General features: G+C 41.4%; 1 protein-coding gene across 2 annotated transcripts; it reads left to right on the forward strand.

Annotated features, from left to right (window-relative positions):
• The first annotated feature begins 3,840 nt into the window (after positions 1–3,840).
• MYRFL (myelin regulatory factor like) lies at positions 3,841–119,508 on the forward strand. Of its 2 annotated transcripts, none has more exons than XM_082851014.1 (25): positions 3,841–3,995; positions 37,164–37,254; positions 50,472–50,539; positions 50,645–50,903; positions 51,699–51,790; positions 58,182–58,332; positions 61,604–61,799; positions 63,779–63,855; positions 64,990–65,100; positions 67,197–67,287; positions 73,252–73,452; positions 79,695–79,803; positions 80,592–80,701; positions 97,076–97,239; positions 97,865–97,928; positions 102,742–102,827; positions 105,377–105,451; positions 105,535–105,587; positions 105,709–105,888; positions 112,626–112,688; positions 113,346–113,433; positions 115,385–115,459; positions 118,517–118,637; positions 118,963–119,037; positions 119,170–119,508. In XM_082851014.1, the coding sequence occupies exons 1-25, from the start codon at positions 3,950–3,952 to the stop codon at positions 119,254–119,256; spliced, it is 2,733 nt and encodes a 910-aa protein (XP_082707140.1). In that variant the 5' UTR covers positions 3,841–3,949; the 3' UTR covers positions 119,257–119,508. The 2 variants fall into 2 exon arrangements, with proteins under 2 accessions (XP_082707140.1, XP_082707141.1); XM_082851015.1 differs by having other exon boundaries at positions 112,629–112,688.
• Positions 119,509–144,179: the final 24,671 nt, after the last annotated feature.

Genomic DNA, 144,179 nt, shown 5'->3' on the forward strand with positions numbered 1-144,179 from the left:
GAATTAAGATCCTGCATGCTGCATGGTGTGGCCAAAAAAAAAGGAAAAATAAATCCATAAACCCAAACTCAACCCAAACTCATTAAGTTTCCACAGTGATAATTGTTAACAGAGAAATAATAAAAATCAGCTTGGAAAACAATGCATGAACCTATTTAAAATGAAAAAAAATATCAGAGAAGAGGAGCAAGCTTGCTAAAGATAGAAACCCTTGCCAAAGGCAGCTGTCAAGGAAGTACAAGCCCACAAACACTCTGAGTTCAAGAGGAAGGACTGTGATATGAATACGAGAATTCTGGAGCTGTCAGTCTCAGGGACAGTCTTAAGAGAGACAAGGTTCCCATCATTACAGCCCCAGATTTAACCACAGCTGCTCAGCTTTGATCAATTTATCTGTTGATGTTCTTAGGAAATGTCAATACCAAAACAAATCCAAATGACAACTACGTTAGATTGCTATTCAAGAGGATGAGTCTCCATTGAATTTGTGCAAAATGGGATGCCCAGTAGAACCGGAAAATCTTAGACCTTTGGACATATAAAGACCAGAATCGAGGAAATATGGGTAATATTTGTTATTTACTGTGAGGGAGAAATTTCCACTTAAATCCCAGTTGCCTCCAGCTGCATTGTGCTCAGCTGTGTGCTCTGGACTCATTAATTAATACAGAGGTATTTTCTAGCCCTTCCAACATCTTTCTTCCAAATTCTCTTTGCTTTCCTCAAACCCTGTTGGTTGTTATAACTTAGCCTCCAACCCAGATGTTGCAAACTGAAGGCTGAATTGCCCTTTCATACGTGTGCTATTTGTCCTTGACAGTGTTTTGGTGTATTGTTCTGTTTGTTTTGTTTTTAAACATATTCGTTGCAACATTTAAAAATGAGATTTAAAATTAAAATCTGCATTTCCAGCTTCTCTTTTAAAGTTGGCCCTTTCAAGAACCTTGAGTCGATATCCTTGAGTGGCAGCATGTGGAGGAAGCCGAGTGACACTCCACCTGTTGGGCGGCTCTACCCTTAGGGCAGGTACTCTCTAGTTTGCTCTCTGCTCCACCACCCCTAAGTGTCTTCCTGACGGAGACACAGCTAAGGGTCAGTTGTCGGTTATAAGTATGCTCTCATGGTTGTTTTTTTGCTTATTTTGACCCATTTTACTCACTTACCCGCCTGGTCCTATAATTATTTGAGATTGGGACTCCAATTCTCACCTTTGTCTCTCAGCTTATTAAATGGAATCTAATTTCTTTCCTATCACTCATTACACTGCTGCTGACTATGTGAAGTCTCTGGGTGAACTGTTGGATAGAATCCAGAATCATCATCTGGCAGAGGATATAGTATAGTGACTTAACTTCCAACAGCCTCCAGAAAACTTGGCTGGGAGCTTCCAGCTAAAACATAGGCTACATGTTTTAGACATCTTAATTCATACTGCACCTAAAGGCATGGAAGTCCTTTTAAAAAATCACATTTGGGGCTTCCCTGGTGGCGCAGTGGTTGAGAGTCTGCCTGCCGATGCAGGGGACACGGGTTCGTGCCCCGTTCCGGGAAGATCCCACATGCCGCGGAGCGGCTGGGCTCGTGAGCCATGGCCGCTGAGCCTGCGCGTCCGGAGCCTGTGCTCCGCAATGGGGGAGGCCACAACAGTGAGAGGCCCGCATACCAAAAAAAAAAAAAAAAAAAAAAGAATAAAAAAAAAAATCACATTTGATTTCTCCCTTGCTCCCCATATCCAGTTGGTAGCCAACTCTTCTTGGTTCTATAGCATCTTCAGGCTTTGTTACTGCCTATCTGGATTCGCAGTAGCTTCTCAGCTGGTGTAAATTTAGTTACTGCCCCAATCAACACACTCTAACACAGCTTCTTTCTAAATTAGACTTAATTATATCATGCATCACAACTACCCAAATAGAAAATATCAATAGATATGCTTAGAATGAATATGCATGGAATCAAATTCAGATTTAGCCTAACATTCAAAAGCTACCCAAACCCTTCTTCAGCCTACTTCTCATCTTTTTTTCTCACTCCACCATCCATACACCGTAACTCCAGTCGCTGTACCTGGGCTTTCTCCCCTCCAAGCCATTGCTCATGTTTTTAAAAACATGTCCATTGTTTAAGTCTCTTCAAATCCCAGCTCTTTATGACATCTTTCCAGATCTTCCCAGATGAAATTAACCTTTCCTTCCTCTGTTTTCTTGGGATGTTTTCCCCAGCTCTTATCAGAGTCTGCCTTTTTCCCCAGCTCTTATCAGAGTTATAGTTCCTTGTATTTTTCTCATGCCCTACATTTGAGCCTATGGAGGGCAGGGACCATAATTTACACATCTTTTTATTTCCTGCACCCAGCAGAGAGTTTAGCACAAGTTGAACTGAAACAAATAGAAAATCTATTTCTTGAAGCAACTTAATGACTTGTCCATAAAGATCTGGGGTCCAATATAACTTTCAAAATAGGATTCTAGGGCTTCCCTGGTGGCGCAGTGGTTGAGAGTCCACCTGCCGATGCAGGGGACACGGGTTCGTGCCCCGGTCCGGGAAGATCCCACATGCCGCGGAGCGGCTGGGCCCGTGAGCCATGGCCACTGAGCCTGCACGTCCAGAGCCTGTGCTCCACAATGGGAGAGGCCACAACAGTGAGAGGCCCGCATACAGAAAAAAAAAAAAAAAAGGATTCTAAGCCTCTTTTTTTCCCTAGGATAAAATTAATTTTTTTGTTTAAACAGTTTATATGTGTGAAGTTTTAAAATACTTATTGGGAAGTATACCACATCACCCATACCAATTCTAACAAAAATGAAATAATCTGACAAATGCAGAATGTGAGACATTATATAAGACAGTGCTCCAGGACTGTTAAACAAGTGTCAATGTTATAAAAACCAACCAACCAAAAATGACAAGGAGATGTATATATATATATATATAGAGAGAGAGAGAGAGAGAGAGGGAGACAAAAAGCAAAAGTGAGAAAATATTAGCAATTAGTAAATCTAGATGAAGAGTATAGGGTATTTCATGGTACTATTCTTTGAGTTCTTCTATAGGTTAAAAAATTTCAAAGTAAAAAGTTGGGGAAAAAGGAAACAGGAAGGAGCTGAAAGGACTAGTTTAATTTCCTAACTGTATTCCTTTTAGTATATTATTAGATAAGTTAATAGCTAAATAGTGAAAACAAAACATTTATTTGGGTATACCTTTATATTTAGGAGTAAAACCAGCTAGGAGTGAACCACATAGTTGGTTGTAAGAATTACTAAATCAGAAACGCAGTTTTATTGCTCCTTAGAGGGTCTTCTCATACTTTATGCTTTCTACTTTCAAAGAAAATAAACTGGAGGAAATGGACGAGGTGCGTATCAAGGAATTTTTTTCACTGCGAGTAGATTTGGAAATATTTAACAAATCCTAACTTTTCATTATCACAAGCCTCGGTATCTATGAAAGTGATTATATTGATTTGCCCTCTTTCTCTAGGTGAAAAAAAACCCCCTATATCTTTGCTAGGCTGTAGCTAAATCGATCTGGTTGATGGAGGCAGAGAAATAAATATATTGGTGTAAAAGGACAAATAGGAGATAAGGCTATGTATTTATTGCCCATTTATGTAATTACATGTGTCACTAAGGACAAAGGTCCTTAAAACAAAGACGAAAGACAGAGTAGAAACAGTTCCCTATAGAAAGGGAGATGGATTTTCTACCACTTCCCTCTTCATGAATTTTTCTTTTGCGTGGTTACATATCCTTCTGGTTTTGTGATCACATTTGAAAACTTAACCATCTTTTTGGGCACAGTTTGATGGCTGAAGATATGCTTCACTCCAATAAAAAGAAAATGAACATTTTTCAAGAGCATTCGTAGGCTTCGAGCTGAGAGGACAGCACTTAGTTCCTGAGGTCTGATAATCATTCTGTGCGGAAGTAACTACCAGGACCACGGCACCATGGATGTGGTAGGCGAAAACGAGGCCCTACAGCAGTTCTTCGAAGGTAAGAAGCCTGTTTCCAACATCTGAGAAATGGTACTGCTTACTATCACTGTCTCACCTTTTTGGAATTCACTTGGGCTTTGAAAGAAATACTATTGTACTAACTGTCGTGAAGTCAGAAGTGCAGGTTTATTTGCTGTGTTTGTAGCAAAAAATCAATGGTATAGGGCTTCCCTGGTGGCGCAGTGGTTGAGAGTTCGCCTGCCGATGCAGGGGATGCGGGTTCGTGCCCCGTTCCGGGAGGTATCCCGCATGCCACGGAGTGGCTGGGCCTGTGAGCCATGGCCGCTGAGCCTGTGCTTCCGGAGCCTGTGCTCCGCAACGGGAGAGGCCACAGCAGTGAGAGGCCTGCGTACCGCCAAAAAAAAAATCAATGGTATAGGCAGTGATTTTTAAAAATTCAGGATTTCCATCTTACAGCTTAGTTGTTAAAAGAATCAAGAGGTCAGCATACCTATGTTATTAGAATTTGTCCCTGTCCTGTGCTAGATTTTTTTTCTAATCCCTATGTTTCATAAGACTAGATTTTTCTTATCTCTAAAATTATTGAATACAACACAGGAGAAATGTAAGAGTTTACTTAAGATGGTTTTTCTGTTAATATAATTAAATACAAAACAGCCTAACAGTAAAGGAACACCTCTTCCCCCATTCCATTCTTTGTTTTTCACAACACTTTAAAAATGTGTAACTATTGAATGATGATTTTTTTTTTGAGGTTAAATATATTTTTCCCCAAGCGAAGGCTTACTATAGGACATGGTTACAAAGGTTTTTTTCCTAAAAACCTGAAATAGTGGTACCCCTTCTCATATTCAGTTGGGTTGAGATTCTCATGGTGGGTCTGCTGAAAACGTCAGGAAAGGCTTGCCTTCTTGTGACACCTTTCAGGGAGCCATTGGGAGACTGCGTGTTAGTGCAGCTGCAGTTCCTTATCAGTTAGTCATGCTCAGACTTCCATGGGAAGGGAACTGTTGCCAGAGCTTTTTGCACATTTCCAGGTATTTCCCAGGAGGGAGTATGAGAATAATTGAGCGCAGACCAGCTCACTCACAGAATCCAGAGGGCAGTTAGCAGCATATGGAGAAAGTGCTTTTGGCATTTCTTGTGATTAGTAAAGTGCCTGACAAATACTAGACGTTTAAAGATTGAATGGAATTGACCCAACACCATATTGTATCGAACACTAAAGAGTGTTTATGTCAAAGAAACAGTGAGGTCACTATCAGAAGGAATTAGTACAATACAGTAGGTTCTGTGGCTTGGATTTTGCCACATGGGATAAGAAGGAATATGAGACCTAGAGAATTATTATGTTATTTCAGCCCTATGATCCATCCCATCATGTTCTGTCTCTGACAGTGCTCAAGTCAGTGTGTCCACTTGGGTCACACAGTAGGCACACTAATGTTGGTTAATTGTTGTTGCCTGATTTTATATCCTATGTAACTTTCATTTGAGCAGTAGGTAGCAAGCTCCAAGCTACAGTTATATCTGCTTTATTTTTGGGAAACCACCAATTGATTTTATAAATACACAAAGTCTAGTTGATTTCTTTCCAGAGCTAGAGAAGACCTGAAAACTTCATCTGGTCTACCTTCTGTTTTTTGGAAGTGCTGTTATACCTATAGGGTCACTATACTGTCCTTGTTTATGCTATTTTCAGAAGTCTTTGGGGATATAGTTTCCACAAGTCCTCTGTATAGCTGATTACAAAATCTGATTTATTTTATTATTATTATTATTATAGTATCTTTCTTAGCCCAAACTAAACTCTGGCTCTTTTGGAAGCCTTTTTAACTAGGGAGGAGTAATTTCTCCATGGAAAGAGAATAAAATAGTCAGTGTACATTATCTTTGAATGAATAAATGGAAAAGGTGGTAAGTTTTGGAAATAAAAAATGGAAGCACTAACTTAAGTTATTCCCCTTCCCCCGAAAGTCACACAGCTGGTTGTCAATTTTTTATTATCTGTTTAGCAAATATCGATCACTGACGGTGTGCCAAGTCCAACAACCACATCTTTTAAATGATAGCCTGGAGGGCTTTGAGACGTTTCCTTTAGATTATGATTTCCTTTCTCAAATATTCCTTAGAATGAGGACAGCAAGACTGGATCTGATATTCTCATGAGGAGGGCCAGTTGTTCTATGTTGTGCTCCTGTCGATACGTCAGCTTCTAATTAAATGCAAATTCATATAAAAAATCAAGGTCTGAAAAGCAAGAAAAGTTTTTGTAATTTATTACCCACCTGAAAGCTATTTTTTTTTTTTTTTTTTTTTTGCGGTACGCGGGCCTCTCACTGTTGTGGCCTCTCCCGTTGCGGAGCACAGGCTCCGGCCGCTCCGCGGCATGTGGGATCCTCCCAGACCGCAGCACGAACCCGTGTCCCCTGCATCGGCAGGCAGACTCTCAACCACTGCGCCACCAGGGAAGCCCCTGAAAGCTATTTTTTCTTTGCTTTCTCAGACTCGTCATTCTAAGAATCTGGATCCTAAATAATATATGTTTTTCATATGAACACTTTCGTATTAAAAACTATCTGTACTGACGGTATCATCACGAATTAAATGGCCTTGAACATCAGATCTCATGCTGATCATGCTGAATCTTTATGGTGTGTCTCAGGAAGATGATGAGAACAAAGCGTGGTTCCAGGTAGCTGGCAAACCTCATTCTATTGCCTGCCACTGATGCAATAGGTAGGCCCATTAGCTAAAGCAGAAGAGGTGGATCAGGTCTCTAGGGATCCCAACATCCACTGGAAACTCAGATACCATGTGAAATGTTTGGCTTTTTCAGCAAAGCTGATACCACTGCAAGAGAAAGGTTGTCAGAGGAGAGGCACATTATTTTATTTCTAATAACTAAAAATTGGTTACAACTTAAAATTCTAATAGTGGTAGATTAGTTAAATAGATTATGGTTCTTTCATATAATGGAATATTTTGTAGCTATTAAAAATGACAATGATGGGCTTCCCTGGTGGTGCAGCGGTTGAGAGTCCGCCTGCCAATGCCAGGGACACGGGTTCGTGCCCCGGTCGGGGAAGATCCCACATGCCGCGGAGTGGCTGGGCCCGTGAGCCATGGCCGCTGAGCCTGCGCGTCCGGAGCCTGTGCTCCGCAATGGGAGAGGCCACAACAGTGAGAGGCCCGAGTACAGCAAAAAAAAAAAAAAAAAAGATGATGATAAGGAAAATTGTTTATGATATAAAGGGGAAAAGCAGATTACAAATTGGTATATATAATAGAATTGAATATATATGTATTTTTCTAGAACAAAGTTTATTAAAACTGATGTGAAAACACTTGCTATATATACATACATGCATACCTATATATGTAGAAACAATTGGATGAATACACTACAAGTATTAACAGTAGTTATTTCTTAGTGGTAGGAATATGGGGATTTTTATTTTCTTCTTTATACTTTATTATCTCAGTGCTTCAAAGTTGGAATGCATGATGTCATAGTCAGTTTTTCTTACATAAAGGAGACTGGGTTTAATTACACAAAACTCCTCTGTTTAAGAATTTCTTTTCTGTGTAAAGAAAAATTGTATGAAATGGATGAAAAAGAAGATTATTAGGTGTCTTCCACAGAAAACTGTACCTGGATCATGTCCTTTGGGCTGTCAGATTCTATGGGATTTTCACCCTTTATTGTCTTAGAGCTATTTTGAAACTCTGTAAATTGTAGATAATTGATATCAGTGCAATGAATTTTGTCTATAGATATGTAAATGAATTATCTCCTTTTGGGGATCAATAGTTTCAGTAAAACCCAGTTTTCCGTTTATTTGTAAATTCATTCCATGGCATAGCCAGATTTAGATTATCTATCTGCTTACCTATCTCTATCTATATACATCTGTCGATCTATCTCTATTTATCTATCTAGATACCTAGATCTAGCTCTGCTGTTTGAATTCTCCTTGAACCACTTGTAACATCTTCCTGCTTCCTTCATGAAGTAAATTAAAATCTTTGACATGTGTTCATCTTACATTTATATGAGTCATGATTTTTTTTTAATGTGCTAGGATTTACATTTATTGAGCTAACATTTATTTTATTTTATTTTTTTAAAGGGAACGCTATTTATTTTTTTTGGCTGTGTTGGGTCTTCGTTTCTCTGCGAGGGCTTTCTCTAGTTGCGGCGAGCGGGGGGCACTCTTCATCGCGATGCGCGGGCCTTTCACTATCGCGGCCTCTCCTGTTGCAGAGCACAGGCTCCAGACGTGCAGGCTCAGTAGTTGTGGCTCCCGGGCCTAGTTGCTCCGCGGCACGTGGGATCTTCCCAGACCAGGGCTCGAACCCATGTCCCCTGCATTGGCAGGCAGATTCTCAACCACTGCACCACCAGGGAAGCCCATGAGTCATGATTTCATCTTTAAATATATATATCCTTTAACACTAGCCAAGTTTTAAGTTAGTTAACTTCGTTTTATCTTAAGTTTGCGCCGGATTAGTAACGTTTGCTGAGCATTTACCATGCATGAAGCACTGTTCCATTCACTTTACATTCATTACCTCATTTACTTAGACTTTGTTTTATCTTAAGTTTGCGCCGGATTAATAACGTTTGCTGAGCATTTACCATGCATGAAGTACTGTTCCATTCACTTTACATTCATTACCTCATTTACTTCTTACAGCAACCCCTCAGGTAAAAAAGGAATAGAAAATGAAGTATGGAAAATCCCATTCCTCAGTTTACCTCACTTGTTTTCCATAGCTGTGACCTTACATTCTTAATTTGGTTCCTTATGGGTATTTCTTTTGGGCTACTGTGATAGCAAGATTCATCTTTTATTTCCCAGCTTTTTAGAACAGTTTATAAAAACTAATTTGAGAATATTTTATTGTTCATTATATTTAATCTTTAAAAAGAAACTTTCTAAATTGGTGAGAAGCTGTTTAGCTCATCCTCTTCATAAAGTCCTCAAGTAGGTTCTCAAATGCTTTTTGGCTTATCACGAAAGCAAAAGAGGAGATGCCTGCCCTGACCGAGCAGGGTGGGAAAAACTACATACAGTTGTCCCTTGGAAGCCGGGAGGAGATTGGTTCTAGGATCCCCTCTGATACCAAAACCCCCACATGCTCAAGTCCCTTACGTAAAATGGCAGTAGTATCTGCATATTAACCTATGTACATCCTCTAGTACATGTTAAACAATCTCTCGGTTATTTATAGTACCCAATACAATGTAAATGCTGTGTGAGTAGTTGCTAGCATGTGACAAAATCAAGTCTTGCCTTTTGGAATTCTCTGGGATCTTTCTTCCCAAATATTTTCCATCCTCGGTTGGTTGAAATCTGCAAATGTGGAACCTGCAGACACAGAGGGCTGGCTCTCCTGAAGAGATCACATGAAAGCAGAAGAGAGAAACTAGCTGAAGAAACTGCCACTCACCCATTGAAGTTTGGGAGGTGAGGGGTAGCTCCTAAAACCAGAAGCTGTGGATGGGCAGGAACCACTGGACAGCTCCTGAGATCTAAGAGGAAGAACAGTCCCTTCAGGAAGCTGCCGTCAAACAAGCTTCAAGGTATTTTCTGCCCTCCTCTCTCTGCCTGAGATTTAAATTTCTAGTTAGCTATTTTTAAAGTAGGGTGGTAGGGGTGCAGGGTAGGCAAAAACATCTGCTACCCATGAGCTGTACAGGAATATTATGGAGGTGTCAAGTTTTTGGGAAAATGAAGAAAATGCTGAAGATTCTGGAGCAGAAAAGCAGAGGCTCAAGGGACTGACCCAGATGGAATGGATCTAGAGAGGCTTCAAGGGAGGGTTGGTAGAATTGTTGAGCACAAGAGGGATGTAGCTTGGAAAAGTGCCCAAATGGTGCCGGCACGTAGTAGACAGTAATCTTTATAGAATAAAAATGAATGAAGAACAGTGCACAGACTATTCTGTTCAACAGTTTGAACTCTAGGTTCGGAGCACCCAGCGAGTTCAAATATGGGAAGAAGAAAAACTTGCCCAGTAAGCAGAGCAGAAAGCAGCAGAAAGGTTCAGTGAATAAAACAAACAGAGGCCACTGAGACAAGTGCTGCCAGTTTGTGGGAAGCCCCAGATTCCATTATTACCAGAGGTAAAGTCGTAAATGTCTTATGTGGTTCCTGTGTATTACTTCTCCAAAAGTGAAACCAACTCTGATTGGTTGATGTTTCTGAATTCCTGTGATTGGAATCAGAAGCTCTGAGCAGCTGAATGCAGTGTAGAGGGCTGGCCCTGGGCAAGACTGTACTGCAGGTAAAGGGTATCTTTGGCCTCCGGCCAGTCTCTCAGTCTTTGTCTTTCTTTCACTTTAAGACCACCAATTTTTCACCCTCTCACATAACCAGCATCTTTATGCCCTCTTCTTCTGTCCCAATAAAACCTGAGTTTGCACAGAAGGTATAAATGGCAAAGGACCTGATGACACCTTACATCTCTATAGAGGTTTGTATTCAATGTGCTTTCACAGAATACAAAGTCGTTTTGATCATACAAGTCAAAAGATTACCTTCTCGAAGAGTAGGTTTGGTTGATCTCTAATGGTGGAATTTTAGACATCGTGTTGCATCCTAGAAACCCTGAAATTATCCCACAGAGGCAGGTTCTCCTTGTTTATTGATCAGGCCACCTCTGTTTCTGTTTTTGGAGACACTATGGACTTTCTAGGGGACTGGGAATGAGAATACGTCAGGGACAAGAAGAACAACCCAAATCATGCAAGCTGCTTATAATTATTTGAACACTTCTGTCTGATGTTGGCAGGTGATTAGAAATTGTGTTGATTGTCATGAAGCATCCAGAACAAAGAGGCGTGGGCTTGGTGCCATTAAGAAAAAAAATCCCTTTTCTTCTTTCACGCTGGGATCCCCAAGGTGAAGCTGATTTCATTAGAATTTAAAATGTGCTGTAACTAGGTCAGAGCTAACTTCTGTCACCTGCACACACCCTACATTTGAGAACTGCCAACGTCATCAGCAACTGGAGGGAATCCGGGAACAAAATCACTCAGACAAACGCTTATAAGAGGAGACTACACCACCTTCTTTGGTGTTATTGATGTTGTCATCTTTTCAGCTTGGGAGTTAGAAGTCAGCTTCTGGAAGACTCCACAATATCTTGGAAGCTAAACATTGAATACATGGACAATTGTGGAAAAAATAGATAACATAAAACAAGAAATAGTTATCACCTATAATCTCACCACTTAGTGATAACAGCTGTTCACATTTTGGTGTTGATCTTGTGTGTATTTTTTTTTAATGGGATCATACTCTTTATATTCTTTAATAATGGAGTTTTTCATGGAGTATAGAGGGAAACATCTCTTCTTGTCATTACTTATTCATTTATAACAGGAGTCTGAAAGTAATGGCCCACAGGCTAAATCCGGCCTGCAGCCTGATTTTGTAAATTAAGTTTTATTCACTCATTCATTTAAATATTATCTGTGGGACTTCCCTGGTGGCACAGTGGTTAAGAATCGCCCTGCCAATGCAGGGGACATGGGTTTGACCCTTGGTCTGGGAAGATCCCACATGCCACGGAGCAACTAAGCCCGTGTGCCGCAACTACTGAACCTGCACTCTAGAGCCCGCGAGCCACAACTACTGAAGCCCGCACGTCCTAGAGCCCATGCTCCGCAACAAGAGAAGCCACCGCAATGAGAAACCCGCGCACTGCAACGAAGAGTAGCCCTGCTCTCCGCAACTAGAGAAAGCCCGTGTGCAGCAACGAAGACCCAACACAGCCAAAAATAAATAATAAATAAGTAAATTTTTAAAAAAATATTATCTGTGGCTGCTTGGATGCTGTGATGGCAGAGTTGGATGGTGGCAACAGAGACCTTATGGCCCTCAAAATCTAAAATAGTATCTGGCTCTTTATAGAAAATGTTTGCTAACCCTTGATCTAAACCTAATTAATAATAACTATTATTTATTGAGCACCTACTGTGTACTGGGTATAGAATCATAATCCTCCATAAGAAGAACATTCCAGGAAAAGGGAATACCAGTGTGAAGTCCCTAAGCTTGGAGTGGTTAGGGGCAGGGCTGGAGTGGGAAGGGGCAGGGGACAGTGTTGAATGACAATGGGGTGGGCAGTCGAAGATGACATCAGAGTTTGGATTTTTATTCTCAGTGTGATGGGAAACCAGTGGAGGGTTTTAAGCAGGAGAACAGGCAGAACTTGCAGATGGATGGGATGTGGGGGTGAGGAAGGCAGAGGAATCAAGGGTGATGCCTAGGTGTTGGTGTCAATAATCGGTGGATTTAGTACAATGTATTCAGCTGTGGAATAATGGGTGCAAGTGCACTTTTGTGTGTGTGTGTGTGTTCATGTGCATATGTGTGAAATCAAGAATTCATTTGGGACACTTTACGTTTTAGCTGCCTTTTAGAGAACCAGGCAGAAGTGATGACGAGGCAGTTGGATGTTTGACTCTGGAACCCAAGGGAGGGGTCTGGGCTATAGATATCAATTTGGGAGTTATCCGCGTATGGTTGGTGTTGAAAGCCCTGAGACTAGATGAGGTCACCAAGAAGGGGGTCGGACAAGAGGACCCCACGATAACACTTAGGGACCCAAGTGAGAGCAACCAGCTAAGGATGTTAAATGAGGTGGGAGGAAAGCCAGGAGAGTGTGGTGTTAAGCTAGGAAAGAATAGTGTTTCAAAGAGGGTGTGGTCAAATGTTTTAAATGTTTCTGAAATGCCAGTTAATTGAGCATAGAATTTGGGAAGGAAGGTTGTGGGTGACCGTGACAAGTGGTTTCCGTGCAGTAGGGGCAGAAGAGAGAATGGAAGGTGAGTGGCTCATATGGATAATGCTTTTGAGAAGTCCTGTTGTGCCAGGAGCAGAGAAATGCGGCAATAGCCAGAGGAAGTGCGGAGGCAAGAGGGTTTTTACTTGATAATTTTGTTTTTAAGACGGGAGATACGAAAGCTTGATGTGCAGATGGAATGATTCATTGTGGAGGAATAAACGTTTGATGCGGAAGAGGGAGGGGGATAATTGTGGGAGGGGAACCTTGAGAAGGTGGGTGAGGATGGGGTGGAGAGAGCTTGCCCTTAGGTACCAGGAACACTTACTGTCTTGCAAGGGAGGAAAAGAGGAGTATCTGGAACACATGCAGGTAGTGTGGTAGGTTTCAGGGTGGGAAGCTGAGAGAGGTTACTTCTGCTTTACCTGTGAAGCCAGGTGGTGGGAGTGTGGTGGGGGACTGTTGGGGGCTTTAGGAGGGAGGATAAATTATGAAATGATCTTCTTAGTTAGTGTATTAATTTCCTAGGGCAGACATAAAAAATTACCACAAACAGGTGGCTTAAAGCAACAGAAATTTATTCTCACAATTCTGGAGATAAGAAGTCTGAAATCAAGGAGTTGGCAAGGCCACAAACGCTGAAGCCTCGAGGGAAGAATCCACTCCATGACTCTCTCTAGCTTCAGGTGGTGCTGATGATATCCTTGGTATTCCTTGACTTGTAGACTAATCACTCTCATCTCTGCCTCCATCTCTACATCACCTTCTCCATGAGTCTCTTGTATCTGTCACTTCTCTTACAAGGACACTCATCATTGCCCTTAGGGCCCACCCTAATCCAGGATGATCTCATCTTGAAACACTTAACTTTATTATACCTGCCAACACCCCTTTTCCAGTTAAGTTTTCACTCACAGGTTCTGAGTGGTCATACATTTTGGGGTCCATTTTTCAACTCACTACACAGAGTAAAAAGCAAATCGGCCAGGAAATAGTAAGAATGCTAGTCAGTGCCATGTGCATTTGAGATTTGTGGTTAATTACTTTAAGTGAGGTTAGTCACTACATTTGTATGATTTTCTCAGCAACATTCAGCTACTCGGTGCAGTCTTGGAGTGGGTGAAGAATTGGGTTTAACCAAAGTCAGGATTTTCTCATGTGAGTTCCACAGGTGGAAAGAAGAAAAGGGACTTACAAGTCTTTGCAAGGGAGTAATTAGAGTGATGGACCCTGGAATTTAAGCTGGGTAACAAAGGAGTGGAAGGGGGATGAAGAGGTTTGGAAAAGTGGGGATAAGGTTCATGAGCAGAGGATCTCAATAGGTGAAGGTATTAGAGTAGGGGTATAAATGTCGGGAAGGTCAAGCTGGTCAAAGAACATGACACTTGAAACTGAGATTTCAGAGAATGGTGCGATTATTGGTGATGCCGAGGTTTAGGAGAGGGTCATGGGAAGTGGTGGCTGAGGTAAGATAGAGGTGAGGAGTTTAAGAACCTGAGAGGCTGTGATATTATTGGGTGGATGTTGAAGCAACCAGCAGCGATGGCAGGAGTAGTGTTAGAGAGAGGGAGGGAGGTACCAGATGCTGAATGTTCAATGAGAAAAGAATAGTGACCGAGAGGTTGGTAGATGCTGCTATTAGCAGGAGGTGGCCTGGTCATTGGCATATACCAAAGCTCGTGAAGGAGGGAGGAAGAAAATTGATCTGGAAGCAGCAATGCAGAGCAAGGAGAACACCTCTCCCGTTTTCAGGCCCCAGGTATATGTGGGAAAACTTTTATTTGAGATGTTCCATAATTTAATCATTTCTTATCATTGGACATGTAGGCTTGTGCTAGGTTTTTCCCTGTTAAATACATACCATTATAACAATTTCCCCCCAAACCCTTAGTTATTAACTTTGTATGAATCTCCCCAAAATATAATTGTTGGAACATAGTATTTTTTTTTTTAATTTTGGTCTTTGGTATTGCCAAATTATCTGCTAGGAAGTTTAAAAAAAAAAATCCATCTGCAGACTGTCCCTATCACCACTACCTGATATTAATTTACATTTTTTGACATAAAAAAAGTTACTCTCTATTCAGAGTCCTTAACTTGGGATGAGATTCTGGAGGGGACTTGAACCCTCTGAAATTGGGTGGAAATGTGTATATGTGTAGGCACATACTTATAGGGAAAGTCTCTGTAGTTTTCATCAGATGATCAGTGAGGTCTGTGGCCCACAAGAGCTTAGAAACTCTGCTCTAGCCCCAGGCTGTTGGCTGCTTCTCTCACCTGCCCTGCCTGGAGCAGCCCACAGTTGAGGAGGGTGTGCTCTGAACCAGGCGGGAGATTCTGGACTGGAGCATGCTTTAACAATCAAAGAATCTAGGAACAGATTCTACTCAAAATGTTGTTAAGGGATGGGAAAGGGAGATTTGATAGCATGATTAAAAGCAATGATGAGGGACTTCCCTGGTGGAGCAGTGGTTGGGACTCTGCACTCCCAATGCAGGGGGCCCGGGTTTGATCCCTGATCGGTAACTAGATCCACATACGTGCCTCAACTAAGAGTTTGTATGCCACAGCTAAGGAGCCCACGACCTGCAACTAAGGAGCCCGCCTGCTGCAACTAAGACCTGGCACAACCAAATAAATAAATATTTTTTTTAAAAAAAAGCAATGATGAAAAAAATCCCTGTTTCATCTTCATCTTCTGAGCTGTAACAGTAGCAGTAATCATTTACACCAAAACTATACTGCAACCGGAAAGGGAGCAAATTCTTAAAAGTCTGTTCTCAGTTTTAATGGTGGATATAGAAAATCAGATGCCTTCTCCCTGAGCAGTTGACCTGGCCAGGAAAAGTGGTTATTTCCTCTACTTTGGGCTTCCTTCTATCCCTGGGGCCACATCAGTGGCATTTGAAGAGATGCTTCCAGGGGTCCAGGTGGTGCCCAGTTTGATAGGAGGAAGCCCCTGGCAGTGGGTCAACATCTGTTGGTTATCTGCTTCTAAAAAGATTCTGGAATTAGGTTAAATTAAAAGATACCTTAAAAAATTGATGTATATAAGGGAAGGGAGAGAGTAACAGAACTTCCTCAGGGGAACAATAGTGAAATTAAGTTATCTGTGGGTCAGCAAGAGATTCAAATCTCTTTCCTTGACTCTGCCTCTCCTTCCAAATAATCATCAATCTTTCTCCTCCCTTTCATCACCAAACTCTGAAAAATACCCACTCTCTTCATTCTTCACATCCCATTCACTTTTCAACCCAATCTTCTCTGGCTTCTGCTCCAACTTACCCTTCTGAAATTTCTCCTAATTGCTAGATCGTATTAAAGATCGTCGGCCCTCATCCTCCTGGTGTCCCCTCTTCATCGACGTTTGCTCACAGAAACTTTCCTGTTTGATCCCATGGCATCTTCGCCTCTGATTCTCATCCAGTGTCTCTGTTACCTCTCAGGGGTGCTTGCTAGTACACCCTCCCCCTTCTCTGCCCCAGGGTCCTGTTTTGGAAACTCTTTTATTTGAGCACCAAAAACTCACCCTGAATGGTTTCATTTACTCCCATGGATCAGCATTTCCCAAACCCTATTGCCACATTCCAGACCTATAGTTACAGATGTTTAATGTACACTCGTATGTGCCGAGTGTGCCTTAGTTTCACCAAAGCAGTACGTTCAAAGTGGAACCCATTATCCTTCCCCTCCTTGATTCCAGTCTTCGCTGCTTCCTATACCCCCTTCGGTGTTCACCAAACCTCCCAAACTAGAAACCAGGGTGTCACCCTTACGGGCTCCTCCCATGCTCTACAGCTAATTGTTTACCAAACTGTTGCTAAATGTTTTCAACTGCAGCCTCCCCTTTGGATCTTCACCTCTTGCAAGAGCCTCCTAATTTGTTTCCCTGAGCTAACCACCTTCCACTTCACTATTGGCTCACGTGAATGCCATTACTTAAACATTTCTGTTGACTCTGCATTGCCTGAGCTTAGCATGTGGTCCCAAGGTAACAGTTCAGTGTCCTTATCTCTGAGACTCCCCCATCCTCACAGTTGTGAGAGGCAGTTTGATGTAGTGGATAGGAGCTTGTTCCAAGGCCGGAGTTCTAATCCTGACTCTGCCCCTTGCTAGCTATGTGATCTTAGGCAAGTTACTTAATCTCTCTGTGCCTCAGTTCTGTATCTATAAAATTAGATACTACTACTACCTATCTAATAAGTTTATTGTGAAGGTTCAGTGATTCAATATGCATGAGGTTTAGAACAGTACCTCAGTTACTATGTTTATCACCATCATCATCATCAGTATTGTTATTAATGTTTCTATACCCCAGCTATGCTGAGCTTTTCATGGTTTCTTAAAAACACCTTTTTATAACACTGGGTGTTTGTGCTGTTTGCCCCAAATGCACTTTCCTACTTCTTCATCCTGTGAAGCAAAATTCTCCATGCTTCTCCAGCACTTTTTCCGTACCTTTGGATGTGCACCTTTCGCGCTGAGGTTTAGTTTATAGGTCTACTTGTCTATCTCCCCAGAAGATAGCGAGTACCTCCAGGTGAGGACCTGACTTTGTCTCATTATCTATTCAGGCTTATTGTCTTGAATGTAGCTGTTACAAAAAAAAAAGAAATATTTGTTAAATATGTGTTAAGTCAAAGAGATTCTTGACCAAAACTTCTGATAGAAAGGCAGGCACCTTTATTGCATCATACAAAGGTTGTGCTCCTTTTCTTATGTGTATATATATATATTTTTTTTTGTTTTTGCTGTACACGGGCCTCTCACTGTTGCGGCCTGTCCCGCTGCGGAGCACAGGCTCCGGACGCGCAGGCTCAGCGGCCACGGCTCACGGGCCCAGCCGCTCCGCGGCATGTGGGATCCTCCTGGACCGGGGCACGAACCCGTGTCCCCTGCATCGGCAGGCAGACTCTCAACCACTGTGCCACCAGGGAAGCCCCTTATGTATATTTTAATATCAGAATCAACTCTGGTGGGGGGGAAATAGCAGCTCCTCATAAACATTTTTTTATGTAGATTACTCTTAGATCTGTGACCCATAGCAGATATCTTCCCCTAGGTGTGATAACTCTGTTTCCCCTAAAAAGAACTCTTTATTAGCAGGAAGGGAGTGGAGGTGGTGTAGTGTTCAGTAGGAAACATGGCAGAGATGCTATCTGGGGATGGAGAGAATTCAAAAACCCAGTCCCTCCGTGAGAGGTTCAGGCTATAACTCAAAATGGGTTATAGCTGAGATTCATAATCATTACCTGGGAGTCACTGGGAGATACTAGAAGAAAAACAGAAGAGTAGACTCTCTAGTTTTGACAAAAGTAGAGATCTAGGCACCAGGAAACCAGTCAAGGTAATGGACCCTGGGTGGCAGGAATGATCTTGGAGTTTATCTGATCACAGCATCTTTCCCATTCCTGAGGTTGCATTTCACAGGCCACCCATATCAGCTCTAGAAACTGGGCACCAGTGCACATCATGCACACTGTCTCTGAGCTCCCGACACCAGCCTGCGTGTGTGGTGATGAGCGACACAGTAGTCAGAGCATAGGCTTTGTATCCAGATTTCCCTGGGCTCAAATCCCTCCTCTACCATGCACTCGAGATGCTGCTTTAGCAAATGACTGGGTCTCTCTGAGACTGTTTCCTCATCTATTAAATGAAGCAGGTATTACTTCATAGGAGAAAAATGAGAATTAAGTAAAATGATATACGTGAAGTACTTTGAATAGTGCCTGACCTACAGTTATTGCCCAATGAAACAGTATTATCAGTCTTTTGTAATTAAGAAAAATGTTTATTCTTTTAATGGAGCTCCCGGAAGCCGTCTGTGATCAGTAAGGAAACCTCTACCATTTAACGAATGCTTGACTTTATGCTAGACCTTATACAAAAGCCTTTAGCTGTATGTATTCTTAATTTGTACAACAAAATGAACAGGCAAATCATGTTATCATCATTTTAGTGATGAGGAAACAGAGATTCAGAAAAGGTTTGTACCTTGCCCAAGGTGACACAGCTATTATGTATCAGAGCTTAGAGTTGGATAGATGTCTGTCTTTCTCCAAAGGCCTGTGCTCCTTGCCACTCTGCAGTGTCCTCCAAACAGGTTGCAAGGAGGCATCTGCAAAGTTAGCTGGAACTTAATGGCTCCTCTTAAAATAACCAGAGCTTTTGTGTGTGTGTGTGACAATGTGCGTGTAATTCCATTGTATAGATGAAATTATTCTGGGATGTGAGCTGTTGGAACTTAAGTGCCATGTGGCATTTTTTGGCAAAGCCCAGCTCTGGCACCATAAGATGAAGTGCTAGCAGTAAAAAGGCAGTGGTTTATGTTCATGGAGCAGGCAGCTACAGAAACTCAAAAGATAAGGCTACTAATAAGCATGCAAAGATATAAGAACACCAACACTGACCTGTAGTACTGCTTGATGCAAAACAAGAATCCACAGAGGGAATTTAGGAAGTTGGGTTTGCTCAGAAGTGTAGTAGAAAATATTAACTCTCAATATTGTCCTTTTTGGTACCCAGGCTCAAGACATAAAGTCCAGTAAGATGGTACCCCAATATTTGACACCTTGGTATTAGCAATATAAGAAACCATTGTCATGTAAAGCAACGGGGAGTAATGTGTTCCAAGGCTAACATCATATGACTTGATAATTGGAAATAGTATCGCTCTCATGGGATTAAAGTGATCAATATCCTCAAGTATTAGAAGCCAAGAAAAATGCTTCCTAGAAATCTCTATGATATGCACTTGATGGCAGAAGCCTTAGTTCAGGCAGACCTGGGTTCAAATCCTGATTCCTCTGCTTCTTAATTTTGTGACCTTGGGCCAATAACATAACATTGTAAGTTTCAGTTTTCTCCACCTGTAAAATGGAGATAATAACACCTTTCTCTTGGCGTTGTGAGCATTAATGATAAAATATTAAAATGATGAAATAAATGATAGTTATTGATTTTTATTATAACATTTGCAAGTGTGGAGAAACAAAATTGCTTGCTCTATTTATTTTCAAACAAGAATGAGTAAAAGCTACATATATATATTCATACTTTTTTTTCAAAGAAACACTCCTGTCCCCAGGGAGTTATTACAACTTTTCGTGTTCACATTAATTCCAGAGCCTTTATAATCATAAAACCCATTTATAGCCTTTAGTTGCCAAGCAACAAAGGACAAAGTACTGAGTATTTCTTTTTATTGCAAAAGGTTCAGCTTTTCCATGTTGGTCTTGAAATCAACATTTTTCAGAAAAAAACGGAACAGTGAAACTTAATACCATATCTTTAAGGGTTAGTGGGTATTCCTTGTTTGGAGGTTGAATCAAAGCTGAAAGGAATAAGTTGTTATCATTGTTCTTGACTAGTCTACAGCACTTGTCCTAATTTTATAGTAAATCTGTAAGAGGTTCTGAAGTTGGGACACTGCAAACTCAGTTTAAAGAGAGAACTTGTTTCATTTTACCTCTATTCTGTGATGCTCTACCTGTAAGAAAACTAATTCTTTGATCTGTCAGTTGTCTTTCGGAAAAGGCTAGGGTGGTGTAAAATACATATGAAAAATGTTATCTGCTGACCTCAAACAGGTTATTCAACCATGCATTGGCAGGGTTTGAGAAGTTGGCTTTGAAGCACATAACTAAATTCCCTAATTCTTTGAAAGGTATCAAAGCTTTTAATTACTTCTATTATTTTTGTCTGTGGATAATCAGTAAGTAAAGGTTGGGAACCCCAAAAGAATCGAAAGACTATATTACTGTTTAACATCCTATAAAATATCCTAGTTGAACTAATATTTTTAAAAGCTTATAAAAGCATGTATGGAAACAGTTTTTTAAATTTGCATAGCTATTTCTCTATTCGTGCATACTAAAACAGTACAAAAGCAGATCGGAGTATCTTGATGGGAATTTTACTCTCTTGGCCCATGTGCATTCTGTGTGTGCAGTGGGATTCTGTGGATGGAAAGTGTGGAGACAAGGATCCTCGTTTGTTTCTTCCCGTGTGGGTTAGAGAAGCTTGCTGCTTTGAAACAAATCTGTAAAGTCACATAAGATGTTTATATGCGGGAAGAGGCAGAGATGACACCTACAATCTATTTCTTATAAATTCTACAAGGTAACAACTAGTCAAGGTTCTTCTGCTGAGAGTAATGTCCTTTGGGACGATTTTTGTGCCCGAATATAAAAGTGTAAGAGCTAGCTATTAGCGTGACTAGGCTAATTCCGATGGACCAGAAGAGGGACACTATTATCCACACATCTCAAGAAGTGCTGTGCCTTAAGAAGCATTTGGAGTACTACTGTTTCTTCTTTTTATTTACATGGGCATAAGACAGACACACACACATATCTCTCCCTTCCCCTGGGAGAAGCAGGCTTCTGTGTGAAGATCTGAATGGACCTTTCATGGTGGTGAGGACGACAGGGCTGTAAACCGTGCTCAGGACCTGGTTCTCCTTTTACTGGCTATTTATGGAAGTGTTGGGAAAAAACCCCCAAATCCATACCCAGCCACCAATTTTTACAGTTCCTTATTTTGCCAGTTCTTTCCTAACCCATCTTCGAAGTTTCCTTCTCACTCTTCCATTTGTATTATGCTTGTTTATAGAGTTTGAAATTTTACAAACTCTTTCACTTCCTTCAACTCATTGGTCCCTCATGCAACCCTGAGAAGAAGACTTTTTATGGTGAAAGAAACGGATCCTTAAAGAAGTTGACAGATGTGTCTAAAATCACAGGGCTGGTGGCCAAAGCTTTGTCTTTTCCGTCCAAGCCCAAAGCTCTTTCCATCTGCCTACCACTTTGCCTTCCCAAAGGAAAAAGTGGGTAAGGACATGTATTGGCTTATTGGCTTCCATATTCTAGGACTCGATGTCAGAAAAATACTTAAGTCAACATGGTAGATCTTTGGAGAAAACTCCTCTTTTTTATCCTCTCCCTCACTTAACTCTAGTTACTACATACTCTACTGGCCACTGGCTACCCGACTCCTCTCCAGAACAGAGCCAGCAAGTGCCTATATTTCAGGCTTTCCCCTAACCTCCTACTTTGATGAAACTGATCTTCCCTGAGTTTAGCAGTTGTTTTACTCTTCTGACTCCTGTGTTTGGGGTAGGGGTGAGGAACAGAGAAGGAATAGGAAGGAATGAACACTTAGTATGTGCCAAGCACCAGTAGTAGTAAAGGAAAAAATTCAATGACTCTTGTTAAAGCATGATAAGGAGGACTTTATTCAAGGGAGGGACTGTCATAGTAGGCAGTAACCACTGGGATGGAATTTTGCAGTGGGGGAGAGAGATTGGGCTCAACTCCAAATACAGCAAGTGGGAAATTATAGCCAAGGAGCAGGGTAAGGGGGAGATTCTTCATAAACTGGCCTAACAAGATTCTTCCTGAAAGTAGGCTCGGTGATCTGACACCACCTGGGGGCTGGTGGAGGATGAGGAACTCGATTGATATCGAGCGTGATCAGATATGAAGGATGAGGGATTCTGGTTAAACTGATTTATCATGATTCTTGCTAAAACTGGAAAATGAAGAGAGAAACATGGAAATAGACCTCACTGAAAAGTTCAAGGGAGCCTGAATACAGTCCGGTCAGGGAGAGAATCTGTTAGTAGTGGGATTATAGATAGATGTTATCACTTTTAGTCTGCAAGCAATGCTTTAAGGTGATAAAACCCACCTCCTTTTTTTGATAAGGAAACAGTCCCAGAGAGTTTCAAGACCTGGAATTTAACCCAAGTCTGCCTGACTTGCGATTTCCCAAAGCTCCTGCTTTCCTTGCCTCCAGGTTACACGGGGCTCCCTCCTTCCAGAACACCCTCGCCCCCCGCCTTGTCCACCTGGCTAACTGCCTTTCACTCTCGGGGTCTCTGCTTTGGCACCCTCCCTTCAGGGCTAGCACATATTCCGTAGACCTTTGCATTTCACCCTTCGAAGCATGTATTGCCTTTTTCTGTGTCCGTCTCCTGTGGACAGCTAGAAGGAAGGAACCATGTCTGATTCATTCCTGTAGCCTCAGCAGCTAGGGACTGGCACATAGTGGGCACTCAACCATATTTGCCGAGTCAATAAATAAACTCCAAGCCTGGTCTCTTTTCAGGATCCCAAGTCTTCTGGATTTCCCTCCTTTATTTCTTGCATCGGAGAGGACATGAGCCTGTCCTACACCTGGCTGAAGACACAGCCCTCAGCCAGTGCTCTGCTGGGCTGTCCCCTCCCTATGAGGGTTGGTAGGAAGGAAGGCATTGCCGAGGCAGGCAGGAACCCTGAAAGCCACACGGTGAGAAGCTTCCTTGTCATATTTTTCTGAATTTGTGCAGGGTCTGCGCATGAGGCATTGATTTAATATTCAGCACTGCCTGTTGCAGATAAGCCAACTCCCCTGTAAAGCCTGTGTGTGGTGTCTCCTCTTTGGCTTCCCTTCCTTTGCGATGTCTTCCTCTTCATCCTTCTCTTTCTCCTTCTTCCTCTTCCTCCTCCATTTTGGTCTTTGGCAAAATTAGACTTTCTAATAGAACAAATCACAACAATAATTCTTCAAACCCTGGGCATAAAATAAATGAGAGTCCTTGATGAATTCCTATACCATTTAAAAGAAATGTGCTCGGTTTCAGTTTCCCAAATTTGTCTTCCATGGTTAAAAATTAATATTGGTTAACATGCAGTTGGTTATGTTTTATTTCTCTTCTTTTGTTTTATTATTCCTGTATGTATTAACATTAGTATGTGCTTTTGAAGAGAAAATGGACAAAGCTTAACCTTCATGTTGAAGGGCTGGGAGGAGGCTTAGTTGTAAGGTTCCAAAACTCCTGGAAAAATGAATCCCCAGGCTCCCAGAAAGGCCAGAGGATCTTGCTTAGTTTATATTTCAAATAATTAATTTAAAAGGAGAATAAGTATGAACTTGATAATCAGCTAGTGAAGACACTGAAATACTTTCATGAAAATTGAGATACCTAATGCAGTAGACAGACGGTTTCCCTCTCCTACCTTAAATCCTACCAATTGTTAGATTATTCACCCAGAAGATGTGCCACAAGGGCAGATCTTAAAAGGTACCGAGCCAACCAGCCGTCATTTATTATTTACACTGAGCGACCCTGGGTTTGTGAAAAAGCAATACAGAACACAGTCACGTGGAACTGTAATAATGTTAATGCTGAAAGATCTTAGATCTATATTTCTAAGTTATAAATGGCAGAGCACCATCAGCCGTTCCACCTTCTTTCCTCCTAACAGAAGCTTAATCTGTTCAGACAGAGGAGAGTCCTTGAGCCCAGGAAGGATAGGTTCTAATGTAATTGATCTAAACCAGTTATCCTAATCTCAGTGGCCTCCTCCCTCTTCCCTTGCCCTCATAATTCAGCAACCATAACTCTTCCAACAACCTTTTTATAAAGGGTAAATTCCTATATTTTCTGAAGTACTTAACAATATTAATTATAGTTTGATGTGTCCTTTAAATTTCTATTAGGAATGTTATTGTTTTTATTAGTTTTTGACTGGTTTGCTCCAACCCAACTTTCTTTCATTATTTTGCATGATTTTGCAGAAGGCAGGGTGGTTCAGGAATATGTATGTCATGTTACAGTAGAAAACACTGCAGTAAGAACCCCTGCAATAACAACTGTGTTATTGCGACTTGAGCAAGTTACTTAAGCTTGCTGAGGCTGTTTGCTCCTCTGAAAAATGGGAGTAGTACTAGACCTATCTGACAATAAAATTATTGTTCGGATTAAGTGAGAAAGTAAATGTAAACTTCTTAGCAAGGTATTGGTACGTAAAATGTGCTCAACAAATTTACCAAGTATTATTATTATTATTCTCCATTGACCGTCTCTCATGTGGCTTGACTTCTGATTCTTTCCTGCTTTGTTGGATCTCCGCCAGACACCCTACTATTTGTCCACATTCCTCTTAAGGTATGGGGCCCAGGTCATCAAGATTGGACCTGTGCCTAGAGGAACAGGGACCTTACCCTCCCAGTTCTGTCCTCAGTGCTTTCATTATTATAAGCCTACATTAGTTTCTTTGTCTCCCCAATACTTCTTCATGATGACAAAATTAAACTGATGTCTTTATCACTTATTTACGCAAAGGCAAGTTTCCCCATCTCATATTTACATAATGGAAAAAAATCAATGGAAAGCTTAATCTACTAAATTCCATCGTGTCAGAGTCAGCCATCGATCCAGTTGCCAAGATTTGACCTCTTTTTTTTTTTTATTGGCGTATAGTTGATTTACAACGTTGTGTTAGTTTCTGCTGTACAGCAAAATGAGTCAGTTATACATATAAATATATCCATTCTTTTTTTTAATTCTGTTCCCATATGGGTCATCACAGAGTAGTGAATAGAGTTCCCTGTGCTATAGGTTCTTACTAGTTAATTATTTTATGTATGGTACTATGTCTATGTCAATCCCAATCTCCCAATTTCTCTCTCTCCCCTGCTTCCCCCTTGGTAACAAATAAGTTTGTTTTCTACACCTGTGACTCAATTTCTGTTTTGTAAGTAGGTTCATTTGTACCATTTTTTTAGATTCCACACATAAGCGATATCATATGATATTCGTCTTTCTCTGTCTGACTTACTTCATTCAGTGTGACAATCTCTAGTGACCTGAGTCTTTTATACTGTATTTTTACCTTGTTCATCTCCTTCAGGCCATTTGCATACATGGCAGGTTTGCCTTTTCTATACTTGTCCAAATCACAAATAGCATTATTGAGAAGGATGAGAGCAGAGTCATTTTATAGTACATTTTAGGATTTTCTCCGGGTTAGCATGTTAGGGTTCAGTTCTCCCAGATACAAATTCACCTAATTCTAATGTAATTTCTTTTACCTTTCTCTGTCTTAGCTACAAGTATAGCCATCCTTGACTGCCCTCCCCCCAGGTGGATTGGAAGGCCCTCTTACGTGTCTCCCGGGCCTGACGTACCACATTGTGTTAGTCCTGCCTTTTTACTGTCTGTGCTCCCGTCCCCTGGCTTGAGGGTAAGATTGCGTGTTGCTCACTGTTGTATCCCAGTGCCTAGCACATGCACTTCATTAAATATTTATTATTGGATGGGTGAGTTAACAATTTTGTTAAGTGTCTAGTTGAAATCAAGGTATACATTTTCATGCACAGGCTCTTAATCTGCTGATCGGGAAAGCAGATGAAATCCATCCACAGCACTTGTTCTTGGTGGGCACTTGCAGGCTCCTGGATGTCTTCTGCTGTTCTCAGAGGCCAGCAGCCAAGTGTTCAGCAATCCTTTCTAGAATTTTGTGTCTGTGACAGTTATTGAAAAGCCATGTGGGTGTTGCCATCCTGTTACACAACGGGCTTGAACCATTTATTTACTCAAGTTGAATAAAGGTTAATTTTCATTTTATCTTGTGAGTATCAGGCATGTAAGTTTCAGGTGATTCATATCATGTTAAAGTCCAGAGACAGTCTTTTAATTTGGTCACTGTTTCCAACAATGGGTCATGTTAACTCTGCTTGAAAGAACTGATTAGCTTCTTCCTGGATCAGTGCAGGACTACAGTATACAAGGAAGACTGGGGAGACTTCTGGGATTCCAGGTCATTAGGTGGAGGTTTTCTTGGGGCAGTGCCCTGCAGTTCACTTCTCTCTCCAAGAGTGCAAAAACAGGATTGACATGACATGACCTGGAGCAGATGAACCCCTCCAGCTCCTTCCAGTCTCCTCAGCCAGTTCTCTCCTGTTGCCTATCTCAAGGCACCAACACCACCTCCTACCCAGCCACCAAAACAGAGATGGGAGAATCCAGTCAGTAACAAAGTCCAGTAGGATTCTCCTCTCAAATACTACTCACAGCCAGGGGTATGCTGGTAAATGTTTAACAACCAAATCTTTGGAAAGAAATTCTCAATTTGTAATATTTCCATGGTGTAAATCTTCCCACTATTGCCGATTTCAAGTTACTAACGTGAAGACTCTAAATATGGAGTTGGGAAGAGATGTGCCCAAGCTTGTACGAGCTGGCTCCAGCACACCACTGCGCACTCTTCCACCTTCCTGACCCCACTTCCACTGCACCAGATCAGAATTTCATGGCATTCAAGGCTCCAGGATCTGCCCCTGAGGACAGTTCAAGCCTCATGGACCCCGTTCCTGGAAGCTTTACCTGGCATCCTTTTGCTCCTGTTGAATCATTTAGGTGACCTGTAATGCTCTGTGTATACTCAGTTGTCACATCGAGCACTATGGTATGCCTTTATGTCAGTCTTTCTCATTGGTTTATGAACCTCTTGAGCACAGCAACTGATGGTTATGACAAAGGGTAGTATTTATTGAGCTGGGAACTGTGCTAAGCACCTTATATGCATTATCTCATTTAATCCTCACAACTCCATGAAGGAAATGCTCTTATTATCCCTATTCTATAGATAAGGAAACTGAAGCACAGAGAGGGTAGGTAATTTGCCCAAGGTTGCACAGCTGGGAAATGTTTCGGCCAGAATTGACCTAAGGCCTGATTGTAGAACCAGGACCCTTAACTACTAAGGCACCCTTGTCTTTGTGTCTCTAGCACTTGGCACTGTGCCTGCTCCACAGCAGGTGCCCGTTGATTGTGTGTTGGGTGACTTAGTGAGGGAAGGCTAATGCTGGCAGTGTCCTTGACTAGTCTCTTTGCTCTGGTCTCACCCAGCTTCACTCCCAAGAGCAGGCAGAAAGGCCTTTCAGAAATATAAACCTGATCATGTCTGATGAAAAATTGCAACGTCTTCATAACCCGTAAGGCAAATTCCTTACCTTGATACCTATGAACCTTCATGATCAGGTTTCTGAGATACGCCAGTTTCTCCAGATACACCTTCCACCATTCATAATCACATTTATTCATTCAAATGTTATTACTCATCTGAGAAATTCAATATTTATTGAATAACTACCACATTCCAGGCCTTGTTCTGGGTGTGTAGGATCTATATAGAAAGAGGCAGTTTCTACCCTGGAGGGGCTTAAAGTTGAGTGGAGAAACAGACGCGCAACATGTAATTTCTACAGTGGCTGAAATAAAAGTACACAGAGCTTGCAGCGGGGTCCGTGAAGGGTGCTGCTCTGTCTGTGCCGCGTTCTTCGCCTGCCTTCCAGCTCTGGCCAGACCGCACACTCAGTTCCACGGGAGTCCTGCTGCTGACTCCATGAATTCATTGGCACATACTCTTTTCAGTTCCTGGAATGTTTTTTTAAATCACCTTCTGCTTATCCTTAAAAATTCCTCTCAAGTGTCACCTGCAGGAAGCCCTTGCCCCAGCCCAGCCAGCCTAACAAAAAGGCTCCTGCAGTAGGATGCCCACCGCCATCCCGGCACTTATCACCCTCTGCTGCTGCGGCCAATCTTCCTGTCCCTTTTGCTGGACTGTGAGCTCGTCCCCAATTTTATTCCTGGACACATGGTGAACACTAAGTCAATGTTGAATAAATGAGTGAAACAATTAGTCTTTTAATGATTGGAAATGTCTCTGGGAAAATGTTATCTCCACTAGCTAACTGAACGGGCTGTGGCTCTCACCACTGACATTAGATTTTAAATGCAGTTTTATTTTCAGTGGATTTTCAAGGCAAAAGTAACCTTAGCAAATGAGGGTCTGGTTTCTCCTCCGACTTCTCCTCTGCTTCCCCCTTCCTCCTTCTTTGGAAAAGCATGAACATTTCAGCTCCAGTTCCTCATGAGCCCTGGCACATCAGAGGGAAACTATATGTTTAACTTTAAAGGGCAATCAAAGGGGGAAGGGGGAGACACTCATTGTGGCTTTTTAGAATCTTTAAAATACCTAGAGCTGCTGTAACAGACAAATTTTGTCATCTTGCCTGTCGTTTGAATACTCTGGGCAGCGCTGTTTTGGGACAAAGGGCAAAAGAGTAGATCAAGAAGGGAGGGGGGTGTCTGGGTTTGGGGATGTGATGTGGGAAGGGAGTAGGGTGGAAACAAGAAGTGTCCTTACACAGGACTGGGGGGCGGTGGCGGCTGGGCAGGTGGATGGGAAGCAGAAAGGGAGGTCCTTGCTGGGCACACCCTATCCATACCTTTGGAGAAGCCCTGTTTCCCCAAAGGCATGTGTATGTCTATCAGCGGGTCTTGCGGATGCAACTTAGATTTGTCTGGGGCGTCCCTGGTGGGTTGATCCTCATAACCACGCACTGTTTTCTTGTCTGCCTTGTAAGGCCAAGGGCAACAGCACAGGTGACCATCCTGCAGCTGTTGCGTGCCTGGAAGGGAAGGCAGAAAACTAGGGTGAAGAAGGGGGGCCCTTGTTTCCTAGAGCAGTTCTCCGGCACTCCCCGGAGGCCTGGGTAGCTTCTGCTTTTGTGAGCAAAACTGTGACAGCCCTTCCCGGCCACAGAGAGAAACGTAGAAAAGGTTGGAATCGGGGTCTGAAACCGAGCCTCCATGACAGGGGGCGGGATGCCCGAGGACACACTCTTTGCAGGTTTGGGTGTTATAAACCAGCGTTTAAGACATTTAGAGCAAAGTGATTATTTTTTAAAGCATTCAGTTTATTTTAAGAGGCTTTTGAGAGTTGCCCTGTGTGTGCAGAGCCTCCTGAACACCGTTTTATCTGACACTGTGGATTTATCTTGTTGAGGAATTTCCTTAGGGTCTGGAAAGCACAGCTGTGACTTTGGAGTCCTAGAGAAAGTCAGCTACTCCAGGGCTCATCTATCCTTGTTCATTAAGAGGTTTGCACAAGCCACACGGGCAGGTCCTGTATGCTGTGGACCATCTCTTATTTCTACCTGGGGATGGAGGTTGGAGAGGGTGAGTGATGTAAAGCAAGTGTCACAAAGGTCAGGTCTGAGAATCTATGGGCCACTTCCTACTTCTATGTGGGGAATTGTGTGTATGTGTTTGTTGGGCGGGGGGCGGTGCTATATAAAGCAGATGGGACACCAGCAGGGGCTTCAGTGGGAAACTAAACAGATCTTTTCCTCCATCTGCTTCTCTTAGCAATTGGCTTGACCAAAGCCCAGTGAAGTAGTAGTGTCAAGTTGCTTGTCTGCAGTTGGCTGGCATTGTTGGGAAAGGAAGAGGAACACGGGGCGAGGTGGGGGAGTAATAGGGCTGGGGGTGAGAACACCCTCAAGAATCAGGGTAGGTCTCGTTGGCTTCCCTGCAGGTCACTTACTAGCTGTGTGACCCTGGGCAAGCTAGTTAACCTGTGTAATCACTTTGCCTTCTCTGTACACTGGGAATAATATTAATGCCCACCCCCTAGGGCTGTCATGAGGATTGACGAGGTTGGGCAAAGTGCTTCTTCTTTTGCTTGGTCCAGAGTAAGAACTCCAGACTCCCTCTGAAAGTCCCGGAACAACCGCGATAGCGTGCAAGTTGACCTCCCTTCTTCTGTTCTTGTTCCCTTATAGTCCTTTCCCTCAAAGCAACCAGAGTGACCTTTTATAAAAGCATATTAAAGCATATTATTTCACTTTCCAAAGGCTTCTCGTTGCTCTGGCCACCTCCTCTCCCCGCCCTACCCCGCCCCGTGCTCCTGTGCTCTGGCCACACTGGAATGATTTGTTTCTCAAACATGCAAGCACAGTCCAGCCCTGGGCTCTCGCGGTGCTGTTCCCTCTACCTGGCATGCTCTGCCCTTGATCTTTGCATGGCTGGCTCCTTCCTGAGAAAGCCCTACACACTGAAAGGAGCTCCTTCCCCCACCATCTATCATGCCACTCTGTTCTGTTTTCATCACCACCCGAAAAGATCCTGTTTATTTATTGTTTCTCATATGTCATGTAAGTCCTTCCCCACTGTTGCTACCTTTTCCTCCATTAGAACCCAAGCCTCCTGAGGGGATCGTGTTAATTTTTTTCATGGCTGTGTCCCCAGAACCTTGTACAGTGCTTGGCACATAGTAGGTGCTTAATAAAGAATGAATGAGCCTTGTCTTGCTCTTTCTTCCTTCAAAGTCTAGCTCAAGGCAAAACTCCACTATGAGGTCATCTCTGACCATCTCAACTTTTAAAAATATCTTCCATCCATTTCCCTCTGAGTTCTTGTCACTGAATGGAGTTGGCAATCTCTCTTCTCTTCCCTTTCCCTTCTCTTTTTTTCTCCCTCCCTTCCACCTGTCTCTGGCACCCATCAATTTTTACCATTTGGGAGGTGCTCAAGATTTTTAAAATTTTGTTTTAATGCCCTTGGATGAATTAGCAAGCCCAAAGATAAAGATGAAATGGCCCTCCTATACCTCCTATAACCAGTGCAGGGATCTAGTGCAAAGGTACCTTACCCATGGGAAGAATTCAAGGCTCTGGATTACATGAGGGTTATGGGTGTGCAGGATAGACAGCTGAAGTATTGCATATTTAAATTATACCTGGAAAAAAAGTCCACAAAGTTTAACAAAGTTCTCATTAAATTATCGATAATCTATTTCAGATTTCATTACAATGAAAGAAAAAACTTTTGGCTTACCACTGTTGGCAAAAGCAAAAAAAATACCAGTTGTTTCAGATCCTATTCTATTTTATTTTCCTGGGCATTTTTACATTATTACACTTTAGAATCATTTTGTTATTTTAAGATATTTTTTATTGTGGATGTTTTAAATGTATAGATTAATTTAGGGGTGTTGACACATTGTGTAATAGCAAGGTAATGAAAATACATATTTCTAATATTAACGAAAATAGTTCTAATTTTTTAACCATTGAACGTGATGCTGTTATTTAATGTAGGTTTTCTATCACATATATGTATACGAGAGATATAGATACATGTATATGTATGTGTATAAATATATATAATCTTAAGCATGTATTCATTGGAATCAATATTGAATGTTTAATGCCTTCTTGGCATCAGTTGTGAAGGTCAAATACTGTTTTACCTTTGATATATGAATTCCAATATTGAATTATCTTTTTGTTTCTTGATGAATTTTTCTCTTAATGGAAATGTTAAATTCTATTTGATGGCATCTTATTTAGGATTTTGGTATATTATTCACAAATGATATTAGTCTGTAGTTTTCTTTATGCATCTCATCTCTGTCAGCTTTTGACATCAGTTTTATGCTGGCTTCATAAAAAATTTTGGGTACTTCTCTTTTTTTCTATGTTCCAGAATTGTGAAAATGGCAGAGGAATTATCATCTTGTTAAAGTTTTAGAAGGATGAGCCATGATGCCATTGGGACTTTTATCTTTTATGCAAGGGTCGGGGGATGGTCATGAGTGGAAATTTTCTCTATTTACTCCAGGGTTTGTCAGTTTAGACTTTTTCTATATGTTTTCGTTTATTTTAGCAATTTGATTGCCTACTTTTTTAGAAAATCATTTTATTCAAAATTGTGCAAAATAATTTCCCAAAGTGTATAATAGGGATTTTAAAAAAAAAGATAACTCATTCTACATTCTACCATCTAACTAGTGTCAACTATGGTGGAATATTATTTCATCATCTTTCTATGAATAGCTGCAGATAGAAGGATGGATAATTAGATAGTAGAAATAACTTAGTAAGAAATGGATCTTAGCTCACATGCACTATTTAAAGAAAATATTAAATATAATATAAAATATTAATTTTAGTTGAATTTAATGGGATAAAAAGAAGGGAAACTGAAGGAATTACAGAATTTAAATAATTATTTCTTTACTGTTAGAGATATCAGTTCTAAAGGAGTTTTCCAAGATTAAGAAAGGGGATTTAAAAGTTACTAGAAAGTTGGAATAGTTATTTTTTTATTAAATGGTTCAGGTTTAGGGTAATGAAGATGAACTCTGAGATATGAATAATAAGGTGATTAATACCACATCTCTTCCCATTTTCCCTCGCCCTACCTTCTAATCTTTGTTGCTGATATTTTTTCCTTTTTAAGGGTTTATTACTTTTACATTTTGATCTGCAACCATAATTCCCTCAGATATTCCCTATATTTATATGATATATTATATATTTATATATTATATATAAATGATATATTTATATATTTATGATATATTTATGATATATATCATATATGACATAATATATGGTATATGATATAATAGATCATAATATATAATATTATATATGTATTATATAATATATGATATATTTATATATTTATGATATATATATGATATATTTATATATATCCCTATATTTATATAGATATTTTCCTTATATTTATATGAATTCACTGTTCATCATAGTTTTTCCTCTTTGATTTCTAAATTTCTGAGTTCTTTCTTTTGATTCATGTTTTGCTTGGCTGAATTTCACTGTCAAGGAATTATTTTCAAGAGGAAGTCATGGGGGCTTTATACCCTGAATTTTTAAATTTTGGAATTGTCTGTTGCCTTTACATTTGAAAACAAATTGGGTGGGTATAAGATTTTGCAAGCCACCTTCTCTTGGAACGCTGTAGAATTTATTAAATGGCTGCAGAGTATTGATATTTCATTGAATGAATGTCAATTAATGGTCATTTATTCTCAAAGATGCAGATGTAGAGGATGGACTTGAGGACACAGGGAGGAGGAAGGGTAAGCTGGGACGAAGTGGGAGAGTGGCATTGACATATATACACTACCAAATGTAAAATAGATAGCTAGTGGGAAGCAGCTGCATAGCACAGGGAGGTCATTTCGGTGCTTTGTGTCCCACTAGAAGGGTGGGATAGGGAGGGTGGGAGGGAGATGCAAGAGGAAGGGGATATGGGGATATATGTATACATATAGCTGATTCACTTTGTTATACAGCAGAAACTAACACACCATTGTAAAGCAGTTATACTCCAATAAAGATGTTAAAAAAAAAGGGTCATTTATTCTCAATTTTCTGTTATTAAGTGTATTATTGTAAGTGTATTAAGTGGAATTTCTGGATCAAAGTATACATGCACATTCTTTCTTTTTGGAAACGTATGCTAAACACTTTTCAGACAAATTATTTAATATATACTCCTATCAGCAGTGCATAAGAGGGTTATCTTATTTCCATCAGCATTAACAGTGGATTTTATTAATTCCTTGAATATATGCCAATTTGGTAGGCAAAAAGAAAATTTTCTCATATTTTAAATTCTGTTTCTCACTAATGTTTAACATGTTTTGTGCATTTATTAACCAATTTGATTCTTTATTTTATGAACTGCCTTTTAAAGCCCTTTACTATTTTCTGTTGGGGTGTAGCTGTTCCCTTATTGATTTGAAAGAACATTTTGGATATTATGGATATTTACTCTTTTTCATGTATATTGAAAATATTCCTCACTTGGTCTTTAACTTTTTTCACGGATTAAAATGCTTGTATCACCAATGGATACTAAAACTATTAGATAAAAATTTAATGCGGAACAAAATATTTGCACAATCTCAAAGTATCTTGCCACAAATTACAAAAAGAATAGTAGTAACTTTATAGTGGAGAAAGTTGGCAGATAGTACCTTAACCAAGGGATGAAAATTAACATCAATAATGAGACACTGTGATCCTCCTGATATAAGGCACTAAGAGAGACATAATATCATTTGTGTAATATTCTTGCCAAACATACAAAACTTGAATTTAACCTTGAGAAGATATGAGGCAAACAAGAATTGAGAGACATTCTGTAAAACAGTTAGCCTACACACTTCAAAAAAAGTCTAAAGAGGCATGACAGCTACATGTACTATGTTATACTGGATTAAATTCTGGACCAGAAAAAAATGCTATAAATGACATTATTGAGACAATTGGCAAAATTTGAATATGGAATGTAGATTGTACAATAAAACTGTGTCAATGTTAAGTTTTCGGATTTTGATAATTTAATTGTGGTTGTGAAGATAATGTTTTTGTACCTAGGAATATATACTGAAGTATTCACGGGTAAAGGCACTTGTTCTCAAATGGTTCAGAATGGTATGTATAGGTGGGTGTGTATCATTGTGTTTTGTGTGTGTGTGAGAGAGAGAGAGAGAGAGAGAGAAAGAGACAAGACAGAGACAGAGAGAATAATGCAAATGTAGCACAATGTTAATAATGATGAATATGAGTGAAGGGTATATGTGACTTCCTTTGTATTCTTGTAGCTTCTCTTTTTTTTTTTTTTTTTGCGGTACGCAGGCCTCTCACTATTGTGGCCTCTCGCGTTGCGGAGCACAGGCTCCAGACGCGCAGGCTCAGCGGCCATGGCTCACGGGCCCAGTCGCTCCGCGGCATGTGGGATCTTCCCAGACCGGGGCACAAACCCGTGCGCCCCGCATCGGCAGGCGGACTCTCAACCACTGCGCCACCAGGGAAACCCTGTAGCTTCTCTTTAGGATAGAAATTATTTCAAAGTAAAATGTGAAACATTCTTCTCCCCTCAAAAAAAGGATAAAGTAAAATTTTATCAATCTTTTTTTAAAAATAGTTTTTGGCTTTCATGCCATGCTTGGGAAAACCTTTTTTATGTCAAGATCATAAGAATAGTCACTGATGTTTTCTTTCTATCATTTTATCTATTTATGTTGAAATCTTTGATCTATCTGAAGATTTGGTGTGGAAGCAGGAAAATGATCCAGGTTTTTTTTCTCCCAACTATATAATCAATATTCCCCACAACATTTATTGAATAATGAATCTTTCCTCACTAGTGTCAAAGGATATGCTTATCATGCATCTATCGTGTGTGTGTATATATATATATATAATATTTATATAAGTATAAAATATATGTTCCATATATATGTAATATTTCTTGATATATCCTGGACTTGTTTGTGTTCCTTTGATGTGTTCATTTGTGTGTTTCTCAGTACTTATTTACCCCCTTCCTCCCTAATTTTTCTGGTCATTTTTATGTATTTATTTTTCCAGATGAACTTCAGAACATTTTCCTTGAGGATTATTTGATTTCAGATAACATACAAACCAATTCAAAAGGGTTTATTGGATGTATACAGGACTTTGTCATGTAATTAGAGTAGAAGGGGAACAACCAGCCTTATTAAGGGTAAAAAATCATGAAGGACCTGGGTAAAGGACCTGGCAGAAATATTTAGACTATCACTCCTGTCCTCTGCCTTAGCTATTAGGTGACTTAATCTCAACCACCAGCTTTAAAGTCTATTAGTTTGAATTTTGGGAGAAATAACTGAAGTGGTCACTGGCCAACCAATGGATTTTTTTCTTTCTGATTCAAGTGCCTGTAAAGGTTGCAGGAGACTGTTTTTATAAGGCGAAAGTTCTCAGAAAATGACTGTGTATTTGGCAGACATCATAAATAATGTCTAGTAAAAGCTTTGCAATATTGAATCTTTCAGTCTAAGAACAATGAAGTTCTTTCCATTTATTGAAATCTCTTATGACCCTTCATAGAGTTTATTAGCTTTTTAAAAAAATATGTTGTCCCTGAATATATGTTTAGATATTTTAGGCTTTTTGTTATTTTGAATGGAATCTTCTTTTTTTGTATTATATTTATCTGAATTTTTGACTGGTTATTTTTTTGTACATACGAAAGTAATTAGTTTTTATATTCAACTTTAACCATTTATTTTATTGACTTTTCTGATCATTTCTAATCGTCAGTTGTTTCTCTTGAATTTTCTAGGTATAGAGTCATGTTATCTGCAAAGAAAGATTGTTTTGTCTTCTTTATAACATATTTTTATATTTTATATTCTTTTTTGGTCATGTATATATTTATTTATTTGGCTGCGCCAGGTCTTAGTTGCAGCATGCAGGATCTTTAGTTGCAGCATGTGAACTCTTGGTTGCGGCATGTGGGATCTAGTTCCCTGACCAGGGATCGAACCTGGGCCCCCTGCATTGGGAGCGCAGAGTCTTAGCCACCGGACCACCAGGGAAGTCCCTATATTTTATATTCTTTAAAAATTCTAGTGTCTTTGTTATGGTCAGAAAGAAACCAATAAGCTTATTTTCATTTTGTAAATCAAGAAAAAGGACAGAACTATTGTGTTGCATTTTGGGAAGTCTAACAAAAATGTGAAGCAAGATATTGAACTTCTTGTTGAACTTAACTGGAAGTAATCTATCAGACCAACATGCCAATCATCAGTCTATCCATTCATCCAGCCAGCCAGCCAGCTAGCCAATAAATGTTAATTGCTGCCTTTTTCATAACATAGATACAATAAGAAAGACACAGTCCTCGCCCTTAAAGACATTAGATAGAGGAATAAACACAAAAGCAAGCAATTATAATCGTGTGTAAGGCAAAGTACATGGTGTTAATGAATGCACATAAAAAAGCACCTAAACCTGCCTTGGACAGTCAGGGAAGGCTGCTCGAGGAGGGTAACATCTAAAAAGATTTCTGAAGGAAATATTTGAATGGAAGAAAGGCCACACTGTCAATAAATGCATTATGCCATTTAGTTGCTTTGAAATTTTAGCGATTAGCCATTCTGAAAAATTCATGAATCTCAAGATTTTCAATTTGCTTTTGCAGCTCAGGGGGCCAGTGGCACTCTGGGGAACCCGACGCTGGATACAAGTCTGCTGGAGGAATTCTTGGGCAATGATTTTGATTTGGCGGCCTTGTAAGTAATGAGGGCACTGCTCTCCATTTGGTCGTTTTTTTTTTTAATGTTTGACTTTTTTCTTAATATACATTTATTTATTTATTATTTATGTTTGGCTGCGTTGGGTCTTCGCTGCTGCACACGGGCTTTCTCTAGTTGTAGCGAGTGGGGGCTACGCTTCGTTGCGGTGTGGTGGCTTCTCTTGCTGTGGAGCACGGGCTCTAGGCACACGGGCTTCAGTAGTTGTGGCTCATGGGCTTAGTTGCTCCGTGGCATGTGGGATCTTCCCAGACCAGGGATTGAACCCATGTTCCCTGCATTGGCAGGCGGATTCTTAACCACTGCACCACCAGGGAAGTCCCTCCATTTGGTGTTTTTAAAATTATGAAATAATTAAATGAACTGGGAAGTGCTTCCTTCTTTTCTGTTTTCCAGAAGAGCTTGAGTAGAGTTGGTCTTATTTCTTTTACAAATCTTCGGCAGATTTCACCAGTGAAGCCAGCTAGGCCTGGAGTTTTTTGTTTGTATGTTTTTGTTTTTGTTTTATTTAGTTTTAATCTGAAAGCCCTCACCTTCCAATTCAGTATCATTAATAGATATGGGGCTCTTCAGGTTATCAATTAGTAGTTATCAACTTAGGCAGTTTATATCTTTCAATGAATTTGTATATTTCTGAATTTACTGGCATAAAGTTGTCCATCATATTTCCTTTTTATACTTTTAATGTCTGTAGAATCTATAGTGAACAACAAGTGTTGTTCTTGATGTCAGTAATTCATGTCTTTTTTTTTCTTGATCAATCTAGCAAGAGGTTTATCAGTTTTCCTAACCTTTTAAAGAACTGACTTTTGGTTAAATTTATATTCTTAATTGTTTTTCTGTTTCCCATGTCATTGATTTCTGCTCTTATTTTCTAATATTAATATAGCCATGCCAGCTTTCTTTTAAAAAACTTACATGCAATAAAATTCCATTTTTGTCTTATGTATGGTTTTGTGAGTTTTGACAAATTCATAGAGTTGTACAACTACTGCCATGATTACCACACACAACAGTTCCCTCACCTGAAACGTTCCCCCTACATTTCCACTTTGTGGTCAAACCCAACACACACCCCTAACCTCTGGTGACCACTGATCTTTTCTCTGTCCTTATAGTTTTGCTTTTTCTGGAATGTCATATAAATGAAGCCATATGGTATATATAAGTCCAGTTTCTCTCACTAAGCATAATGTCTTTGCTCATTCTTTTTTATTGCTGAGAAAAACTCTGTTGGATTTTTGTAACAGAGTTTGTTTATCCAGTCACTCAGTCAAGGATGTTTTGATTATTTCCAGTTTTTGGCAATTATGAATAATTTCTATAAATATTCATGCACAGGTGTTTGTGTGATCAAGAGTTTTAATTTCTCTAGGGTAATACCTTGGATAGTCTGCTGGGTCGTGTTGTAAGTGGAAGCTTAACTTTATAAAAATTGCCAAATTTTCTAGAGTGGCCATACCATTTTACATTACCGCTAGCTCTATATTCTAATAGGCGTATAGTGGTATCTCATTTTGTTTTAATTTGCATTTTCCTATCAACGAATGATGTTGAGTCTTATTTCATGTGGTTGTTTGCCATTCGTACGTTTTCTTTGGTGAAGTCTTTTTTCAAATTTTTTGCCCATTTTAAAAAATTAAAGTTTTCTTATTTTTGAGTTTAGAAAATTCTTTAAGTATTCTGGATATAAGAACTTTATTGGGTATGTGATTTATGAATACTTTCTCCAAGTCTATAACTTATGTTTTCATTCTCTTAACAATGTCTTTCCCAGAGCAGAAGTTTTAAATTTTGATGATATCCAATAGATCAAATTTTTCTTATGTGGTTTGTTGTTTATATCTAAGAAATATAGATATTGCCTAATTTAAGTTCTCAAGGATTTTCTCCTGTTTCCTTCTAAAAGTATAGTTTTACATTTAGGTCTGTGATCCATTTTGAATTAATTTCCGTATAAGTTTTGAGATATAAGTTGAGATTAATTTCTTTGTGTATAGATGTCCAGTTACTTTCAGAATCCCTTGCTGGATAACCTTTCTCTATTGAACTGTCTTTACACTGTTGTGAAAAATCAGACGATCATATTTGTGTGGATCTATATCTAAACTCTTTATTCTGTTCCACTGATCTATATATCTGTTATTTTGTCAGTACCATGTTATCTTGACTACTGTACTTTTATCATAAGTCTTAAAACCATATAGTGTAAGTTCTCCAAATTTGTCTTCTTTCGTAAAATTGTTTTGGTTATTCTAATTCCTTTGACTTCTCACATAAATATTAAAATCAGCTTGTTTATATCTATACAGTGCTGCTGAGGTATAGATTAGGATTGTATTAAGTATAGAGATCCATTTGGGGAAAATCGACATCTTTACAAAATTGAGTCTTCCAATCCTGAACGTAGTATACCTCTCCATTTATTTAGGCCTTCTTTGCTTTTTTTCATCAGCATTTTACAATTTTAGCATACAAATCTTGTATATATTTTGTTTAGATCTACACCTAAATATTTCATGTTTTGCTTTGAGTTATTGTAAGTAATAGTGGTTTTTAAATTTTTTTCAAATTTAATTCCCAATCATTCATTGCCAGTATACAGAACTATTACTGGTTTTTATATTTTGGGCTTAGGTCCTATAATCTTTTTTTTTTAATTTTTTAAATTAAAAAAAAATTTTTTTAATTTGGTCTGGCCACATGGCTTGAGGGATTTTAGTTCCCTGACCAGGGATCAAACCTGGGCCCCGGCAGTGAAAGGGCCGAGTCCTAACCACTGGGCTGCCAGGGAATTCCCCGGGCCCTGAAATCTTAATGAAGCCATTTACTAGTTTAAGAGCTTTTTGTAGATTTCTTGGCTTTTTATATCTTGACAATCATGTCTTCTGCACATTGGAACAGTTGTATGTCTTTCTTTCAAAACTGTATGCCTTTGAATATTTTTTCTTGCCTTATTGAACTGGGTAGAACTTTGGCTATGTTGCTGAATAGGGAAATAGATCAGACATCCTTGTCTTGTCCCTGATCTTAGAGGGCAATCACTCAATTTTTTATTATTATGTATGATTCAGCGATAAGATTTTTTTGTAATGCCCTTTATTAGGTCAAGGAGATTCTCTTCTACTCCTAGTTTGCTGAGAATTATTTTAACATGAATGGCTCTTGAATTTTGTCAAATGTTATTTCTGTATTTATTAATATGATCATATGTTTGTTTCCCCTGTCTGTTATTATGGTGGATTACTTTGCTAATTTTTGAATATTGAACCAACCTTGTATTCCTAGAATAAACCTCAGTTAGTTTTAAAGTACTATCTTTTTATGTATAGCCGGATTCAATTTGCTAAAATTACTTTGAGGATTTTGCATCTATTGGTCTCCAGTTTTCTTATACTGTATTTTTATGGTTTTGATATCAGGATATTGATAGACTTCTAAAATTAGTTGGAAAGTGTTTTTATATCCTTTTAAATTCTCTGGGTGAATTGTGTGGAACTGGATTTATTTTTTCCTTAGATGTTTGATAGAATTCACCATGAAATCTTCTGTGCCTGTAGCTTTCTTTGTTGGAAGACCTTACTATGAATTAAGTTTATCCAATAAATTCAGGACTATTTATGTTATCTCTTTCTGCTTAAATAAGTTTTGGTAGCTTGTTTTCTTTCTTCCCCAGGGAATTGATCCATTTCATTGTCAAACTTATAGGCAAAGAGTTGTTCATAGTATTTATTATGCTTTTATAGGCTTTTACAGGCTCTAAGGAGTCTACTGATATTCTCTTCTGTTTCTTATATTGGTAATCACTTTCCTCTCTCTCTCTCTTTTAATTAGTCTCTTTAGAAATGTATAAGTTTTGTTGACCTTTTTAAATAAGTGTCTATTGGTTTCATTGATCTCTATTGTGTTTGTTTTCAATTTCACTGATTTCTACTCATTATTTCCTTCTGATTGCTTTGGGTTTAGTTCGCTCCTCTTTGTTTCATTTCTTAAGGTGGAAGCTTAGTTCTTGATTTAAAGTCATCCTTTGCTTTCTAATTTAATCACTCAATGCTATACATTTCCCTCTCCATATGGCTTTAGCTGCCTTCCTCAATTTTTGATATGCTATATTTTGATTTTCTTTCAGCTCAAAATATTTCCTAATTTTCCTTGAGACATCCTCTTTAACTCTGGGTGGCTGGAATTGGGTTAATTTCCAGATATTCGGGAACTTTCCATGTATTTTTCTGTCACTGACTTGTAGTTTAATTCCATTATGGACAGAGAACATACTCTATATAATTCTAATTCTTTTAAATTTGTTAAGGTTTGCTTTATGACCCAGGAAATGGTCTATCTTGGTGAATGTTCCATGTGCACTTGAAAAGAATGTGTGTTCTGCTGTTGTTGGGTCAAGTGTTCTATAAATGCTAATTAGGTCAAGTTGGTTGACATTGTTTTTCCGGTCTTCTATAGCCTTGCTGATTTTTGTCTACTTCTTCTATCTATTACTGTGAAAGGAATGCCAAAGTCCTCAGGAATGATTGTGGATTCAGAGCCCTCAGTTAAGTTCTTTTTTTCTCAGCACTGTCTTCTGTCTTCCAACCTCTATGGTTTCTGATGAGAAATAGGCAGTTATTTGAATCATTGTTCCCTTGTATGTAATATATCATTTTTCTCCACTTGCAAGATATTGTTTTATCTTTGGTTTTAAGCAATTTTATTATAACGTGGCTGGATATGGGCATGATTTTCTTTGAGATTATACTGTTTGGGATTTGCTCAGTTTTTTAATCTGTAAATTTTTGTGTTTTTACTACCTCTAGGAAGTTTTTAGCCATTATTTCTTCACATTTATGTTTCTGGTACCAACGTCTTTCTTTCCTCTGTCTAGGACTCCAATGATACAAATGTTAGATCTTTGATATGGTAGACAGGTCTCAGAGGCTGTTAATTTTTTCAGTCTTTTTTTTTCCTCTCTGTTGTTTATACTGGATAATTTCTATTGATTTGTCTTTAAGTTCACTGACCCTCTTCTGTCATCTCCATTCTTTCATTGAGCCTACCTTGACATTTCTGTAAATGCCCTTCCTTCTCTCCCTCATGAAAGACAGAGAGTGGAACAAGATGTGAATCTCAATAGTAACGGGGAAACCTATTTGCAGGTACTTTGGTACCTGGCTCTTGCTGCTCTTTGCCAACAAAAACATCCTTGCCAAAATGACTGTGGGGAAGAAGCGAGGCTCAACATTTTGCAAGCTAGTTAAACACACACACACACACACACACACACACACACACACACACACACACACACACACACACACACACACACACACACACACAACTGGTGGGTTGCCACATGTCTGAGCCCACACTCTGAGCTGGCTCTTCTGCTCCAGGCACTGCATGGGCTGAACCCAGGCACTGATCACCCTTGTGCTGCCTTCATATTCCTCTCAATCCATCCACGCAGCTGCCATGAATTCCTGTGAGAAGGGTGGGCAATGGGTATATCCTTACCATCTCTGCCTACAAAAAACCTGCCAGAAGTTGTCAGTTTCCGTCCCCTACAAGACTTTTCCTCAAAAGAAGGTAGACCTGATTCCATCAGGGTTCTGTTTAATCATCTGGATCACTTTTATAACTGGCATAAAGTACTTTAGCTGTTTGCAGGGAAAAGTGAACAACCATTAAGTCTTATTCGAAGAGCTGTCCTTCTACCTGGGAGTTCAGAAATCTATCATACGATCTTAGTCTCCATGATAATAATGGTCCTTCCAGCAAGACCAGAGATATCTCCCTATAGGCGATCGCTACTGAGATTCCGACATGGTTTGCCCAATCAGATTCACTCTCTACCCTTGGGAGTGGGTGTCTGGCATTTGTAAGTGAGGTAGAGGAAGGAGTTAATACTGTTGAGTATTTACCAAGTATTAGGCATTGTTCTTTGCACTTTACATATTTACTCATTTAATTGCATATTTGATTTTACACATTTCATTCTCTTATCAACTCTTCCAAATAGGCACAGTATTATCCATATTTTACACATGAAGAGGCTGAAGTGCAGAGAGGTTGAGTAACTCTTCATGTCAATAAGTGGCAAAGCTGGGATTAAAATGTGCCTGGCTCTGGAACACCTGCCCTTTCTTCTACATTTGTCTTTTGGATTAATTGATGTTTTAGGGGATGTTTTAGACTCCGTGACTCTCAGGGAAATACATTAAGTGGGTCTACATTTATCTGCCAAAAGGTGTGACTCAGAATGGATCCTGAGCCATAGTTTGCAAAGATTGTCAGAGTTCAGGCCCGTTAAAGAAAAGTCCTATGATCAGATAAGCTGCTGTTGCCTTATAAAAATGGCTCAGGTGCACGCAGTTAAGTGGAGCTGCAATAGAAATCCAAGAGAGAACAAGTGGAAACAGTCCCAGTCCGTGACCATGGATTTGTTGGGCTCGTCCAGTGATCATTGCATCTGTACAATGTATTCAAATACCCCAAGTGTTGAGTATTTCTAAATACCAGGCTCTCTTTTTGCAGGTTAGTTGCATTCCTCACAACAGCGCTGGGATGCAGGTTTTCTTGCCGGGGCTCCCAGCTAATAAATAGCAGAGTTGGGATTCAAACATGAATTTACTACAAAGCCTGAGTTACTTCCTCTCTACTATATTGCCCATGAATTGTGCCTTTTAAAAGTATCAATGACAACCCTTTAAGCGATTTAAGAGAACATTAGGCTGTAAAATTTCTAGGAGCAAATTTGAATCTCATAGGCAGATTTTTCAAATCTCAAAGATATTAAAAAATGGAATTATTGGCTCTGTGAAACAGATGTCCCTAAATGCTCTATGGAAAACTGGTCCCCTGAGATGCTGTGGGAAAAAAAGTTCCATGATCAGTAATAAATAAGTATGTGACTCACTGGCTTAAACAAAATTAAATGTATTTCTTTACTGCAGGACTTTTCAGGGCCTTTGATGTGCTAATATGCAACTGGGAAAGGGAAACGTTAGGCAGTGTTCTCAAACTTATGTGGCCATGGGCCCCTTTTGGGAGCATGTACCCACGTATGAGCATTGGGATGTGCTGCTCAGGACATTCTCATCCTTCCGTGTGAATCTAATTGGTATGTTGAACCGGGGGCAGTTCTGTCAGGACGGGAAGATTTCTGACAGTTGCTCTTAACCCTGTATTTCCGTGTGTGGTGGAGTCCAGGGCAGCTGTCTGCCCAGGGGGAGTAGGAGCGGGCAGAAGTCCTCTCTGATCCCCTAGGTTAGCCAGCCTGTTACCTACTAGGCACACAGGTGAGCTAGGTGAGCTGTGGGGGCTGGACACACCGGGAAATGTCCAGGTATGGAGTGCCGCCTGGAGGGCAGGAGGCTAGAGATTTAGGGGAAAGCATAAATTCCTGGAGGTTGCAGTGAAAAAGGACAAGAAGTGTGTGTGTGTGTGTGTCTGTGTGTGTGTGTGTGTGTGTCTGTGTGTGTCCGTGTGTGTGTGTAGAAGAAGGAAGGCTCTGGAAAAGTCACCAGTGAATCTTCAAGACAGGTTTGTTTCATTCAAAAATGCCCAGAGTTTCACCTGTTTCCGTCCTTTGCTCAAACTGCAGGCCAGGTTGTAGCAGCAGCAGCAGCATCGCCTGGGAGCTACGACTGTAGCACCTCAGGCCCCACCCCCAAAATGCTGAATCAGAATCTGCATTTTTAACAGGATCCCCATGGGATTCACAGGCATATCACAGTTTGAGAAGCCCTACTTTAGGTCACGTGCATATGCCTCCTTCCCAACCACTTCCCAAGACCCAGACCAAGTCATACAGTTTGGTTTGAGCGTGTTCCGTGCGAGTAGACAGTATACCGAGCTTTAGGCTGGCCTTGAGGTGCTGCAGATGGGGTAAGAGGGAGCTAGCTGAAGACATTGAGGTGACAGCTCATCACAAGTTTGAATGGGTGACTTCATAGGAGGGGAACCTAGAGACATATTAGGTCCGTGAGGAATCAACTCCGGGTTTCATTTCATTTCATTCTAGTGGTTGAGCTTAAGCATCTGATATTCTGGGTTTCACTTAGGACATATCTTATTGAGATTGGAAGGAAAAATGAGTTAGGCATCAATGACCAGCTGCATGTTTTACTTCTGCCACCAGTAGAGTGGGGCTGATAAACTGTTTACCGTGATGTTGCGGAAGGGAGTGAGGTAATCCACATAATTCTATGAGATGAGCTTGTTAAAGGCTGAGTTCATTGACCGGTTTGATTTCTGGGTTCAAACGGATGCAGCAGGAGAAAAGGTAAACAGAATCCTGGGCAAAAACATTACCAGTGACTTCTAGATTCTAAAGATTTTGTAGAAAATGAAATTACTTATAGTAATTAGTTTGATTAGGATATTTAAATATCTGTATTGAAAACATTGTGTTCTTTAGAGCATAAACGCTGGTGATAGATCACTTTACTCCAGTTTGACTAGATGCCAGGTGAATACTCTCGGGTATGTTACTTAACCTTATCAAGCCTCGGTTTCATTGCCTGTGGTGTAGGGGCAGTAATAGTACCTTTTCACATGGTTGGTAGCAGAGATTAGATGAAGCAACACCTGCAAGGGTTAGCTCAGTGCCTGGACCAGAGTAGGTCCTCCATAAAGGTTGTCTGTTTCTAAAGCAGCAGGGGAGAGTGGTAAGAGGGAGGGTCAGGGTTCTCGCAGTTTGCCAAGATAGAGCCGAAGGGGAGGGGTGGCAACTTGCTTTTCTTGCTTCCATTGCCCTGTCATGAAATGATTTTCTTGGGCTACTTTATTCACTGATGACATTTCTGCCAAGGCCCTTTCCCATCCCAACTTCCGGGTAGTGGGTACAAACCCTATGCAAGCTTGGTCAAGTATTTATCAAGTGCCTACTACGTGCTCACCAGTGGGCACTCTGCAGGAGATACACACACACACACACACACACACACACACACACACACAGTATTAAGACATGCTCTTAAGTGAATGTCTGCGTGGGAGGACATGAATCATACACATGAAAAACTGGAGAAAATACTTTCAGTAACAACTATTTTTATGCTGTAATTGGGTGATGGGGTACAACAGTGAACAAAACAGATGAAGTTCCTGCTAATAGTTTACCAAGGGCAATGTGGTGGAAAACGGTCTGCCCTGCAGGGCACCCAGGCATTTTTCTTTGAGTTGGTGGTGTGTGGTAATAATGATAAATAGCAGATTGACTTTCTGTGGATTTAAGTATTGTTTTTAAGTTCTCAGCAGGCAATGCATTTCCTTATCACCTGTTCCTGGGGAGAGCCATTCCCATCCCTTCACTCTTGGTGCTCCATTGTTGTGATGCGACTCCAGTGGGAAGAGAAAGGCAATGGTGTATAGTATAAAGTCATTCAGTAAAAAGATGAAGAAAAATAAGTGTAAGGCAGGGGAGTAGAAAGTGAGGGGTGGGAGAAGGCTACCATGTTAGATTGGTGGTCAGGAATGCCCTCTCTTGATATATGAATTTATATAAACAACATATTTATGGCTACATGTCAGGTAAAAAGCAGTAATTCATACTTATTAAGTAATAACTCTGTACCAGGCAGTGTGCTGAGTTGATATCAATGTGCAATAGAGTTTTAGAGAAGGTGTAGTTTGTATGTGAAGACCCTGGGGGAGTCATTGGAGAAAACTGAGGATTGGACTGTTGAATTGTGAATAGTCCCAGATGGGTGTTCACGGGAAGCCCTGTGTCTTAATACCGTGAGTCCTGCAGTCCTACCTAGTGTTTAGTAGAGTTATGAGCACGTACTAGGCACTCAATAAATGCTTGATCAAGCCTGGCTGCGATCTGAAAGAAATCCTGGCTGCTTTGGTTGCAGCATGCAGATGTCATGGATGTGCTAACCTCAGCCAGCTGGAGAGAAAAGTCTGTTTTGAACTCCTTTTGGTTTACATGGCATTCAACCCCCAGGAGACCACACTTTGCCATTCACCCTCCAAAAAACAAAAGCAAGTTGTGTGTCTGAGAGGAAGGGATTTAGAAAGCAAATTATTCATTTTATAAAATCATTTTATAAGAATTTCTTGATTTTTATAACCATTTCCTGTAGAAGGTAGAGATAGAGACAGCCCCTCAAGGAGTGACCAATGGTTCTGTCAATTTCTAGGTCCCTTCATGGAAATCCCTTCAGCATAATAGGAAAACTCAGAGCACTGAAGGACCAAAACAGTCTAATGTGCATTGCTGACATCAGGATTGTGAGTAGGGAGGAGTTAACTGCTTAGAAACAGTCTCAGACAACAGTGTTTTTCTTAAAGTTAATCATTGCCCTTGTTTTAAACAATTTGCTTAGTTTTGAAGGTAGCTATCCTTAAATCTTACGTGAAATTTTCTGAAAAGGAATGCAGAATTTCTCCCAATACAGTAAAATGCATTGAACACGAAATGCAATGAAATAAAGGAGTAGCCAGAGTGAGTTTGGGAAGGGAGAGTAAACTGTAAGAAAAGTATTAAAACTTTTAAATTCGCATTTTAAAACCACCAACACATGTTCCTGCTACTCAACACAGGGACCTTTGGTTCTCCACAGGGACCTGCTGGGTGGGGCATGCATGCCAGTCTGTGATGTGCCGTGCCATATTTCTCGAGTGTATTGATAATTTGCTTGTGATTTTCAGTTTTCATGAACGTTATTGAATTCAGTGGTGCCGCAGATGTAAAGGAAAGTAAACAACTGCCTTGAACCTTGAATGTGGAATTGTGAGATCACAGAGTCAATCACAAAATTTAATTTGTAAATTTTAAAACAATTAATTAATTTATTTTTGGCTGCGTTGGGTCTTCGTTGCTGCGTGCGGGCTTTCTCTAGTTGCGGCGAGCAGGGGCTACTCTTTGTTGTGGTGCGCGGGCTTCTCATTGTGGTGGCTTCTCTTGTTCCGGAGCACGGGCTCTAGGCGTGCGGGCTTCAGTAGTTGTGGTGCGCAGGCTCAGTAGTTGTGGCACACGGGCTTAGTTGCTCCACGGCATGTGGGATCTTCCCGGACCAGGGATCGAACCCGTGTCCCCTGCATTGGCAGGCGGATTCTTAACCACTGTGCCACCAGGGAAGTCCTCGTTTGTAGATTTATACATGTAGAGTGATACGAAGTTGAATGGTGCCATATATACGGCTTATAATGAAAACCAGTAATCCTTTGCCCCACTCCTCCCCATGTCCCCAAGTTTGGCTCTCCCAGAGGCAGATACTTTCCAACTCTTTTGGATGTTTCAACCACCTTTTATCTGAATAATGGTTTATATTACTGTTCTTGCTTTATACATCTTAAGAACTTACTATCATCTTCCAGGAGAATTTAACTTTCTTACATCATATCCGACACCCACTTCTATCCCCAGCCTCCCAGTATCATAAAATTGTATAAGAATTTTTGGTTAGGTTTATATTCAGGGATTACATTACTATCACTGTGTGTTCACATATAATTTACTACGATTATATTTTCTTTCTTGAGTTTTTTTTTTTTTTGTCTGCTTTTATTTGCGTTTATTTTTTTCAGCATTTATTCCCGGGCCCTAAGTTTTTGTTTCTTCAGTCTCTTCTAGGATGTCTTTTCTTCTGTGCAACCTCTTCTCCTGGTTTAGGAACAATGTGTTCTTTTTCAGTAAGGATCATCTCAAGGTGGAAGGGAGAGCTCATGTATGGATTGATCCAACCATGAGCTGTGTAAATCCTGCACCGAATCTTGGGAGTTTTGTTCACCTGGATGTGCTCAATGAGTCCTTCCATTTTTCGCCCAATAGCTCTACAATCTCCCTGGATCCGTTTCTCCAGAGAATAAAACTTTCCAATTTCTGTTGGGATGATAGAGGTAGTTGCCTGACTCTACAGGTGGGAGAAGTAGATTTAAGGGTCCAGCTGTTCTTTAATTAAACTGTCAATCAATTCTTTCACTTTTAGCTCTACCTTACCCCTGAATTCAGAAACTGCTGGTGAAGCCAATGTCTTGGGCTTTTCTGGAGTTGTTTTCAAATTGGACAATGTCTTGTTGGTTCCTACATCCCCTCTGCCATCCCCAGGCAGCTTTTCCCTTCGGGTAATTCAGTTACCATCCATCCTATTTCTGTCTGCCATACTGTTACTGAAATGTGGTCTGTTGTAGTCTCTATTCACGTCCTCTATGTCTTTTTCTGTTTATGCCTCTTTATTCCTTTACTTTTATTTCGGTGGAGATTTTGGAGTTTCATTTCGGCGGAGTTTTTTCGGTGGAGTTTTTGGAGGAAGGGAAATGTATGTTTTCTATTCCCTTATTAATAAAAAGTGAATAAATGATAAAGGACCAATTTGGGGAGAAAACATAAGTTTTCTAGTAAATAATAAAAACAGATTTCTCTCTTCATTGCATGATGTTGAAATCTTAATGAACCAAGAAAAATATGATAGCTTACTCTCTAGCAAGAGAATCAAGTGGAGGATGGTGGTGATTATATATAACTTAGAACCACAGAGTTTCTGAGCCATAAGAAACTTTTTGAACAGAAAAGGTAGCGTTTTTTTGAACAGACATTTTCACACTTAGTGATGGTACTCATTTTTTAAAATGAAATATTACTTGCACCTCAATATATAAAACAGAAAAAAAGTTATAAAATATTTCCCCCAGGCATTTAAAATTTTTCTTTTGTAAAACACCTGAGCTCCTTCCAAGAGCTTGGAGATTCCCCAGAGCACAGGTGGAACACCATTGCTTTAGTGGTGACATTTTATACTGCTTTAGCCCAACCATCTCTCTGGCGTAAGTGCTTTGAGAATGTTAAGAAGACACAATAATGTTAATTAAGCTTTGTTGAGCACTCACTGTGTTTGGGGATGTATGTTGTGGGCTTTACACACAGTGTCTCATGTAATTTTCACTATGATGCTATGAGGAAGGCATAATGATTATTCCCATTTTATAGGTGAGGAAGTGGAGGCCTGAAGAGGTTAAGTACTTGTTCATGGATACACAGCTAGGAAGTGGAAGAGCTGGGACTCAAACCCGGGTCTGTTTGACTCAGAGCTCACTCAACACGACACTGGGCATGTTCTGGTGGGCTTTGGCCCCCAGGAGCACCTGGAACCCTCCCTAGGGGTGCTGTACACAGAGGGCTGCTACCAGTTTGTGAAAAAAAAATATAATGATGGAATAAGTTACAAACAAAAGGAATGCATGTCTCTAATCCTCAGGCAACGCCAGCTCCCAGATACCCCACCCTATTCTGCGTCAGACTACAGCTCTCCTCCACAGATCAAAGGTGAGTGGGACCCACCTCCCTCCCACACGTCTGGCACTTGCTTCTCTTCTTTTGGACTCTGCATGGTGAGAAAGATGGGCCTTTCTCACTTGTGTGTTTCCCCAGGTGCTTGCTGCCCGACTCTGACACCTGCCGCCGGGGGGATGCCAGCTGCTTTCCTCCTCTCAGCAGCTGCTCCTGGGATGCTGCCTGCACACCTGCCGCAGGGCTCGTCTGAAATGAGCGACTCTGCGCATTCCCACAGTACCTTTCACAACTGCTACCCAGACGCCCGTCATCTCAGGACCCCTCTGGACCAGTCTGTGTCCTCCCATCTGGGAACTGGTTGTTCTTACCATCCGCAGCCTCTGTGCCACAGTCCTGGGTAAAGGGCAAGATATTTAGTTATGAAAGACCAGCCAGCCCCTCTACCCCGCAGTGCTGGTAAAGAGTGAACTGTGGAGTCCTCTCCAGGAGATGGCAGTGTTGAGACATATATCAGACCCCCAGTGCCCTTGGCTTCAAACCAACTTTTAATCAACAATCCACTGAACCCAAGGCCCTCATTCAGTGGAAAGCTAAAATGTCAGAAATGTATAGGGAGATTCGGGTGCTGGAGAAAGCACTGTTTGCATTTGCAGCCTCAACTAGACCACTCAAGTGATTCGTGAATGAGCTCTCTGAAAAATATCTGTCAACTGTCTTAATTAATATTCTTTTCTTCTCTTTCCCTTCCTCTCCGCCTTCCCTCTCTTTCGTTCCTCCTTCTGGATCTAGAGGATGGCAAAAAGAGTAAAGGCCATCAAAAACTGTGATAAAATTCTATGTGAAAAACATTTTCAGGTATAAAATATACCCTTAAATTTTAAGTATCTTCTGTCTTTGTCTCAATGAGTCCTCTGCCTTTGGAAATGTTGTCAGTTTATTTTTCAAATAGGTGAATCCCAGATCCACTGGAGAGTGAAAAACTAAGTTTCAGACTAGTAGGGCTCATAGAATAGGAGCTTGCCCGTCCACTCCATGTATCCACCTGGGGTTGCAGACTAGTAGGACTCAAGGAACCTTAACTAACTAGAATTAGTCTTAGGAAGAGGCCCAGAGCAGAGTCCTAGGAAATTAAATTTGATTAACTTGGAGAGAAAAGAAGAATCCTAACATTATTTTGGGTTCTTAATTTTAGACCCTCATTGCCACCGACCAAGAAGAGAAAGTGCACACAGGCGCTGGAAGACTCCGGGGACTGTCACATGTGGGCCCACCACTCCAGACCAAGTGAGCCAATCCGGGGCCTGTCACTGCCATTAAATCATGGATTTTTCCCAGCCTTGCAGTAGCCCTACAAAATTAGTTTCTCTCTCATAGAAGGGCAATGATAGGCTCTGGGAATTTATTTCTTCCCTCTTGACATAATGTTTCATGCAGTGTTAGGTAGGGTCATACAGGTGCTCCTGGGAAGAGATGCCATTGTCTCTCTGGTGGAAATGAGATGCTGGTCCCTTCAGTTTTAGGGGCAATTGTGTCTCAGGGGACCAAGGCTCCAGGCCCGGGGAAGCCATGCCGTGTGGCAGCACCTACAGGAGCCCGCTGGTGTGCTCGTTGCTTCGTTCAACTCAATCCTTCTCAACTCAGACGTGCACACATGTAACATGGGGATCTTGGTAAAGTGCAGATTCTGGTTCAGTACGCCTGAGGTAGGGGCTGAGATTCTGCATTCCTAACAAGCTCCCAGGTGATGCCCATGCTGCTGGCTCATGGGAGGGACTCAGAGAAGCAGGACTTTAGAGCAGCGGTCCCCAACCCTTCTGGCACCAGGGACCGGTTTCGTGGAAGACAGTTTTTCCATGCATGGCGGGTGGGGATGATGGTTCAGGTGCTCATGCGAGCGATGGGGAGCGATGGGGAGCCGCAGATGAAGGTTTGATCGCACGCCCGCCGCTCACCTCCTGCTGTGCGGCCTGGTCCCTAACAGGCCGTGGACCTTACCGGTCTGCAGCCCAGGGGTTGGGGGCCGCTGCTTTAGAGGATTTCTCCAGGGCAGCAGGAAGGTAGAAAGTTGAGCTTCCCTAGCACTTGCTTCCAATTAGCAAGTTCCCAGTAGATCTTTGAAATTCTGCAAAATCATTTTAAAAGTCTTTCAGCAGCATTATACGATGCCCAAGTGGTCAGCCCCCCTCATTCTTTGTCTTATATATCATGGGACATACCATGTTTTGAGCTTAGAGACCTGATCAAGTTGAGAACAAACTGAGGCTTCTGAGCCTGAAGGCTTGAACTTCTGAATCTCCAGAGTAAACGCTGCGACACTTATTAGGGGAAAGGAGAATCCTCCGTGCCAGTGCTATTAGCCACTATAAATACTTAATGTAGGCAGTGAGAATAGTGCCCCAAATACAGGGTACCAGGTCATATCTCTTTTACTCCCAGGCCTCAGCTTGGCAAGGATCCAAGATTTCCCTCTCGAGGCCCCCCTCGCTCTGTTGTCCCTACACTCCAGGGGTTTATGCTGCCTGGACAGGAGGTGCCTGTGGCTTTCTCCCCTGCTCCGGTTGCTGCCTTTGCCCTTCACAGCCACATGATGAGAGCTGGTCCTCTGTGTCCTGTGGAGGCTGCTGGTCCTTTCAGGGACGTCTGGCCTCAGCTCCATCATGGGCTGTGAGGGTCCTTCAGTGGACGATGACGTCACTTGGCCTTGTCCCACAGATCGTAACCCCCTGGGCATGCTGTGGTAGCACTGCACGGGGCATGCAGCCATTGTATAAACCAAACCTCTGCTGCCTTCTTATCTTTTGCATGGATCCACCATGGCTGGCAGCTGCTTGATTTTTCTTATTCAACCTTAGAAACGCAAAATGCTAATTCAAGCCTTGTTTCTGGATAATGTAGAGCTCCATCCACCTTCCTGTGCATGGTTACTCTAATTTCTTCAGGTATCCCTGCATCCTGCCTGCAGCTTCTTTATGCTTCTCAAATACAGAAAGCTGGGTAAATTTCTAGCCAGATGAGGGACCCATCTGTTCACTCTCCCACAGATGCAACAGCTCCCTGAGAGTACTGGGCAAGTCACCCAAACCTTCCAAGAGTTTTCTCATCAAACCAGATTGCTCCTCAAATTCTCCTGGCTATTTCAGAGTTAAGCTCCATCCTGTGATGATGTTCTGTGGCCTGTCCCTAGAGAGGGCATTGAGAACAGCCATAGAAAAGTAACTGAAATGTTCCAACAGATAGGAAATCTTGCATCCCTTGTTTAAATCCTATTCAAAGGTCACTGAAAAGCCACCTAAAGATAACTGGCTCCAGACAACAGTTCCAGAATGAAAAATGAGCAGGTTCCCAGGGGAATTAAAACAAAAAACAAAAAACAATCCAAATGCCATGTTTTCAGCAAAAGTTTTCCAGTGGAGAACTCGTATTTGATGTTGCAGAGGCCAAGGGTTTCATAAAGGTCCTGGGGAAATGGCATACGGGTAGTGGAAGGAGGGGCTAGTCTTATGGGCAGGATTTTGATGGGGGAAGATGTTCTAAATCAATGAGTAAGACTTTTCCAGTGACCTTTTCCCCAGCAGTTCACTTTGGCCAAGGATGCCAAGAACCCCCTTTATAAGGATCACAATGTAGAATTACTGGGTTGCTGGGGGCAAATGTAAAATCTTGCCTAGAGAGAATGTAGCTGCTGGGCAGGCTCCTTCCAGCTAGCTGGTTCCTGTCCCCCCATGGTCTGGACCCCAAATACAAGAGGGTTCCTGGTCCCACCTGATCCTAACTCTAAATAAAAGAGGGCTCATAGCCTCATATGGTTTGAACTTCCAATGCATGAGGGTTTTTCAGCCCCAGAGTCGTAGCTTTTGGTCCACAGTGAGAGGTGCCTGGGCTGAAGTCACACTGTAGAGTCAGGAAAAGCCTCATGTCTCCAGTAATCGGGGACTTTTCAAGCCTGACTTTTCTTGATTATCAAATGAGAACCACAATTTCTACTTCACCCATTTCCAAGACTTTTAAAAAAAGTAATGTATAAGAAAATATTTTGAAAGACATTCAAATGCAAGCTGTGAATTTTCTCCAAAAAGTTGGGACTTGGGCAGTTTGCTACCTTCATACTTCTGTTTCTCTCTTCCGTTACATTTTCTCAAGAAATCCTCACTGTAGCATGAAGAGAAGGGAAGGTTTGAATCCCATCTCTTCCACATAACAGCTGTGACACTGGACTAGTTATTTCAGGTCTTTGAACCCCAGTTTCCACATTTGTTAATTGGGATTAAGAATCCTTACCTTCTAACCACTTTATAAATCTGTTTGGCTGCATCTACTAAAACATATCCAATGACCCAGTGATTCCCCACCTAGGAATATACCTAACAGAAGTGTATACACATGCCCACTAAAAGACATCCCCCCAAATATTCATAGCAGCACTGGTTGTAATAACCATAAACTTAAAGTAACCTAAATGGCCATCAGGGATAAACTGTGGTATATTCACGTAGTGGAGTACGATACAGCAGTGTATATTCATGTCGTGGAGTACTATACAGCAGTGAAAACGAACAGACTACTGCCATTTGCAACAACAATGAGTGAATCTCATAAACATGATGTTGGGCAAAAGAAGCCAACACATAAGAGTGCATATCATATTATACCATTTCTATAAACTCCTCTATGGTTTGGATTTCAGAATAGTGATTATTCCTGGGCAGGAGGAAGTAGTAACCAGAAAAGGGCATGAGCGCTTCTTCTAGAGCGCTGGAAGTGTCCTAGTTCTTGATCTAGTGGTAGTTACCTAGTATAATTCATTTTATAAGAAAGTATCAAATTGTGTACTAATGATCTGTGTACTCTCCTTCATATATATTATACTTTAATAATGAACATTTATTGAAAAAAAAGGGATCCTTACCTTGAAGATGAGTTAACGAGTTGATGAGAAACTATGCCAAGTGTCTGGGACAGTGCCTGCAGCACAGAAAGCACACAGGACCAGTAGATATCATTATTATTATCATTAATCTTGAGGTCCCAGATTGCCATCCCTGGGGCTCACCAGCTGATAGCTAGCTCCCAGGGAAGCCAGGACTATGTCAGTCCTATGGAATGGCTGCCCCGAAAATCTTGCTGCTGTGATGGGAAAGGTCTGGAAATACCTTTATCCTTGAGGACAATGTCCCCTACCCACTGCCCACCCTCCCTACCAGCACTTGGAGGAGTGGCGCTGACCTTTGGTTGATTCCCCTGGCGCCTTACTGCCATACTTGAGTAGGAAAGGGTCCCAGTTAGCTGGTATTCACTCAGGCCCATGACATTAATTATTTCACATTAGATAGAGTTACTATGGAGGCCAAGAACAGAAGTACTTGCCAAGGCTTGTTAGGAATAACTGAGTCACCTGAGTTGAAACAGATACGTGTGATAATGACAGTGCCGCTAATACTAACCAAAGGCACCATTGTTTAAACTCTTACTGGTGGCAGACACTGTGCTAATAAGCACTTACCGACATGACTCGCTGAATTCCTTCAACAGTCCTGGGAGGCATCATATTGTTACTCACATTTTGCAGGTGAAGAAACTGAAGCCTAGAGACATTAGACCATTTTCCTAATTGTGTAGCCAGTATATGTAGAGTTGTGATTCAAACCCAGTTCTGTCTGATTGCAAACTCCAAGCTCCTGAACTTCCTTTATCCTCTCTCCGCTGGAGGAGGGAGGAAGGAAAGATGGAAGAACTAGTTTCTCCCTTTCTCTGAACTTGGTATAAGCAGGCAAACCATGGAAGGTTTATTTGTTTGTTTTAAAAAGCTTTTGAGCCAGGTAACTTTTGGAGGAGTGAGGGCATGAAGAGCTACTTGCATTGCTGACCTCCTGTATTCTTTTTATTTTATTTTGGCTGCGCCGGGTCTTAGTAGCCGCACGCAGGATCTTTTTTTAGTTGCGGCACGTGGGCTTCTTAGTTGTGGCATGCATGTGGGATCTAGTTCCCTGACCAGGGATTGAACCCGGGCCCCCTGCATTGGGAGCGCAGAATCTTACCCACTGGACCACCAGGGAAGTCCCTGACCTCCTGTATTCTTAGCTGGGAGAAAGTTTTTCAGGATTTTGAGAAAATCCTTTTCCAAAACGGTTGTTTACAAAACCCCCAAAACAGATGTTCTGCTTAGGTGACAGGAAATAGTGATACCCCAAGAAAAACACAATTTCTGTGACATTTGGGATCCAAAGTAACCTGAGGCAGCTCTGCTGTTTACTTAAGAAGTCCTCAATAAAAGTACAAAGAAAGAAAGCTAGGTGAGTGAAGGAAAACCCAGCCACATGCCCCTGCATTTTCCAAGCTGTGGGCTAAGTGCACATGCTGTATCGAAGCTGGTGTCATATCCCGTGTTGTTGCTTACAGCCGACACCTGATCTTATGTACACACACTATTTCCCTTTCACTCCTGATATCAGGCATGAGTAAAGGTAGGGGAGCTCACAGAAAAGGGTAACAGCAAACATCCTAATGGAATTTACATAAACTTCTGCGGTTGAATTGTACCATTTGGTACAATTAGACAAACAACTTGCAAGGATTATGCAAAAATAGTGGCTTGCACTTGTGAAATTGCTGTTATTGGACCATTTTTGAATACAAAAGTAGCAATTTCATATGGTTAATACTACCTTCTAACAAGATATTCTGTGTTACTTTATCTTGGTATTAGCTTTGAAAGTCCTTTCACTTGTATTATGATATTCTCTCTGCTTGTGTGATGTTGCAAGATGGGCAGAACACCTGTTTCAATTTCCATTTTGCCGTTGAGGGAATTAAGACACTAAGTGAATAAATAACTCATCTAAGTTCAAAAAGTAGAGAATCTTGGTGCCACAAGGGACCTATAATAGATTAGAGTGTATTGGTTGCAATTAACAAAAACAAAGAAAAAAAGGACAAAACCAAAAACAAAAAAACAAAAACCCTCAAACTGCCTTAAGCAAAAACAAAACAAGCAAAAAATCAAAATGAGGGGCTTTACTGGCTCCTGTAACCCAAGATTTAGGAGTGGATCCCAGAACTCAAATCGTGCCATCAGGACTGGGTGCCCTTCACTCTCAACTCTGCCTTCCGCTGTGCTGGCTTCATTCCCAGACAGGCTTTTCCCTCATGTCCCAAAATGGTGCCAGCAGGTCTTGGGGATGTGACTTATAGGTTCAAACCTCATGGAAAAGAATCAGCATCTTTGAACTCGTCTCCCCTAACATGCTGAGAGCCACTTTGCTTGGATTGAATTAGGCCATGTGTCTACCTGGTGCAATTGCTGATGCACATAGTGAATGCTGTAGGTTGATTGATCAGTCCTGCGTCCCCTCCGCTCCTCAGGCTGGGAGTGGACTTCACCTGAATCACACAAACTGGGAGTGAGGAGACGCCAGGACAGAAATGGGGTAGACAGATACTGAGGGAAAAGTTTCTGACAAGTGCTTGCCATGGTACCTTAGAATCGCTGACCCCAAGCTGCTCATTTTACAGATGAGGAAACAGGGCCAGCCACACGCCCCCTGCCCCCCAACACTTGTCACTCCCCACACGGTCCCTCTGCCTCATACATGGCCTATGCATTAGCTCCATGCAGCTGTCTGTGAGTCTAGGAAAAACAGCCTCGGAGGAAAGATTTAATGCACTGATTTCTTTGCAGTGACAAGTAGGAGTCACAGCAGCGAAGTGCAAGACCACGACAGTGAGAGACAGAACATGATGCCTGTGGACCAGTGCTCTCCTGCTTTGAAGTGGCAGCCATACCGAAGCGTTCCTTGGCATGGTTTATTCAACAGTCAATATGAAAAACTGTAAGTGGCCTTAGGAACCCTGTGCTTGGCTGGAGAATGAGGGGAGAAAGGCAGTGCTGACTCTCAAAACCAAAGCCAAGTATTTGAGCTTTGATGCCACCCCTGATCAAATGGGATGCATCAGCCAGAAAGTGTGTCTTACTCCTTATATTTTGCATTTTAACAATAAATAGTTGGTTTTCTGGCCTTCAGGAATCCAGACCTGTAATTCTAACTCATAATTTACCCACTAAATGATGGAGGAAGAGGGAATCTTTCTGAGATCACATGCCCAGTTTAAACTAAAAGCTGGAAAATGGAGATTTCCCAAATCATTAACATTTAATCCTGCAGTTAGTTAAAAATTCCATAGAATAGTTTTGGGGGGCACATTAAATTGTTAGCTGCCCCAACATCTATGCTGCAAATCAGTATTGTCAATTTATTGTCAATGCAGCCTGCAGCGATCATAGTTGATGGTGGCTTTATATTAAGAGACTGAAATCAAACCATACAAAATATCCTTAAACTGGAAAATTTTCATCCTATTCTTATGCCATTATAGTTTCGAGAAATAAATGTGGACTTATGCATTATTGCTCTTAAACATCCTTCAAGCCTTCTCTTTATTCCTTAGGATATAATTTACCTACCCAACTCTTCTAGAATTTTCATTGATTACAAATGCCTTCTTGAAACACTGAAGCGTGTTAATGGTTAAAGAGTAGGATTTTCAATTAATAAACATAATATGAAATGAGAAACGCTGGGCTACAAACTTGAGGGTCTTCAGGGTATTTTCCAAACTCAAATATAGCTTCATTAAGAGCAAAACTTACCACTAGGACTTGTATGTTGGATGAACTAGACAGAAGAAATCTTTTCCCTAAAATCTAAGGAGTTAAACAGACTTCGGGAGTTGGTATGTTTAATAGGAGACAAAAAGAAGCAAGTTGCTACTTGTTTCATTGAAATGTCACAACTTGTATCTTTGCCACTGTGTGCAATAGAAGAAGAAAGGAAGGATCCATAGATCTTGGTTTTGAGTCAGCCTTCATTTGATGATTTTTTGGCAATTCTTCCATATTCTATCCTAAGTACGAGTACCAAGGTATGAAACTGTCACACATATGCACAGTATTTTAATTGAAGCCTATAATGCTTCCTAGTCTGTATGTATTTGAGTTGATCAAGTTTTCAAGGTAACATTTATCTCTCTTCTTACTTGAGTAGGTTTTTTAAGTTTATTTGGACAGCCAATCTGTGCTCCACTGATCTGGAAAAAAAGGAGAACACAAGTAGTATCAACTCAAAGGTGTAGAGGCAGATTTATTTTGAAGGCTTAGCCGTAATTCACTTTTCTTAAGCAAAAAGGGAAGGCAATATTCTTCTGGATTAGAACTCAGGCCATCTTGAATTCACTACTCACATCATTGAGACAGAAAATCACTTGTCTCTTCTTAGATTATTATGTCTAACTTGTTACAAAAATATCATTTTCCTAAATAACTTAAAAGCAATAAAGTTAGGGGATTAAAGTTTTATTACATCTTTTTTTGGGGGGAGTGATATTTACAACATGTGTTAAAAAGAGCTTTAAAAAGGCCAGTTTAGTTGACTTTATAATTAACTTTTGATATCAGAAACAGAATTGCTACTCTTAGGTAGGTAGAATAGTTTCTATAACCAGAGATTTGTGTTTAAGATTCAGAATACTCTTCAGCTGTATGTGTTGATTCAGTTTCTGCTTACAGCTGTCCCTCAATTTCGGGCTAATGCTCATATATGAGCTGCAAATCTTACCTTCTTTCCTTAGAGTTTTTGACAGTGAAACATGGAAGATCACAGAAAGATATTTCCTTTTATTTTTCTCAACCAAGAGAGTTCTTACTACCCTCTGTAGTAAAATGTATACAATTCAATCCATCCAGCCTTTCCACAAGCAAATTACAGATTAGTTCTAGAAACCTGAGTCAGTATGAAGTTCCCAGATGGCCTATGACATGCGGTCTTTATCAAATCCTTCATTCAGTGGTTTTTGCCTTTGCTGCTGGTGGGCACTGTGGTTGTCGGGCCTTTGATCAGCATCTTGAGGGTAATCAGTGACCTAGTGAGTTGATCCATTGGTGAGGCGCTTAACTTGCAAAGAACACAAACACTCTTTTCCCAGGAGACCCATTCATATTTTCTGTCTCTGAAATTAGAGGAAAATTTAGAAACTCTATGTTGTTCATTAAATGGCAGCCATCCAAATTGAGATCCCAGGAAGCAAAGATCCAGAGTGACCGAGAGCTAGCAAAGCAGTTAAGTACTGCCCTCCTCTGTGTGTTATCTGAGGAAGGAGCTCCCTTCCTGAGGAACATTTAGGAAACTTGATGCATTAAAAATCATCAAGATATGTTCCATATCTACAACATATATGGAAAAAATTACCAAAGGAGTTTTCAACTTCTGTATTTTCTTCTCTACTTGATAATGTTACATGTTTAATAGGTTTTATTTTTACTAACATTTAAAAGTATTTAAATAAACATATAATACGCAAAGCATTGCTATTGAAAATGATTTGATAAAACAAATAAAGCAAGAGTCTGATCAGCCACCCCACCATCATCCCATTTTTTTTTCTTGCAGAAGTAAACAGCATAGTAGGTATTCAGTGCTATTACCAGATCAGGAAGATAAAAAGGAAATGACCATACTTTAGTGAAAACATGTTTTCAGTCAGTAGTCTGACTGGCTCTGGTTACTCTGGTTTAAAGCTATTGCTGGTCGTTCTGACCAGTCTGCTTTTTTCATATGACTGCCAGGAGGCTGAACATTCATTCATCTGAGTGATATGCATTCATTCATTCGTTTGAGTGTGGTGTTGCTGATGAAATTAGAGGTTTTTTTTTTAAGGAGGAAAGAGATGAATTCTATCCCAGATATTTCATATGTCTGATTAATGTACTAACTTCTCAACTTCTAGCCTCCGTCTTTCTATTGTACAGTGGAGTCAAATTAGAAGTCTAGGGAGCACAAAGGGAAAAGGCAGGCTGAGGAAACAGTGCTTCCATTTGGCAGGAATTGTGCTTCTTCCTCGTGAACATAAAAAGCTGGGAGAGCGCCAGCTGTACTCTGAAATACTATTTTCATTTCCTTGGTGAAAATTAACGAAATTGATTAAATATAGCAACAGGTACTTTCCACAATATATTTTCCTGAAATGGTTGTATAATTAATATTGTTCATGAAAGAAAATGTGTAGAAAATATTTGTAAAACCGGTTTCTTGCTTCCACTTTTCATAGACCTGATATAGGCTATCGAGTTGTTACAGACAAAGGATTTAATTTTTCACCAGCAGATGAAGCTTTTGTTTGCCAAAAGAAGAACCACTTTCAGATCACCATCCACATCCAAGTTTGGGGAAGCCCAAAATTTGTCAAAACCCAAATGGGTCCAAAGCCAATAGAAATGTTCTACTTGAAAGCTTTTGGGATTAAGGTAAGTCTTTTATTTAGTTCAGTTTAATTCAGCCAGCGTTTACTAAGTGTTCCAGTTGTCTGTTGCTGCATAACAATCTATCCCCAAACTTGGCAACTGAAAATAATCAGTCATTGATTTGGGTCACATATCTGTAACTTGGTCAGGGCTTGGCTCTGACAGCTCATCTCTGCTAAGGAGTCATCAGCTGGGGCAGCTCATCTGGGCCTGGATCCAGTTTCCAAGATGGCTCACTCACATGTCTGTCAAGTCTGTGCTGGCCATCAGCCAGGAGCTCACAGGGGGCTGTAGCTGGGAGGCCTTGGCTCTTCTCCATGTAGATTTCTCTGTGGGACAGCTTGTGCTTCCTCACAGCATGGTGAACGGCTTCTAAGAATAAAGGCTTCAAGGCACAGGAAATGAAAGCTGCCAATTTCTTAAGCCTGGGCTCAGAATCTGGCAGAACCTCACTTCAAACTACAGTTTTAAAGTCTTTTAGTATATAAATCTTGCACTTCTTTTGCTGAGTGTAATTATTTTATTATTTTTGATGCTGGTGCATTTTCTCATGCAGTAAGTTCATAGTTTTCACCGAAATCTCAAAGAGGTCTCTAACTTAAAAAAGCCAAGCTAATCTAGTCAATGCCCCCCCTTTTCCAGTTTAACAGAGGGGAAAACCAGGCCCAGTAAAGTCACACAGTTCGTCCAAAATATTAAATGATAGAGCTGGGATTAGAATGCAGGTAGGATGACTTCTGAGTGATCAACGAGTATTTATTACATTATTACCTGAGATCCAGCTCCTTAGGGTGAGGAACATCCATTACCTGCATATTTTTTTTCTGACCTGGGCTCAGGCACTGAGTCTCCCAAAGTGGGGCTTGACTGCTGAACACGCCAGCTGATCTTGCTCCAAACCAAACCAAAAGAAAACAACAAACAAACAACAATGAAGTATATTTTTCTGAGTATGGAATTAATATGAGTCCATTGTGAACATTATGGAACATAATAGAAAAGTATGAAGAAGAGTAAAATTCATTCATATTTGGCATCCACCACTTGGTAGCCTAATTTTTCCTCATTGTTTTCTATTATTAAAATTACTCTCATATTAATAATATTATACTGTGAAAATGGCATTATATAATATCATTGAAGTCTATAAAATATTATTTACAAAGATGATATGGTTTTCCATTATATTGAGATACTACCATATTAATTCCTGTATTATTGTAAATTTTGTTTATTTCCTATTTTTTATTGTCATTGATAAAACTGCAGTGAACATCCAGGTACATCCATCCTTGTATGAGGATAAATTCCAAAAGAGGGGTTGCACATCGGACATATGATCGGTATTAAAAACACTTGATGTTGGTGGCCCAGTTGCTTTCCAGAAAGACTGTTACTATGCAAATACCTACAAACCATATATGATAGGGCAGATCTCACCAGGCCCTTGCCACTGTCTTCACTAATAGCAAGAGTTTGTAGCAACTACTGAATAAATGTCATTCCTATATTTTATTTATTTTATTGTTTTTTGTTGTTTCTTCTTATTAGAATGCAAGCTCTGCAAGGGCTGGGATTTCTGTTAGTCTCGTCTTCTCATCTGTAATGCCTAGAGCAATGCCTGCAGCACAGCAGGTGCTCAACAAGTATTTATAAAATGAATGACTGACTGAATGAATGAGTACATGTATCCTTTGAGCTGCCTTGCTCCTGTGTTTTACTAGTCCACTCTATATTCCCTGTTTACCTGAAATCCTCTGTTGTCTTGTGTTTTCTTTGTTTAGTTCTACAGGTATTTGTTTCTTTTCTCACCAATAACGCACTGCTTTAAGGTGCCCTACATCCCTTCAGCGACTTGCCCCTCCTGCAAAGTGCCTAACATGATGCCTTGGGAAACTTTAAGTATTTGAAAATTATTTACTAATGAACTTTTTAATTAATAAAGAAATTAATTATTAATTACTTTTTGTTGTTCTACACAGGTAGAGGCCACCAATCAGATAATTGCTATTGAACAGTCCCAAGCAGATAGAAGCAAAAAGATTTTCAATCCTGTTAAGTAAGAATTTCTTTTCTGAATTCCCTTGTGAATGTTTTGGGAAGAAGGCCTATTGCCAAATTTATTTTGTTTACTTAAAATGAATTCTGCTGTAGGAACTAAATTAGTAATAATATGTTAATATTATGAACACATGCTTATCAACAAAAGTAGGTAAAACCATTGAAATAATCGCAAAAAAAGTCTTATATAAAGCTCCACTTTAAGGTCATCATTTATTACTGACAACCTTGCTAACAACTTTGGTTCCTGGAGATAGATTATGATTAGATCTTTCTTTTAATTTTTCATTTAAATCAGCATGAGGCTGATTGAATTGATTTCAAGGCTCTGGATCCATGCTGTGCTTACAATTCATTTTTTCTTTTTTTTTTTTTTAAGCAGTGTTGATAGATTGCCTAATGGGTTCCAAAATAGAAAGCATACAGGACTGGGATTATTCAAAACAATGTGGTGGTCCAAAGCAATATGGCAGTAAAGCAAGAGGTTGCCCTACAGAATGAATGGGATTTGCTTTTTGACTGATTTGGCTGGGATGATTTGACCCTGAGTCAATCCTATTTGGGGGAAGAAGATGGTCTTACAGCCTGGACAGGCCAGCGGGAGCTCAGCCTGAAGCTCAAGCAGGAGCCGCAGTACAGACAGCTCTGCTCTTGCCTGGTACATCCGGGTCTCCCTCGCTGCGAGGCTGTGTGTGCTCTTCCTTGGGAGCACGCTGCTTCCACAGCCAGGTCAGGAGAGGGAAAATACGTGAAGGAGATGCGAAGGGGTTCATGAGGAGCCTAGAGGAACCGCTTCAGTCAGGAGGCGAGTGTTCTAGCAACTGTGGCACAGGTGAAACAGCTTTTCCCCTGTTGTCGCAGTCAAAGAACCCGTCTGTGGGAGCGTGCGACCCTTACGAGTCCGAAACTCTGGGCTTGAGCTGCTGCTGGATGAACGTTTCTAACTAGTCAGGAATTACTCCCTGGCAGCCATTCCTGACCAGGCTGTGGGTACTTTACTAAAAATCAGTGTCCTGCACAGTGTGATGAGAGCAGGGGACTGAACATACCTGAGAAGCTAAGAATGAGTCCGATATGATCAAAGACTTTGTGTTCTCTTACAGTCTCTCGATATTTTTGTTGTTTGTTTTAGAATCGACCTGTTGGCCGACCAGGTAACCAAAGTAACGCTGGGCCGGTTACACTTCAGCGAAACCACGGCAAATAACATGAGAAAGAAGGGAAAGCCAAACCCTGACCAGAGGTACTGGCGTGGTGTGTATGCCTCAGGCTGGCTGGTTACGTTACCTGATGGCCCAGGGCCCTCCAGCAGCCCCTCTGATCCTGTTGGTCCTACCAGCCGGCAGGCCGGGTCTCCCTCAGTTGCTTCCCTCCCTTCTCTGACTCTTTCCGTTTGTTGACCCATCTCATTTACCCTTAGACATCTTTCTTCTTCCATCCTCACTCCCCACAATGCCTCCTCTCCTGCCCAGCGCCTGGTCATCTTGTCTTGATTCTCTCCATGATCCTCTAGAGGGGACCATATGCTCATGTCTCAAGGCTGGCCGAGGGTTGAGGATTGACTGCATTTCTTGAGAATTCTGTTTGCTGGCCACTAGTTTAATGACCCGAGCCCTGCAGCTCTGCTGTAGCATTTTTTTGAAAAGAAAACAAATTTGCATTAATGATTTATACCTGTGGTTCTCATAATGTGGTCCCAGGACTAGGAGAGATGGCATCACCTGGACACTTACTAGAAATTCAAGTTGTCAGGTCACCGAGAACCTACGGGATCAACAACTAGGGGTGGGGTCCAGCAATCTATATTTTAACAAGCTCCCAGGTGATTTGATGCATGCAAGTTTAAGAACCACTGGTTTTAGAACATAGGTTTTGGAGTTGGAGGGAATTGAGTTTGAATATTTCATACTGCCATTTACTAGCTGGGTGACCCTGAGCATGGAACTTAACCTCTCTGAGGTTTCCTATTCTGTAAAATGGGGACAATATCCATATTTTACTCCAATAAGGTTCTTTCGGGGTTCTAAATGAAATAATATAGATAAACTGCTTAGCCCAGTGCATGGCACATTTTGCGCACCCAGTAGATGATGGCTAATCATCATCATAACAATTACTACTGGAGAACTCTTGCCCTCCAGGGATTAGAGACTTTAGAGTGTTACAGAAGTTGGTGAAGTGTTGTTTTTTTATGCAGTTTTTAAAGCAAAAGCTTTTCTGATAGGGATAGTTTTTATTTTGACTTTCAAGAAATGGTCTAATAAGGACCTAACTGTATATAGCACAGGTAACTCTACTCAGTAAGCTGTAATGACCTATATGGGAAAAGATTCTAAAAAAGAGTGGACATATGTGTATGTAGAACTGATTCACTTTGCTGTACACCTGAAACTAACACAACATTGTAAATTAACTATACTCTGATAAAGTTTTTTTTAAAAATGCATCATGCTTTATAAAAAAACAAAAAGAAATAGTCTTATCTTAAAAATGTCTCATCAATGGTACACATGAAGAAGCAATTAAAATCACAGTGAGGGGCTTCCCTGGTGGTGCAGTGGTTGAGAGTCCGCCTGCCGATGCAGGGGACACGGGTTCGTGCCCCGGTCTGGGAAGATCCCACATGCCGCGGAGCGGCTGGGCCCATGAGCCATGGCCGCTGAGCCTGCGCGTCCGGAGCCTGTGCTCCGCAACGGGAGAGGCCACAACAGTGAGAGGCCCGCGTACCGCAAAAAAAATCACAGTGAGGAAGGTTGCCTTGATAACAATCGGAAGGGAGGGTTCTGGTCTTTGACTAAAGTCATGGCCAGAGGATGTGAAAGGTGCAGTTTCCATGGCCAAGAGCAGATCAGGGCGGAAGGAGACTGTGTGGCTGGGCAAGCCCTGCTGGGTCACCATCCATTATGGCCTAGGATGTGTGGCTTGGATGGCTCTGGACAAGGGGACCTGGAAGGTGGCTTTTTGTTGTGCAAGTGCGCGGCAGCAGTGCTGTGTTGAGGGCCCAGGAATGCAGTAGAGTAAGGTCTTCACCAGGCCAGCGCAGATGGGCTGAACTCAGGCCCCCAGCAGGATGTCTGCTCAGTGAAGGCTGCTTTGGGCCTGCAAAACAGCTCACACATCCCTCAAGCCGGGCAAAGGGCAGACCCAGAACAACAGCAAGTGAATCAGCTCCTCTCTGGTTTCGCAGGAGGGCCAACTTAGAGCAGCAGAGAAACTCTTTAAATACGCGAACCCATCTGGGTAAATTCACTCTTGATTAACTGTTGGGTGGCATTCGATTGCACAAATTATGCCTCTGTTTCCTGATGTGTTGGCATTGGTCTGCTCTTTCTGAACTAGATACTTCATGTTGGTGGTCGGACTGTATGCTGCTAACCAAGACCAGTTCTACCTGTTGTCTGCTCACGTCTCTGAACGGATCATTGTAAGGGTAAGCTCAGTTCTTTGACTTTTCTGGATCCCACCTGCTTTTTCACCTGTAAGTAGACTTTGCATATTCAGTGGAATGCATGAAGTATGCAGTTTCTCAATTGCCAATGATGACAAAGATAATGATAGCAATAGCAGATACTGTTATTTGTAGTTTTTACGCAGTGGTTCTCAACCAGAACTTTTGTCTCCCAAGGGTCATTTGGCAATGTCTGCAAACATTGTTGGTTGTCACAGCTGGGGGTGCTACTGGCATCTAGTGGATAAAGGCCAGGGATGCTGCTCAACACCTTGTGATGCACAGGACAGTCCCCACAACAAAGAGTTATCCCTCCCCAAACGTCAGTAGTGCTGCAGTTGAGAAAGTTTTTACAGTGTGTTCTAGGCACTGGGCTAAATAATTCTATATGACATCATTTTACATTGTTTCATTTTTACATCACATTCTTTATACCCAGAGAAGCTAAGGCTTAGGAGGAAGAGACGGTCATCCATGAGCACAAAGCTGATAAATGATGGAGCCCAGGTTATAACCCAGTTCCTCTGACCCCAAAGCCCACAGGGTAGGGAAAGAGGTAGGAAGGCATTCCATGCCCCAAAGTGATTGGTGACCCCAGGGACACCTGGGCCACTGCGCAGCACAGAGTAATGGCTCAGCACGTTTTGCTGAATGAATGATTGGTCACAGCTGTGGACGGGAGCTGTTGGCAGCTGTAGCAGCATCTGTGAGGGGCCAGGCCAGCCAGCACAGAGAATGCCAGGGCCATGAGGTAACAGGTGAGCACAGGCCTGGCAGCCCTGGGAGCGACTGCTTTGTTATGGATCTTTGAAGTGGCACAGGGGGCATGCACGCTCCAGTAGGGAAAATGGTTTACGATGGGCACGTCCACTTACATGGCTGTTAAACTTTGGCCTGGGGACAAGATCTGCCCATCTGGGGAAGTGAGTCTTCCCTTGCTTGCCTTGAGCTATTCTGAAACAAAGGACCCTCTGTGTAATTCTTCTAGTCAATAAAAAATAAGGCATCTATTAGTGGAACTCTTGACACTGCATCTCAGAGTTTCAGTGGAAGTAAAGTAATGATGGAAATGAGGTAAAGCACTGATGCTGAGGGCCGGTTATGTGCCTGCCAGCATGCACGCCCTGGGCTGTGTTTTTATGGGGCCTGATCTAAGCTGTGGCAGAACAGCCTCCCTCGCGGCAAAGGCAGGTGGGGTCCCCTCCTTTGGTCATGAGCCGAGGGCAGAGGTTCCTGCCCTTCCCTCAGAAGGGGTCAGAGGGGTCTTTGACGCCTTACCTGATGTAATCTGGGATTGCTTTGCTGCGCTAACAAATCCGGTTTAAGTCAAGTCTGGAAACCTAGGTTGCTTACTTTTTCTGATTCCTCACAGGAAGGAAGAAAGACAGACAACGCCTTTCTTTTCAGAGTTAGGGTAGATTGGATATCATGAAAGTGCCTCTCTGAGCTGTGGAATTCATGCTTGAGTCAGGCAGTCTGCTAGTCACCTGCATACTTAAATAATTTACCTGGTGTTGAGGTTTCTCCATTTCCTGCTGACAGCCCCTGCAAAGCTATACTTTGGCTGCCGTGCGAGTCTACACAGCAGCATCGTGAGAGGGGCCGCACCCCTGGACATTCTGTTACCAGCACTCTGTTAACGGGCACCTTCTCGTATCCAAAGCACAATAATTTCACTCATAATGATGACTTCGAGAAGTTGAAAGTGTCTGCAATTTATGTTAAGTATGAATACTAAAAAAATAAATAAATTAGTATAGATTTGGTGTCATATTATTCACTACGTTTTTATTTTTTTAAAATGATTGTATTCCAGATTCAGTGGCTTTCTTCCAGCCATAATTTTTGGTTAAAGGGAATACCCTATTCTATATGTGTGCTGGGTAACACAACAATGAGGAAAAACTGATAGTAATAATATCCTCCCCTCAAACTGGAAGTATCTTCTTGATATTATTTCATTCTAACCCCAAAACGCTGAGTGAAAATGAATGCAGACTTTTGAATTTGTTTAATCATATAATGTTTAAACCAACCAAGAGAAAAACTGAATTTAAGAAATGGCATTATTGGTTGAATCAGTGAGTTTTAGAAATGTCCCCAGAGCACACGTCTTGCCCCTGAGATTCTAGAGGGCACTAAACAGGTATATGTATCATGGGTTGAGCAGAGGGCAGACCAGTCTACATTCCATAAAAAAGCTAGATGTGCCCTCTTGGGTCATGGTCTGGGTCTGTTAGTTTGAGTTCTAGAACGAAGGAAGAAAAATGTGACAATTAAGACATTACAAGACCTGACCACATTACATGGAGACCTGCAAATTGCATTCAGCAGATCCAGATTCATTTTGAGACCTAAGAGTCATTTCTCCCCATAGCAGAAATTAACATAAGGGCAATTGTATGAAGGCTGGAGTAGATGAATTTTAGGGCTGCAGGAGGGGTTCAGGAGACCAGGCTGGTCAGAATTCTCCTTGGAGAGAGAATGGTGGGCAGGACCCAGCAATTATTCATCCGGATTGTCAATCAAAACAGCTTTGGAAATATATTTTGGTCCCATACTGTAAACTGACCAATTTAATGGAAATTAAAATTTACTCCAAAGAACAGATTTATTTCCCAGGTCTTTGTTTTGGGGAGCATTCCCCAGCAGGATTCCTTCAGATTCTCCTTGTTAATGACTAGGCTTCCCTTCAGCTCTACTTTTCTTCTAAAACACATAATTAAACCTGGTTTGAAGTGTGGCAAGCAGGAGGGATGATTATTTTTGTCTGCCTTTCAAAGACACGCCAGGGTTTCCTAGTTTTGAACACTAATAAATTATTCCAGTTATCTTCCAGAATAATAGAAATGGGAACGTCCCCCAAAAGTCCTCCTTTATTGCTCTGCAACTGCAGGGTCGTGAAGGTGGGAAACCAACACCAAGGGCCAGGAGAGACAAGGGAAGCGATGCAGTTGCAAGGATGGCAAGGTATGGGGGGAGAGCAGAGCCATTTCAGGTGCCATCTCAGTTTTCACTGGCTCTTGCCCATTTCTGACCACAAATCTCCCTTTCCTTTCCCAACACACTAGAGCTACACACACACACACGCACGCACACACACGCACGCACACACACGCACACCTCCTCTGGAGTTCAGTTGAATTTTTATTTACCCAAAGGAATCAGTGTGTGGAGCAATGTCTGTTTCACTCTGCAGTTGGGATTCAACAGAACCGTCTACTAACTATGAAAGGGGTAACTCATGACCCCTTTCATAGTAGTAGCATGGAAGTAGTGTATGACATAAAGAAGTCCTTCTTAAACTTTATGGAGAATAAGAATACCCTGGAGAGCTTGTGAAAACACAGATACCTGGGTCCCACCTCCACAATTTTTGATTCAGTAGGTTGGAGATGTCTGAGAATATGCATTTCTAACAAGCTTCCTGGAGATGCTGATACTGCTGGCCTGTGGACCACACTTAGAGTAGCATCGGTAGATAGCATTTCTAGGCCCATTTTCGATAGTCTTTGCACAAGGTACAAGAATGAATTTCTTATGAACTGCCTTCCTCAGCTCAAGCTTTCCTATTATGCTCTTTGACTGCTCTTCAGAAGCCCAAACAATGGTAAAGCAAAGAAATTCCGGCTTTCCATTCCAAACTTGAATGGCCTCAAATTACTACTAGTGTTTCCTATTCCAAGCATCTGCAGGGGGCACCATTTACATTGTATTCTTTGTGAACAGAGTTCCCTTGGAATTGTGCAGCTCTGCAGATGCGTTACTGAGAGCAGATTCATTGAGTGTAGGTTGAATGGTTGTTACTCTGCACAGCAGAGTGTGTGGAGGATGAACTTGAGACTATGCATCCTCATTTTTACGAAGTGTTCATGCATACGTGATTTCATTTAATTCCCACAGCCCTGTGAGAGATAGGTAAAGAAGACACTATTATCTTTATTCTTCAGGGGAGAAAACTGGTACAGAAAGGTCAAGTAACTGTCCCAAAGTCACACAGCTAGGTTGTGTCACAATATAGACTAGAATGTTCGGGTCTTCCCTAAATATATGAGGCTGTGTGATGAATAATAAAAGTATTTTAGAAACTGTAATTCATTCTGATGTTTGATAGCAATCAAGCACTATTGGGCCACATCTGAACACAACTTCATGACTCCAGAATGTTTTTCTGTGATTCCATTTCAGTTTGCTTTGACCCATTAACATTCTGGATACCAGAGAAGGGAAATAAGTTCACACATTTTATAATAACATTTCGCATTACTGACGAGGACTCCTCCTTAGGGCTCTATATTTAAACCATTGTAGATATGTGACCCTTTCCAAAATGATTTGAACATGTTTTAGAGATTTGAGTTTTCATTTGATGCAATCCAAGTGAGATGGTTGTAATTGTTCCCCAAAATCGAATCTACTTACATCTGCTGTTCCAGTACTGTCAGGTTACAAACAGGATAATAATTATCCCAAAGCTCATTAAGAAAAAGAAAATCCATCACTGTCCTATTCTGCTTCCTTGAAGTGGCTCATTATGTTCAGAGCAGAGGAAAATGCATCAGCATTTTATATGGCATACCTTTGGATTCAGTTGACTGCTCGCTATAAAAGGATTTGAGTCAAAGCCAGTTTGCCATTCACAACCAAGGAGGCTCTAGGGATCTTGCGGAAAAGCTCTTTGTTCAAGTGAATTCACACAAAATAATGTTCAAAGTTGTTACTTTATATTCTTTCCCTGCTTTTGTCTATCCAGTGTCAATAGTTGAGTCTTCCAAGCAGCTCAGGGTTCAGACAGGTAGGAATGAAACAGGAAGTTGCACGCACCTAAGTTTTTTAACTGAACCCAAACTTAGATCTGAACTTTGAGATTTCTTTTAATTATTATTTGTAAATTGGTAACGCATGCCTATGGTAAAAACATTCAGATAATACCAAGAGAGTAAGAGAAGGATAGGTCATAATTTAAAAAACAAATTAATTTCGTTGTGAGGATTTTGGTGGATTCATAGATCCCTACTTAAAGATATGTGGAAATATATTCAGTGGCAACAGGGAAATGGGGAGGAGGGAAGGCAGTACAGTGGAAAATTCTTTGGCAAAAAAAATGTATTTAACAGTAAAATCTCCAGAACTTTCTCTAGTCTGATAGATTCACTTGGATTTTCTTTGAAGACTGCATTTGGCCAGGGCTTTTTTAGGCAATACCACAAAACTCAAAGTTAGAATCATTATTTAATCATCAAAGGAAGCATAATCGCAGCTCTAGAACTCATTAACTTTGTGGCCTTGGGCAATTTGTTTATTCCTTCAGAGTCTCAGCGTCAGTAAAAGGAAGATAATGGTCCTATCGCATGGAATTGGGGTGTGGATTAGCACACAGCAAATGCAGCTGTTATAGTTCTTCTGTCAGAATCATCTGTGTTTAGGGAATAGCTGAGGTGTACTAAATATATTTGTATTGTCATTTGCTTGTCAGTTGTGTATGAAATCATAAACATGAAGGTGTTTTGAAACTGTGGAAGGGCTAGCTAAATGCAAGGGTTTTTTTGAAATTATCTGAGCTTTAATAAACTTGTGAGATTTTCTGATGTAATATTCTGGTTTTAAATCATTATTATTATTCTCCCTGAAAAAATACTCATTTTGAGTGTTCTTCTTCTCCTTATCATCCAGCTACTATAACTGACACATTCTCAATTCCATATAGAGACTGGACATTGCAAACCATGACACGCTGAGCTTCTGCTGGTGGGGGCAGAACAGTTAGGAGAGCCTCCCTGGCTCTCCTGGGGTCACAGTTATTCGGATATGTCAGAGTGTCCCATCCAACATGTGATTCTCAAGTGAAAGACTTGGCTAACATTCTGTTTTCCTTTGAGGAATAAAGCGATCATCTATTCCTGCATCTGTAACTTTAATTGTAATATATTTATGTATTTTCTCCAGGCCTCCAACCCTGGGCAATTTGAAAATGACATTGATGCATTATGGCAGCGAGGACAAGTTCCAGAATCTGTTGTTTGTCATGGTCGAGTGGGCATAAACACAGATGCACCGGACGAAGCCCTGGTTGTCTGTGGCAACATGAAAGTGATGGGGACGATTATGCATCCCTCTGACAGCCGGGCGAAGCAGAACATCCAGGAGGTGAGCGCGGGGCGGGCCTCGGACACCTCCTCTGACACCCGAGTCAGGAGTTCTGGGCCCTCCTGGCCCCTGACACGCCTGGCACAAGGCATCTCTCCGTGTCACCTGTTGGTGTGAGACGAACATGCTGCTTAACAGTTACAAGTGTTGGAGTCGTTAGGCATCTCTGCTGAAATTGTAAAGCAGTTCCTACCCAAGAGAATGCACTTACCTGCCGGGAGCAGTGGCCATGACAGCACAGCACTGGCTTCAGAAGCAGGAAATCTCTGAGTTATTTCCCACAGGCCGTTGCCTTTCCATTGTCAACTGCTGGAGCTTGCCTTTTCCTTTCCATCTCCAAACTTCCATCTCCTCGTTCATCTTTCAAACGCTGTCTCAGTCCAGTTCCTGCCCGTGTTTCTCCTGGACCTCTCCAGCCCCCTCCTCCCGGAGTCCCTGGCACCAGGCCTGCCAGCCACTGTCTTCCCCACTCAGCATCCTTCTCTGAGGAGCAGTTAGAGAAACTCCACCTCCTCACGCCTCACTCGGGCAATCCCATTTCCCCAGGTTACGGGTCAAGACTTTCTCCTCCTGCGGGGAGGCAGGCGCCTAGTGGCAATCAGAAGTCAGGCCCCGAAACCAGGAGGCGGCTCATCCACTTCGGACTTGCCTGGATAAAACGCCTAACCTCGCCGAAACTCAGTGTCCTTATCTGTAAGATGGAAACGGTGCCTCTCTGCCTGGACCCACAGAGTCTTTAATAATTTTTAACCCATTGAGATACTAAGTACTGAATCATCTCCGAAAGTCACAACTGCTATGAAGACCTAAGGGATCCCGATGACGATGCCAGGTCACTCCTGGTTCCCCCATTCAGTTCTGTGTCCCATTCAGTGCTTCTGCAACCTCCCCACCTTGTCACTCACACTGCTTCTCCTGTAAACATTTTCGAGGCGGGGTGGCAGAATAGTTTTTAAACCTCCTTTCCTTATTCTTTCTTAGTTAATAGGAGACTTAATCTGTAAATCATTGGCCATTCTTCCAGACTGCATTCCTTTCCCAGTGCAAATCTGCACTGGTTTTTCTAAACCAGCCAAGGAATGTCCTCGTTGGCTGAGAGGATTCCAAAGAATGGTTGTAATTGTAGACTTTTATACTGATCGCGAAGCTGCGGTTCGTGTTCGAAGAGCTGTGACCTCCTAACCTGATGGGAACTCTCAGGGCTAGAAGGTTCTCACATACATTTCAAGATACAAGTCTTAGATACCGTGCCTCTGCCTTTTAGAAAGAAATGAACTGGCTGTGTTTCAGATCACACCAACTTAAACTTATCCTTGCAACTGGCTATACAATTCTCCACCAGGCCTTATCTAAATGTAAATGGAAGATGACAAGTGAGGAAAGTCCTCCACCACCACTCCTGCCACCACTGGGCTTTCCCCAGAACTTCTTTTACTAAACGTCCTCAAATGGTGTTCCTTGGTTTGAAGAAAACATATTGTCTCAAAATAACAAGGTTCCCTAGAACTTCTCAAATCCCTCTAGGAAGACTTCTCCATGAAGTGAAATGTCACTTAATCCAGGCTCTCGACATGAAGTTCCTGTATCGCCTTCCTGCTCACAGAAGCAGGAGGAAATAAAGAGGAGGTGGTCTCTGGTTAGAAGGCAGAGTTTTAGTCCTGATTCTGGCACCCACTCGCCCAGGAACTTTGGCCCAGACACGCTCTATGACTCTACTCTTCTCTGAACAGGGAATGCCCATATTTACTCACGTTAAGAACTTTTTCTAAGCTCATATACGGGAAACATTTTTTAGCTGTATAAGGCTAAGCAGATAGATATTACTATTATTTACTTGCAAAAAATGCAAATTACATGTAATTCATCTATTAAGTTATTTCACATTAATATATTTGTCCTTAATAATTTGTCCACATTTATGAAATACATGTTTCTAGAAATCTTGTCTATCCTATTCACCATTTATTACAGACAAGAGACATGATGGTAATGTTGATGATGGTGCTGACAGATGTGTGAACTTCATCTTCACCTCTCTCTGACTCAGTTTTTCCAACTTTTAAAAGAAGGCCATTCTTCCAAATGTGCTGGGAAGTGAACCTTTGGTTGACCTGATTGCAAGCGTAGGACTGGAGGCATTTCCCATCAAGGACGCACGGCAGCCAGAGCTGGCTTCTGAATTAGCTGCTGTGAGACAACGGTAGTGGCCAAACATGTTGCCTGATACCGTGTTGGGAGGATGAACATCCGTTGCTGCCGTGCCTGACCCTGCGTCTCCTCGCTCAAGGCAGCGAACGTGGCTTTGCAGATATTAAGCACACAAGCACTCTGCGTGGAGAGGCCTGGAGGAGATCTCTGGGGCTCATCTGGACACACATCTAAGACACAGAGACAATAAAGCAGATATGACTGAAACCTGTGAAACGGAGGCACTGGGAAATGAGGTCAGCTTCGGGGAAGAGCAGTTTCACTTACCCAGACTTGGTGTTTACAGAGGTGATGATAGACTGGAGAGGAAATGCAGCTTTTACAAGCAAAAATTAGGGTGAAAAGGGTATGCTGCAAACCAAAGGGGCGTGAAGAACAGCAATGTCAATGCAAAAAAAAGGAAGTTGAACGTTGAATGCACCAAATTCTGTGGTGAAGGCTGAAAATAAGGCAGCAAACGGCTAAAAAGAAAAGGCAGGGGAAAAAAGATCAGTTAAGGTGAAATGCTCAAAGGTAATTTCTCCCAAGCGCACCAGCAGTAAACTAGTTAAAGACAAATGTGTGAAGAGCTCAAGAAAGTCAAACATGCAAAGTCTCCCCTCAGGGCCACGAGCCAAATGCAGAAGTTCAGGGTGAGCCGGTGCCATTCAAGCTGCTCCTGATGCGAGACTGATAGTCCGGGCTGCGGGCCATGGGTAATGAGATATCCCTCCCTGAACGGACTGGAGTTCACGGTCTACAATGTCTTCTCTGCGGTGAAAGGCTTGAGTTAAGATACAGAAACCTTGGGTGTGAGGCAGCATGACAGCGACGGCCCTTTGCATTCATGGTCAAAACTTTCCAAAATTGCTGTGGGCAAGATCAGATTAGACACCCAAGTTCACTTCCTACCCTCTTACTCAGCACACATTGATGAGCAAGGCATGCTGTTGAGTCGTGGCCTTTGTACAGTTCTTAGTAGAGGATTCCAAGGGGGCACAGTCCTTGCCTCAAGTGTTTTTCCTGGGCCAAGAGTATAGGCCATAGGGAGCATGCAATACAAGCAGTTTATATTTAGCTTTGGAAAGTCTACAACACGGCATTAGAAATCACAAGAGCATTTCCTTAGAAAAAGATTGTTACAGAAGGTGTTTAGGTCCCCAAGCCAACCCTCAGAATTTTGTGTGGCCAAACATCTGTCTGAAATACAGTGGTGGTAGTACTAGCGAACCTAACTGCTATGTCTAGGAATATGTCTTTGGGGAAAATGCAGTCAAGGATCCAACTTAGACAGCAGGGGTCATTTTCCCTCTGTGTAGCCTGGACAGTTGGAGTGAAGGGCACATCCTCCTCTGCTTTCCCCTTGCAGCAAAGGAACTGACACTGCCTCTGCTTTGGTCTCTGATGGGGCCTCAAGGGCCCCATGGGGAACCAAGGGGATAATGAGAAGCAGGCAGGTGGGCACGGGACCCCCAGAGTGCAGGGAGTGGGGAACAGGGCAGGGCCTGGCTAGTGCAAGGCCAGACTAGCCGGCTCCTGACTGACCCCCTGCCTTCGATTCTGTTAGCATCAGGGATTGTTCTGCCATTTCACTACCTCCATTCTTTCATTCCTTCTTTCCTTCATTCAAAGTTTGGGTGCCTGTTACCTGTCAGACACTGTGCTAGGCACTATGCAGGTCCTAAGACGAACAAAACACAGGCCTCACCCTCAGGAAAGGAACTTTCATTAAAATTTAAGCTCCAAATAAGAAAAACTCATTGAATCTCCAGGGCCTGGCATAGTATCTGGCACATAGTAGCTACTCATTAAATATTTGTTGAATGAATGTAGGAGCTCAGAGTGACAGGTGTATGCACAGGGCAATATGAGATTGTGACTGTTCCTTCCTAGCATGGCCTGCAAGGCCCTCCCTGCTCTGACCTTGATCTTTACAGTCTAGTCACGCCAAACCCTGCCTTGGTTGTGCAGGCATAATTCAGGGGATTTGCTGCCTCAGGACTTGGCTTATGGTGTTCTTTCTGCCCAGCATCCTTATCTTAGTCTTACCCTTTCCACCCTCTTCCCTACCCTTCATCTTTCCCTGACTAACTCCTATCTTAAAGTTATTAATTTATTTTATAAATATTAGTTAAGCACCTCCTACATGCAAGGAATGGTACTAGAAACCGGTGATGTGGTGACGAACAGAAAATCATGGCCTCAAATATGTCCTTGCCCTCATGGGGTGTTTTTTCTGTAGGAGAAGACAGATAATAAAAGTGACTCACTAGTTGTCTGGTGGTAACTTTGATTAATGCTATGAAGGAAAAGAACGGGTGCCATTAGCACATAAGGCAGAGGGAAACTTCCTAGTCTTGGAGGTCAAGCAATCCTTCTCTGGTGAAGAGGTGTTTTAAATGGGGAGAGGCGGAGGTAGAGGAGTGGAAGGGAAGAGCTTCTGAGGCAGGGAAATGCCCTGAGCAAGGGCCTTGTAGTGAAAGGGGCAGAGCGTGTTTGAGAACTGAAACAAGCCGAGATCTCGGTTGGGCTTCACCATCTCTGGGAAGCCTTCTTTTACGGTCCCCTGATAATCTTTTAGGTGCTTCCTTGGAGTTGCCATGATTCTCTGTTCATAACTCCACCATCACCCTGCATTTCTCACATTGTAATATAATCTTATGGGATGAGTCTGTTTTCCTGTCTAGACCATGAACTTTAAAAAGGCAATCATTTTGAAGTTCCAACACTCAGGGTAGTGCCTGGTATGTTGAAGGTGATGGGTAAATATTAGTCAAATGAAGCAATGAATGAAAGGACTGAACCAAGCTTTTGATAACAGCAATGATCAAAACAGCAGTGAGCTCAAAATTAGATTCCTCAACAAGTACCTGAACTAAAGTTAGTCCATTTATCCAGTTAAGCACAAAGTCACAACATTTGATAACCTACCAAACTGGTGAAGGAAAGAGAACCTTTATGATATTGGAGGAACTTTCCTGCTCACTTGACAGAGTGGGTCCAGGGAGGGGTTCAGGGCCAAAGCAGGGGTTTCTTAAAACAACAGAAAAGCATTTCTGGTTGCTCCAACATATGGATGAATGTCCAGGCGGTATATTTTTAATTGCCAAGAGACCACTGGTTTCATAATCCAGTTATGTTCTCTAAAAGAAAATTTAAGGACCCACATAGGACTGCCAACTTTTTACTTGTGGAATAAGGTCGTTAAAAAAAATCAATCATGCTATTACCATGAATTCATTAAAAAAAAAAAAAACCTCAAAAGGGAAGCCTTTGAATCAGCACATTTAGCTTTAGGAAAAATCCACTATATTGTCTTTATTGTTATCATTTTGCTGGGACCCAGTGAAATTTTTTTTGAGGAACTTGCAGTGACAGTTGGGAGTGCTTTTAACTACCTGTGAGAGTGGTTGGCTCCAAGGAGGACACCATCGCTGGCCAGGGTGGTCTGGGGGAGAAGCCATCTGTAGGAATGTAGCCTGGATTTTGAGGGACCAGCAGATGGGTAATCCGGGCTAGCAAACTGCCACTTGAAACAATTTTCTCCAGCAAGATGTCCATAAGCAATTCAATGATGTACGATATACCCATTCTTAATAGGTTGTTACTTAAACTAAGCACTGCATTTTTAATTTATAAATACAAGGTCAGCCTGTATTTCTTAGCTGCTTATATTGCATGCTCAATTGGAAATGATACCTTGCTATCCTGGGCAGAAATTGTTTCTCTCCAAGGTGATCAACCCCCATTCTCAGAAGGACGGTTCAACTCTCAGTGGACAGAAGTGAGGCCAGAGTAATGAATGAGGGAGGTTTTGCCCTGTAATTTAGCCATATAAACTCTGGCTCAGTTTATAAGTCAGTGGATGGAAGTCGCCGACACGAACCTTGAAACTTTTGCTTCTTGGAGGAGAAAAACATAAATTTCTCTTAAAATAGTTTGGGCAAGAGGAAAGGACATTCCCAGCATTCTTCATCTTTCTGGGCCACTCTGGGCCTTGATTCGAATAGCAAATATCTAAGCGGGTGAAATCTGATCTTCTTTAATTAAATTAGGTTGACACAAATGAACAGCTGAGAAGAATAGCCCAAATGAGGATTGTCGAATACGACTACAAGCCTGAATTCGCATCTGCGATGGGAATAAACACTGCCCATCAAACAGGTACACACACAGCTCCCTTCTTAATTTTATACTGTCAGCTATTAAAGTTCTAGTTCCCTCTTCACCTGGAGGCTGCATGCTGCAGCACTTGACGACATCCTGTCGGTCTAACTTGTCCTCTGTGAAAGCCGTAATCACCAGAGAAGGAAAAGTTAAAGAAATTTCTGTCATCTTTCCTCAACACCCCCATCCCCACTCCTGCCCCCTAAGGTACTGGTGGAGGATTTTGAACACATTGTCTCCTTTCACTGGAGGCCTCTTGCTCATGGGATGAGGGCCGAGGGGCGGATGGCAGCGCAAACTGTATGACAGGCAGCACTGGGCAGCATCGGGATGGAGAGGGAAGGTGGCGGGACAGGCAGGTCCAGGTCAGAGAAGTGCAGAGTGATGTTCATACTCCAGTCCAGGAATTCTAAAGAAAAAAGGACCATGTAGAGGGCAGGGCCCTCCTGCAGAAAAAGAAAGAAAATCAAGCCGATGCCCTAGCCTCACGTCTGTGTACAGGGATCTGAAGGTACTTAACCCCTTCCAACATTCGGCTCAGAGTCTCAAGAAAGAGTGGAGAAAACAACACTCCCTCTTTTAATCCTCTAGTGGTCCTTGGCTCCAAATTCCTCCTTTGCTTTTTAAATGCCTCGTAGATCAAAGCAAATGCTGAGGGGGGATAAGCATCTATTCGCAGAGGCATCCTGTGTAGTTGTCAGGGTTCCCATTCTGAGGTAGGCCTGGGAGGATTTTCTCCAGAAAGGTCTTTTCCTGACAAAACCTGTTGGAGTGTTTGTGTCTAGGGATGATCGCCCAGGAGGTGCGAGAGATCCTGCCCAGAGCCGTGAGGGAGGTTGGCCATGTCACCTGTGAAAACGGAGAGATGCTGGAGAACTTCCTCATGGTGGATAAGGTAACGCTGAACAGATACCTACCCTAGAGCTCTAACCGCACGGGCAAACCCCCTTCTGTGGTATCACAATGCACGGAACATCCACTGAGTTGTGGAGTAAGTAGGTATCAGTTATCCCACACTGGTCATAGGTACCAAAAAGAAGTCTCATAAGCGAAAAAGGAAAAAGGACTGTGCAACAGTAAGCACTGGAATCCAGTGAGTCTTGTGGGAGGAACACCGGCCCTGGGACAGTCCACTGAGCAGAAGTGCCCTTCAAACAGGGACCAAACATCAGGAGAAATAGTGACAGCAAGTTCTGATTAGACTTGGTCTTGAAAAATGGAACTAAAACTTACGAAAGTGTCATTTCTCTCACATAATATCATTTAAGTTATTAAAACAATGTGCTGCTCCTTAGAATGATTGAAGACTGAGTGAAGTGTTGAATTATTATGTTTTTTTTGGAGCATAGTTTTTCAACAAAACTATATGTTTAACTTCCGCAGCACAATCATAAAGTGGGTCATTTTTACAAAGATATTCATGAGCCTCACCGTTTTTCCTCAAGGGCCTGTCAGAATTCTTTGATATTCAAATCATTCTCTTTGGAAGGAATGTCACCATCCTTGTAGATTATTTCCTCTTCGCTTGTTAAGGAGTCTACGCCTGCCATTTCCTCGCTTGCCAACGCTTTGGTTGTGATTTGAGTGGTTCTCGGAGATCACGTCTGTGAATTCTGTGAAACCTGCATCTTTTGCGAGGTTTGCAGATTCACTCTGCGGCTGATTTGCTTTACGTCACGTTATTATATTTGATGCTGGAGGGAAGGCTGATAGGCACGGGGATTTCAGGGCAGTAGGTAGAGATGTGTGAGTGGAGACTAATTCGTAATTTGTCAGTTCCTCGGGGCAGTACTTCCCAAACTTCAAAGGGTACACGAATCAGAAAGGGAGTTATTAAAATGCAGATTCTGGTTCAGCAAGAATGGAGTGAGGCCTGAGATCCTGAATTTCTGACCAGTCTCCAGGTGAAGCCAGTTTTGCCAGTCCTGCTGGTCAGCAAGGCGCACTTGGAGTAGCAAGGTAGCGGGTATGTCTTCATGTTGGGCCCTTCCACAGTCTTCTACCTACAAGCTCTTGGACAACAAATACTTCGATAACAGCGCCGGATGGCCTGCTCACTGGGCCGCAAGGGCCGAGTGGCGGAAGTCAAGTTACTTCCTCCTGTCTCCCAGGACCACATCCTCCACAGAAGAAATTCTTTGGTCTCTCACAGCAAGGCTATCACTTCACTTGAGAGGTGTTACCATCAGAAATTTATCTTTTTTTAACTAAAATAATTGTTTTGGCCATGCCATGCAGCGGGTGGGATCTTAGTTCCCTGACCAGGGATCGAACCTGGGCCCCGGCACTGAGCACGCTGAGTCCTAACTACCGGACCACCAGGGAATTCCCCAGAAATTTATTTTTAATAATAAAACACAAGTTTTTTATGTAATTTGCTTAATATATAAACTATTTTATATATACTAAAATATAAGATATATTCAGAGGTATCTGTAAAATAAAGTCACCCTCACTCTCTTGCATTTTCATAAGCTTCCTAGGTTGAGAGAAAAGAGCAGAGGCACAGCTGTCAGCCTCAGGGTACGGCCTTGGGAGTGTGTCACCAGGCGGCCAAGGTGGGGCTCTTGGGGTTTCATCTGGTAGCAGCTGTATCACTTCTGGGTGTGGCCCTTCCCTAGAACACTCAGGAAAGAGATTCTATGTTTCCTGTGTAGGTAACGCCGGCCCGGGGCCTTAGGACTGTCACAGTTCAGCAAAATAATTAGTTCTCCCCTGGCCCAGTGTTTTCCCGTTCCCAGGTGAGTTGAAGGGAGACAAGTCAAGATGATTAGCAACAGGAGTTCCGAGGGCCAACCCCTCACTTTCCCAGGGGAGGTTACACCCGAAGTTCATTCCTAGGAAGCCAAGTGCAGAGACCTGGGAAAGCGGGGCGTGGCATTCCCGTTCCAGGCAGCCAGGTTCATTCATCACCTGAGGAGCAATCCATGCCAAGGGGGCACTGAGTTTATAAATAAGTAAAACTGACAGGAGTCCAGAATGGAAAAGGGGTGATTCTCTTAGTAACAGGATCTTGTAGTGATACAATCTATGGTGACGTCACTAAGGCCACACCTCCATACGCCGAAGGCTGGCTTTCTTCTTTGGCTCACTTCTGTGGATAGACTTCAATTGCTGGTTTAATCCTCAACACTGTGGAATATCCCTCTTCTACATTATAAGTACTTCCCAGAATACCCTTTATTCTCTCATTAAGACGCAGGGTATGTGGCTCCTGTTGTCCCGTGCTCTTTGTTAACTGATAAGAAAGATGTACAGATAACCTCTTGCTCTCCTGGACTCTTCCTTATTCACGTGGGCGCCATGGCAACCTTGATTGCCACACCTAGAGCTGTTGGTTTTCAAGACCTTCGCTAGGATTTCCCGGGCTTTGTGTGCTATAGTAACAGGTGGAGATCCAATTAAGATACAGTCTCTCCCTCTGCACTCCAGTTCTCTTCCCCCAAATGTCTCTTTTTTATAAGGAAATTCTCATTGAAGCTAAAATGCAAACTAGAACATGGAAATGTTAAAATGTTGTGCTCCGTGACTGCTGTATCATTTCCACATGTACTTCGCAACGTGGTGCCGAAATTGGAAAGAGAATGGCTGGATCTTTACAGGCTGTCCATACAACCAGCGAATGCTGGAGATCAGAGATGTCAGCCAAAGTTGGTACAAGCCACTTTTTTCTCTTCTTAACAGGAGAAATGACCTTGCAAGATAAACTTCTCTTATACAGGGTGATTTACTGCTTCTCATAAATTTCTCATGGTTCGCGTGGCCCAGTGAAAGCTCAGCCAGGGGAGGTAGAGTGAAAGGACTCGGGGCTGATACTGAGAGCAAGGGGGCCTTAGAGTGGACACCATCGTCTCCTCCTGCATTCGACCACTGGGGCTCTGCTTTTTGGTGTGTTCATCTGTCTCTTTACTTGGCAACTTTTAAAATTTGTTTCTGTGATTATTTGGGAACAGGTGGTTACATTTCCTGAGCATTATTATTAGGTATACATGGTGTAAGAAAAATGCACACAATAAATGTAAGAACTGCCTTAAACAAATTCACAACCGAGTCTATGTAAAGATGAGGTTCATCTTATCATTCACTAGCCTTGAATAATCTGTATGTGCGTGTTTTTAAGACTGCGTGTCACAAGCCGCCCTGCCACAACTTAGTAGGTGGCTACTTTTTACTCATTGATTCTATTTTTCCTGCAACCATAATGTGGCAGGGATTGTCTATTTGAGTCATGAAAGGGTAAATAACACTTGGTTCCTATCTTCAAGTAGCTGACAGTCTAAGCAGGATGATGTGACAGGTACACAAGAAATAATGCTCTGAGTTACAACGTGAGACGTAATAAATCTGTGGGATGCATAAAGTGCCGCATCAGTTCAGAGGAAGGAGAGAGGCTCTCTGGAGACTAGGCAAGTGTTCTCAGATGGAAAGGAAGGGGGGAGATGGAGAGACAAGGGAAGGACGACATTGGTGGACCGTGGGGACTGAGGGTGTAGCTGGCGGCAGTGGGGAGAGCATCACAAGAGGCCTCCCAAGCCTTCCTTTTTCTCATCCACGGGGTCCAGTTAGACAAGTCCTGCTGTTCTTACTTAGGTACTATCTCTTGTGTATCACAGTCCTTCTTTATTCTCTTTATTTTCTCCATTTTTATCCCTAGCTATTATAACAACCTCCTAACTGACCAGCTAGCTGCCAGTAGAATCATTTTCCTTAAAAACAAAACAAAACAAAACGAATCTCTGATCCTATAATCTCCCTTTCCCAGTTTTGGCTCTTCACTGGCTTATTATCATAACCCTCCACAATCTGGATGGAATCTTCTCTTTCTGACTCATTTCCTAACACTCATACCCCCCAACCCCCAAACACCTTCAGAATATGATGTGTCTGCGCACACACGCACAGTCTTGTTCCTAGCTGCTCCCCCGCCAGCCTTTTTTCTGTTCCTCACACTCCAAGTTTGTTTCTGCCTCGAGCTGTTCTGTTGATTGTTCTCTGCCATGAAGACTCTCCCTTCAGATGATCTCATCATTTGGATTGCAAAGCAAGACCTTCCCTGACCACCTTGTCTAAAAGAGTCTCCACGGCACTCGATTTCACTTTGTAAGATCCAGGGCCACCGCGAGGGTGTAGAGTGCCTTTGCAGTAATTAGAAAAAGGAGCTCCCTCTGGCTGGCGCAGACCTCGTCCTCCCCCTCAGCTGGGTCTCTGTGCAGGGGATACACTGCAGACTTGCTCACAGCAGCCTGGAGACTTCTGTCCCTAACGGAAATGATCTTGTTTACTTGCCTACTTGTTTTTTGCCAGTCTCCCTGGGTAGTTGTATGAGAACAAAAAAATCTTCTATATTTTTCAAAACTGTACCTCCAATACTTTATATGAGGTGTTAACCCCAGGGCTTAGAGTACTGGAGGAATTCAACATATCTTGGTGGATTGAGTTAATGAATTCCGTGACGCCTGGATCGCTCCTGTCCTCACACTGCCTTAGGCCTCTGGATAGACAGCTTCTAGAGTATGCATCACATTGTGTTGTCATTCTCTATTTGGTATCTCCTCCACTGGACTGTGAGCTTCTTGAGGTCAGAGAATGTGTCTTGTCAATCCTGTGTTGTTTAGAACAGTATCTGATACCTCGTGGGTTCTCAATAAGACCTTATGTTAATGCATGAGTTTTTGAATCTCAGTGAAAGGAAGAGACGTGGTTCTATCAACATAGGGGACTTTGAAGGAGAAGTGGTTTTCTAGGGGAAAAGATGGGTTCAGATGTCAGCTGAACATTCAGATGAAAACATCCAGAGGTGACTGGGAGTGTGGAACATGAGAGAGAAGTTGGGGGTCAAGGGGGAGCTACAGACAGGGGTGAAGATATTAATTCATAAGGAAAAGGTCATGGACGCAGGTCACAGATGGGAAGCCTGTGGCCCAGTCTGGCCTGCAGACGTTTTTCCCTCACGGTGTTTTAAAAATTTTCAAATGTGTTGCTTACCTTTAAAAATTAGGAGATCTTCACACAAATTTTGGATTTCCAGTTCCCTTGAAACATCAGATCTGGTGATGTGCTGCTGAGCAGCGACTCCCCCAGAGGGGCTTCGGCAGCCTCACATCTCTGCTTCCTGGTTTTTTTTGTTTTTTTTTTAAATTTATTTATTTTATTTATTTATTTTTGGCGCGTTGGGTCTTCATTGCTGCGCGTGGACTTTCTCTAGTTGGCGGCGAGCGAGGGCTACTCTTCCTTGCGGTGCGTGGGCTTCTCATTGTCATGGCTTCTCTTGTTGCGGAGCACGGGCTCTACACACGTGGGCTTCAGTAGTTGTGGCGCATGGGCTCAGTAGTTGTGGCTCACGGGCTCTAGAGCACAGGCTCAGTAGTTGTGGTGCTCGGGCTTAGCTGCTCCGTGGCATGTGGGATCTTCCCGGACCAGGGCTTGAACCCATGTCCCCTGCATTGGCAGGCGGATTCTTAACCACTGCACCACCAGGGAAGCCCTCTGCTTCCTGTTACCTGCCTGGCCCAGCAGGCGCTCGAGTTCATATAGGATGAGAAACAAAGAGGGCTAAAGACAGCAGAACACTTCCAGGAGGGTCTATAGGAGAAAGAGAGGCCCTGGGAAGGCTGAAGGATTGGGTGAAGGTAGGAGGAGAACATGGGGCAAACACAGCGTCAAAAAGCCAAGTGGGCAGAGAGGATCGAGAAGGAAATGGGGAGGAGATGGAGGAGATGGGAGGAAAATGAACCTCACCGAAATCTCTTTGATGATTAAAAATTCCCTGATCGTACATGGCATGCCAGTTTAAGAGCATGAATTTCAGCATCAGATAAAAGTTTGTCCAGAACTTGGCTCAGCCAGTGTGAGGGATTATAAGGTCATCTTTAAAGCTATTCAAGACAAACTATTTTATTCTTTACAGTTCTACAGTAAACTAACTTTAGTGTGGTGAGTTGAAATTCTACCCTAATCACTTTTTCCCCCAATGAAGTGGTTGCTTTCATAAATGAATTTTTTTTAATGCAGATCTTCTTAGGACCACAACTTTTAGGTCCACAACACAGTATAACTGATAAATGGTTAATCGTTAATAAATTTTTTTCAGGTGCCGCTCAAAGATACCACCACTTTGGGTGTCTCTGAAATGACTTATTTTTTTTTATAGAGTGACAAATACTATTTTTCATTTTTAAATATAGAAAAACTGAGTTATAAAAAATTATATTAGTTTAAGTTCATATAGCCAGCCCAGAATCTAAATGTTTTTTTTTTTAAAGGTCCTACTCAGCAGTTAGTTTAAAAGTCCCTTCTTTTCTCATCAAGAGAGGAAATAAAATTCATTCATTAGTTGCAGTGATGTTCCCCACAGGAGGGTGTATTCCCTGTTGCACTCACTGATTGATTTGACTCCAAGCCGAAGGATTAGAGTTAATATGCTATTAAAACCAACCCTGGATATTTTAACAACTGATCACCTGTTTGTAGATCATCTTCTTTCCCAGGAACTTCTTACACTGGCAGCAGGGAGAAAATTCTCTTGTTTCTAAATTTTAGAGAGAAATATGCCATTTATTGTTTTCTTGGAAAATTTCTTTCTGTAGTTATGTCTTCTTAAAAAGTAATTGCTATTTATTTTTTTCCATGCATTTAAACAAGATGGGTTGATGGATGGACAGACAGATGGAGAGACGTGTGATAAAGGAAATAGAGCACTATGCTAATTGTGGAATTTACGTGGGGGGGGTATATGGGCATTTACTCTACAATTTTTTAAAAACTTTTCTGTATGCTTGGAAATTTTAGTAATAAAATGTTGGGAAAAGGATAATTGTTCCAGACATCTAAAACTGCAATTTAAATATTGTGTCAGAAGGTGATGGCAATGCTTTGAACATCAGATAGCCCCGTTTATTCAGGCCTTCAATGATTGAGTACCTGGAATTTCACATTTTATTTACCAAAGTGGAATTTAGTTAAAATGGCTGAACTTATGCCAAAGTTTTCAAAGAGACTATTTTTTAGTAATTTCTTATAAAGTGTTTAAGGATACTTCAGTCCCTTTCTGATGATGCTGACTTTTCTTCATCTGTGAAATCTGGCCACTAGGTCAGAACTGCTTCCTCCCTGTAGGTATAGTTTAGTTCCCTTGGGCTTCATCCATGAAGTTCCCAGTCTACTGAGCTCGGTCTCAGATATTCAGAGTCTGTCACTGCCTTCAAGCTACTCAAACTGAGTAAGAGTACTGAGAGTAAGTAAATAAACTTTGGACTAGAGTGGTAGCTCTCAAGATGTGAAATCTCTTTCATTTTTTTTTTGTTTCTCCAGTAGATTTTCCTCTTTCCTCTTTATTATTGGAACTTTAGAGTGGAGGTACTACCCTCTTCTTTGTACTGCTCTTTTTCTTCATTACATTTTTTCTTCTCTGCATTCTCATTTCCTCTTCCATCCAACTCCCCACAACGATGGCAGCCACGCTAATGTGTTTCATATATATCCTTGGATAGTCAGGCTTTCTGGAACATTATTAGTGTTGTTTTTGAATCTGTTTTAAATTTCTTTGAATTATATACATCTGCTCAGAGTCTGATACGTGGAATTCCTTGGCATATGTCCTTACGTTCTCCTCCTCGAGTGATGGCCTCTTCCAACTCTGCTGACCACAACTGTGCAGTGATGAACGTTCTCACACAGGCCTCCTTGTGAACCTGTGGGAGGTTTTCTCTGGCACGCATACTGGAGGTGGGGTGTAGGATACACACAGCCTTAATTCTATGAAATGCTGTCAGATTGTTGGTCAGCTCCAGCTCATAACAGCAGCACATGAGGTTGACTGCTTCTCTGTATCCTCATCAACACCCGACATTATCAGACTTTCTAAATTTTTCAATTCTAATTGGGGTAAAGTGGTATCTTACTGTTTTAATTTGTCTTTCTCTGATGAGTAACAAAGTTGTGCATCTCTTTCTTATGTTAGCTATTTAGATTTCTCCTTCTATGAATTGTTTGCCCAGTTTTCCATTGGGTTACCTGTCTTTTTCAGGATGAGAATATACTTTTCCACTTGATGCTGTTATTTTATTTTTTCCCAGTGCTCTCAAAGATAAAATAGACCAAACTATAGCAATGGCTTAAGATAGTAACAATTATTTTCTCTTTCAATGGTTTCCTTCCTGGTGCTAATTACAACTTAAAACTATATCATATACTTCTGGTTTACTTGCTCTTGGCCAATCTCCCCACTAAGGAAACATGCTCTATGAGGGCAGAGATCCTGTCTACCTTATCTAATTGTTTTCTCCCTGTACTTAAGACAGTGGTTAGCACATCATAGGTGCTTGATAAAGAACTATTGATTCTGTTCATTAGCTGAATATTGAGCTACGTGTGCCAGGTACTGAGTTGGCCCTAAGACACTGCCCTCAAAAGGAGCTCATTGGTCACCCAGAAAGAGAAGAAATCAAAGAATTACAATAAACGGTGCCATGTGTTAGTTCAACTGGAAACTTGCCTCAGTCAGAGGACTCAAGCCCTTCCACAGAAAATTACAGTTAAACTGAGATAACAAAAATTAAGCAAGAGTTCTAAAGCAAACAAAGGGCAACAATTAAAACACATAATTTGAAACAGTTTTATGAACTTGTGCTCTCCCCATTTAAGGCAGAGGTCAAAATACAGCATCCAGGGAAATGAGCCCAGGAGTTGTCCTCTTTGCAAGAGAACTCTGCATGGGAGGGAAAGCTCACCTCCAGGGATCTGTGGGAAGTTCAGCTGAAGTCTGAGCTCCTGCACCATCTCAGCAGCCTGCTTTTCTGGTTTGAGGATTCTAGTTTTTTTTTTAAATCCATGTCAAGGCCTGGTGAGCTTTGTACACTCTTGGACAAAGATCTAAAGCTGAGTTTATCCAAAGCCTAAACAATTGCCAGGCACACCCATTGGCTAAAACACCGTTTTTCTCCCTTTGACAATCACTTTCATAATACTCAATTACAGGCTGTTTTAGTCCCATGATTTTATCATAAAAACATCAGTCCATGCAACATCAGATGCCACAAGGAGAGATTTTCAAGTCTGTGACTCTCACTGGAAAAGAAAGAAGAGCCTATTTCAACTTCTCAAAGCATTCTTTGCTCGCAGGCTTTGTTACCCTTACTCTGTTTTTGGACAGAGGACAAGCTGTAGTTCCCAAAGAGAGGAGAAATCAAGTCCACTGCCTGGCTGCTCCCCAGCATTGGGGCTCATTTATCGTCAGTCCTGCAAGGGACCCAGGAGCTTGCATACTGCCTTCTACAGAGTCTAAGTGTTTCCTAGGGGATGAAGGGGAACTGAAGGGACAGTCATCTGTTTCCATCAGTGGAGGCCACGTGGCTGGTTACAAGAGAGTCACTAGCCCATCGCACTGAGGATGTTGAACACTAGTGTTTCTTTCCTTAATTCACCTGCATTTCCTAACGTGGAAAGGGAATTTGGAATATAGACTTTGCTTTTCTGAGAAAAACCTCAGGTAAAAAAATAAACTGGACGTTTGGCCACTTTCTTCAGTTTCACCGGAGAGCAAGGTTATGAGTGCCTCAGGGCATGCATCACCACTGTAAGAATATTCACTCATTTAATCTTCAAGTCTGTCCTGTGTTACTGCCCTGTGCTGGAGAATCTGCTGTGGACAAGAGGCCGGCCCTGTCTCCAGGGGTTTGTAACACTGGTAAACATGACACCAAGTGAAAGGAAGGTGGGCGGAGAGGGAGGACAGCTGGTTTAGGCAGAGGGAGCAGGCAGAGACGAGGGGATACATGATCCATGTTCTGTGACCGGCACAAGGTTCAATATGATTAGAGCACAGCGTGTAAAGGGGGCTGTGTGAAAGGAGAGGCTTCAACAGAGACACACGTTAAGCTAAATAATGTCTCTGATTTCACAAACACCTCCCTGTTTTCCTGTGCACTTATACTTGCCAAACTGCCCTACGTGTCCTTTCAAAAAATATGCTCACGTTGTCCATAAGTCCCCTCACCCCAAAGCAAGTCTTTTAAACAGTGGGTGAAGATTCTCATGTGATTTGAAGCAGTTGCCACTGCCCCCAAACCCAATCTCATGAGCAATTTTTGGTGGCAAGCTGGTTTAATCATTTTTACATCACAATTATAAAGCTACATTTTAGTTGAGGTAGTGGATTCCATCTGAAATGGTTAATAATAACTGGACAGAGTTGATTAATTAAATTAGATTCAATTATAAAATAGTTCTTAACCAACAGTGGGTGTCAGATGGGGAAGCTTTTCAAAATGCCCCAGCCTTATGCCCTTCTCTGTCCTAACGAATACGAGCCTCTATCTGCGAGTTGGACACTTAGAAAAAGGTCCTGAGGCATCTAGGTGCACATTCGTGGTTAAAATGAACCCATGGAGACCTCACCACTTGCATTGAAAAGGTTATTTTCAGAAAACTCTAGATTATGTTTTTGAACATATTTGTACTGACTTTATTGTGATGATAGAGGACAAGAAATCAGAAGTCTTTTAATAAGAAGCAATCCCAATAACATGTCCTAGAAATTAATTTTTTTGGTAACCTCCGATTGGATCCATAAAGTCAGGGCCATCATTACTATCAGGAAGGTAGTAGTAAATTCCCTCTCCACCTCTATTTCCTCTTAGATAGGAAAACACATGAATTATCTTCATTCCCGTTGAATCTACTGGGAAGATGTATGGTGTTGTCATATTTGAGTTGCAGAAATCAGAGCTGGCTTATCATCATTAGTGACACATAACTGGACAATTGCAGCGATCACTTCTATGCCATTAGCAGCATTAAAAGTCCTGTGGGGAGACATGGCAGAAAGAACTGACTGTGGTTTAGAGGGGACATTAATATCATTCTCCACTGTCTGCTTTGGTTTGAGCTAAATCACAAATTACTGTATCGAGCAAACAGTTTTTTAAAAGAGGGAGGAAAAAAGGGAGCCAGTTGCCAAGAGAAATTAAAAATATTATTAGGTATGGTAGTGCCAGTGAGGATGGAGAGAAGTAGGTAGATTCAGGAGATTTAGGATGTTGAACTGACAGCACTGTGTGACGGATTTCCTGTGGGGGAAGGAGTCAGAGATGATGGCTGGGAACCTGTGCTGGACTGCTGGGTGGACATCGACTGACCATGTGACCGACTCTAAATATTACAGTTATAATTCTACTATAAGGCTTTCTACTAAACAGAGTAAATAGTCATATGACATTTACTATGATTTACAACCATAGAAAGTCATTCTTATCTTCATGATTTCTGCCTTATTTTTTTTGCGATACGCGGGCCTCCCGCTGCTGTGGCCTTTCCCGTTGCGGGGCACAGGCTCCGGACGCACAGGCTCAGCGACCATGGCTCACAGGCCCAGCCGCTCTGCGGCATGTGGGATCTTCCCGGACCGGGGCACGAACTCGTGTCCCCTGCATCGGCAGGTGGACTCTCAACCACTGCGCCACCAGGGAAGCCCTGCCTTATTTTTATAAAACAAATTTAGAAGTAAAATCTATACCAGAATTAGAAAATTTAGAACAGCTTGTGTCAAGAGATTTTTTTTTTGCTTTGTTTTTGTTTTGTGATTTATTTATTTTTTAACTTTTTTTTTTTTTTTTTTTTTTTTTTGCTGTACGTGGGCCTCTCACTGCTGTGGCCTCTCCCGTTGCGGAGCACAGGCTCCAGACGCGCAGGCTCAGTGGCCATGGCTCACAGGCCCAGCTGCTCCGCGGCATGTGGGATCTTCCCCGACCGGGGCACAAATCCACGTCCCCTGCATCGGCAGGTGGACTCTCAACCACTGCGCCACCAGGGAAGCCCTTATTTTTTAACATTTTTAATGAAAAATTTCAAACATATACAAAATAAGAGAGAATAGTAATGAAACACATTTATACATTTCACTCAGATTCCAGTTATTAATTCACGTCCAATCTTTTTTTATTTAAATAAACTCTCCTCCCATACAGCTACATTTTTTTAGCTTTGTTGAGATAAAATTGACATACAGCACAGGGTAAGTTTAAGGTGTACAACGTGATGATTTGATAAACTTATATATTGCAAAATGAGTACCACAATAAGGTTAGTTGACATACACATCACTTCATATAATTACATTTTGTGTGTGTGTGTGGTGAGAACATTTAAGATTTACTTTCTTACCAACTTTCAAGTATATAATATAGTATTGTTAATTATAGTCACAATGCTGCACATTAGATCCCCAGAATTTATTCATCCTAAACTGAGTTTGTACATTTTGACCAACATTTCCTCATTTCCCCCACTATCTCAACCTTTGGCAACCACCAATCTATTCTGTTTCCACATATAAGTGATATTATACAGTACTTATATTTCTGTGTCTCACTTATTTCACTTAGTATGACACTTTCGAGGTCCATCCATGTTGTCACAAATGGCAGAATGTCCTTCATTATCATAGCTGAATAATACATGTATATACACACACACACACACTTTCTTCATCCACTGATGGACACTTAGGTTGTTTCCATATCTTGGTTATTGTGAATAATGCTGTAACGAACATGGGGGTGCAGATATTTCTTTGAGATAGTGATATCATTTCCTTTGGACATATACCCAGATGTGGGATTGCTGGATCATATTCATATGGTAGTTCTATTTTTAACTTTTGTATAACTTCCAAGCTGTTTGCCATGGTGCCTATGCCAATTTACATTCCCACCAACAGAAGGATTCCCTTTTTTCCAGATCCTTGTTATCTCTTGTCTTTTTGATAATAGCTATCCTAACAGGTGTGAGGTGATATCTCATTGTGGTTTTTATTTGCATTTCCCTGATGATTAGTAATGTTGAGTGTCTTTTCTTGTACATGTTGCCCATTTGTATGTCTTCTTTGGAAAAATATTTATTCAGGTTTTCTGCCCATTTTTAAACTGGAATATTTGTTTATTGCTATTGAGTTGTATGCATTCCTTATATATTTTGAATATTAAACCCTTATCAGGTATATGGCTCGCAAGTATTTTCTCCCATTCAGTAGATTGCCTTTTAATTTTGTTGGTTATTTCGTTTGCTACACAGAAGTTTTGGTTTGATGTAGTCCCACTTTTGTTTGTTTTGTTTGTTTGTTTGCTTTTGTGGATTGTACTTTTGGTCTTGTCCAAAATATGGTTGCCAAGACAAGGAGATTTTTCCCTGTTTTCTTCTAGGAGTTTTACAATTTTACGTTTTACATTTAAGTCTTTAACACATTTTGAGTTAATTTTTGTAAGTGGTGTAAGATAGAGGTCCAATTTCTTTTGCATGTAAATATCAGATTTTCCCAACACCATTTATTGAGGAAAATATCTTTTCCCCATTGAGTATTCTTGACTTCCTTGTCAAATATTAATTGACCGTATGTGTATGTTTATTTCTGGGCTCTCAGTTTTGTTCCATTGGTCTATGTATCTATTTTTATGCCAGTACCATACTGTTTTGATTATGATAGCTGCTTTGTATTATAGTTTGAAATCAGGAAGTGTGATGCCTCCAGCCTTGTTATTTCTCAGAATTGCTTTGAATATTTGGGATCTTTTGTTGTTCTGTACCAATTTTATGATTAGTTTTTCTAGTTCTGTGAAAAATGCCATTGGAATTTTGACAGGGATTGCATTGGATCTATAGATGGCTTTGAGTACGATGGACGTGCTAACAATGTTAATTCTTCCAATCCAAGAGCACAGGATATTTTTCCATTTATTTGTGTCTTCTTCATTTCTTTCACCAATGTCTAATAATTTTCAGTGTACAGATATTTCACCTCATTGGTTAAATTTATCCCTAAGTATTTTTCATTGTTTTTAATGCTATTGTAAATGGGATTATTTCTTTTTCAAATTGTTCATTATTAGTGTATGGAAACTAGCTTATTTCTGTAAGTTGATTTTTCATCCTACAACTTTACTGAATTCACTTATTAGTTCTATTTTTTGATGGAGTCTTTAGGATTTTCTGTATCCAAGATATCATCTTCAACAGAAACAGTCTTACTTTTTCATTCCCAAATTGGATGCCTTTTATTTCTTTTTATTGTCTAGTTGCTCTGTCTAGGACTTCCAGTACTGTGCTGAATAGAAACAGGGAGAGTGGACATGTCTTGTCTTGTTCTTGACCTTAGAGGAAAAGCTTTCAGCTTTTCATCATTAAGTTTACATGTTAGCTGTGGTCTTGTCATATATGGCTTCTATTATGTTGAGGTATATTTTATCTAGACTTAATTTGTTGAGAGTTTTCATCATGAAAGGATGTTGAATTTTGTCAAAATCTTTTTCTCCATCTATTGAAATGACCATATAAGTTTTATCCTTCATTTTGTTAGTGGAGTGTATCACATTGATTGATTTGCATATATTGAACCATTCTTGTATCCCAGGAATAAATCCTTCTTGATCATGACATATGATTCTTTTAATGTATTGTTGAATTCAGTTTGCTAATATTTTGTTGAAGACTTTTGCATGTATGTTCATCAGGGATATTGACCTGTAATTGTCTCTTCTTGTAGTGTTCTTATCTTGCCTTGGTATCAGGGTAATGATGGCCTTTTAAAATGAGTTTGTAGTGGATGGAGTTTCCATTTTTTGGAGGAGTTTGAGAAAGATTTTTATTAATTCTTCTTTAAATGATCATCTTATTGTTTTCTAGCTGTTTTGTAGTTCATTTGTTCTTTTCTTCCTTTGCTGTCTTCGTTTGTGAATCAATGATTTTTGTAGTGTTATGCTTTGATTCTCTTCTCTTTACCTTTTGTGTATCTACTGTAGGTTTTGCTTTGTGATTACCATGAGGCTTACATAAAATATTTTATAGATTTAACAGTCTATTTTAGGCCAATAATAATTTAACTTTGATCACATACAAAACTCTTCCCTTTTACTCCCCCCCGACCCCATGTTTTATGCTTTTGGTGTCATAATTTACCTCTTTTTATGTGTGTACCATTAACAGATTATTGAAGCTATAGTTATTTTTAATACTTTTGTCCTTTAACCTTTATGCTAGAGTTAAGTGATTTATATACCATTATATAATGGTATTAGAGTGTTCTTAAACTGACTATATATACTTACCTTTACCAGTGTGTTTTATACCAGTGTGTATGCCTTTAAACTCTATGAACTAAGTCTTAAATCTATAACATTCAGCTTCTGAATCCTTTCCAAGTGGTTGCTTTACAGTGTTTGAAACCCAGAAAACTTCGGTTTGCATGATGAGAATCTCAAAGACACACAGCCCTGAGTTTGATCCCCAGCCACAAAACAGTCTTTCTATTTTGGCCTTGAGCTCATCACTTTACAACAGTGGACCAGCCTCTATGAGCCCCAAAGAGCGCCATGACATTCTAAACTTGTAAACACAGAGGGGTGGGGAAGAGGAGTGGTTATGGGATTGGGGTGTGAGTTGATGAGAGCTTTCCAGGATTTTTGTATGGCTAAGAAACAGACACACATGTTCCCAAAACAACTGACGTGTGTGGGTGGGGGAAGGGGTGTCTGGATCCCTGTGGTTTTGGTTGATCTCTCCTTTCTTGCTCTTTCTGACATGTCAGTAACTTTCTTTGAATAGAAAGAATTAAGTGCTGTTGTTTTAAATTTTGTTTAAGCTAAAATGTAAATTGCATGTAATAGCTTATGGGATATTAAGACAGAAATCAACATCTCAAGAATCATCCTCTCATTTATAAATGAAGAAACTGAAGCTCAGAGAAGTTGTTACATTTTACCCAGGATCTCACATCTAGCAGGTGGCAGAACTCAGAGAAAAGCCCAGGTCTTCTTTCCTCCCTCCTTCACCTGAGCAATTTGATGCACATTTTACCAGGGAGAACTGAAGTCATTCCTTCTGATTTAGTGATGCAAACACAAATCAACATTCAGAAGCCTGTTCTGACTTTCTTTACATGAGTTTTAAATAGAGCATAATGGCCACTGAAAATAAATCTTTGGATTGGAAACTTGACAGTGTCCTTCAGCTCTGTTCTCTCTCTTGGAATACAAGGACATATTTCCATTTTATTGCAAATTGAACATAAGCAGTTTTACTACATAGCCAGAAGTTTGGCAAGACCACTTTAAATTTCAAGCCTCCAGATTTATCTTGAATGAACTTGAGGCTGGGTGTGTGTGTGTGTGTGTGTGTGTGTATGTAGCCGTTTTCAATGGAGTTTTCCAGCTGTCTTTGGATGGGCCATGGACAGTTGTCTAGTGGTCTCAAACTGTATGTGCTCTGAATTTTTCATTTTTAGGACCAGATCTTTATGGAAAATGTGGGTGCAGTGAAGCAGCTTTGCAAACTAACCAACAACCTTGAAGAAAGAATAGAAGAGTTAGAAATATGGAACAGAAGGCTGGCCAGGCTGAAGCGGCTCAGTAGTTGGAAGTCCTCTGCCAGTGAAGTGAGCTCAATCAGGTACTTCCAGGATTGCCATAGAAATCTGGAGAAAGGAGAGAATGGGGTCTTTCCATAACTAGATCACTCTGAATGGTCTGTTCTACCAAGCAGCAACCATTACTTTCTTTTAATTAAGTCCCTATTCTTCTTTCAGAATGTTTTGGAACACAGTTGTTTTATGTGATAATTTTCTTACTTTTTCTGTTGCTGCTTTTAAAATAAAACAAAATATAATGCATCTGTTTAAGAGTAGTGATTATAGGAAGTGCTACATTTTAACAAAAGGGTGGCCTTTCCTTTAAGGAGGAAAGGTGGCCATTTCTAAATTTAGAGAACCATGTTTTGTCCTCAGGGAAAAAACTTTTATTCTATTTTTTTTATTAAGGAGGCACGTGCACATTTTCTGGGATATATTTTGAGAAAAAGGGAAATGTAACTTTTAATGCATTTATTTATACTTACTAAGTTTCTTGTACACAAAAAGAACTCTCAATTGCCTCGACTCTTCCTTTTTTAAATTACCACTGAATAATAATAATAAAAAAAAAGCATACTGCTGTGTTAGTGACAGTCTGGGCCTTTGTCATATAACTCTTGGAGAGGCAGCTGAATCAAAACTAATTTTCTCTTTCTCTTTTTAAAGCAAATGTAGCAGAGCTCTTAGTGCATCTTCTCCAAAAAGGACCATTCCCAAAAAAACCAGCAAGGTAAATAGACTTAAATTTATAATGAACAGAGGTGATATTTTCTATTCAAATAGAGTTTAGAAAAATTGATCAGGAATTTTTTTCTTCATTTATTTGTTGATGGGTTCCCTAGGCATCCTTATGCACTTAAGGCATTTAAATATTATCCTTTTAATAGATATTAACTGGTTTTTCAAAGAGGAGTTTAGAGATATGAGTATAGAACCTGTTCATTTCAGAAATATTGTTCTGCCGCTTTTTGTGTGTATAGTCCCCATCAGGTGAAATTCATCAGCAGATGACTCTGGGCTGCAAGATCTGTGTGGATGCCTTGACTCAACTCAGGCCCTTATCTTTGTCTCCAGAAGATCTCAAAGGGATGTCAGTTAATCCACAAATCCCTCTTTTCCCTTTGATATTTAGTACTATATATGCAAATGGAGACTAGGTATTCACTTGCTTGCAAAGGATAAAATGTGAAAGCTATATTAATGAATAGAGCATTTCATCAAACAGGATAACATTTACATTAAAGGTGAAGGTTAATCATTTATTAACTTAAAGGACACCCTCTCCATTGCAGAGAAGCGTCAGTGAGGGAGAAGCTGCAATACTCTCTTCCTAGCTGCCATTCATAGATAGCTATGAACCTCAGCTCGCTCCCTCAGATCCACTAGTTTTCCAAAGGTGGCCTTTCCCAGAGGAAGGTATTTATGACCTTAACCTATATCCTGTTACGGGCTGACCTGATGTTTGGGCTGTTGTCCCAATTTACTCTCTACTCCTCATGTTGTACGTCACTGAACTATTCTAAGAGGGTTTAGAAAGTTGAATATTCTACTAAAAACTACTAAAATATGATGCTGTGGACAAGCTTCTTGCTATACCAATAGGCATAAATACATGGATAAATGTATATGTAGAAGTGTTTTGGGGCAAGTTTACTTAATTGCATTGGGAAACAGATAATAATAATGTCTACCTTACAGAGAGTATTGATAGGATTAAATGAGCGAAAGCCCTTAGCACAATGCCCAGCACATAGCAGGTTGCTCAATAAACACAAAATACTAAAAATATTGTGTAGGGAAGGTGCTCTTTGTACTAAGGGGATAGAGGGAATTGTATCTACATCCATGGAGGCCCTGATTGGTACAATTCAGTTCCTGTGCAACCTCTGTAGTGCCCATCTTGCACACAAAGAATCTTTATTTTGCAGTTTTCTCAGAATATTAACTAGAACATACGGTCCATGAGAACAGGCTCTGTGTCAGCCTTCCTCATTCTGTGTCCCCAGGGACAGACACAGAGCAGGTACTCAAGAAATATTTGTCAAATGAATGAATGAATGGAGAGCCCAGTCTGAAAATATTCCCTGAAGGCTCACAATCTAAATTTAAAGCATTAAGAGATTCAGTGTCTTGGGTGTATGGGTGGTGGGGGAGTTGGGGTGTGGACACAGGCTCAGGGACTTATATGGACATCCAGACATTAAAGAGCACCCATTCAATTCAGAGACTTCATGCAGTCACTGTCCTACGCCCCTGTGCATGCAAAAGTTGGTAAGATGTGGCCCCTTCTAAAGAATTTTAAGGTAGCCAGGGAAGATCAGAAGAGAAAACAAAGAACAGTTGTACCCGGATGTGACAAATATTGCAGAGGCTCAGAGCACCGTGGGAGTATCATGGGACCCGGGCCTTCAAGGGGGCGTAAGCTTTGGCTAGAAAGTAGCAGGTGCTGCTGGAGAGGTTTCAGATGGAATGGCGCAAGCCAAGGTCTGGGAGCTGGCACCAGCTTCCTTGAAGGACTAGGTGGGAGAGTCGAAGTTAAGGCTGAAAATATGTTAGGCTGTTTCTGGATCACCGGTTAAGGAGTTCATTTGGCAGCCATGAAGACTTTTTGAATAATAACAATAATATCTAAGTTGTATAGTGCATCCTTTCTTTACAGACAGAAAACGGAGGCAGCATGGCATTGGGGTTAAGAGCACAGATTCCGGAACCAAGTGTTTTTTGGTTCAAATCCTGGCTCTGTGACTTACTAGCAGTGTGATCTTGAGTAAGGAACTTAGCCTTCCTGGGACTCATGTTTCCACATCTCTAAAATAGGGATGATAACAGTACTTGCCTTATAGAGTAGTTGAGGATTACTGTGAGGTTAAATAAATTAGCATACATAAAGCACTCAAGAGTGTGTGGCACATAAGTGCTATGTAAGTGTCCACCGCTATTTAGTATTTGCAAACCCACTATTTCAGTGGTTCTCATACTTTGGCATGTATCAGAGTCTTCCAGGGAGCTTGATAAAATACAGGAATGGTGGTGTTTTGCTCTCCCTGTACTGTCTTTCTAGGAGGTTTTGGCTATTTCTCCGAGGTTAACTTGCCCTTCCATACACCAACCCCCTAGGTAACCTTTATTCCTCAAAGCCTCCAAGATCCTTGGAGCATTGAAACACAAGTGTATGGGTGGAGAGTGGTCCTCCTGGGTTGAGTGGGGGCATTAGTGAGCAAAGTGCTGGCTATGAGCAGTTGGTGGGCTCTACCTGATGGTGAGAAGCCTGGCTGGGCCAGTGCTGGCCAAGATGATGCTCATTCTGGAGGAAGATTAAGGTCTCATCCAGTCCAAACGGTTCCTCTCCTTTCCTTCTCTTTCTTTACTTCCAAGAGGTAGGTGGGTGATTCCTGCTGTGTGTTGATGATTGGGGCGAGGTGAGAAAGACCTCAGGGTTCGAGTAAAAATTCAGAGTATGTGGAGAAGGGAGAGAGGGAAGGAACAAACACATCCTTCTTCTGAGAGCCCGCCTCCCCCCACAATTCAGGGTATTATGAAAATTAGTAACATAGAGGTCAAATGGATCATACTGAATAAATGATGTATCATCTCAATGAGTACGTTTATTTTTAAATTAATTTATTTATTTATTGTTTTAATCAGGGTATAGTTGTCTTACAATGTTGTGTTAGTTTCTACTGTACAGTGAAGTGCAGTTTCCTGTGCTATACAGCAGGTTCTTATTAGTTATCTATTCTAAACATATTAGCAAACACAGATACTTTTCATTATCTCATTTCTTACAGATTCACAGCCCCCCAACTCACGCTACATGGAAACCTATTGAATCAGAATTTTTCAGGGCATTTAGATTTTTTAACGAACTCCATAGTAATTCTCATGCAGACTTGAACTTGAGAAACATTTCTCTGTTAATCAGGTCCACCCAATAACTCTGAAAGGTAGGCAGGTATGATTTTATCTTTCCTATTTTATTGATGAGGAAAATGAGGATCAATGACACTTAGATGACTTGTTCAGGGCTTGACTCCAGGTCTGACCCCAGGTCTTAGGCCATTTTCCTATACAAGGTCAAAGGCTTTTGAGCAAAAGCATGGAGACTTAAAATAATCTGGCAGCTTTGGGGAGTAGGTTGGAAGGGGAAGCTCTTATTCTGAGATTAATACTATTTAATTCTAATCAATTCAGCAAATTTCATTGCATTGAGTTCTTTCTTTGCACAGCACACTATTAGGATGTCCTCAAAACCGTTCCAGTGGGATGTAAGAATGGTATAAACCATCCACTTCTTGGTATTCAAAGTGGCTTCCTACTGCACTTATGGATGACTCAGTTATGATAACCCTAAAGTTTGGGTACTTGTTAAAAAGCGTGTGGTTAATTCCGCCCCCCCGACCCCCGATATTACATTGAAGAACATTTTCTTTATGCAGATAACCTGCCCAAGAAATTCAAAGACCAATTTTAAACTGTTTCTTAACTACCACCATCCTCCAATTCCCTTCCAATCCTGTACCCGCAGAAGGAAGCAAACATAATATTCTGTATTGCATTAGTAGGAAACTCATATTTAAGGAGCACCATATTTAACTGGGCAGAAAGCCTCTCGTATCTCCAGTGAGATTCCTCACCAGTTGCACAGCTGTCTCTCCTATGGTTCTTGGCTCATTCCTTATGTGCAAGTTTTTAATGCCAGTACCAGTCCTAAAGGTTTGTCTCACTCACTTCCTAGAGAGTGTAATTTACTTATTTTCATATCCCCCTATAACGTTGCTCATAGTAGTGCTTAATGAATATTTGTTGAATGGATATAAGAATAAATAAGACATAGGCCCAGAACAGTCCTCAAAAATAGGTGGCAGCATTGGAAAAAATTGTATATGATTTAAGGAGTAATTAATAGTATTTCATGCCACAAAAATCTTTTCTACAATTTGTCATGCTGCCTGAAGTTCTTCCCTTGGGATTTATTCTATTATGTCTTGAAGACTTTTTTTTTTTTTTTTTTGTGGTATGCAGGCCTCTCACTGTTGTGGCCTCTCCCGTTGCGGAGCACAGGCTCCGGACGCACAGGCCCAGCGGCCATGGCTCACGGGCCCAGCCGCTCCGCGGCATGTGGGATCTTCCCGGACCGGGGCACGAACCCGTGTCCCCTGCATCGGCAGGCGGACTCCCAACCACTGCGCCACCAGGGAAGCCCGTTGAAGACTTTTTGATTTTCAAAAGTATCCTATTAAAAGAAATGGACCTCTGGGTTCTGACAGTATATTGTCTGGTAGGTCTTCTCTCATAAAACTTCAAGAAAAAGCACTAATGAATGGCACAGACAGTTGTCCTGCAGGGAAGAGAGAGTGTAGCCTGGAGTGCCAAGAAAAGGGAAGAACTTGGCTTTGAAAGGACTTTGTTTTCAGAGGCAGAGAGGAGGAGGGAGATGTAGGCTGAAGGGAGCAGCGAAGATCCCCTGGGGAGTGAGTCTTCAGGCATCCTTCTCAAAGTTGGCATCACTGATTTTTCATTTCTCATTGCTGAATTTTTTATAGGTTTCTTTTTCAGGAAAAAAACAGTCGTGTCCCAATTGGGTTTTCCAGACCTTGGTTATAACTCTCATTGCTGTGATGGCATTTTGGTAAGAAAAACATCAGTGTTGTGCTATGTCAAGCTTTTTTTCTCTTCCCATCTCCCTTTTCTCACACATGAACTGGGGACTGACTTTCTATTTACTTTGAAGACAAGGAGCCCTTTAAACCAGACATTGGCCTTTGATTTAGCTTAGAGATACAGGAGCCCTTTATAAACTCATACTTTGAAGAAAAGAAGCACAGGCTTTCTGCTCTTAAATATGAGATAAAGGATGATCTTTTTTTTAATCAACTGATATTTCTTACCAGCTCCCAGTGCCTTTCGTGTGTGTGTGTGTGCGTGTGCGTGTGTATCTTTTTTAGCCTTGCAAATAACTTTCTCAAAATCTTTGCTCTCCTTCCTATCTACTTAGGCGAAAAGAGTGAGTAGGTAATCAGGTACAATCCACTCTCCCATGGATATTCATATTATTAGAATTCTTCTGGATTTTATACCAAAAGAGACTGAGATTACCCCAAGATATGCAATATGATGAAATTGTAGCCAAATGTACTAAGCAGTTAAAGCAAATACATTTGCTATGCAAGCATCACGTGCCTTTTGACTGCCATCCCTCCTTCGCAGGGAGGAGGGGTCATCCTTTACTGGGATGAGGGGTCTTTATCAGGTCTCTGGTCTTCAGGCTCGTGCTGCTGCTATGATGGCTCCTCAGCCTTTGAGCCCTGGTCATCTTTCCTGTGTCCTCCTCGCCTTCTTGTTTTCGGTCTCTTTACATGGTGGAAGGGGTATTTATCTGTCCCTCCAAAAATGCTTTGTTAGTGTGGAAAAGGACTAGCTTCTGGGCCTTGTCTCAGAGGAGACAATTATCCTCAGAGGCTAAGTAAGGGATGGTCCCAAGGATGCTTCCAGTTTCTTGATCCAAAGCAGCTTCTCAGTTACAGGAGACATTGTGGGTCTCTCTGTACCCTTCTCTCCCCTCAGCATTTTAACTTTTCACTTGCTACTGCCCACTGCAGGAAGCATCCCCAAGTATTTGACACCACTACATAGAATTCCCAGTAGAAGCTGGTGTACTTTTCTCACTCTCCTAAGTGAACTTGTCTTCTTCTGGGATTCCCAACTCAGGAGAGTGTGAGCATCTACTTTTCACAGACATGCTTAACATTCTCTAGAGACACAGATTCCCATGAAAATCCAATGCAAAGCTTATAGGAAGTCTAATTTTGATATGAAGAGACTGCTTTTTAAATGTGCTTATCAGATCGTACAAATTCCAATGTTGTTGACCTCTAAGACCAGAAATGGGAGGTATTGGGCTTATTGTCTTGTTTCCAGCCTGTGGTGTACCTGAGAAGGGTCAAAACCCTAAAGAAAGAAGCAGATGTCTGTTTCATTCTATGATCCTAGAAGTTGCCCAGGCCATGCAATGATGCAGATGGTAAACAAATCAGAAAGAGTATTTAAGGATTAGTAATAGGGAGATAGAAAATGGGGAATGTGGGAGAACAAAGTCAGGGAGACTGGACCACAGCAAGTAGTTGCCAGGGCGACGCCACAAATTCTGTCTAATGGCATCTTTGGAGCTCAGCACCACTTTTCCCAGGCAGGGCTGTACCCACTGGGCAGTAACCAGCTGCTGCTGAGAACACTCTGGGGATCCTTTCTTCATGAGCAGAATTCAAATGTGTGGCACATTTCTTTGTGTATATTTAATGATGGTAAATCCACGACCTTTGGTGGGGAAAGATATCAATACTAATGAGGAGTTGAGTCTAGAGAACCAGATGTGACATCAAGCCGGCAAGAGGTCACGTAAGGTCCCCTGTGTCAGGCCCAGCACACGGCGGGATTGCAGAGAGAGTTCTAGAGACACCCTCGAAAGAGGAGAATGCTGAGTGTTTGGATGTGTGAGCAATATTGGGAAGAGCTTCCCAAAGCTCAGGACCTTTAAGGTAAGCTTCCTTTTGGCTATATAAGTGCTGATAATTGGGGGGAAAGATACACTCATTATTTTGAAGTCATGTAGTGTGGAAATAGATGCTTTATTGTACTTTTTTCCTTCCTTTGTCCAATTTGGTGTATTGTGCTCTGAAAAGACAGGCAGCAGGAAGATGTCAGAAGCGGCCAAAGGGTTTGGCACCTACTGCTGACTAAACCTGTGTGGCCTTTCATTTCCCAACACCACAGTGTGGATGCCCTCCACCAGGGGGATATGAACTTTGCTCTGAGTTTTTCCTGCAAGGAGCAGAGGGCTGCCTCCAGTGATTTACATGCTTCCTCTTGTAATCTTCCACTAGCGACAGACGTTTCTGAGACAGCTTGCCAGGGCCAGGGGGCTGCTTTGTGGAAAAATCCGTCAGGCCGGAGTAGCCAGGGAGCCTCTGAGCTCCGGAAGATTGGGGGCTTTTTCTCACCAGGGCTGAGAGGCAGAACTGTGCTGGCTTCCATGGCGCTTCTGTCAGCCCTGGCCGCCTGCCCCCTCCTCTCCCATCTGTGTGGCCTGGGAGAGGACATCTCTGGCCAGCTGGTTGTGTGAGATATATCTGGAATCAAATCTGCCACATAACTCTTTCTTTCTTTTTTTTTTTTTAACAGTGGCTTGACAATAGTCTCCCTTTACATACTTAGCTTAAAAGATCAAGACCGATGTACCCCAAGTCTCCCTTTGAGGTGAGAGTTCCAGTCTTGTTTTCCTTTGGGGAGAAGGATTCTTGAAGGCCTCTTTCATTAATTATTTTGTTCTCCTCCTCCAGCAACCTCACCAGCTCCCAGGATCCGGCTCTGCCACCCACAGCTTCCCCCTTGGGTAAGATCGTCACATTCCTCACCCTCAAACCCAGCCTGGGTTTCATGTGAATTGTCAAGAGAAGAACCAGCCTTTCAGGTTAACCTTGTCACTCTCCTCCCCTCTGTCCAATGCCTTGCAGCACCTAATACATCTCTGGCAACCATACAACCCCCCTTCCAAGTACCAGAGATCACTTTCTGTGAGATCCTGCCATGTCAGGAGACTTACTGCTGTCCCAACTGGGGAACAAGAAGAGTCCTCTCAAGCCCTGTGCAAAGACAGCCCAAGGAGAAGGAGCCCCATCAGAGGCCATGGGCAGGTAAAGAATGTTCAAAGAGTAACAACTAGTGCTTTGAACCTGAGGTTTTTCCCTCCTCACTATTTACTTGGATAGTCTGTTAATGGTTCCACTCTTCTATTTGGGGTGGCAAGATTTTTGAAAACACAAATACACAAACTTGTAATCACTTGTAATATTGAGTTCCCCACCCAGGGATGAAATTTTGGTTGATTCAAGTGAAAGGGTCTCATTTGTTCACTGCCAGCCAAGATAGTAATAGTAGCACAAGAGAAGTAATTATGTGAAGATGGGAAGATCTTTTGGCTCACTTAGAACTTATAAAATGATGTGGCATCTGGGCTCTCTGCCCAAACCAAGCAGGGCAAAATGTAAAAGGCTATGAAGATTCTGATGAGTTCAGGGTAAGCTTTAAGTCCCTGAAAAAGGCTTCCACTTTCTCACACACACACACACACACACACACACACTGATGCTCTTTAAGTAACAGAATTTTCATGTTAAAACACACACACACACACACACTGATGCTCTTTAAGTAACAGAATTTTCATGTTAAAAAAATTGGGACTTCCCTGGCGGTCCAGTGGTTAGGACTCTGTGCTTCCACTGAAGGGGGCCAGGGTTTGATCCCTGGTCTGGGAACTAAGATCCCACATGCCGCGCGGCCAAAAAAATAAATAAATAAATATAATAAATTATGGAAACTTGATCAAGGACTAAAAGTGTAATTATCTCTGTAAGATCAAATACTATGCATCCCAGTGTATACTAAGTTATTGTTTCTAGAAATCTCCTCTGTATACACACATTTTAACAAGTGTCTAATGACGATGATGATGCTAATAATAACAATACATACATATCAGTGTGACTTATCAATTAAGATGCTGTGGTAACAACAACTCCCAAATCACTGTGGCTTAATGTGACAAAAATTTATTTGACTCTCTCTATATGTCAAATGTCGATCAAAAGAGGGATCTTGTTCATCACGCCATTCAGGACTCAGCTGATAGAGACTCCTTCTCAGTACGTATTTCCACAGCCTCTATAGAGGTGGTAAGAGAATGGGGCAAATTGTGCACTGGCTCTTACAGCTTCCATGTGGGTGTAACACAAGTCACTTCTGCTTACATGTTACTGGCCAAAGCAAGTGACATTGGTCATGTCTAATTTAAAAACAGTTGGTGAAGTGCACACCTAACACATGCCTGGAAGAAGATGAGCCAGAATATTTTTGAGTAGACCTAATGACTAATGACATGTAGACTATGGTCAGTGGTTGAAGTTTGGGGGCAGAAATGTAATTTCCTTTGATATTATTTCATATTCGAGGCTTGAATAAATAACTTCTACAAATCATCACCATCATCAGTAACACCACATAATGACGTATTACTACTGTATGCAAGGCACTGTCATAAGTAGGCTACACGAGTAAGTCCTTTAGTCCTCACAAGCTTGAAAGATAGGCACTGTTATTATCTCCCTTTTTTTCCAGTGAGGAAGCTAAGGCACAGAGAGTTTTCCCCTGCACCTACAGGAGGCAATGCTTGTAGTGTTTTTCTCATGAAAGCAATTTTTCATTGAACTTGGGAACAGATGCATCACTATAGAGTGAGGATAAAAGTTCAATGTGAAGGAAGAAATTTTCAGTTTCGGAGATCATATCCTCAATAGTTTTAAATATGGAAAAATCCATTACTGTCTCAGAAATGCCCCAGAACCTCCCTTCCCTTTTTAAAGCACGTGGAACCTTGTGGCTGGTAACCCTTTTCCTCACCTTGGGAGTCCACCTTGAGGATACTGGGTGTCATTTTCTGAGAGCAGTGCTCAAATGAGACCATCTGACCCATGTGAGGTGGATAACAATGAATCCTGAACAGGAAGAGGTTGGGAACTGGCCCAATCTTCATTTTCAGAAAGTTTTTTGACCCTTGAGCAAATTCACTCCTATAGCAACCAGCTCTTCATCAAGGGGATATTGGGAAGAGTAGCCCTTATCAAACCACATGAAGGTTTATTGCCATCTTCTCTGGGACAATGAGTGTCTGCTCATCTTATGTTTCCATAACGATGAGAGACACTGAAGAGACTCCAAAGAAAGAAGATTTGCTCCAAGGTGTCTGGCTGTGTCCTCCTAGACACAACTATCATCAGCTTCTCTGGCTAAAAACGGAGTTTAAATTCTGCTTTATCAGGCTCTCTGACACACTGGGAAAGTTGTTTCCCTCTTCCCTCTTTCAACTTGAGAAAAAAAACGGGAAGGATTTAAATGTTCTATTTACTATAACCTTCAGGAAACTTGAAAACTCTGGGGGATTTAGAGTCATAGAAGGTCAGAGAGCAGCTACACCAGTGGCTCCCTGACTTTTTGACCCCGAGATTATGCAAATTATTTTTGTTAATTCAACAGCAACATTTGAAAAATGGTACAAATCTATGGGAGAGATTGTTACTTTTCAAGTCCACAGCCAACACCACAGACCCCTTTATGTAATCATCTGGGATTCCAGAGTCCCCAGGTCAGAAGAATCTCTGATTTATACCAATTTACCCATTTTATGACTGATGAAATAGAGGCTGAGGACTTTGCTTAAGATTCTGCAGTGAATTATGAGCAAAGTAGAAATCGAAATCTGGGTCCCCTGTCCCCAGCATTCTGCCTCCACTTATTTGGGCTTGGTGTGTGCATGTACCTGGGATCAACTCTAGAAGATGCAGAAAGTATCTACTCTATGGCTCTAGAAAGCCCTTTCAGCACCCTCTGCCCCCTCCCCTTTGCCTACAGCCATTAAAAAAAAATGTTATGGAAATATAGTTGATTTACAATGTTGTTAGTTTCAGGTGTACAGCAAAGTGAGATAAAAATATATATAAGATTCTTTTCCATTATTTGTTATTACAAGATATTGAGTATAGTTCCCTGTGCTATACAGTAGGTCCTTGTTGGTTATCTATTTTATATATAGTAATGTGTATATTTTAATCCCAACCTCCTAATTTATCCCTCCTCCCCTTTCCCCTTTGGTGCTATAAGTTTGCTTTCTATGTCTGTGAGTCTCTGTTTTGTAAATAAGTTCATCTGTATCATCTTCTTAGATTCCACATATAAGTGATATCATATGATATTTGTCTTTGTCTGACTTACTTCACTTAGTGTGATAATCTCTAGGTCCATCCATGTTGCTGCAAATGGCATTATTTCACTCTTTTTATGGCTGAGTAATATTCCGTTGTGTGCCTATAGCCACTGAGATGTTGTCCCCAGTGTGGGATATTTCTGGGGGCCCGAAGAAAAGCATTTCTCCTCTGCTGCTGCTCCATCTTTTGCCTCTGTCCAGGGCAACATATGACATCAGGGTTCCTAAATCCAAAAGAAGAGAAAACCAGGCAAATATTCTTTTCAACAAGATGTTTCTGAGGCATTTAAGACCAATTACAAATTTAAAAATAAAAATTTTTTAATTAAAAAAAAACTTAGACTAACTCTCAGTGAGATGTGGAGTAATATTTAATAGTTTACCAAGCCCCAGAACACATTTATGAGCCTCCTTCCTGAGGAGTAAGACGACTAGTAAAATAAGTACAGGGAAATCAGCATTTTTATGACATGCTGAGCTCAAGCCATTATTCTTCCTTTGGGCCTAAGTTGGTTGCTTAAAATGTCTTTCAGAAAGGTTATCCCCTCTTCTCACACTTTAATAAAAGGTTTGCGTAAGACTAATAGGAAGTGGAAAGTGGGTATTTCAAAATATTCAGCTTCTACTCTGAGGAACTGAGTGATGCATCAGATTTTAATCTATGGAACTAATAAAGGTTTAAATAGGCAGCAGAGTTAGATATTAAAAACTTAAGAGCCTGTGGGAAAAAGCATCAGTGGAGTTCTACAGATTTTAAGAGATTTCGTAAAGACTTTTAAAATCTCACAAAGCAAAAGGCATCTGTAATTCATGCTTATTTTGATTTGGAGACCAGACCTCTGAGAAGAGTCAATGATTGAAAGAAAATGTTTCCCCGTGTTAAAGGACTCAGTCATCGATTGGTTGGGCTCATTGACTTTTTCTTGGCCTGAGCCTGTTTCAGTCATGAAAGAAAAAGGTATCCAAGATGTACTGGGAATCAGCCATCAGTGCAGTTTTACAAGTAGCGCAATACACACATTCTACCACGACAGGATATACTTTGGTTGGACACCATCTTAAGTCTCTCCTCTCCAGAAGTTTCTGATTTAGTTTATGGGGAGATCTCATCTGCTGATTGTGAAATATATCTCCAACTTTACGATGGAAACCATTGGGAATGTATATTAACTTTACAGGGAATATTGCTGGAAGGCACTTGTAAAATGAGAGCCACCCCTGTATGACTACAGGAGAATTTATGGTTTTCCAATAACCAGCCTTTCGGAATTGAATAGTCTTGCCTCAGAGAAGTGACAAAGTTGAGGTGTTTTACAGGAGACTCAAAATTTATTTCCAATCCTGCTTTTGAAAAGCCATTTTCATAATTCTAAGCTGTAAGATTATCTCTCCTCAACTTCACCTTTTTATTACTGTTAAAAAACACTTTATCCCATTAGATGCTAAATCTTAATCACAGGGTTCTACGTCTCCAGGAACCCAGAAATACACTTCTGTGGAAGTAAGACAACTCTGTAGTTCTATTGCCAGACTTTACAATGACGTTTTTCCTGAAAATTCGGCAGGAAAATAGAACAAAAGGTAGGGAAAGAAAACAGATGGGATAGAGAAGTCGGGTTTCCCCTTCTCTTTATGCCTCATTTGCCTTGTAAATAAGCCTTCTATGGAAGCAGTCATAAGCAAAACTCATAGCAGGAGACATGTGCTCGAAAATTACTATTTGAATAGCTGGAATCCAAGAAATCTGGAGGCCTTTTAGACAGTACATACGTTTTTAGGTAAAGGGAAATATTCAGTTTTCTAGAAAATCACCATATATCAAGGTCCATTTCTTCTTAAAGGGAAGCATCACGCTGGGGAGGAATTTCAGGAAACTTGCCTCACCTTCAAGTTGTCTCACTCCCATTTGCTAACAGGATGAAGAAGCCCAGCTCCCCCGAGTCCACTCCTAGCACCCCTCTGCACCCATCCCCTAGGGGTGTCTCCTTTGAGTGTGCAAGAGGAAACATTTTTCTAGAAGCTACATGATTGGCTTTCCCTCCTCCCTTCCTCTTTCTCTGACTCTCCTCCTTCCATCCTTCCACAGATATGTAGTGAGCCCCACAGTTGAGCCTGGCATTGCCTTATGTGGGGATACAATAGTGAACAAGATGCAGTCTTCCAAAAGCTCACAGGTTTCTAGACAAGAAAACCAGCCCTTCCACTTAGTGTGAGAAGTACTAACCTGGACAGATACTTAGGAGCGACTAACCCCCAGAAGTCTGCACCGTTGCTTTGCTTTCTACCCTGAAATTCCATACAGAAACTTGTTTTAGCTCTTGTCTCTTTTTCTTTCCCATGAAAGCAGCACATATTGTTTTAACTTATGTCTCTTGTTAAATAAGGTTAACGTCTTTGTGTTTTGCCCCAAATTATATTGAAAAACATAGATAGTGTTTAATGAAAATGAAGGACTGCAATAAAGAGTACATATACTTGAGAAAACATCTGCAAATTTAAAAACTGACTGCAAAAACTTTAAAATTCTTTTGTTAGGTTTGCTGAACAACTCACTAAATGGTTGCTTTTACCATCCACTTTAAAAAGATACATTTTTTTCCCCATAGCCTTAACAACAGTCATCTGAGTGGTTACCTTTTCAATATTGCTTTTAAAATGCCTTTTCAGCTCTGACGGGTCATAACCACTCCCCTGGCTTCCTTCCCCACAAGCGAGCTCTGGCCCCATACCAGTGATTTGAGTCCTCTCCTCAGCTGGCTGCAGCTCAGTTTTTAACTTAAGCTCGCTTTTTTCCTGAGTGGATCACATTATGCTTGGAGTTATAGATGATTCAAAGAATGTTAGTAGAGGTTCCCTAGTCTGGAGTTTTTGAGAAAGGGCAAAGATACAAGAAAAGTAACAATCCAGAGATAATGTGCCCTTTGGTACAGTGATAGACAAGGTATCACTGATTGATCACCACTTAGAGGATTCGGTAATAATACATGCCATGGCAGTGGAAGTGGGGGAGCTGTGAGCTGCAGTGATCTAATCCGGGATGGTGTCTTAGTCGGCTGGGGTTGCCATAACGAAATGCCACAGACTAGGTGACTTAAGCAACAGAAATTTATTTTCTCACAGTTCTGGAGGCTAGAAGTCCAAATTAAGGTGCTACCAGGTCTGGTTTCTTGAGGCCTCACTCCTTGGCTCAAAGATGGCCGCTTTCTCTCTGTGTCCTTACAAGGTCTCTCCTCCATGCAAGCAGGCCTCTTCATGTCCTAATCTCCTCTTCTTATAAGAATGCCATTCGGATTGGATTAGGGCCCACACTAACAGCCTCATTTTAATTTAATTATCACTTTAAAGGCCCATCTCCAAACACAGTCACATTCTGAGTGAGTTACCAGGGGTTAGGGCTTCATGCATAAGAACTTGGAGGACATAATTCAGTCCGAAACAGGTGGCTTTTTGGAGAAGGGTGACAGTAAACTAGCTCTGTATGAAATGGCATAGGGATGTGATGGGTTGAAAGGTGGGGGAAACATTCAACTGACAGAGACAAACTAGGGCACACACTGGGTTTCTTCCCATCCTGAACAAGCTTCAAGACTGACAGACTTTCTTCCTCTTCAGGAGACAGGAGCACATCATTCTTGGCAGGACAGGCGCTAACCAACCTTGACTGGGGGAGCGACTGTAAGTTTATATTTAAGTGACTCTCTTCTTTGTTTTTGTGGAGCCAGGCAGAATACTAACAAAAGCATTACTGTGAAAGCATTACTGGAGTAAGGCACAGGGACGGAGGCTGCACTCTGCCACAAACACCCGTGGGAGTACATTTTGATAATCGAGGCCTCCCTAACCATTAAGGAGGCATTAGAAATGGTTGCATACCGCTAGGCCTTTTGGTTGATCTTCATGGATTTTAATAATTTATTTGAACTTCCTGCTCTCTTCTTCTATTTTTCTGCTGAATTTTTAGTTGGTTTTCTGTTTTCTGATTTTTGTTGAATCTTTCTTTATTGGCCAGATTGCATATCACATTGCGCTCTCCATTTTCAATAAATCTCAATTTAGTAGGACTTCCACGATCCAGGCATTGTTTTGGATATTATGAGGCTGTCTATTGGAGCTTGTTTTTTTTTGTTTTTTTTTTTTAGTTTTCTTAAAACTTACTGTAACAACAACAAAAGCCTTCTCCCCTTTCTTCTCCTTTTTTTCCCCCATTTGAATGCAAATGGAATCCATTTATCTAGGAAACTCCTATTTCACAATCTGCAATTTGGAGCCTGCGCTGGAGCACAATGCTCTTTTTCGCTGCAGAAAAGTTTACTTTATTTCTTCTCAATTCAGGGATTGATACAACCATCAGTTCTATTCAGATTATGGAAATCCAGCAAATAATAGATCGTCGGTATTGCAGTAGAAGCCTCCAGTGCGGGTGGGTAAGCCTCCCCATTATCCCCTGATTGTTTCTGGAATTTACTCAGGGCTCTGGGTTTTTGAGACTGGAATGAAAGCTAATGCTACCCGGTAAAACCGATGTGTGCTTACATTGCTCCTTAAGTGAAAACACATTTGTTGCATGGTGGAAGAGGGAATCATAAAATGGTTGGTATTAGCAAATGTCAATAAACCACGGCTCCAAAGATTGCAGTCTCCTGGTTTAATGGGTAAGTCCAAAGCTAAAAGCTTAGGGGGCAGCTCTGTGGCTGACTCTCTGAGGCCACATACCATAGGCACAGAGCTGTTAGTTAATTTTATAGAAAAGAAAGACATTATTACTGATGGCTCCAAGTTATGAGTGAGCTGACATTTGTATATTTTAATAACAAGGGATATCATTATTTTAATTGCTGAAAAATATAGCTTATCCTAACCTTTTCAGTTAAGAGAAAAAAATCTGGGTACTGCAAAAGTTATCAGCAATGTTCATCTCTAGTGTATCGCCTGCATCAAGGTAACAATGCATCTAGACGCATGGAGGGCAAGCATAGAAGCTTCAGCAAACACAATATGCAAGTTGTAGGCATTAAGAATAAGGAGTTATTTTTCTTTATTTGATCAGTATTTACTGGTTTAGTTAAACCTGCTAATATTTAAGCCTGCTAGGTTAAAGGCAAGGCTGTATATTTTGAATTGGTGTCACAAATCCTACGGATTCTCAGCCTTATTTCTTTTACAGCCTAATGTACCTTAGGCTTCAGGCTGATGGTCCTGACTTTTGAAAATAACCTGTATGGTGCTTTATGATTTGTTTATGACCTTTACATTCATTATGTCATTGAATTCTCACAAAATCACATGAGGTTGGTATTATCCCCATTTTGCTGTTACAAAACTTGAGGCTCAGTGAGCTTGAAAAAGTCAGAGACAGACATAATTGGTTTGGTAGAATGACGTAATGAAGAGTGAGATGATTTGGGTTCAAATTCCAGCACTTTGACAAGATGTTTATTCTCCCTGCGTACCTGTTTCTCATCTGTAAGATGAGGATACTTACTAGCTAAGGAGTTGGGTGCCTGGAAAGCACACAGATGTTGGGAGGCACATAGTAGGAAAAGAATTCTATTTACCCAAGCTTCCTCCAGTAGGACAAAGCCCTCCCGATCCCAGTTCAGATCTATTGCTTTTATTTTTGCTTTCTTATTTTTAACAGCCCAGTTTAATATTCATTAACGGAAATTTTAAATGATTGGCTCTTTCCCCCATTTATCTGGTTTTACGTTATTTCTCCATATAATTCAAGGGATGGCCAGTCATAAGAACTTGTATTAGATACAATAAGCCTTTTTGCTAGGGTTTTCATTACAGTAGGGATCAGTGGAACCTCCCCCCTTTCCCTAAGCATCCCTCGTCAAGGGCGGGAGGAATGTCTGTATAAGCATTTCTGTCTTGCAGTTTTCTCCATTACTAAATGGTAATTAGGACTATAATAATTTTAGTTGATTCCAGTTCTGAAAGTACATGATATTTCCTGCTAATGTTGCCTAAAAGGGAGTGGTTTACTGTAAAAAAGCTGGTATTTATTATTTCCAATTTTCTTTCCAGAGGGATTGTTAGTTTGAGGACTTTGCCTCATTTGTCTTCTGAAATCTGTATCTCCTTAAGGGGAACTGAAGTCATTTCCTATTTGTTTAGTTCTGTGCATATGGTCTGGGATTTGACTTTCTGTCATTTCTTCTGTGTATTTTAACAAACCATAAATCTTTGTGGTATATTTCATATATAGTAAGATCCGAAAGAGATCACTTTGAAATTTAAACTTGATTTTCTGTATCTGTTATGTATTATAGAATATTTCACAGTTTACATAGTATACAAAAAGTAGAAAAAACCCTTTTGAACCCTTCCCTGAGTATTTTGATTTGTGGTTTTTTTCCCATAATTAGGTCTGGAAATTACAATTACCATATTCCTGTTAATAAGTACACACCTACCAATGTCAAATTCTCTCTGGAAATCAAGTAAGTGCATAGCTGTAAAAGACAATTCTGGGGCTTCCCTGGTGGCGCAGTGGTTGAGAGTCCGCTTGCCGATGCAGGGGACACGGGTTCGTGCCCCGGTCTGGGAGGATCCCGCGTGCCGCGGAGCGGCTGGGCCCCTGAGCCATGGCCGGTGAGCCTGTGCTCCGCAACGGGAGAGGCCACAGCAGTGAGAGGCCCGCGTACTGCAAAAAAAAAAAAAAAAAAAAAAAAAAGACAATTCTGTTTTTATCATTATTTGAATAACAATACTGAATTTCCTTCACAATTTGATCAATAAGTTAGGAGGTGGAAAGTTATCAGTTAAAGAATAATGGTTGGGTTGAGAGTTAGGCCAGCTTGAGGGAGGGGTTTTCAAAATGAAGGTTGAGGCCTTCCAGGCTCCCTCCAGTGGAATGGAAAGGCTCTGTGCTGTATACTCACACCTACAAAGTGACAATGACCCTGGGTTTGATGCTCTCAGACTGCCCCTGGCTGTGTCCCTTTGAATTGGGGTGGGAACTAGAGTAATATTGTGGCCCTGGCCCCCTGGATGTGGGGGGCTGCACATTTTTGTGAGCTTCTGGGAGCAATGCTAATGCAGACACCACCCCCTTCCCCCAAGGGAGTTGAAAAAAAGAAGTCAGAGTTTGGAGGTGGGCAGACCAGTGTTCAGATTTTGTCTCTGTCACTTACTAATTCTGTAATCTTGGGGAAACCAGTCATCCTCTCTGAGCTACTGTTTATTCATTTGTAAGATGTGTTTGACATTATACCATAACAAGGAGAGCTGCTGTGAGAATCACAGATAATAGTGAAATTAATAACTACCATTTGCTGAGCACAGACTATATGCCAGACACTCTACACTTTACTACTGGGTCATATAATCCTCTCAACAATCCGCTGAGGTTGGCATTTTTTTTTCTGGTTTATATTTTTCAGATGGGAACAGTTAGTTTAGAGAGGTCAAAAAGCCTGTCCCAAAACTCATAGCGAGTAAGTGGTGGAGCTGGGCTTCAAATCAGCCCTTCCTTTTAGCCATCACTTTCCTGCCTCCCCAGTGACATGAGATATTTAAGAACATTGCCCCTTCCTGGCACATAGCAGGCACTTCATATTATGACTGCCTTTCCTCCAAAAATCACAAAACTCTAATCTATTTTATCAGCTATTTAAAATAATTATGGTACTTTAAGACTTTTGCAGAAATTATGCAGTGAGATACCATGCAGATAGATGGTGTTTATTTTGTGTCTCTTGATGTCAGTTTCTCCTTTGTCCCTTCCACATTTCCTCTCTTCTCCCTTTCCTTTCTCCCTTTCCTCTGTCCTCCCCACTTTCCCTCTGTTTCCCCAGCTCTGTTACTCTTCCTCCATCAGTCCCTCCCCCCTCCCCACCCCATCTCTTCCTCTGTTTCACTCAGACTTCATACTCCTTCTCTCATCCACTTTGCTTCTACAATGAGCTAATGACACACGCCAACTGCTTGCCTTGGAAAGGTTTGTTTCAAGCAGCTAAAATTCCATGACTTAGAACCCACCATATTTACAGGCAGAGCAAAAGCTAAATGTACTATTCTCTAGCACTCTCTAAGCAACCTGGAATATCGTTTCCTCATTCGTTCCTAGCTTCGATGGAGGGAAATAAGTGAAGTGGTATATCCCCTGAAGAGGCAGATGGTCATCTTGAACCACTAAATCAGGCTTTCTATTTTTTTTTTTTAATATAAATTTACTTATTTATTTTTTGGCTGTGTTGGGTCTTTGTTGCTGCTTGTGGGCTTTCTCTAGTTGCGGTGAGCGGGGGCTACTCTTCGTTTTGGTGTGTGGGCTTCTCATTGCAGTGGCTTCTCTTGTTGCAGAGCACGAGCTCTAGGCATGTGGGCTTCAGCAGTTGTGGCGCACAGGCTTAGTTGCTCTGCGGCATGTGGGATCTTCCCGGACCAGGGCTCGAACCCGTGTCCCCTGCATTGGCAGGCGGATTCTTAACCACTGCGCCACAAGGGAAGCCCCTAAATCAGGCTTTTTAGATTAAGAACCATTTTTTTCTAACATGGGTGATCTTAAAATAACACATATACTCAACCGAGATTGTAGGTTGTCCCACTTGTGCAAAAATATTGTTTCCAAAGACAGATGGATCTCATCTTGATGATGATTCTTGGGCCAGCCTCCAGAGAAGAACCATTCTTTCTGACAGGTCTTCCACCCTGATACTTGAAGGGCTTATAATTCCTAACGGGGCTCACCTGCACATCCCTACCTGTGTTGTTTGCCTCTCTGATTCAAACAATACCTACTCAGAGCAGGAGTCTGCAGAATCTGAAATCCTGGAAACTTCAGATGGAAGCAAATTCAGCTGCCAGTGAAAAGAGAAGGAAGACATCCAAAAATTATTTAAAAATCTAGGAAGATAAGAAGTTCTGATGTTGAGGTGATTTAAGTCATGAGATTAGGTTTTAGAGACTGTCATATGTTATCTCAGTTTTAGTTTTAATCAGTTCCAGGCTACTATAACAAGAACCCCATAGACTGGGTGGCTTAAACCACATTCATTCCTCACAGTTCTGGAGATTGGGAAGTCCAAGATCAAGGCACTAGCAGATTCGGTGTCTGGTGAGAGTCCACTTCCTGGTTGATAGGTAGCCGTCTTCTCTGTATGTCCTCACACGGCAGAAGGGATGAGAGACCTGGGCTCCTTTTTATGAGGTCACTATTTCCACTCATGAGGGCTCCACCGTCATGACCTAGTCAACTTTCTAAAGGCTCTACCTCCTAACACCATCACATTAGAGGTTAAGATTTAAACATACGAATTTTGGAGAGGACACAAACATTCAGTCCATAACAGTAGTCATCTGAGATTGAGTTTCTGTTATAATGAGATGTGAACTAGTATATTGGCATCCGTGAGCTTTGTGTAATAACATGCCTATTTGGAACTTTGAATGGATTTCCAAGGTATGTTCCCATTAGTCCCTCTTCTTATCAAGATGTAGCCTAGTGGGAGCTGGTAACTTCTTTTCCATTTGCCCTTTCTTTTCTTTGTCTCTTGAAGCACAACAGAACCATTGATAGTCTTCCAGTGCAAGTTCACCCTTGGAAGTATGTGTTTCCATAGTAAAAGGGAAGCCAAAGGCATGCAAAGCCACCAAGAAGTCTCCCAGGAGATGACACAGGTAACGTTTTCCAGCTCCTCGGCATTCTGTCCCCATTCTAGAAGAAGTGTGTCTACAGTTTTGGCACAGCCTCTGTTCTTCACTGAGAGAGATGCCATGAGCCACAGGCCAGTGTTTCCCTTTGCTGACTCTGATCACAGAGCTTTGTTCAGCATCTTCTGTGCATCCTTCAGAAGCTGCAGACTTTTCCAGCAACACCATCAAAAGCTGTTGTCACAAATACCTCTCCTACAGCAGTCAAGGGAATGCTTTTTCAGCCTATGTTCTTTCCAACTGAGTGTAAAATACAGTTATTAAATGGATCTCTCTTTCATTCATTATTTAGGGATATCAGCACATTTGGAGCCTCCCTGCAGCCCCGTTCTTTGACAGCGCATACCATTTCCGGGTAGCTGCGCCGGTAAGCTCTCTTTTTTTCTTTTCAGTGAGAAAGAAATGGGCCATTAGATAAATAAATAGATAAATAAACCTTAGCTACAATTAATTCTTATATTAATCATTCTCTCTTTTCTTTTCCCCCTTGTTCTGACAGGATTTAGCTGACTGTTCAACGGATCCTTATTTTGCTGGGATATTCTTTACAGACTACTTCTTTTACTTCTATCGACACTGTGTCTAATTTATTCAAGTTTGTTTGGGGACTTTACCAAAGAAAAATACTCAAATACAGTTAACGGAAACTTACAACCTCTTGCAACTTCTTTCTTCTCTTTGTAAAACATTCACATTTATTGCCAAAGGGCTTTTTCTAGGCTTTGGCTTCCAACAGTTTTGAGACATTAATGAGGAGAATAAAGTGTTTGCTGGAACTTGAGATAATGTGGTGTTTGATTTTGCCATGACTATGAGGAAAACGTTTCCTGGAGTAAACAGCACTGTTGGATTTGAAAATACTGCTTCTGTTACTAAGGAAGCTGTGAAGTCAAAATGGGTAGGTTTAACTTTACTTTGTCTTAATGTATCTCAATGCTTTTGAGAAAAACAAAAAGGCCTATTTCAGCCATGTCAACTTGGACCCACTAAACACAGGCTCTTGAGAATTTGTGATAACCAAATGTGTGTTGGGGGAGGGGTGGGTGGTGTCTGATGCTGAGCTCACATTTAGGCAAACTATTGCTATGTGTAGGTATATGTGTGTGTACACGCATGCACACCACATACACTAGCGTAGAGAATGTAGCTTGCTAATAAACTGGGCTTAAGAAAAATAATTGCAGTTCTACTTTGTAAGGTTTGATGGATGCTAACTTTCTGTATCCTCTTGGGAAGCACTAGCTTGTGACAAGTCCTTCAAGGTAACCCAGACAGTCTAGGCTCAGATAGTTGCATTTGATCTTCCAGTTGTCATTGATTTGTTTTGTTGTTCTTCCTCTACTTATAAGGGGTTCTCTTACAGACCATTAAGACCCATTTCCATTGTTTATAGCTGAATTAGCTTTGGATATTTCTACCTGGTTTATGGGTAGATTTGTATGCCCTTCCCAACTTAGAAGAGCCGGAAATCCTCTAGCTGGAGTGTTATCAACTATATCTTTTATTTTCTGTATTCTGATGTTTTGACGTCTTGGGGTCTTGCTGACCCTCATGGAACACCACCTCCCAGGGTTAGCCAGTTCCTAGAGATAGTAAACAACTTGCCCACCTGCGATTTTTCAAATACAAACCAGCAAATCTGGAGCTCACACTCCAACCACCTCCTTTATCAAGTTCTCATAATGGGGGCCACTATCCACCTGCCCTAATCACTCCAGGGCCATGTACCAGACAACTAGGGACAGCCCCTATAGCCCAGCGCCTGCTGCGATTACTCAACTAGCCAGTCCCAAGCCTGTTTCCCCTGCCTCACCTGTTCCTTCCGTGGGAACCACAAAAAGGCTTTTGCCCAAGGTTGCTCCCTCTCCCCTGCCTCCTGACTGACCCTGCTGCTTCCCAGTGTGGTCCCCCAAGGCATGGCATGTCTCCTCCTCTTGGGAACTGTAACAAACTACCTTTTCAATGGTGATCATCTTCTGATCTGTTGACCTTCCTACCTTAAAATTTTCATTAATACACTATATTTTAGGACATGGCGATTCAAGCCACTCTAGCTCTAGCTTCAGGTAGCAGGGCTGCTGAATGGCTTATCTTACTGTTGGCATGTGTGATACTGTAATTTACAATAAGAAATGTATATTTGATTTTGTCCCCAGTTCCTGGCACAGAGCTCCTAAAACCTTTGGAATTCCCTAAGTGCTGAGAGAGATAAAGGTGTCTTTTGTTTTGTCAGTGAGGTGACATTTGGATGGCACAAAAGGATGGGGCTGGTTGCCAGGACAACCAATCATATGATTAGAGGGTTTGAACTTCCAGTCCCACCCGTGATTTCTGGGGAGGGACAAGGAGCTGGAGGTTGATTTCAATCAATTAATCAATCATAATTAATCAATCATAATTTAATTAATCATGCCTATATAATGAATCCAGAGTTCGGAGAGCTTATGGATTGGTGAACACGTGGAGATTTGGGAAGACTGGCAGCCTTGGAGAGGGCATGGATGTTCTTCACCCTTTCTCTGCCCCTAACCCTGTGTACCTCTTCCATCTGGCTGTTCCTGAGTTATATTCTTTTATAATAAACACAGAATCTAGTAAGTAAAATGTTTCTCTGAGTTCTGTGAGCCACTTTAGCAAATTAATCAAACCCAAAGCAGGAGATGGGGTCAACTCTAATCTATAGCTGGTAGGTCAGAAGCAAACATGATAACCTGGGCTTGCAACTGGCATCTTAAGTGGGCAGGAGGGGGGGTGGGGGTGGGGCGTCCTGTAGGACTGAGCCCTCGGCCGGTGGAATCTGCAGCTGTGCCCTGAGAGACAGTACGAGAACCGAGCTGAGTTGCTGGACACCTCACTAGTGTCTGAGAATGGTCTGGTGCTGTGCGGGTGAGACTCCTCCATACAGTGGAATTGGGTCCCAGAACCGTGTTTAGCCTATGAGTCAAGTAGGATGAGGCGGATGGATATTTTTTCGCCCATGACAGTGGTAATCAGTAGGAATAAGTCCCCATTTGCTTATTTTCAAATGGGATTAAACACGTGCCACATGGATGGAAATTACAAGAGCTATTAAGAAAAGACACGTTCCTTACTGACACAAAAGGCATTTCGAAATAACTTAGGGACACAAAGGTAGTTTAACCCAGTAGGACCTGAGATTTTGGAACCAAACAGTCCTTGCCTTGGTCCTGAATCCAGACTTTGTGTATCCTTGAGCGAGTTACTTAACTTCTCTAAGCCTCAATTTCCTCATTTATAGAAGAGGATAGTGAGTATCTGCAATAGATAGGATTAAATGAGATAAAATACGTAAAGCACAGATAGGCTCTAAATAAATATAAGCTGTTATTGTTATACAGAACAGAATAGTTATAAAGATTACAGTGGGATAATAAAGGGACTGAGTAACTGAACACTCACACACAGAGGCATTCCATCAACTGTAAAAACCAAACTGCAGATAGAGCATATGCATGTGTATTACATAATTAATTACATTAATTTGACTCTTCTGCTGTTAAATACTGGTCAGTAGCCAAGTTACAGGAGTTCCTTTCGGCACATAAATCCCATGTTCTTATTCACTCACATATGTTCAGGATAATATGGGGGTTTCAGATATCTAGTTGAGTAATGTTGCCTATAAGGAGATTTCTGTAAAATGAATAGTTTCCCCACTAATCCATAAAAAACTGAAAGTCTTTTCCCCACAGAAAACTTATTACAGGAGATGTGTTGAAAGACTTCAGAACGAAAGGATTTAAGATAGTGAACAGACCTGTGGCAATCTGTGGCTTCTTGGAATCAGTTAGGACTAGAATAGACTTTGCTGCAAGTTTCTTTTTGTATTTACAGCACTTCTCCAGTTGTTAGACGTCCACTGTGGACCGGGCTGCTTCAGGCCAAAAAATTTTTCCTTGTGCCAGAGAATTTTCTGAATTTCTACTGGAGTATTCCCAAATTCACAGGATTAAAATGTCTATAAGAGTATTCCTCTCAAAAGCCCATAACTCCAGTCTAATCATGAGCAGAACATCAGACCAATCCCAGACAAGAGGCATTCTACAAAATACCTGGCCAGCACTACTCAAAATTCTGGAGGTTACCAAAAACAAAGGAAGTCTGAGAAATGGTCACAGCCAAGAGGAGCTTTTTTATGTTTTTTAAAAATTTTGGCTGTGCCGCGTGGCTTGCGGGATCTTAGTTCCTGGACCAGGGATTGAACCTGGGCCCACAGCAGTGAAAGTGCAGAGTCCTAACCACTGGACCGCCAAGGAATTCCCAAGAGGAGCTTAAAAAGACATGGTAACTAAATGTGGTGTTCTAGAGGGCACCCTGGAACCAAAAAAGGAGATTAGATACAAACTAAGCAATTTGAATAAAGTGTGGACTTAATAATAATGTACAGTATCAATATTGGTTCATTTTCTGTGACAGATATACCATACTAACGTTAAGATGTTAATAATGGGGGAAACTAGCTGTGGGGTTTATGGGAACTCTGTGTACCAGCTTCATAATTTTTCAAAATAAATCTAAATTTGTTCTAAAATAAAAAAAATATTTAAAAAAAGTAAGAAATGAAGTCTATAACAGCTGGGCTGAAATATCACATGCTGCCACAAGGTGTCATTTGTGATAACATGACTTCAATTCTGCGCATTAATTTAATTAGCTTCCAAATACCATAAAGAATACTATATGATATAAAATATAAATATTATAAAATATACAATAACACATAACAAGTAAGATTACAACGATTTTTCTTGAGTTCTAATATAGGAACTCAAGCTCTGTCAGATTTTTTTTTTTAAACTACCACACCATAAAAAGTCACTTAAAACAATTAGCATGTATGGGTTCAGACCTCCAGCATTTAAAACTAGAAACATTTTATAGAGCTCTTAACCTACCTCTTCTTCCATTTTTATTTTTATTTATTTTTCCTACACAATTTTTCAATTTCAACTTTAGTGGCAGATTCCCAACAACACGTTATTTGAGTCGTGAAACTAAAGATCCTCAAGAGGAGAGCAACAAAGGAATTCTGTTGGCAGTTTACAAACCTCCTCTTACTGGATTCTCACAAGAACCTTGTGATGTTGGGAATGAGGGGAGTTACTCACAGTTCCCCACTCTACAGATAAGGAGACTGAGGCAGAAATAGGTTAAGCAAGGATAAGAGGTGAGCCAGATTTTCTGGTGTTAAATTAATCCACTTCCACTATATACATATCTTACTCAGCGTGGGCTGTCATACAAAATTGAAGCTTGGGTGGCTTAAACAACAGGAATTTATTTCTCACTGTTCTGGAGACTGGAAAGTCTAAGATCAAGCTGCCAGCAGGCTCAGTGTCTGGAAAGGGCTGTATTCTTGAGCTGAGACAGCCACCTTCTCACTGTGTCCTCACATGATCTGTCCTTAATGCATGCATAAGTAGGGAGGGAGAGAGAGATAGAGAAATCAAGTTCTTTGGTCTCTCTTTTTACAAGGGCATTAATCCCATCATGAGGGCCCTATCTTCATGACCTTGTCTGAACCTAATTACCTTCCCCAAATCAGATCTCCAGATACCATCACACTGGGGACTAGACTTCAACATAAAACTGAGCAGAAGGGCTTCCCTAGTGGCGCAGGGGACATGGGTTCGTGCCCCAGTCCGGGAAGATCCCGTACCACAAAAAACAAAAAACAAACAAACCGAGCAGAACGCCGAAGGGGCCTTTCCAGGAACAGACCACCCCCTTATCCCTCACCTCTTGTTTATAGAAAAGCTTTAGCCTCCTAGGCCTTCTCCGAGTTCCAAAGAGCAAATTTAATCAGAGAAGTGAGAAAATGAAGAAACAAAGGAAAACAGTCAAGCAGACAAAAATAATAGTTTAGCCATAAAACAAAGTCAAGGACCTTTAGTTTCTCCTCAAGGGCTATTGATAATATCCTGAGCCATATTCTTGAATTGCTTTGCAGATACTAAAACCCCCATCAGGGGGAAGAAGTTAATTGCACGCTGACCACCAGCACGTAAACCCCAGACTGGTTGGAACCAGAAGGTTGATGGTTGAGATTCCCGAAATATCACCCTGTTACCTCATCATCAACCAATCAGAGAATTGCGCACAAGCCGATCAAGCACCCTGCAACCCTCTCCCTCACACTGTCTTTAAACACCCTTCTCTAAAAATTCATTGGGGAGTTTGGATCTTTGAGCATAAGTTGCCCAATTCTCCTTGATTGGAGATAAACCCTGCAATAAATGCTGTACTTTCCTTCACCACAGCTGTTGTCAGTAGATTGGCTTTGCTTCAACGTCAGGTGAATGGACCCAAGTTTGGTTCAGTAACAAGCATATGAACTCAACAGTGAGACAATTCAGTCAATATCATTCCATCACTTTACCCTTTGGAAATTTTTTCCTTTCTTCACAACTCTTTGAAGTTTGCAAAAGACCACCAACACAGATAATGACCCACCAAAAAGGCACTAACATGTTAATGGCTCTGGTAAGTGATACACTTACCAGGCCCTGTGAGCTGATAGGATTTACTAGAGTCCATTTAGTCATAATACAGAATAGAGGGCAGAGGGACAGACATGAGGGGAATCTCCTGTCACCAGCCACTAAGTTACATCTATTTATATTGCACCAGGGCTTAACAGCTCACTTAAGAATGCTAAATATCAACCTCACTCTGAGGAACACTTTAGGAAAAACTTCACTTGGCAAAGCTAAAAGTGTTTTGGTTTTCATTTCTTCAAGGACATATGTGATTGATTTTTGTGTCTTATACTAAAGAGCCAGTTGAGCTCTTAAGAAGCATCCAAGGATTTAAAATCTAGTGCATTTTTGATGAGTGGTTTTTTAAAGCTTGCAGAAGCACAGCTTCAGAAACCTCCAGTTTACCAACAGTGTTCCATATACAGCTCCCTCTTTTCTTGGCTGGATTCTGTGAATGGAGAAGGTCTTTGTCAATTCTTAGGATGTATTATTGGAGGAAGGGATGGATGCCAAAGATCACAATCTCAATCCTTCAATTTCTTCATGGCCCCACACAAATATAAACAAGATCACATTTTAGAAAGACTCTTGATAACGTGTCTTTGCCAGAGTTGAAGTCTCAAGCCATTTTTAGCTGCATCAGTCTGACCTCCTGTTGAAAATGCAGAATAACTGAGAAAAGAACTAGACTCAGAGCCAGGAAACTTGGTCCTGGTCCTGGCTCAGTAACTCGCCATTGGTGTCATCTTGGACACTTTACTTCACTTCCCCAGTTGCAAAACTGGATCCATAATAGTCCTGCCTACACTAAGGATTACTGTGGACCCTACGTGAGATATTTATGTAAAACCTCTTTGTAAAGTGGAAAGTGTACAAGTACAAGAATCATTAACGATGGTCCCTGGGAAGACATTATTTTGAAAGAGTAAGTTACAAGTTAGAAATTCTCACTTCCTTTAATGAGCTTCAGTCCATCATACTTAGAGTAAGTTACTTATATTTCCATCCACCATCTTCTTCAACTGGAAAACATGTAGCGCACAACGGATGCTCAATCAACATTTGTTAAATGAAAGGTGAGTAAATAGAAACATTGCCTCTCATTCACCAGGGAGTATGGCAAGATGACATACTGAAACAGATTTGAATTCCTCTCACTCTTTCATCGTGATATTTTTTGCTATTATTTGGAATAATAGAGTGTTATTATTTTCTTCTCCCAGCACATCTAAAACATCCGTAAATGACTTGCAATAGAAACTAGAAAGTCAAATGGTCTATTGTCTGTTAGAGGATTCCAGACCCTAATAGTCCATTATGGCTTATTATTCATCATATATATTTATACTTCTGCATTTTATTCTGCACAGCACAACTGTGTAAGTTTCTAAATTAATTGCATATTAATTGTAAAGTCTTTAATGAGTGTTTCATACTGTATCCAAACATTGAATGAATTATGACAGTAATTAAACTGCTGTAGTCTTCCCCTGAAGTGAGTTGTAAGATCTCAAGCGTCTCATCCTATACAATTATGGAAAAACATTTCCTTTTAGTGTAGGTATTCTTGGCTCTTAGGAGCAGTCTCTGGAATTATCTACCGTAGAGAAGCTACTCAAGATTATGTTAAGAAGAAAAAGGTTCTTAGTCACTTCATGGAGGGCCATTTACCTCTAAGAAAACACTCCACTATAGATGATCTTCTACATATTCAACCCCCGAGCTCTGGAACAGGTTTGCTCATTTTCACTCTCACTCTCTCACTCACTTTAACATCTGTGGAGGACTTTCTATTGCCAGACTCTGAGTACAGTGCTGAGGCACAAGAGAAGCCTGGCATCCTTCCTGACCTTTCTGAGGCATCCACTGTCTGGTGGACTAGCCAGACAGCCATCACACAATATGAAAAGCGCTGTAACTGTGACATTGACATTGTGCTGTGAGAGTACAGGGAAGGGGTGATACATCCTGCCTCTCAGGTAAATGAGAAAGTGGATTTAAGGGAGGAAAAGGAGAGGCTTCAAGCAGGAAGAGATATCTGACCTATTTGGATTTAAAAGGATGATAAGTATTCTGTGTGTGTGTTTGTGTGTGTGTGTGTGTGTGTGTGTTTAAACAGAGCAATGGAAAAAGGTAGCAGTTACATAGGAATCAATTTTTTCTACGAAAGAAGCTGCTTTTAAATGCGCCAGGAACTGCGAAGTGAATAATTAACGCCTCCACCCACCTGAGCCAGCTCTTCTGCTAGCTTTGCTTACGGGAGAGGCACTCCTCTTTCTGAAAGACACCCCTTCTCTTCTTCGGCTCCAAGAGCTGGTCATCTGTCCCAGAAGATTCAAGGAAACTGTGGGAAAGGCAAAACAAGTTGGGTGGGGCACGGGATGACTCAGGGAACTGGCGATGAGACTTTGGATGAGGAGGAAGGAGGCTGAGCCTCAGGACAGGGACTGACTCATCCACAGGTACCGCTTGCGCTCTCTCTGTGGTAGAGGCATGATAAACATTTGTGCAGTGGGCAAGGGCCAGCCGTATGTAACAAATGCCCACAAGTCTTTTGTCACTCTGCCCATTTTAAAATAAAGAGGTTTTCCTTCCTAAAGAAAGCTTACTTCTCATTTTTAAGTCTCAGGTGCTCATGCTCATGGTATCTCCTGGAATGCCTTCCTCCTTATTTTGGTTGTAGCACCCACTGATTTTCTTTTTGCAATTACCTTGCCCAGCTTTCAGTCCCTGTGAATCAGGTGAGGTTGACACCATTCCCTCACTTGAGAGAAGAACCCAAGCCTGAGCAAAGAAAATATTGCATTCCCTTGGCAACTGTGACTGGTTTAGCGGTAAGCATGTGACCCAAATCAGGCCCATCGGAACCATCCCTGGGAGTCTGACTGGAACTCTAAGCAAAGAGGTATTCTCCATGGGAGTTGTTAAGCTGATAGGAGTAAGCCCGGAGCCGCTGGGGCCTCCCAGCATCATGGCGGATTGCTCGCCTGAGAATGAAGCTAACACAAAGGAAAGTGGAGCTGAGACAGGAGGACAGATTTCCAAGCCTGATATCTGCTCCCCTTCCCTCTGCCCCATTCCATGGATGTAGCACTTAGGTGGTCTAACACACTTCCACTTTGCTTTAGTAGATTAAATTTGGATTCTGCCACATAGCCAAAAAATTGTGATGAATCTCAGCCCTAATCAAGATGACTCCAGATCCTGATACCTTATTTATGAGTGTGTTGGTCACTTTCAGGGTTTGGAAGGTGGTACCTAGAGCTGCTCTTGCCTGGAAGGCCAGGCTGCTTATCCATTCCTCCTTTCCCTAATGGCTGCTATGTCCTAGGTGACAATCAAAGACAAAATTAATCTCATATTTGTATGGTGCTTTCCATGTTATGATCTTACAATTATTTCTCTCCTTTTTTTTGCAAGCAACAAAAACTTAAAGGAGCTAAACTAAAACTATAACAGTGGGTTTACTGTATTAGAATATAGAAGAATTACACACCAAATGTAGGGAGTAAATTTGAGCTGAGCTTTATGGGGACTAGAGAGTTACTAGAAGTTTCTCCCACCATCTCTCCTCTTTTGGGAAACACACAGCATCTTGCCTGTTTCTCTCTGAAAGGCCACTTCATTCTTTTTTCTACAGGCCAGCTTCTCTGTCCATTCATTTGCTTGCACCCATTAGAGCTACTCCTAAATGTAATCTCAGGCCCCAAGTCTCCATCAACTTCCAACTTGGCTCTCCAGGGCTAAATGACTCAGTCTCTCAAATTTCAAATTCCTGTGAAAGAGACTCTGACTGGTCCAGCCTGGCTCAGCTGTCCACTGGCATCTAATCAGCTGAGGCCAGGTAAGAGGGTCGTGTGGCATGTAGGGCTGCCCCTTTTAGGCTGGAGGTAGTGGTGGATAGATTCTCTAGGTAGGGAATGTGGAAGGGAAGGAAATTATATCTTCAGTTAAACCTCTTTGTCTCATTTGATCCCCATATTTCTGACAGATAGAAATGATTCTCATCCCCCATTTAACGTAACTATGGATCTTGAAGAATGCACTGTTATCCATTAATGAAGAAGTGAGCACGAATGAGAATTCTATTAGGAAACGTTCAACAGAAAACACAGTTGGAGAATGGTGGACCCTGTGCTCCTGGCATCGTGTGGCTTATCAGCCGCTGCGGCGGTTTTGGCAGTAGTTGAGGTGGCTGAAAATCTGATTTTTTTCTTCAAGTGACAGTATTATAGTACTATCATTTTTCATACGATGCATTTTATTTATTATTTTATTATCATTTTTTAATTGTGCTAAAATTGGCATATAATATTTTACTGCAGATAAGCAATGCCAATCTGTCCGGAGGAGAAGAGAGAATCAAAAATAAAATTGAATCTGACAAAAAACTTTATAAGTTTGAGTAGTAAATGCTGCCAACTGCATAGTTGTATTTTGTGTTATTTTAACAAAATAATAGTATTTTGTTAAAAGTTCCCCATTTGGGCCTTCTGTGAGCACGGATGGCTGAATCTCGGATTTACAGCTCATTCTTCCACAAACTTGGACTATTCTGTCCTTTGTTTCCCATATCCCACCAGTCTTGGGCTGGGGAGAGGGAAGCAAAAAGTTCATTGTATTTCTTTGTCTCTGATGTGACCTGCTGTGCAGGACTCACCCCGTACCCCCAATCTCACCCCTCTTAAATTCAATCTTAAATAGTTCTCAGAGTCCCTGAGGGTATGCCATTCATGCAAAGTGGTCATCCTTAGTTGTGATGTGACAGCTGCCATTCTCCTTTTCTCTTTTGTGGTACCTTGGTGAGTTATCTTGGTCACTACCACTGCCAAATTTAATGGCTCGCCCACTGATACCACAGACGGCCACTGAAGGTTCTGCTGTTACTGGCCATCAGTGTCTGCACCTCAACAGCCTCTGCCAAGCCTGTGTTGAGAGCTCTGTCTGCCACCACTGCCACCGGACTGCTTGTCTTCCAGAGAACCTGTGCTGAGGTAGCATTTTTTGGGCAGCCTCCTCTTCTGAGAACTCAGCCTTGATTGAATCACATGGCTCAGGGGATGATCTGAAAGATGGACTTTATTAAAAACACTTCCTAGGAGACTACTTTTTGTCCTAGAACCAAACTTGTGGATCTCTACTTGCTTTCCCTGGGATGAGCCCCTTTGTGTCTCATTTAAAAGACCCTGGGCACTCACTCCATGGCCAGAGATGCTTGAATCGTGGGTGAATGTAGATTTCAGAACAGAATGTAAATAAATATATGCGAATGTATGGGCACCTTCTGACAGACTTTCCGAAGTCTGTTATTGAATAGTGCTATATATATATAATCCTACCTCTGAGGTAGAGTAAAATCAACTCATGTAGAAGCTTTCTGGAAGTGCAAATGTGTCCCGGAAGACACACAGCTCTCCCATGTTCTGGGCCCGGGAGGATCTCGATAGCCAAGTCCTCCCAGGCAACTCTCCATGCCTTACACCAGATAATCGCTGCTCAAGGAGAGGGTGCCACTGGCCCTGCCAATGTGCTAGCTTCCATTTTCTTTTGTGGTAAGAGCTAAAACAAACAATTTGGAATTGTATAACTCCTGAGGAGCACATAATCCCAACTGGGATATTCTCCAGTTGAGACTTTCTCCAATTGGGAGATTTTTCCCTCTCCTGATCCACTTCTATTCAGCAGAGATCTCCAGCCTTTGAAGTTTTAGAACAATGCACAATTATTTAAGTCTGTGCACTAATACTTCATTAATGCATTTTAGTTTGTCATTCATGTCTTAGTCATAGACTTTCTGGAAAAGGCTGTTTCTTAAACCAAATTTAGGACATCTAAATTTTGCACTTTTGAAATGCAAAAAAAAAAAATTTGTCAGTAGTGATTTACAAGTGGAATCATTCCACTTCCATTATGACATTTTTGACAGATTATATATATTAAAATTTGTGTGCTCACTTGGTTAATCTTTGACCAGGGAAATGGAAGATGGAGAAGAATGATAACAGTGATGATTAAAGAAGTAACAGTGATGCCTGTGTGCATCTATACATATAAAATGGAGTTAAGCTAGTGCAAGGGAGAAAAAAAAGTTTTTCTTGACGCTTTTAGGGTCCCTGGCCGAGTCTGAAAATTAAACCGACAAAGACAGATAAAGAGGAGAAAAGCATACAAATGTATTTAGTATACATTTTACATGATATGGGAGCCTTCATAAGGAAATGACCTGAAGAAATAGTTAAACCTGAGTATTTTTATGCTGGGTTTGATGAAGAGTGAACAGTTGAAGAGAAATATTTTAGGTCAAAGAACATGAGGTAATTGTAGTAAACTGGGGGAAACTTAGTGAGACCTGTTTGTTCAGATTCTTCTGGTGGTGTCACTTTGTTTTCTGAGATAAGGACGCTCCTTTCCTTAGGGTGTAGGGAGAGCGCCTCTCACATGGGGTTCTTGTGCCAGTGTTTCAGAGGAGAAAGAAGGACAGTGGCGGAGTGGGGAGAAGTCCTGTTTTCTCAAACTCCTTCAGCTTAAAATATTCAATATCCCAAAGTGCTATGTTTTGGGGTAGCATATCCTGAACCCCCTAACTAGTCAAACATCAGAGAGTCCTTACATTCTATCTATCCAACCCCTGGTGTCGTAGCAGTTTCACAATTAAAGATCTCTTAACAGGTAGGGGGCTGATAGAGTTTTCAACCCAGTTTAACATGTTCAACCCTGTTACATGTCTCCCATACACAACAGGGATCTAATAAAAGACAAATTTATGACAAGAAGCCCTCCCACTCTGAGCTGCTTCCTTTAGCTGCTGCTCTCAGGGGCTCTGAGCAGGAAAGATTAGCACCCACTTCTACTACTCCCCTTCAGTCTCATATTTAACAACCTTTCCCAGGGCTGAGACAGTTATGAATATGTGGGTTTGCATTTTATTGGTTCTCCTAACTCTAAAATGGCCAAGGATTTTACAAGGCAATGCCTCTCTCAGGTGGTCCTTTCCTGAGCAGATGGAACTGCTCTCTAGGAATAACCTGTTTGGTCATAAGGGTGGCAACTGTAGCCCCACACTGGGCACACTCATCAGGGCCCAGGAAAGGAGGATGTAGAAGCCTTTGAGAAGACCCAGTCCTTGAAATGTGGCCGTATTATATCTCATTGGTGGTATATGTAAGGAAAACAGAGCCCCAGATTGTAACAGGCTACATTTATTTGGTGCCTTAGAGCAGAGCTTCTCAAATTTAATGTGCTTATGACTAACCTGGGGAGCCTGTTGAAGTACAGATTCTGACTCAGTAGATCTGGGGTCGGGGCCTGAGATTGCCTTTCTAACGAACTCCTGAGTGATGCTGAAGCTGCCGGTCTGTGGCACCACTTTGAGTAGCAAGTCTTTAAAGTTTGCCACGTATTCTCCTTGTCATCCCATTCAATCCTCATGACAAGCCTGTGAGGTACTTGACACATCCCCATTTTACAGAAGTGGAGGCAGGTTCAATGAGGTAAACAGACTTGCCCAGGGTTGTACAGCCATTCAATCATCGAAAGCCAAGTCCTGTGCTTTTCTTCCCACATGACTGGGGCTCCTCTGCATACCTCAGCTCTTGGCCCGTAAGGTTGCTTAGGGAAATTACAGATCAAGTCTCCCCATTTCAGGGAGCTGGTAGAGCAGTACACACACAGCTATGTATAATCCCAGTCCTTGTATCCTGTTAGATCTGCTCCTTTATGTTGCCTGTTAGCATGTTTTGGTTGGCGATTCTGTCATCCAACATACTTGCTATCCCTGTTCACTTTATACTGTATCCACAGGTAGGTACAAAATTCCTGATTTCTCATATTTGGATTATAAATAGGCTTTTCAGCGATGTTTGGAGGATCAAGTATTGATGGGTACATGGAGGAGAAGTAATAACAGGCATATACATAGAATTGCAAGAAGAGATTAAACATCTTCCCATTGATGATAACAATTGACAAAATGAGAATAATAATAATATAAGCTAGAAGCTGACAAAAGCAAAGTGGGTAAGCACATGGGCTTTTTTTTTTTTTAAAGCACATGGGCTTTGAAGTTTTGAATCTTGCTTCTGCCTCTTACCAAATGAATAAATTTGGACCAGTTACTAGCCTCTCTGTGCTTTGATTTCCTTGTATGTTAAAAGGAGATATGGTTTTTTTGACAACTAAAGGATTTAATTAATTCACAACAGTGCCCAGCACACAGTAATTGCTCCATAAATAACAGTAGGCATCATTATTACCAATATACCAACCTCCTTATTTTTACGATAGAGCAGAAGAGGCCCAAAAAGCTTAAGTGACTTCAACATTTATTAACAAACAATTATGGAGCTTTTGCTTTGTAGCGGACATTTACTAGTTGGTAACTAGACTAATGTTATAAGTTGGGAAGTAGTAGAGCTGATAACTGAACACAGACCCTTTGATTTCTAGTCCATTATGATGAGTGTATGTTCAACACACTCGCTGCCACTCTGGGTTTGTAATGGTTCCTTGATATTTCAAACAGTTCCACAGGCAGCAGTGACAGCAGGAGCCACCAAACTGTATCTTCTGTCCCCATTTATCTTCTTGAGACAGAGGAGCCTGGGAGCGTGGACTGAAAGGCAGGGGGCCTGGAGCTGAGCCATAGGTGCTACAGAGCTGGCGGATGGGGTGCCTGGTGTGCAGGTTGGGAGTGCTCAAGCCCAGTGCCTGGTATTGTTCGCTCCAGGAATAACTTTCCAACCCCACCCAGAGATTGTTGGGTTTAGAATTGGCATCGTTTACCTGGCTGAAGGTAGTGCTCCTGGTGTCTCTCCCCAAGTACTGCAGGGAATCTGGTTACCCTGTGCTGAGAGGCAGGGCACCCCTTCCAGCTGACCCTTCTGCTGTTTTATGCAGTTCTCCGTTTCGACTGGATTTAAAAGCCTTTGTCACCAGGGCATCTCTGGCTCTGAGCTTTGGTAGTTTTGTTTGGAACAGCCTCTCCCCAGTGTTCAAGTTTCAGGTAAGGCCTCTGGTGTGTAACTAAAAGATAAGAACAAAGAGAAATAAAAATCTTTTATTACTTCTGTGAAACCAGGTATGTGCAAATAAACAACGAAGAAGTGCAACTGAATTCAAGAGAATTGTGTGAACTCCCAAGGGGCTATTACCCTTCTCTTCAAACCAAGAGTTGCTATTTCACTACTTTGTTTTCCTCTTCCTTTAGAATGTAAATTTATGGTCACCAGTGGCAATTGGAAGGGTATGTTCCTTTAAAAACAGCCTCTTACTGCCAATATTTGTCTCACTGCAAATTATTTCAATGTTAGCAAATAATTCCTTCAACAAAACTACCAAACCAATAATATCTCCTGTATATGAAGGCTGTGTGTGCAGAAAACCCAAGAATGTTGAAAACAGACCTTCATAGAGACTCTAGCCCAGGGGAATTCACTGTCCCAGTTACAGTGTTTTTGGATTGCAAGGCATAGAGGGCTCCAAATTGTGGAGTGTGCAAGCTGGGAGATGCTGTGGTCCTTTGCCTTTACACAGGGAATGAGAAGTTAGTAATGCTGACTTCCCAATGCATTTGTGATTTATGGAATTGGACAAAGTTCAATTATTTTAAATGTTGTTTTATCACAGTAATACATGAATGTGATTTCAGAAGTTGAATGGGACTAGTAAGCTTCCTGCTGGAGCTACAGTTCTCTCACGCATACACATTTCACACTCCAAAGGCAACTATTTTCTATTCTTTAAGCTCTTTATTCTTGAACTGGGTCCATTTTTCTAAATAATACACACACGCTGCTATCGTTTATCAATTTAGACATTAAAGTGTATGAGGATTCTAGCTCTCTTACCTTCTACCCCATCCTGCAATATATCAAAGTTTTATAGCAATTCAGATTCTGGGTTTTCATTATTTTGCATGGAAATATCATTCATTGCCAAGCCTAGAAGTATGATTATATTTTCCGTAAATGTTGTTACTGTTGTTGTTTTCTGGGCTCAGTTTTCTGCAGCTGTTGGGACATTTTTCATCAAACACTCTCTCCCCTTCAATGACCAGAATTTGCTGGGTTTTGTGGTCGATAGACCTCTCCACTGCCAGCATCTCTTCTGTCAGCACATTCATCTAGATTGATTCCCTCTGGCTTCCGCCCAACCTCCCTGAACAGCAAGATGTGAGGCCCCACAATGGCCTAAGATTCGTAAGTAGGCAAGAAGAGAGGACAATGTAAATAAAGGGAGGAGGCAATCTTGAGCATGCAACTGTCTAGAAAGAGTTTTCTGAGCTCTTTAGATGCTGCGAGCTATAAAATCTTACCATAGTGTAAATGTGGACACTGAGTCAGGGGACAGCTTTAGAATCAAGTGGGGGTTGTCTGTTCTCTTCATAAATATGCCGTGTACATTTGGACAGCCTGAAAATCGATTCCATTCAGAAACACATCATCTGGCTCACAAAACTTGGACTCACTCATCCCATGTTTAACCATCAGGTCCCCTTTGACTGTGTCTTCCTACTCCTCCTTTTCTCATCACTAGTTGAGGAAAGTCAAGCATCTGCCAGCACTTACATTCCAGCCTCTATCACAGATCCCTAGAAGTACCAAGCACAAAGGGAATCAGTGCCTGTGCAACCACACACAGGCATGCACATACGTACACACATCCCCAGATATAACAAAGGGATCAAAACGTGTGCGTGTATGCATGCACACACGTGCACACACACGTATACACACACATATTGATCTGCTCTGGGTTTTTAATTCTCTGTGATTCTTATAAGACCTTGAACACAGACATCAGAACACCTTTTAAACTCTGAGATGGAGACAACATGTGACATATTTGCCAGACTTTATGTGTATTCCTGTCTATGAGGATGAGAACCACTCCGGAATGTCTGTTTCTTTCTGGCTAGAGAAATAGAAAACGTAATAATGGATAGAGGCATTGGCAGGGAAGGGATGGTGGAAAGCCTGAAGACCAACTCTGTTGCATTTTTGCTTTCAAACCCAGGATACAGGAAAACATCATTTACAATAACCAATGCAAGTTATTCCAGATTATAAGCCAAGGACATGACAAGAAAAATTCTGGTAAGTAGTTTTAATAAAAACTGAAAATTTCCCATGTCCTTGCTAGGGATGGAAATAACTCTCAAAAGATTTATATAGTTGTCAGTCTTCTCATGGCCAAGGGAGACTCCTACACTTTCTTCCAGGCTTGTTACTGGTATTTAGTCCACTACAGCATCAACTGAGATTTTCTTTATGAAAATTTCACGTTAAAAGGCACAAATTCCAAGTGGGAAAAACAAAGCCTAAAAGTGCATTCAAATCTTGTCTAAAAGGAAAAGAAATGTTTGATTAATTGTTGGAATTAATATATGCGAAGGTAGGATTTGTGGTCCATAAACCAAACGGGGTGGTCTGCAGATGATCTAAAGACAGAAAAATTGTGAGTCTTTAGCATTGTTCTTAGGAGAAGCTGCTAAGAAGCTGGCATTATAAGAATTGGGGCCACGTAGCAGGTGTATCCCCAAACCCGGAGATGGATCTCAGAGGATATTAACCTGAAGCCCGGGCCTTGCTCTTGACTCCTGTTCCTCTGACTCCACATTTGATAAGAACACGTTTGATTATAATCTGGCTTTCCGTATAGAGTTTCCTATAGGGAATGAATACTTGATCAAATGGCATGAACATCCCAGGTTGCCTGTCAACTTTGGTTCTCATTGCAAAAAAACTGGCCATCGGTTTGTGCACCACTTGCTTGAGAGGTGGGTTTTGTTTTGTTATTTTTAATATATCTTCATTGGAGTATAATTGCTTTACAATGGTGTGTTAGTTTCTGTTGTACAACAAAGTGAATCAGCTGTAAGTACACATATATCCCCACATCACCTCCCTCTTGAGCCTCCCTCCCATCCTCCCTATCTCAACCCTCTAGGTCGTCACGAGTGGTGGGTTTTGCATAAACCTGACTTCTAGAGAGCTAGCATGTTATGGTATAAAATCAGATTCATTAACCTGCAAATTTGAGGTGATCCAACTAATTCACTCCTCTCTCCCCCTATAGTCCTGTTCCTGCCATTTGCAGAGCCCAGGGCAAAAGTACAAATGGAGGACTCAAGCCTGTCTTACCCCATTTTTCTTCCCACCAACAGCTCTAACCATCACAACAGGGGGGTGGGGGGTAGTTGGGGGGGCCAGGTGAGCAGCCATAGGGACACCCCAGTCATCAAGTCCAAGATCTGTCCCTGTCCCTGCCTACCCAGTAGCCACTGCTTGGCCATTTCTGGAGCCCAGGGGTGTGGATATGGCAATGGCTATCTTTGGGAGAACAGACTCAAGGAAGAGTCTGGCATTTGCTATAGGCCATTTGGCGAGGATGTTCTGGGGCTGAGGGCTGACCTCAGGGCAGACACACCTCCTTGGCTTCATGGACGCCCTCACTATGTGGAGAGGGGTTTGCCCAGAGGAAGACCAGAGTGGGGCCCAGGCCATTGGACAGAGTTGCCCAGTTCTAAGGGTGACACTGCCCACATGACCAACCTTTCTCTACTTTTAGGACATTCAGGAGTGACCGTCTTACCTCTTGGGAGGACCTCTCTATCTCAGCTCTCTAAAACTGCAAGACTTCCGAATAGAATGTTATTTGCCAACTTGTGATCCAAGGGGTATCTGATGCAAGTCTGTGGGCCATAAACAAAGCCATATACTGTTTGAAATTGCTCTTCAGAGAACTGGAAGTAACTTTGGGGTTCTCTATTAACATTTATAGAGGTTCCTCAGGCAATTAGACTGAATTCTGACCTATGTAGAAATGAAGGCCAGGGTCACAGCCTCATCTCTCCTAATTACAGGGTCAAGGACATGAGACTTGACTTAACTGCTAATGGAAATCCTTAATCTGAATGAACCCGAAACGCTTGGCCCAGGGAAATTAGCACATAGTGTTAGCAAATGACATTCAAATTGTTTTAAAATAATCTAATCTTCCAGAGCTCTGTGCTTGGCTGATGGAAACAAAAATTTGAAAGGAACAACCTGGAACTTACTGGCTTATAAATGTGCTTTGGGGCAGAATGATTGCAAAAGCGATCACATTTTGTTCCAAGAGATTTCACTGCTTTTTCACAAACACTCTATCCAATCTTGCTTATAGAACAAAACCACAGAGCTGCATTAAGAGTGGAGCAGAAAAGGATTTTAACCTACTCAGCCAGCTGGTCTATCACCTAGATTATACGGGGTGAGGAGGAAGAGAAAGATGTAAACATAATGTGACACACAGAGCAATTTCATGTGATTACCTGATAGAAGATGCCTTAAAGGTAACTGGATGGGAAATCAATATTTACAAAGTTCAGGGTGGGATGACCAGTTGGTCGTTTCTGATAATATTGATATAGCTAAAGAGCTGTGGCCAGGAGAAGACTGGCCTCATTGGCTGTTCATATAATTTTATTTTTATTTTATTTTTTTATTTCATGTCAATCATTCATCCAGCAAATATTTAAGTACCGGCCAAATGCAAGGCATTGTTCAACATGAGAGCATTTCTATAGATTCTTTTCCTTTGCTTCCTTTCTTATGTTTTCTTCTACTTTCCATCTTTATTCCATCACTAGGGAGGTAGTATAACAAAATAATTAGTCATGCAGGCCATGTAACCTACAGGAAGTTATTTCACATCTCTGAATCTTGTCTTCCTCATCTGGGATAAATAAATAGGGATAGTGAAAGTGCTTAGCTTACACTGGTGGCTCAGCACACTCTAAGCTCCCAATAAAAGTTAAATATGAAAAAAGGTTAGGAAAGAGATCATGATAATTTGCTTTATAGGCTGCTGAAGCTAACTTAGAGGTCACTTTTAGGAAAGAGTAGCATTAGCCAGAAATGAATCAAGGATGATATTTGTGACTTCCAATGTTTTATATTTCTTGAGCATAAAGAAACCACCAACATTAGCTGAGCATATACCTTTTCAGGATATAAACAAAACTTTTTGAATATGTGATATTGGTTGGGGAGAAAACCAAAAACTTTTCCTCTACCCTCTTAGGTTTGGTGGCTGAGGCCCTGAAAAAGAAACTGACGTAAGACAGATTATCAGGAGAAGAAGGTTTATTTCATATCAATAGGGGAGGTCTCACAGAAATGAAGCGAAAACTCCAAAGAGGCAGATAGACCTGGAGGCTTATGTACCATTTTAACAAAGAGTGATAAATGTGGAGACATGACAAAAGAAAAAGGATCTGAGCTTCCAGGAGTAGTAAATTATGGGAAGGTAAATACATGAGAAAGCTAATGGAAGATAAGGGTTGTTCATTTTTGTAAGGTTTGTAAGGCAGATTCCTCTCAGTGCCATCTCTGGGCTAAGGGTCTAGAGTTGTCTCCAGTGACTAAGAATCACTCTACCCTTCCTGGTACTAGAGTGTTGGGCAGGGAGGACATCTTCATGAAGGGAAATTTATGTCCTGCTTTTAGGCAAATAGGATGGAAGCTAGAGAGCTTTGTTCTGTGTCTGTTTCTCAGTTGCCTTCAGCTCAAAATAATCCTTATGCCAAAGTGGCATATTTGGGGTGGCGTAGTCTTATCCCTTTATATTATAAGGGGACAAGCCACTGTACTTACTCTCAGCTGTGATTCCATAGTGACCAATCATTCCTTCCTCCTTGGTTTGCCCACTGGAGATCAGAAACTGTGTTTGGCACTTGGCAGAGTCCTTGTGCATTTAAGTGGCTCCCTGTTTGTGGAATGAGAAAATTTTGGTAGATTGGTGCTCCTCTCTGTAGATGAAACAAAAAATACCACACAACTGGATAAAAACAATTCGGGCCATTAAAAAATCTTTAGGGTGGGCTAATCTGGCTTTATTAGATAATCAGTGTGTATGAAATGAGCAAAGAGAAACTAGTTACAGAATCCTGCCATGCACAAGGTTTCTTTGGTGGTTGTTGTTGTTTTTGTTTCAACTCAACAAATGTAAATTCTCAAAGCCTAACTTCAACTCATCAAATTCAATTCTCAAGCAATTGGTTCTATTGTTTTGCCTGCAAATTTATCATGAGTCTTGATTACTTGGTCTGCCTTGCTACTAGAGGACCTCCAGAATTCATTGACAGGTCCTTTGGTTTTCCCACTGAATGGCTCTGAATGTGTTTCTTCTTGCAGGGGGTGGTGGAATTCTGGAACCATTTTGAGTTGGGAAACCATTTGTCAGTTGATGCCTGGTCAAATAGGTTCAGTCCCACCCAACCCCATACCCATGTAAGGCCAAAGTAGCTTGAGGCTAGAGCAAGTATGAAGGTGAATTCAGACTATTGAATACATATACTCTAATACTGGGGTACAGAAACATATCGATTATTTATTTATTTTATATATAATTTATTATAATATATATGTTATTATTTACTTATTTATTTATTATTTCCACACCAAACTCTCTCCTGTGGATAAAGTCTAGGCTCCTTTACACAAGAGGAAGTCTGGTGTAGTGGTTAAGAATGCAGTCCTGGAGACGGTCTGCCCAGCCATTGGTCTGCTACAGCCATCTTGCTACTAGGAGAAGGGGGTCTGCTGAGGGTGAGGCCAACATGGCCAAAAGCAAAGCTAGGACAGAGTGAGAAACCAGGTCCTGGAAATGCTGTGGGGGAAAAACTATGCCACCCCCAAGTATGCCATTTTGCCATAAGGATTATTTTGAGCTGGAGGAAAATGAGAATCAACAGATGCCAAAAGAAGCCTTCCTGGAGCTTCTCTTATCTGACTAAAAGCAGAAACTTCTGAGAAATGAAGACTGCCGTAAATCTCCTCTTCTGGGGAAGTTTTATGGCCATGAAGAGATGGAAAGTTGGCTCCGAGATGGACCTACACAAACAAACCTTCCTCCATTAGTTTTCCTATATTTACCTTCCCAGAGTTTGCTGCCCTTGGAAGCCTAAAACCTTTCCATTGTCTTGTCACTTCTCTACAAATGTACTGTTCTTTGTTAAGATGCTATGTAAGCCCCAAGTTCTAATCACCCCTTTGAGTTACTCATCACTGAGTCTTTTTCACGAAGTATATGCACACTGCACATATTAATAAACTCTGTTTTTCTCTTGTTAATCTTTCATCAGTGAAATCTGCAGGGCTCCAGCTGGAGAACATAGGAGGGTAGAAAAAAAAGTTTTCTTTTCCTCCCCTACAATGCTATTAAAGAGCCCTGATCAAGCTGAGCTCAAAGCCAGAACTATCCCTAGATTTTTCAAACATGTAAGCCAAAAACATTTTTGTTTTGCCTAAACTATTTTAGGTGGGGTTTTTCCATCATTCACATTCTCTCTCCATCTATCAAAATTTTCCCCGGTATCCAAGCCCAGTTCAAACGCACACTCTATGAAGCCTTCCTTGTTCCCTCCAGGCAGAATGGCGTCTGCCTGCCTCTCTCCCTCTTTTCTGTTCCTGTGTAATACTCAATTAACACTTCTCTTAATGCCCTTACCAATTATGCCATGGGCCGTTAAGTGCCTGAGAACTCTAAAGCTAGATTGCTTATGTTGCAGTCCTGGCTATAACACCTGCTAGCTGTGTCATATCTTCCCTAATAGAATATAAGGGGCTCAAGACAGAGATCTTGGCTTAAGCCATTTTCCTGTTGTGCCACCCATCTTGTTGTCCTATTCCCTTGAACAAGGCCTGTTTATAGACCTACCTATGAATACTTGCATTGCCCTCCACCCACTCTCTCAATTAGAAGACTGATGTTCCCTTGGTCTTCCTACTATGCTCAGTCTCCAGGTCTTTGCCAGGCCCTGAAAACATGTTAGAATCTGGGACTTCCTAAACCTTCTCCATTCTGTTGATGCCTGATCAAGGTTATGACATAAACGTACAATCTCAGTGACTGACTCTTCCTTTCTGGATTCTGGAAATGGCTGGTACTTAAAGACAGATGAATGTTGCTTCAGTGGTCTATCTTGACTGCAGTTGACTCATTCCCAGAAATACAAAGTAATTTCTATTCCCTGGCTACTAATAAATGTCAGTTCCAGATCCATACTGTCTTGCCTTTGCTTTCCTGAAAGGCAGTCTGAAGGGTTAACTGTTGACATAAACCCTTTATTCAAATGAACAGACTCCAAAGAGTTTGTGGAAAGAATATTAAATCCAGATGTTCTACTAAGATGTTGCCCTTGAGCTAATGGGAAAATAAAAACAACGTAATTTAATAGAGTCAAATGCATATAAACACAGAACAGAAAAGATTGAAGGCTTTTAGACAATGACCTATGTTATGGTCCCATTTCTGTCACTTAATAAATAGATGACAGTGGGCAAATCACATAATTTCTGTGTTCCCTTCAGCAAAATGGGATTAATAATAAGCTATTTTACCTCTATTACTGAGATCAGCACTGAGTTGTGATGATGACCAAATTGGCTGGTGTATAGTGGCTTTGCTACACATATAAGGTATTGTTGTTATTATTACTATTACCAAGTGATCCAGGGTGTGAAATCTAATTTCTTAGTGAGACTTTTACACAACAACATTTGGTAATGGTTGAAATCCAACATCCTTGTGAAAAGCAAGTTTGACTCTTTATGAATTGGTCCCATTTATTTTGTGGGTAAATAAAGTAATGTATGAGTTTCTGAAGTCTGTTCCTGCTACTTTCATGTTTAGAGCTGACAACTATAATTAGATTAGGAAACAATAATGTAATATAACTACATAATTATAATTCTTATGACAGATCAATGAAATGGAGCAGAAAAGCAAGTGGGAGTATTGAACTGGAGGAATCCAAGTTTGGGAGTTGGGTAAAAGGTTCTTTAGGCCCCTTGTTCATGCTGCTTGAGCTTACCCCATCCCAATCGGCATTGGTTTTCCTGCTTTAACATCATACAGATTACACTCAGACTTCTTCTCACCATGGTGTGAACTTAGATTCTTAGGAGCTATGAAATTTGTCTCCCTAAAGTACTCCTTGGCAAGATTAATTTAGCTGATGTCTGCCTGTAGAGTTACCATGTTGACATTGCAAAAGCAATCTGGGTAAAACTGATGGTGCCCTAGCACTAATCAAAGCAGTGACACCTAACCTTACTAATAGTCACTGATGGTACTCCTTAACACCAGCAACTCCCAACCTCGACTCCCTGAACACCTCTACACAGACAAGGTCTCCTCATAGGTTGGCCACGCAGCGTCTTTGGGAGGCTGGACTACTGAGGCATTGAGCACAGGCAAAGATGCCCTATGCATGCCAGGGAAGCTGACAGCATCTGGACTTTGGTTTGAGCAACGAGGAACTCAGGAGGAACTGGGATATACTAGAGATTAGAAGACCTTCTCTCAGTTCTGGGTCCTAAGAATTCTCCTGCTTTCTTGTCTTATCTAGGAAGCAGTTTCAGGCTTCAATAATGTCTAATGAAACTTTGCACCAGACAGGTAGGATGAGCACTCAGAGGAAAAAATGAAATTGATTTAAAGGAAATGAGAAAACGCAAAGGGAATAATTCTGGCACACACTTTGTAGATCAAGATAAATATCTGCTACTACGATAAAGGGTACTGCATTTGTATTCTCTCTGTTTAGGGGACTGCTTATTTTATGAAAGATGTGTCATTGAAGTGTATATCTGTTTGACATTTGTCCTACAGCCAAGCTGAAGTTTATTACGCTCTGCTGAGCCATTAATGTCTTGCAGAGTGGAAGTGTTTTTAAGGCAATTGATGACACCACAGAAAGGGCAAGATCAGAATTTGGAAAACCTTTGGTATATCCTTTGGAAAATGGACAAACATAAGCAGAAAGGAATCTAATAGGGAGAAAAGCAATTCACTAAAAGAGGAAAAATAAATGGGGTAGAGAAGATTGACTTTGCACACACATCTTCCACTTAGTCATTGGATCAGAGGACAAACACAAATCAACAGTTCCAGTCAACTCCCTGAATTCTCATTTTCTCTAAATAACACCACCTCTCATTTTATTTTTTCTTATTGCAGTATA

This window comes from Leucopleurus acutus (genome assembly GCF_964270905.1).
Source record: "Leucopleurus acutus genome assembly, chromosome: 11".
In the NCBI taxonomy this organism is placed as follows: Eukaryota; Metazoa; Chordata; class Mammalia; order Artiodactyla; family Delphinidae; genus Leucopleurus; species Leucopleurus acutus.

What these genes read in the sequence shown, in the direction of transcription:
- MYRFL (XM_082851014.1), top strand. Translation starts at nt 3,950, where the DNA reads ATGGATGTGGTAGGCGAAAACGAGGCCCTACAGCAGTTCTTCGAAG. An exon ending in ACCCCAAGTCTCCCTTTGAG is followed by an intron (nt 105,452 to 105,534) that starts GTGAGAGTTCCA and finishes CTCCTCCTCCAG; the next exon opens with CAACCTCACCAGCTCCCAGG. An exon ending in AAATTCTCTCTGGAAATCAA is followed by an intron (nt 115,460 to 118,516) that starts GTAAGTGCATAG and finishes TGTCTCTTGAAG; the next exon opens with CACAACAGAACCATTGATAG.